This window comes from Amblyomma maculatum, chromosome 1 (genome assembly GCF_055883805.1).
Source record: "Amblyomma maculatum isolate TAMU_Amacu chromosome 1, ASM5588380v1, whole genome shotgun sequence".
Taxonomy (NCBI): Eukaryota; Metazoa; Arthropoda; class Arachnida; order Ixodida; family Ixodidae; genus Amblyomma; species Amblyomma maculatum.
The window spans coordinates 393678778-393811400 of NC_139344.1; the positions used below are offsets into that span (position 1 = coordinate 393678778).

At 44.5% G+C, this 132623-nt stretch overlaps 4 protein-coding genes and 1 non-coding gene across 7 annotated transcripts; 3 read left to right on the plus strand and 2 right to left on the minus strand.

The window, feature by feature from the left end:
* Positions 1-18781: 18781 nt before the first annotated feature.
* Positions 18782-51178, minus strand: LOC146208583 (uncharacterized). 2 transcript variants are annotated; one of them, XM_084595116.1, is made up of 16 exons: positions 51039-51178; positions 50252-50360; positions 50006-50179; positions 48540-48643; positions 47112-47151; positions 43891-44177; positions 40696-41382; positions 37151-37350; positions 36460-36562; positions 35751-35921; positions 34621-34711; positions 33081-33966; positions 29914-30320; positions 26009-26514; positions 19166-19198; positions 18782-19085 (listed from the first exon to the last, which is right to left on the minus strand). In XM_084595116.1, exons 2-16 carry the CDS (start codon positions 50292-50294, stop codon positions 19029-19031), a joined length of 3789 nt encoding a protein of 1262 aa, XP_084451242.1. In that variant the 5' UTR covers positions 50295-50360; positions 51039-51178; the 3' UTR covers positions 18782-19028. The 2 variants fall into 2 exon arrangements, with proteins under 2 accessions (XP_084451242.1, XP_084451233.1); XM_084595107.1 differs by having other exon boundaries at positions 47112-47190.
* A 203-nt stretch (positions 51179-51381) lies between these two features.
* On the plus strand, positions 51382-107101 carry glu (structural maintenance of chromosomes 4-like protein gluon). Of its 2 annotated transcripts, none has more exons than XM_084595128.1 (26): positions 51382-51501; positions 56823-56912; positions 57120-57262; positions 59133-59324; positions 59454-59630; positions 62292-62456; positions 68037-68164; positions 69083-69223; positions 70417-70567; positions 73528-73641; positions 79335-79442; positions 83881-84002; positions 87670-87910; positions 89228-89389; positions 90251-90291; positions 91196-91383; positions 92717-92952; positions 93826-93952; positions 94715-94766; positions 96306-96443; positions 96552-96696; positions 99593-99766; positions 100873-101052; positions 103233-103465; positions 104753-104936; positions 106647-107101. In XM_084595128.1, the coding sequence occupies exons 2-26, from the start codon at positions 56840-56842 to the stop codon at positions 106839-106841; spliced, it is 3810 nt and encodes a 1269-aa protein (XP_084451254.1). In that variant the 5' UTR covers positions 51382-51501; positions 56823-56839; the 3' UTR covers positions 106842-107101. The 2 variants fall into 2 exon arrangements, with proteins under 2 accessions (XP_084451254.1, XP_084451261.1); XM_084595135.1 differs by lacking the exon at positions 51382-51501 and adding an exon at positions 51523-51651.
* Positions 107102-111291: 4190 nt separating this feature from the next.
* Positions 111292-114816, plus strand: RpL13A (ribosomal protein L13A). The gene is made up of 6 exons (XM_084595147.1): positions 111292-111442; positions 111989-112061; positions 112266-112331; positions 113574-113821; positions 114109-114231; positions 114691-114816. The coding sequence occupies exons 1-6, from the start codon at positions 111422-111424 to the stop codon at positions 114775-114777; spliced, it is 618 nt and encodes a 205-aa protein (XP_084451273.1). The 5' UTR covers positions 111292-111421; the 3' UTR covers positions 114778-114816.
* LOC146208586 (small nucleolar RNA SNORD34) lies at positions 114555-114624 on the plus strand. The gene has a single exon (XR_014704584.1). It is a non-coding gene; the product is annotated as a small nucleolar RNA SNORD34 (small nucleolar RNA).
* Positions 114817-123449: 8633 nt separating the features above from the next.
* LOC146208587 (uncharacterized) lies at positions 123450-124103 on the minus strand. The gene has a single exon (XM_084587301.1). The coding sequence runs from the start codon at positions 124084-124086 to the stop codon at positions 123535-123537; it is 552 nt and encodes a 183-aa protein (XP_084443427.1). The 5' UTR covers positions 124087-124103; the 3' UTR covers positions 123450-123534.
* Between the last annotated feature and the right edge of the window lie 8520 nt (positions 124104-132623).

The window sequence follows — 132623 nt, forward strand, 5'->3', positions numbered from 1 at the left end:
CTACGTTATCACAAAATAGCATATATTGTGCACGATAAAGTATGACATTGTATTATATATACAATGCCTGCATGAGGTTATTCAATTATTCAATTTTTTTAATCGGGAATGCCTTAACGGAATGAATACCCAAAGTATATTAGGCTCCTAATAAGGGATCCACAGACAAAAGGCAGAGAAGTATTTGAACTAAACAGCATTTGACCGGCACCGTTCCTATTTAGATCTATCGATCAATTCGTTCTCGTACTTCCAGTGCTGGTCATCTTTGTAGTCCTGGTTAACTCCGTTGGTAAAGGGGCTGCCCGTCAACAGACAGAGATTCCGAGCTCTAATTTGGACCAGGACGAATTTTAAGGCGAAATCTTTGTAGACGCGTAGTAAAAATCTCGCGTTCGCGAGATTCCGCGAGATGTGCTCGCGCGACATCACAATAGGTTCTGACGTCGAAATAATTTCCCCTGTCAGGATATTTCCCCGTTCGGCTATAGTAAAGCCTAGTCCCTATAAAACGCCCCGTAAGGCTACGCGTAAGTCGGTTCAGTCTCACACGTCGAGGAGACGTGAGGAAGCAAATTTTACCTTGGAAAAACTTTGAAGGCCATAATTTCTCTTATAATTAACTAGTTCAAGGGAAAGGAATTAAAGGCGCAGTATCTGTCACACTTGTTATGTGAACACCTGAATCGCCTGGGATGACTGGGAGGCGACCCTACTCGCCTGCTCCAACCTGAATGCCCAAAAGGCATTGGTCAAACGAGCAATGGCGGCAGCGGAAGCCACTGGGGTCCCGTACTAGGTACTCCACCTAGTTTTTGTGAGGGTAAGGGCACTAAGCTTGACCCCAGAGCAACCTCCATGTAACTGTCTATATTTAATAAACGTTTTCACCACCACCACCGCCATAAGGGCTGGGAGAAAGATGGGAGTGAAAGTGGAAAGACAGAAAGAGGCCCCGCAGTGGAAGGCTGTGTAGTATTTGCAATCACCTGGAGACCTTTAAGATGTGCCGTAGTAGAGAGCTGCTGAGTAATCTCGACTACCTGGGGATCTTTAATGCATACTGACATCGAACAGCGCACGAATGCCTCTTCGTTTCGCCTCCACCGAAACGCAGCCGCCGGCGGTTGGCGCCGGTACTTCAGGTTTTGTTGTTGTTGCGACTGAAGGAAGAATGAAAAGAAAATGCACAGGCCTGCTACTGGCTCTGTAGCTGAGCCACCTGCGCTGCCTCGTGCGGACAGAAGAGAAAATAAAGAAGAAAGAAAAAGAGGGAGAGCAAAAAGCGCGTCGCAACAGCCGTCGTCCACCACCGAAACGGTATCGGGTGCAATGACGGCCTACAACAGATAAAAATATGGTGGCAGGCTAGCCCCCGCCGCAAGCGGCAGTGACCTACCAGTCCCAGCCCCGTAGGACCAGAAGCAGCCACTCATGGGAAAGGAAGGAGCAGTATACTTCGGGTGGACACCACGGAATCATAGACACCCACACTTAATTGGGCCTCGGTGACTTGGTCAAATTTAGTACCACGTGAAGACCGGCTCTACCTAGCGTAGTGAACACTTAGGTTCAATTGTAAATTAGTTTACAAGAAAGGAAAGGCGTAGTAAAACCGTCCCAGCTAACCGACTAATGCCCTCGAGGGTTAACCAAGGTTAAACCACCACCTAATTTTTTTTAACGTGCGAAGGCCGCAACTGGTGCTAAAAGGAGATTGGGGGTGCAATTGAACTCGCGCACAGGCTTCATTGACTACAATGTCAAGGTCATTACATCTACAAAATTAGATATGAAATCTAAGGGCGAATCGGAGACCTTATATCCATCGCACATAAGCAAATTGGAAGAATTATGTCCTTTTTCTTTTTTCGTTTTCACGAATGTCAGGAGGATAAACATTTATTATTTGAGGAAGTCAGGCAGGCAGGAGCTTCCGCCCTAGATGGCCAGGAGCCCTTGAGCTCTGGCGACCTGGGTTGCACGCTCGATGGCCAGCAGCATGGATTAACGGGTCCGAGCTGAGCGTAGTGGCCTCCCACTGCTCGTAGGTGGAGAGCTGCAGAACTCGCGGAGGGGGGTCTCATGGGCATGAGTGTGTGTGTGTGTGTGTGTGTGTGTGTGTGTGTGTGTGTGTGTGTGTGTGTGTGTGTGTGTGTGTGTGTGTGTGTGTGTGTGTGTGTGTGTGTGTGTGTGTGTGTGTGTGTGTGTGTGTGTGTGTGTGTGTGTGTGTGTGGTGTGTGGTGTGTGTGTGTGTGTGTGTGTGTGTGTGTGTGTGTGTGTGTGTGTGTGTGTGTGTGTGTGTGTGTGTGTGTGTGTGTGTGTGTGTGTGTGTGTGTGTGTGTGTGTGTGTGTGTGTGTGTGTGTGTGTGTGTGTGTGTGTGTGTGTGTGTGTGTGTGTGTGTGTGTGTCCGGGACTCCAGCGGATGCCACTGCTATCCGCGCACGTGTCACGAGGGCCCGTTGAGCCTCTAGTCCAGAGCTGGATAGGGCAGCCTCCCACCCCTCAATTGTTGGCACTGCATTTGGGTCATCTGGAGGATTGGGTGGATAAACTGCAGAAAGTCTGCAGTGCACCCTTTACTTTAACTTATGCCACTAGAGAGCCAACACACCGCATGTACTATAGGCATGGGTACAGTGAACTAGAAGTAATACTTCTAGTTCACTGTAGGCATGGGCATGCCTATAGTGTGTGGTGTAAGTTGGCCCTCTGGTGGCATAAGTTACAGTAAGGGATATGCATGGGCGTAGATGACGGGATTTTGAAGGGACTGCGTTTTAATTTTCGCCAGGTGACTTCCTGTGCCTTTGAAAGAGATTTGTGTCCCGGAGGATATAGGTATAGAGTACGTGTTTGACGGAAGTGTAGTGTAATTTCTTGATAGGAAACCATACGGTCCCTCACTGACCTTATGAGTGGTTTTGGCGTCGCCCAGCTGACAAGTCGATGACAATTAACGCACGCTCGATGCGAACTACGTTTTTTTGTCTGCGTGGCAGGTGGCATTTAGTTTTTTTCTTAATGTGCTACGGCTGCATGCGTGTTTGGAAGAGAAGCGCTGTCAGGAATCAGTCTGATGCAAATATTCAACGTTCGCGACGAAAGGTCTGTGAAAGCTAGGAAAAAATATAGCGTTGGGACGGCGCGAGAAGGGGATATAGGACCAAAGTTGCAAGATAAAATAGGTCCTTGCCTCATGGATAATAATAGTAATAATAATAACAATAGTAATTCGGTCACAGGAAAGGAAAGGCGCAGCATCTGTCACACACGATCCGTGGACGCCTGACCCGCAACAAAAGGGAAGGAAGGAAAGTGGGAGAGAAAGCGGAAAGAGGGAAAGAGGTGCCGTAGTGGAGGGCTCCGGAGTAATTTTGACCACCTGGGATCTTTAACGTGCACAGACATCGTACAGCACACGGATGCCTCTTCGTTTCGCCTCCATCTAAACGCAGCCGCCAGAGGTTGTTGTTGCTGTAGGAAGAAGGAAAAGAAAATGCGCGGGCCTGCTACTGGCTCTGTAGCTGTAGAAGAGAAAATAAAGAAGAAAGAAAAGGAAGAGGGAGAGAAAGACGCGCTCCGCAAAAACAGCCGTCGTCCACCACCGAAACGGTGGCGGGTGCAGTGACGGCCTACAACAGATAAAAATTCTGAGGCAGGCTAGCCCCCGCCGCAAGCGACGGTGACCCACCTGTCCCAGCCCCATCCGCAGCCGCCAGAGGTCGGGATGGAACACGAATACTCCGAGACAGTGGTCGGACATCTTAAAGGAGCACAGTGACGGTCGCCATACCGCTAATTCCAGCCGGCCTCTCGGTTCGTTGCACCGTGCCGATGTCAATTGGGCGAGGTGGTGAAGGGTGGCAGTTCCTGGTCCTACGGGGATGGGGCGGTAGGTCAACGCCGCTTGCGGCGGGGGCTAGCCAGCCACCGATTTTTATCTACTGTAGGCCGTCATTGCACCCGCCACTGCTTCGGTGGAGGACGACGGCTGTTGTTGCGGCGCGTGTCTTTCTCTCCCAACCTTTTTCCTTTCTTCTCTGTTTTCCCTTCTGTCCGCACAAGGAAGCGGAGGTGGCTCAGCCTGAGCTACAGAGCCAGTAGCAGGCCCGTCCATTTTCTTCTCCTTCTTCCTACAGCCACAACAACAACCGATTTCAGTTCAGTAAGAATTACAAAACTTGGCGCACGAAAACGAGTTATTCGGTTTATAAAATTATAAATACAAGAAAAAAATAACAGCGCGTCTGAGTTAATGTGAGAGGGAGCCCCTCTCCCATTTCGCTCGCCGAGCGCCCGACTTGGGCGGAACCTATGAAAAACGCAGCTTTCTGCTGACATTCCGGAAGCTATCCACCATGGTTGCCTGTCCAACACAACCAGTAGCCGCGCTTTTCGGCAGCTTCGTTACCATGGTAACAGTAACCACGTGTGTTGCATGACTCAGATCTACCCCGCCGGGGTGGCGCAGTGGTTACGGCGCTTGACTACTGTTCCCAAGGACGCGGGATCGAATCCCGGCCTCGGCGGCCGCTTTTCGATGGAGGCGAAAAGCAATGCGCCCGTGTGCTGTGCGATGTCAGTGCACGTTAAAGAACCCCAGGTGGTCGAAATTTCCGGAGTCCTCCACTACGGCGTCTCTCATAGCCTGAGTCGCTTTGGGACGTTAAACCCCACAAACCAAACCAAACCATGACTCAGATCTCGCATTCCAGCCCTTGTTTACGATGATGATTTCGCCGCTAAACTCTCCGAAATGCCGTTTTGGCGTTCCTCCGGCATTTATCGCTGGTGCTGCCGTGAATCACTCGAGCGCTACCAGTGTGAAAATTCGAGAACAAAAATGCGAAGGCGGAGACGGAGTGGCGTACAGGAGCTAAGCCGAAGCCTATCACGTACATGTATAGGGCCAGCAAGGAGGTCATCTGCCGGGAACGATTATATGACAACTCCCTGGGCAGTGGGCTGCTCGTGGAGGCTCACTGTGTAGTGCTGCGGACTCGGCTGTGGCGAGCGCGCTGCACGAGCTATCTCGACACAACTTGCGCTATCTGTGGAGCGTCGGCAATCAGCCACGTGATTTTCGACTGTCCAGGAGATGGGAGAACAGTAAGGGTGGTCAGTGGCCAGTGGCCAGGGTGGTCACTGGCCCATGTGGCCAGTGGCCTCGTGGGCCGTTCTGTTCCCAGTTCCTTGTGCGTGATGTCCAGGTGTCCAATGAATTCGTACCGAGACTTGTGAGGTCTCTCGCAGGTAGCGGCAGCGCTGTTTGATGCGGTGTTGTACTGAGGTCTTGTAAGAACGGGCTTGCAGGGTTTTTATAGCCTCTTGACTGTCGGTGTAAATGTGGATGAAACGATCTGTTCCTTTGGTGCAATGTTCAAGGGCCTCATCGATGGCAGTTAACTCGAGTTAAGTTACGGACCAGTACCTGCGACCACTGTGGCTAGTAGCGTGCAACTGTGAACCCTCCCGGTGGTAAGCGGTGGTTGCAAACGTGATGCCGATGTCATCGTCATGATATAGGGCGGCGTCGGTATAAATGCGGAGACCTATGTGCTGGTCTTTTGTATCAATTATGTGAACTCTGTCATCGCGCGGCTTAAACATGAGCGAAGGGGTTTGTTGCGGGACCTTGTCCCCGATATTACTCCTCCGATCCCTTCCGGCCTCTATCGTCCTGCCCAAGTTATAACTCACAAGGCGCGAGCCGGTGCAGCGTACACACCGGACATCCTTAGTCAATGGCGCCGAACCAAGATCAGCTGCCCCAACTGCCCTGCTGACTCCGTTGACCTGCAGCACTTAATCTGGACCTGTCCTGGCACGGCTACACATCTGCTCACCACATTCAGAGTTACGAAAATTGGACAGCCCCCAATACCAACGCCAAGCGCAAGCTTAGTGCCCTGCTAGACTTCATGTCGGAGTCTGGCGGCCTCAACCTCACCTAACCCACCCCCTTCTCCTCTAGGCCTCAGGTTATCCTCATGAATAAATGATTATGTATGTACGTCCAGCGATTTTGCCGACCTCCGAGATCCGAATGTTATCAGCTGTCTTGGGATTTGAGGAGCCCGCGGGAGTGAAGCTATCTTTACAAGCACTTCAAGAGCATACGCGGAACTAATACACCTTTTATTTATTTTCTGCACAGTAAATTGAACACTCGATTGTAAAATCTAATGTGCGTGCTCGACCAATCAGTGAAGCAGCGCCCGAGTGGCCTAAGCCAAAAGGAAACGTTATATTCGTTAACGAACTTCGCCGTCGTGTGTCGCTCACATCGGTGCCAAATCACTGATTATAAAACCGGATTACAATATTACGCGCTACGATTTCGCCATTATGATAGGGCTTTGGGACATCGGGATGGTGTAAAGAACCTAGGGGTCAGCTGGAATTTAGCGGCCTGGTGAACGTAACGGCGCCTCTTTAACACCTGCAGCACCACGGCGGGTCTGTCTCATGAAAAAAACTATCAAAAGGAACCGATAGGAAGCACTAGTGTTACACAACTCGAATCTGTCAAGTCATTTCACATGCACTGACGCACAATTCAAATTCGGAACGGAAAGATGTAGTGCAAGAACACACACCACGAGCGCGCGCGCGCGCGAGCGCACACACAGGTTAGATCTATTCAAGCCACGTAGCATTGAAATTCAGTGGCACGCCTGCTAAATCATCACGATAAGGGCGAATTCTAACCCATGTTTGCCCTGCTATGGACTCGCCTGAAACTATTTTGACAGAGCGGCATCCTCTTAACTAAAAAGAAAGTGAAAAGATGGCGCAAAAGAGAAAAGATGGATCCCGGTGTTTCCTCTATCGCAATTGGAGTTCTTTGATCGCAAGTTCCAAAACCATGGTTCAAAGCTCAAGCACATCATAAGGGTAGAAATCTGGGCCAGTTGGTACATTATGAAAAGGAAAGCCAGTCAAAACGAACAAGAGGGCAAGCGCACGTGCACCACTACAGCTGAGCTAGCAACTGTGCTTTACTGAAAACAGCAACCTCCTAGCAACGTTAACAGAGCATGCGCCGTATATACGTGTTACATTCCAGACAATCAAATGGGAATTTAAGTACCTCTAAACTATCGTCGGCGATCTAGGAATGCAGGTTCTTCTTCCAACTAGCGCAGTGAAGTAGATGGTTTGGTTCATGGGGTTTAACGTCCCAAAGCAACTCAGGCTATGAGAGACGCCGTAGTGGAGGACTCCGTAAATTTCGACCACCTGGGGTTCTTTAACGTGCACTGACATCGCACAGCACACGGGCGCCTTGCTGTTCGCCTCCATCGAAAAGCTGCCGCCGAGGCCGGGATTCGATCCCGCGTCCTTGGGAACAGTAGTCGAGCGCCGAAACCACTGCGCCACCCCGGCGGGGCAGTGAAGTAGAACTGATACAGATTGTCTCCAAGCTTACTGACGAAGTATGCCTAAAAAAATTCGCACTCTTCCTTCACGACCCTTACAGAGTAGTCAAATAAACACCGGGTCACTTCTCGCCCCGGCAGTGCTACACTTCCTTCACCCAGACATCTATACGAGTGGTGTATGCAGTGTATCCGGAGTGGGTGCGGCGGACCAATGGCACATCATGTGGACTGTGCTAGGTTCCCGACCGAAGCTACTTCCAGGACATACGAAATCAATACGAAATCGTTCGTCGCGACCGCACTTCAAGAGGGGGCGGTGTCGCTATTCTGATAAAGAAAGGCATTGACTATACGCTGATACCGCATCACACCAACACTGAAATGGTTTGGGTTGTTCTCCGTCTTCTTCAGCTTAGTCTTTTAATAGGTGTTATTTATCGACCACCGAATGCTGATACTTCTGTGCTGGACAACTCGCACGACTTTTTAAATGAACATACAAAGCGCTATAGCCATGTTATCGTTTGCGGCGATTTTAACTTGCCAAACATCAACTGGGATTCTCTGTGCGATCGAAATTTGTGTGCTAACTCGGATGCTTTGCTCACCATTGCTTTCAACTATAACTTAAACCAGGTTGTTCAGAAACCTACGCGCATTACAGAAAATACCAGTTCTCTTCTTGACCTAGTATTTATATCGGACCCTGTTAGTCAATTGGACTTCTCGACAGATGTCTTTCCCGGAATATCAGACCATGAAGCGGTGCTCTTTAAAAGCGAATTGCTGCGACCAGTAATTGTTCATCAGGCAGGAAAAGTGTTTCGCGACTTTAACAATGCTCAGGATGAAAGCGTTCTAGACCAGTTTGAACTTACGTATGAATCCTTTGCAAAAAAATACACTGATGGGCGTACAAGTGTGAACGACTTGTGGTTAGAATTCAAAAGTGCGGTTCGTCAATGTATCAACAAGTACGTGTCGCTTAAACATAAGAAGCTGAAAATGGCATGTCCCTGGATAACACGCGAGATCATACAGTTAAAACGTCGCGTGAAGCGCTTATCAAGGTCAAGCAATAAAGTTGGTGGTGCTTTGCCGGCTCTTCGGGCTGAACTGCGTTCGAAAATAAAATCTTCACGGTACCACTTTTTTAATGTCAAGATGCACAATTTTCTAAAAACTGACCCCCAAAAGTTCTGGAGGCATCTGTCACAGAAAAAAGACCCGGTTAACAAACTTCTCCTTAACAACACAGTTGTTACCGACTCCCTCTGCTTAGCGACTGCCTTCAATGAGCACTTTTCTTCTGTATTCCTGAGTAACAGCAACTCAGTCTCCGAATCTCGAACTAGCCATTTCAATCTGCCAGACCTAATTATTAACGAGGAGGGTATTGTTTCGGCTCTATTGGAGTTGAACACAAAAAAATCCTCTGGACCAGACGATATCCCTAACGCTTTTCTGTACAGATATGCTGAGTGGTGCGCTAAATACCTTTTCATTATTTTTACTGAAAGTCTCAAGACAGGAGAAATTCCAAACGATTGGAAAACAGCAAAGCTGATACCCATTCACAAATCAGGAGACAAGCTTTGCGTGAAGAATTACAGGCCAATTTCTTTCTTATGTACGTCCAGTAAGGTATTAGAACATTTTATTTTCAAGCACATAAGTTCATTCCTAGAGGGAAGCGGTTTTTTTATTGAAAGCCAGCACGGGTTTCGGCAAGGCTTGTCGACAGTGACGCAGCTTATTCATATTACAAATGAAATTATGATGTCACTAGACAATAATGGACAGGTAGATTTAATTTTCATTGACTTCGAAAAAGCGTTTGACCGGGTTTCGCATGGAAATCTTTTGTTAAATATAAGGTGGTGGTTAAATAATCGGCAAGTAGTACAATGGTTAGATTCCTACCTTTCACAGCGGCATCAGTTTGTTCAGATATCTGAATCTCATTCCACAAAAGCGCCAGTACTTTCAGGAGTTCCCCAGGGCTCAGTCCTTGGGCCGCTTCTCTTCCTTATTTATTTGAACGACCTGTCCTTCAACTCACGCATAAGCTGTCGGTTCTTCGCCGACGACTGTGTTATTTACCATAGTATCACATCAGTCGAAGACCAGGCACTCCTAGCCGACTACTTAACAGCAGTTTCTAGCTGGTGTTGTACTTGGCAAATGGGTATAAACAGTTCAAAATGCGGAAAAATGACAGTAACACGAAAGAAACAACCGCTCCAATGCACATACAAAATCAATGGCCTTCCGATCAACTCAGTGACTCAGGTGAAATATCTTGGGGTAACCATGACATCCAACCTGAACTGGAGCGCACACATCCAGTCCATTGTCTTAGCAGCGTCCAAAAAACTTCGGTTTTTAAAGCACCGCCTAAAGCATTGCACGAGCAAAACTAAACTGACAGCATACACATCACTTGTGCGTCCAGTGCTCGAATACGCCGACGCTGTATGGGATCCGCACACAAAAACGGATATAAAAATTCTTGAAGGCGTCCAGAGGAAAGCACTCCGGTTTATTTACCACGCTTATGGTCGGCAGGTCTCGGTATCTGATTTGCTCAACAGATCTGGGCTTCCCACGCTTGAATCCCGTCGAAAGCAGCACCGACTAAAAATGTTGTTCAATATCATACATAATAAAACAAAACTGAATTTTCAGAGTTACATGCAATACAACACAACACGCCCCACCCGTAACAAACACGAACGGACTATCTTGATGCCACGATGCCGAACAAAAGCATATTCTTGTTCCTTCTTTCCACGCACCATTTCCGAATGGAACCGACTGCCGAGCGATATCACCAACCTGGTATATTCAGAATCTTTCTTGTCTGCTGTTTCGGCTCATGTATCGCAGTAGCGCGTCTAGTACACAGTGTATTTCGATTTCCTTGTTTTTATTCTGTTCACTTAGTCTGTTTGACGTCGGATGATTTGCCTGTACTTTTTTGCTTCCCGTTGGTCTTATTGAATTTTGTTCTCGTACTGTAATCGCCCTGTGTTGCTGTTATTTGGTTGTTACTACTTTGTAATTTTTTTTCCCCTTTTTTTCTTTGTGCACTCCTGCCTTGACCGCCAAAGGGCAGTCGGCAGTATTTATGAAATAAATAAATAAATAAATAAATAAATAAATAAATAAATAAATAAATAAATAAATAAATAAATAAATAAATAAATAAATAAATAAATAAATAAATAAATAAATACAGACAAAGACAGTCAACTATGGGCCGTCCAGCAGGCCCGGAGTGCGCTCGAAATGCACAAGCCTCACGACCCAGCAGAAACGGTCAGAATAATGTAGATTAGGGAATAACCCCGTGTCGACGCTTGACCAGCGTCACGATCGAACTAAACAGTCATTAGCCGGCATTTCATTAAAGTTCTACCTACCTACCTGCCTGCCTTGCCTGCCTGCCACTGCGCCATCGCGATGGAACATAGTTTTCGAATGTGTACTAAAATGTGTGTTCGCGCTGTCATAACGTCTTGCTCATCCTTTCGATCTGCCGAGCGGTCTGCGCCGAGATTCGTTGCAAAACTAAATTCATGGAGGCGAAACGGAGGTGTCTGTGTGTTATATCTCAGCGCACATTATATATATAATGATTGGTTCACAGGAAGGGAAATGCACAGTATCTGTCACACTTCTACGTGTGGACACTTGAACCGCGCCGTAAGAGAAGGTGGGAGTGGAGAGAAAGAGAGGAGTGATAGTGGAAGGCTACAGAGTAATTCGAGCACCTGCAGGATCTAACGCGCGTTAACCTAGGGGGAGGTGGTGAAGGGTGACTGTTCCTGACCCTGCGGTGCTAGGACTGTTAGTGGCTAGCTGCCCCCTAAGTTTTATCTCTTGTAGGCCGTCATTGCACCCGCCCCCCGCTTAGGTGGTGGACATAAGCTGTTGCCGGCGCGCGTCTTTCTCTCCCTCTTTTCTTTTTTCTCTAGTTTCTCTCTTCTGTTCGCACGAGGCAGCGAAGTTGGCTCAGCTACAAAGCCAGTAGCAGGCCCGTGCATCTTCTTTTCCTTCTTTCTACAGCCACAACTACAACGTTGACCTAACAGTCCCAGCCCCGTAGGGCCAGGAACAGACACCCTTCACAACCTTCGCCCGTCACAGGCAGCGGTTCGCTACATCGCATGAGGGGCTCCGACGAGTGGCTGCTCTTGGCCCTACGGGGCTGGCAAGGGTAGGTCGCCGTTTGCGGTAGGGGCTAGCCTGCCACCAATGTTGCCTGCCACCGGTGGTTGTAGGCAGTCATTGCACCTAAAACCCTTCAGTAAACTAAAAGTAGCGCCATCTCCTCTCTCCTCCTCCGGCGGCGCCGCTCCTCCTCTCGCATTTCGACCGTAGCTCCACCTACGGGGTGCGCGACTAGCGCGCGCTCTCCGGAGCAGGCGCCCTTCACAGCCGTCTCGAACAGCGCCGCGCGCGCGCCAATCGAGGCGGCCGTGCGCCGGGTCTCACCAGAGCCTTGCATTTTGTCGCAATGTGTTCAGGTTAAAATATTACTCACTGCTGAAACATAATTACCGAATGTTGACAAGGATTTCCCGCCAGAATAGTTTCAGCTGTGTCATACACCACATATACGTGATTTCGGCGTTGGTTCAACTCGCCGTCATCTCCGTGTGTCCGTAGTTCGTCACATTTGGCCACTCAGCGGCATGCTTTATAAAATTTGTAACTAGGCGGCGGACAGGAACAATTTTGGAACAGTCTGTGTATGGTTTCTTTGCAGCGTTGACTGGATTGCGAGCTGCCGGTAAACTTGAGAAGTGTGGCAGCAGCTGTCTTCCATGTATTTTCAACTTCAGCTGCAGATCAAATTAACTATAGGCGGCGGAAGCTGCAGTCTGTGTGGAGTCTTTGCAGCTTTGATTGACTTCTGAGCTACCGGTAAACTTGGGGAGGGAGGTAGCAGTTATTTTTTCTTATATTTGGCGTTGAGACGGTGCCGTGTTCAGCTGCCATGGTGTGTCACCATACGTACATGATTTTGGCGTCGATTTAACTCGCCTTCACCTCCTTGAGTCCGTCAGCCGTTGACAAAAGTGCGCAACATGCTTGAAAAAAAATTAACTAGGCTGCGGAAGCTGCAGTCTGTGTGGTTTCTTTGCAGGTTGGACTGAATTGCAAGCTACCGTTAAACTTGAGAAGCGTGGTAGCAGATTTTTTTTTTATATTTTGCGCTGAAACGGTTCCGTTTTCAACTGTCAGTGCGTGACACCATTTGTACACGATGTCTGCGTTGGTTGAACTCGCCTTCACCACCGTGCTTCTATCAGCCGCCGGCCAAAGAGCGCAACATGCTTGAAAAAAGCCAGCGGGAACGATTTAGTAGCAGTCCGCGTGGCAGCAAAATACACGGCAATATGTGCCGCGCGCGCGCCGCCCGCCCCGCTGGAAAGGAGGAAGCTGCACGCCCAGCAAAAAAAAAAAAAAAAAAAAAGCGCGCGCGCGCACGTGACGGCGCTCGGCCAATGAGAGGGTCGAACGACGAAGGAGAGCGCAGGAGAGGAGGCGGGCGGCAAACTTCACACGTTGGCGCTACTTTTAGTTTATTGAGGGGTTTTAATTGCACCTGCCCCCGCTTCGGTGGCGAACGACGGCTGTTGCCGACGCGCGTCTTTCTCTCTCCCTCTTCTATTTCCGCACGAGGCAGCGGCTTTTCCGCACGCGGCAGCGGAGGTGGCTCAGAAACGAAGAGGCGTCCGTGTGCTGTGCGATGTCAGCGCACGTTAAAGATCCCCAGGTGGTCCAAATTACTCCGTAGCCCTCCACTACGGCTCCTCTTTCTCTCTTTCCACTTTCACTCCCACCTTCCTCCCTTCCCTTACGGCTCGGTTGAGGTGTCCACAGAGAACAAGTGAGACAGTTACCGCGCCTTTCCCTTTATATAAAATCAATCAGGTGGCTCAGCTACAGAGCCAGTAGAAGACCCGTGCATTTTTTTTCCTTCTTCCTACAGTCGCAACATTGCACAGCACACGGACACCTCTTCATTTCACCTCCAAAACGCAGCCGCCGGCGGTCGGGTTAGAACCCGGGTACTCCGGCATCTTAACCACTGAACCATCGCACTTAAAGATCCCCAGGTGGACGAAATTACTAGGCAGCCTTCTACTACACCTTTCTCTTTCTATTTTCACTCCCATATTTCTTTCATTCCTTACGGCGCGTCAGGTGCCCATAGAACAAGTGTAACAGACAATGCGCATTTACTTTCCTGTGAACCAATTATTAACTAAATGGTGACTATGTCAGGGTTCACTCGTTTTGCCTCGTGTCTGTTTTCACAATGGCTGCACGGATTTCGCTATAAATTTGAGTTCTCTTCAAGAGTTAAGCCTCACATATAAAATGATATAATGGTTCACAGGAAGGGAACGACTCGGTATCTGTCACACTTGAGCTACGTCGGTGCACGTTAGATAATTGATTCCAAGGGAAGGAAAGTCGCAGTATGTCACACTTGTTCTGTGCACAGCCGAGCCAGGGAGGAAGGTGGGAGTGAAAGGGGTGCCATAGTGGGAGGCTCTGGAGTAATTTCGACCACCATGGGTATCTTTCATGTGCACTGGCATCGCACAGCACATGAATACCACTTCGTTTCGCCTCCATCGAAACGCAACCACCGGCGGTCGGGCTCGAACCCGGGTACTCCGGCACAGTGGTTGAGCGTCTTACCGCTGCACCACCGCGGCGGGGCTCTGGGAATCTAATTCTGGGGGTGCGCGCCCCTGCCTGAACAGATAGTGCACGAGCAGTGCACGAGCAGGTCATCCATGTGGATGTTTCTTCCCACGAATAGTGGGAAGAGACGTGTAGGTATAAAAAATGTTTATAAGCCCTTTGTTGACTGTCACAAGTTTCAGTGGAAACAGCTGAGGTTTGCCAAAGCAAATGTGGCCAAGGTGGAACCATGAAGAGAGTTCACATCCATGATGGATACACCCTAAAGTAATGGCCTACCAGCTGGCAGTGGTACGAAAAACAGCAGGTGGAAATGGTGGAAAACTATGACAGGGTGTAAAGAAAGAGTCTCCGAGACATCATTATTACAGCATCCAAGAAGGCAGAAGTTGCATTTAGGGCATCAAACCCACAAAGTTAATCTTTTAAAAGTATTGATAAGACCACACAAGTGCAGGGTATGAGGAAGACTAATTCAATGGAGGCGGCGCCTCCATTGAACGGCCGTGCAAGTACACAGGAATAGGCTGTGCTGGAGAAGAGCCCACCCACATTCGAGGCATAAAAAGTGGGTTGAATGTTTTCAACAAACAGCTAGGATAGTGAGAAGACTTATGGTTGTACATCTGGTGTGTGTGATGTATGGTTAGGGTAGGCATGCATTTGTGCGGACGTTAACCTATTTTTTGACACTGGTGTGAAGAATAAGAGGCTTTGTATGTCTAGGTTTCTTGGAAATTTTGTGGAAATATCACTTAGTGAACAGAACATTGTAAGGACCTTTGTTGCAGGTTCATTGGTGTTATTTTGCTTGGGTTTTTTAAGCTGTGTGTTTGTTTCTTGGTTACATCTGATATTATTTAATGCTGGAAGAAGAGGATTTTAGTATTCTTTATGTTAAACGCTGTTTCAGGGGTGCATTGAAAACAATTGTGGCATTGTGAAATAAGTGCATCGAGTGTGGTGTGCAGGATGAGCACAAGTCTGCTTAATGGCCTGAAGATGAGAGGAAGAATGAGGTTTTTTTCAGAACTCTTAGGGAAGGGGACCCTCGTCACATACAAGTAGTGACGTTAGAAGAGGAAAGCCACGGTAATGTGGCGAATTACAGAGAAGACATGGATGCCCAAGAAAGATGATAAAGATGACGCGTGTTAATGATGTGGCAATGGCCACGATAGGGGAGAAAACCTGGGCCAGGGGGCGCTGCGCCGCTCTGTGCGTCAGCGCCCTCCATGGAGATCCCGTCAAAACCTACGCGCAGTGCGGCCGCGTCGTCTGCTCCCCGCCGCATAGAAAAGCATGCTGTCGTCTGCTCCGCACTGCTCTCCAGCACGTGTTTGCGCGCGCGCGCTCTGTTCTTTCTCTCCTCCTCCGGCCGCATTCTGGCTGCCGTCGCGCTCCAACAGAGGCAAGAAAAAAAAAAAAACGAATGAAAAATGACGGCGCGCTTTTTCGCAAAACTCGTGAATGTGTTTTTCTCTCTTTCGTGTTGAAACGATGGTTGTCGGTTTTTTTTTTAGGTATCTCGTACCGCTCGTACCTCGTACTTCTGTTTGTAACTGGCGGTGCCGCAGCAGCCATCGCAGAACTAAGTCGGCCTCAAGAAACAGATATATGTCATTAATGCCATCACTCGGCGCTTATAAAGAGAAAACACATACGTTAATCGTCCTATCCTCATACGCGATCCTGCTTCGGGAGCTCAAAACTGCGCATTCGCTAGAGGAGATAACTGAACTAGGGATTGCACAGCGTAGCTGTGGAATTAAGAAGACAAAGGTTTACTTGGAGAGTTGTCCCCGCCTGCATGAAAAGTCGTCGGGCATTTCCTCGCTCTTCGTCTCACGGAGAGAGGAAACTGCCGAAAGAATGGCATGCCTCGGCTTCTCGTCAGTGATCCAGGTCGTTAAGAAACCTCTCATCGTTAAAGGTAGATAAATCATTGATTTCGGATGGCAGCGCCACAGCAGCGAACTCCCCCTGACCGCTGTCAGCAGGAACCAAAGGGTAAGGCGGCATGCTTTGTGCCTTTGCAGGCAACGCGTCCTAAACGCGCCGAAAGCAGGCACCATGGCGCCGGCAGCATCGCCTAAAACGTCTGTCCCCAAAGAGTTGAATAGGCCCCTTTCAAGTGAGCAGTCACAAATGGAAAGGAAGCTCCCCAACCAGCGCCCGGAGCACTCGTCGCTGTGTACACGCGTATCAATTCTCAACGAGAAGGCTGGACCCTTCATTCTCTGAACAACATGGAAGAGACATCAAGAGGTGCCGCCTCAAGTCCTTCAAAATACCTGTCGCTTGCCTTTGCCTTCGAGTACCGAATTCGCGTTCATGTTTTTTTTTTTTTTTTTGTCTGAGCCTGCCAACAAGCGCTCTTTGAAAACAATGTCCGCGGCGACCAATTAATCATAATTTCTCACTTTCGAAAGCACCGATAAAAAGCGTGCCTCCAGCCAGCCTCTATGTCAGCCGGGGCACAGAAAAAAGCAAAAATAAGAAACACCACTGGCAAAGAGCGCCGGCTTTGCGCGCACAGACGCACGACCATCCCCCCTCGTCCTCACTCTCCTTCTCCCGCTCCGCTTGCACGTGCGGCTGCCTGTAGCACGCGCTGCCGAGCGAGCGAGCTGCGCAGACTCCGCAGACAGCCGCGTGCAGCGCGGGCGCGGATGCGCGTAGGTTTTGTAGTTCCTCTCCGCTCCGCTGGAAACCGAGCGCTGGCGTCGCGGAGCAAACTCCAGCTTTGGTTCCCTATGGAGATGACGTCGAAAGTATATAAGCACGTGGCGTCATGTGGTAGGGGGAACAAAAGATGGTTTGGTTTGTGGGGTTTAATGTCCCAAAACGACTCAAGCCACGAGAGATGCCGTAGTGGAGGAGTCCGGAAATTTCGACCACCTGGGCTTCATTGACGTTCACTGATATTGCATGGCACATGTGCGCTTTGCTTGCTGCTGCAGCCGAGATTCGACCCCACATCCTTGAACACGGTAGTTCAGCGCCCTAACCACTGCACCAACATGCCGGGCGAAGACAAAACAGTAGCTTGAAGGAAGCATCGCTGACAATCGCTGCAGGTTGGCTGTCCCTTCTGTCCTATGGCATGGCAAAGTAGGTCCCAGCTGCATCACCACCTGTTCTCAGGACCAGTGTCTTCCGCAATTGCCTGCAATGCACAAGCGTTCTCCTATTGCTGACACTACCAATCACGTGAAATGCACAGGTGTTCTCCCAATGCTGTTCTTCGGATGCTAATGCTAATACTGACAAATCCTCTACCAAAGTCATCTATGCTAACACAACTTCAACGCAGACTCCTCACGCCAACACCAACTCCGAAGCATTCTCCTCAAGACAGTAATCTCAAACACTGTGGGCAGAACTATGTATGCCCTCGTAGCATTCTAGACTGTTAATACTTGCTTGAATTTTCATTGCAAGTTTGGCGTTTCATTGTTCGTTGTTGTCAAGTGTGTATGAAATGCATGCTTGCGCCATCATAGAATCTTGCTTAACCCTTCGATCTGCCTGAGTGGCCTCTGTTGAGATTTGTGAGCTTTTTCTGGAATAAACCGAAGCACTGACCACTATTTACTACTTAGTCATTACAATAAAACTTCCATTCAGCCCCCGCCCCCCTTCAACTGGTGCAATTAGGGGTGTTGCTCTTCAATTTTCTCAATCAATTCTGCCAAGGCTAAGTTATGGCAAGGTATTCAAGGGAACCAAATCTTCCAGTGCATTGGCAACACCAATGCTAAAAGCTTCCGAAGCATAAAGCAATTACAGCCCATTTCCATAGTTAATCAAATGCAGAGTAGGTGTGTAGCACTGCTTGCGTCGCAGTACCAGACAGCCCTGCTTCATTCTTAGTAACTCCTATCAAAAGCGTGGCACAGCCGTGTCCTGAGCTCTCTTCACTCTATGTGCAGTGGTTCTTATCACCAAGCAGCCTTGTGAGCGACTTAAAGTCAAGGACGAGGGAGCGCCGCACATGCTAGTCTGCTGTCCGTGAAGGCTGAGGAGTGACTGATGCTAGGGGTAGAAAGTCCGAATTTGCAGGTGTGCGAACGACACACGGCTACTCAGTCCAGTCTAACGCGCTTGTACAGTATTGCCTGGTGATGGCTGAAACTATAAAGGGTGGCTGATCCTGGCCCTGATGGGGCTAGGACAGGTAGGTCACCGCCGCTTGCGGCGAGGGCTAGCCTGCCACTAAATTTTTACCTGTTTTAGGCCATCATTGCACCCGCTACCGCTTCAGCGGTGGACGATGGTTGTTGCGGCACGCGTCTTTCTCTCCCTCTTCTTTTCTTTCCTTCTCTACTTTCTCTCTTCTGTCCGCACGAGGCAGCGGAGGTGGCTCAGCTACAGAGCCAGTAGCAGACCCGTGCGTTTTCTTGTCCTTCTTCCTACAGCCACAACAACAACAACAAACTATGATGGCTATAGCCATGAAGCCACTCCGCGTCCTCATAGGCTAAGACGCATGACGCAGCGCAATATCACCTAGACTTGCGGCATTGCCAGTTTCCTTAGCGTCTCAAGCTCACGGATGAATAAAGAGGGAGCATTCATCAAACCACCACCAGCTAAATCCGTGATTGTGGCCAGAAGCATGCTACGCATTAAAAATGTCTACTAGAAAAGTTGTTATAGATTTCAACAAAATATTTGAAACTTTTATTTTCTGGTCAAAAGGACTTCACTGTGCATAAATGTTGCATCCGATAATGTAAATACATTATTTACATATGATAAAATCTTCCCTGGACAGAAATTAATAACATACATTTGAGACAATTTACAGTGCAGCACATATACAGGTGCGTCCGATAGATAAATAATGGTTTACATGCAGTGACCTGTACAAAGGTTGCCAAAAGGCACAGCCATGAAGGCACCACTCAATTATGGTGTATCTTGTCGAGAAACTTGTTGACGTCCATGCTTTTCAAATACTCCTGAAAATGGGCAAGAAAAAGAGTGTCAACTGATGAACCTAAGAAAATGTGTGCCTAACTGAAAACAAGTGTTTGCTTACCTCACTTTTTGCCTTTTTTGCTCCCTCTGTATTCTGTAAGAAAAGAAGAGTGTCAGTCATTTCAACTGCTGTGACCACAAGTACACACTGCTGAAACACAGATACCCACTGCTTAAACACAGATATTGAGTGATTCAGTCCATGACATGTTTTGTTTATGTTGGTTGTTATATAAAGAACACGCATGAGTCAGTGTGACAGCTTTCCAAATTTGGTGGTCCATCAGCAAACTTTCAGCAAACATGTCGGCAATATTTTCATACCTTAATTCATGCATTAGTGCTCGAAAATGTCAACTTATTCAGCTTACTTTTTTTAGTACTCAAAAGAAAGGCCTCAAACTTTCTTAGATACCTCACATGAAGATTTCCTTAGGTTGCTTTAGTATCCATACGAAGTTTAAAGAATATTCAAACACCCAAGAATTTGAGAGTGCTTGTCAAGGCCGCAAAGGAAAGTGGTTATAAAGAGTTCCAGCGCAAACACAGTTTCCCCCTTTAAACACAATGCAAAAGGAGCAACGTTCTCAGTAACCAATTAATCCACCAATTTTGATGACATCTGCTGCATATGAAAAAAAAAAAGATAGAAATTAGTCACTGGCAAAAGCAGAATTTCAGTCTAAGGTTCCATTATTTTTTTAAACAAATGGTCAGAAACTATTAACATGCAAAATCTGAATTTCCCTTTCAACGTAGCTGCTGCTGAGATATCCACATTCTGTAAACTGCAGTGATATGCAAAAGTTTCAAGCTAGCAAAAGTGACGTTTTAATTTCTGGCTGCAACATCTGTCCATTAATTGCAAGAACCTTATTGATAAAAAAAAAGCTTTTACAATGTAAGGCTAGCCTTGTAATATAAAATGTTTTTAATGCTTATGCCAACAGCTGACCAAATGTCAATATCTGTTTCTTACACTGTCACAGAATGTAAACGTGACTTCAAGAGGTTCACAGTTTGCAATGTCTGGTTGAAGTTACAAAGTATGAGGGCAGGAACTGCGCTTAACTGATCCCCAGACAGTTTAGTTCAAGCACTATACCGGGTGCACAAGGTATTTCAGAACACTATTCCCTAAAGGTGGGTTCAGACGGGAGGACCGCAGCGTGGATGATCCGCATGCGTCATCGCTACCCGCTCCCCACATGACGCCCACGTCACTGCTCTGAGCGACGGCAAGAGAGCGGCGCGGCCGTCCGGGCAGACCGAGCATCCGCCGCGAACCGAGATTGTTTTTGCTCTTTTTTCTTTATCGCTGTTACCTCCGCATTGCTACGCCCGCGCTTTTCGTCTCGTATTCTGTTCGAGCGGCGTAGTGTTTGTTGTGCATGCGCTGCGTCGTTCACCCTGTGTTCGCTGCAGTGCATCATTTTTTGTGTTTGTGCTTGTGGATGTGCCAGAGTTGTAGCTTTACTCAGTTTCTAGTGCTTATTATGGATGAAGTACTGAAAAAAGCACTCAGTAATGAAGCGACAGTCACTTTTTTAGCGCTCGTTGAGAGCTGCCCACCGATATAGAATATTGACGATGCTTGCAATAAAGAACGCTTGCAATAAATGAACGCTTTTTCGCTTCCTCGTCGTCCTCGCACACTTCACGTAGAACAGCCAGAGCAGCGAGACGATTTCGCTCGGCGTCCATGTTGAAACTCGGTAGAAAGGTTTTCGGCAGCACGCCACCACCGATGGGGAGGAGGGTACACGCGGATGGTCTGCTGGCTTCGTGTGAATGCTCACGGCCGGATCGACGCGCGGACGCGTGGTCACATGGCACCAGATCCGTGCTGATGCGCGCGGACCATCTGCGCTCCGGTCCTTTCGTCTGAACCCACCTTAACACTACAGACACCAGTAGTCTCACCAAATCTACCTAGATGTGCAACTTCTTGTATATTGACAACTCATCATTCATACTGCACATTTTGTCCCGAGATGGAAGTGTACAAGTTGACGCAGGAAATGAAAGGCTATGCAGTCCTCGTCGCCCTGGTCGCACACCACAGCGACTTGGAAATTACCACCATTCTGCACGTAGCCAAGTCCTTCGTTTGCAAAGTGCGGAGAATTGATGCACTTTGGCGGTGACATGGTATATGTGACGAAAAAGAATTAATCGCAGGCAGCAGTCAGATGTTGCCAGAACACGTGAATTTCTCTAGTGGCTGCAGGTCTCAGAATCGACTGTCAGGCTCGCAGTGTACGAGGACTTGAGGTATCAATCATTTGTCATGAGGAGAGGGCAACTCATGTCTCATAAAACTCAGAAATGTCTGCTCTGGTCCAAGCACTTTCTAAGCAAGCCTCAAAAGCCTCAAAAGCCCAAAATTCTGCTTCTTTTTTTCAGACCAAAAAAACTGAACATGACCAAAAAGTTAACAGCCGTAATGACAGGTGGCCTTGATGACGTGCCTGTAGTGAGGCACACAAGGTTTCCATCATCTATTAACATGTTCGTTAGCAGTGAGGGTGACGTTACGCCACCAGACTTTTTTGCAGATGCAGCTGGTTTGTGGGGCTTAACATCCAAAAACAACTCAGGCTATGAGAGACGGCGTATTGGAGAGCTCGGAAATTTTGACCACCTGGGCTTCTTTAACGTGCACTAACATTTCACAGCACATGAGCGCCTTGCTTTTCGCCTCCGTCAAAAAGCAGCCACCGTGGCCCGAGATTTGATCCCGTATCCTTAGACACAGCAGTCGAGTGCCCTAACCACTGCACCGCTGCGGCGGAGCGCAGATGCAGTAGACTGCATTAATGATGCTGCATACATGAAGGTGCTTGGAACCATTGTAAAGCCATAAATAGAGACTGTTTCAAAAGGACAACCTTATGTCTTTCAGTAAAATTGGACGACCCGCCGCACACTGCCTGCGTCGATCAGGAGTGGCTGGTTGACTACTTCCTCAACTACGTCACTCCAAACTTGTGGCCTTTTAGTTCTACAGATTTACAGCCCCTTCGGCTACTATGTCCGATGTGTCCTTGAGAGGGAGACCATCAGGCAGCCAGCCACACTACACAAAAGACTCGCTGAAGGCTGCCAGTGCTGACTCGATGGCCAACATACACATTCGAGCATGCAGTCATTTCCGAAGCCAAATGTATCAATTATTGGGACTCTTAAGCTGGGGACACTTAAGCTCTGCTTCTAAAAGCATGATGTGATAACACAGGCTGTCAGCCTAAATATAAAGCTTCACTTTAACCAAGCCATATGAGCATGTCTGCATGGCCTAGGAGTAACGTGTCAGATCTGAAGCCATTTTGAACGACTTAACTAGTGCGGGTAATAACGCGAACACCATAGGCTACATAATGATGAAGCTATTGTACACAAAGCATTCGCATTCCCCTAGGGCATCTCATGAAGACAAGGATTTACTACCAACTGCCATGAAAGGCTCAGCTGCAGTCAGTGATATTGCATCCTCGAACACGTGGCTCAGCAAGGAGCATATGACCGTACTAAAGAACTTGAAAAGTGCCATGATGATAGGGTCCACACTGAAGGAGCAAAAGAGTGCAGTGAATTTTTTTTTAGAAATATATACACCACTTTTTTTTTTTTACTTTATATTTCAGGCTGCAGTGAGAGAAGCCATTTACTACGAACACCAGTCACAATGAATGCAATCTACGAGATCCTCAGGTTTGTTCGTTACAAGTGGCCTTGACTGTATTCAACTTACACTTTTTAAACCTGCAAAAACACAACATGGCAGTTTCCGGTTCAAATCCTATCTCTCACAGTGGCTCAACAGCTATGGCATTTGGCTGTCCAGCACGAAGTTTAGCGGCTGAATCTTGTTTTCAGTGGCTGCATTTTAACAAATGTGAAATCCCAACACACTGTGTCGGAGTTCCAGGGTTCGATACCCACTGCCAGCAGCTGCATTTCAATGGAGGCAAAAGAGAAGAGGCGTCCATATGTCTCCATGTGGCATGTTAAAGATTCCCAGGTGGTCTAAATTACTCCATAGTCCTCCACTACGGCTCCTCTTTCTCTCTTTCCACTTTCACTCCCACCTTTCTCCCTTTTACCCCACCGGGGTGGCGCAGTGGTTACGGCGCTCGACTACTGTTCCCAAGGACGCGGGATCGAATCCCGGCATCGGCAGCCACTTTTCGATGGAGGTGAAAAGCAAGGCGCCCATGTGCTGTGCGATGTCCGTGCACGTTAAAGAACTCTAGGTGGTCGAAGTCCTCCACTACGGCGTCTCTCATAGCCTGAGTCGCTTTAGGACGTTAAACCCCACAAACCAACCCAAACCAAACATTCTTCCCTTTCTCTACACACGGCTCAGGTGTCCACAGAAACAAGTGTGACAGATACTGCGTCTTTCCTTTTCTGTGAGCCAATTATTATTAGTAACATACTTGCAATGTCCATCCCCGCAAAAGAAAACAACAATCTGACAAGCATAACTTATTTCAGTGCCTTCCACTGAAGCAAACTGTTCCTTGTCCCTCACTTGTTTTCTCCTAAAGCCATTCTCACACAACACAGTTCAAGTCTTCAGTGTGAAGGAGACTCTCATTTCCATTCCTTTCTTCAGAATTGCCCTACTGAATCCAGCAAAGGGGTAGTTAAGCAAATCAATCAAAGAGCTTGGAGCAGAAGGGTTCCAAAAATTTGTTATTCAATCGGGAATGCGGAAATTAGAATGGATCAATGTGAAAGTCACTGAATCAGAGTACAAGATGAAAAACAAAATTAGGTGGCTACTTGAAAAGTGCAAATATTAATTTACACTAGCCAAAGCAACACTGTTAGCTGACGAAGTATAATTGCCTTTCTTGCTAATAATGCAGTAAGACAAAAACAGGCCAAGAAGTAAAAAACCAAAGGGAAATGCATGCCCTGCAAAACAAATCACGCGTTTTGCATCCTGTGAGTGTGGAGTAAAATACGTGATTTTCTCAAGTATGCATCGTGGCATGCACACTTCAGACAAGCTATCCTATCCAGGTACGCCCTTCAAGGCCAGACCGGAATCGTCAAATGGCGAGTACTATCAAGTATGGCATGGAATGTGGTGTTTAACATCCTTGGAGGCGGCCAGGATAACTTAGGCCACTGGCAATCCTTAGTGTGCACTTACTTTATGCAGCACATGGGTGCCTTTTTTGCGTTTCGCCTCCACTGGAATGCCGCCACCATGGCTGGGTTCAAAACAAAGTGCTCCAGCTCAGAAGCCATGCACCTACTCTTACTAAACCACTGCAGCTGTCGCATCTAATTAATACATGTGAGCTGCAAAATGTAAAGGACAGTATGCAGTCCAGAGAGAAGCTCGCTCTGTCAGGAGGATGCCCCATAACAAGTAGCAGGAAAGCTTTTTTTCTTTGTTAGTTGTGTGTGTGCTGCTTTGTGCAATAAATGGTTAGCTGCAAGCCAGAATTCATTCTACGGCTGGGTTCAAAACCAAGTGCTCCAGCTCGTAAGCCATGCACCTAATCTTACTAAACCACTGCAGCTGTCGCATCTAATTAATACATGCGAGCTGCAAAATGTAAACGACAGTATGCACTCCAGAGAGAAGCTCGCTCTGTCAGGAGGATGCCCCATAACAAATAGCAGGAAAACTTTTTTTCTTTGTTACTTGTGTGTGTGCTGCCTTGTGCAATAAATGCTTAGCTGCAAGCCAGAATTCATTTTATGGTATTTTCCAGTGCTTAAAACTCACCTTTGTATAAGAATCACTCCTCATACTTAGAGGCTTTGAACAAAAAATATGGTGTATAGGATGCACAACCTTGTAAAAGACGCACCTTAATTTAGGTTAGGGCAATAAGACTTGACTATATACATGCTTGCGCGACCATCACGAAACAATTCGTGCCTGAAAGAAAACATGTTACGCGCAAATGATAGTAAAAAAAAAAAAAAAAAGACACGACACTCATTCCTGAAAATACTCTTGCACAGTAGAGCAGGGACACTTCATGATCACTCAAATCCTTATGAAAGGCTTTATCTTCGAACATGCTATAAAAAAAAAAAAATTTGCCGATTTTTCCCGGCAGTGCTAAGGCATCCTCTTCGCACTCATAATCACTGCACTGGTCGTCGATATACTCGGACGCTTGGATGCATGCAGCAAAGCACATGCAGGAAGTGGAAAACACATAAGCAGTAGAGACCAAACAATGTTGTAAATTGCAACTGAAACAGGGAGCAGGCTTCCCCGGCTTGTCTTAGCAATGTGAAAAGGACGAGGAGCGTGGATGTCGCCATATTTTGACACTTTATATTATTAATGCTGTAGGTGCCCTTGAGCCCTCATACTTGTGAATAAAGACTTATAAAGTCTTGTGTGAGACGGCCGTAGGTATTGTAATCACAGAAGCCGCTAGTGCCAGCATTTCACCAATGAACATTGCATAAAAAAAAGAACAAAAAAGAGCAATGCACATAAGACGCACCGTTGTATAGAGCACACTACCAAAATTCTGTGAAAAAGCCATGTGTTATACACTGAAAAATATGGTATTAAACTTGTCATTCTGCCTCACACTGGTAGAATGAGAGGAAAAAGATGGCTACATAGTATAAAAAAGAACTGACGCCCAGACGTAGACAAGTCTTTTTGTAAAAAAACATTGGCTTGGCTTGCGAACTGAGGCTCCCTCTCAACCCTTGTTCAGTTCTTTTTCATACTGTGCCTCACTTTGAGCTAGACACAAATAAAAATAAAAAAATAAAATCAAGTTTTAGCAAATCAAAACTTCTTGTAGTCAGGGGCAACTAGTAAAACACACACAGAGGCACACAAATACACAGGCACACCTCTGCTATCCAAATGAGGCAAGTAACATCTTGTAATACTTTCACTTACATGGGGCTTGGCTTTCCTCTTTTTCGTCTCTGAATCCAGGCCAGAACTGGCCTCTGTGTTGCTTCTCAGAGCACGATTCATGGCTCCCGTCAGACTAGTCCGAATTGTCTCTAATGTCTCGGCAAGATTATCGCTGGGGGCCCCATCCAAGCCCTCATCAGCACTGCCCTGTGCACGTTTGCCGGAGTGAGTGCCAGAACCACCAAAGTCCAGCGCTCGGACATGACTTGTAGATATTGCGCGCCTGGTGGCGACAGTGACAAGCGACTTCAGTCGGGGGCTCTTCTCGTTGGACGCTGCACCACTGGAAACTGAGCACGTCAGAGTATGCTCCGGAGTTCGTGGCTTGGAGGTTGTAGATGACTGCACAACAGCACTATAGCTTTGGCTTTCCACTTGTGTAGACACTGAGTGTCCCGGCCGGGCACGTTTTATAATTTCTTGGGTTTGCTTAGCACTTTTTAAGCGATTACTCATTTCACGGCTGTACTGCACTTCTTCGATGCCTGAAACAAGAACAAAAAAAAAAAAACAGCTTAGCTTTGTTTGATTCTTCTTTTTTGCAACAACAGAAGTGGATGCTAGCTTCACAAATTACTTTTTGCAACTCGTACAATGCAGGCGCAGATGTAAACAAATAATTTTGTATATAAGCCAGCACAACATTGGGTGCTGATTCTATAGAAATGCACCTCCACGATCAAATTGCCTTGAAGTTGGCAAAAATTTAATGCGCGTTTTCTTTGAATTTTTTATGTCTTATAAAAGCTTTTATCGGATCCCACCTAACATTCTATCAAGGCAATAGCCATCTGCTTGGCCCACTCCTACTTGCTTTTTCGAAGCTCACTAGAGTTACATGAATCATTTATCCCCCTGCCTGTATGGCCACGTATGCAGTTTATGGGTGTTATTTATATTATTGCAATAGAAGTGAACCTAAATTTCAAACCAGGATGACTCCGCAGTGCAGACACAAAACTTTTGAGCCCAAGTCTGGTGTGAAATCCCTAGAATGCATTTATGCACTAAAAAGCCTTACTGTAACTATTTGCTGAAGGTAACGAAGCAACTCCTACACAGTATTAAAGAAGGCTGCCTTACACGTCGATGACAGCAACTTCTGTGAAAGCATTCAGCAAAAATACATAAAACAGTGCCAATAAAAACCACTTTCATTGTCCAGTGCTGCCAATATGCGAGATGATGTTGCTGCTTCTAAGTACAATGAGTGACCTTAAAGCATTTGTTTACACTACTGCACTGTAAGAATGCCATGCCTATTATGCTAAACTGTCCCTTTAGACCTACCAAACACTGCTACAGATGAAAGCTTTTTGATTGAATGGCGGACCATACCTAAGCTTTCACTCTATACCAATAACTGACGTAAGCAAGAGCTAGCATCAGTCTTGCTGCGCAGCTCCTGGCAGCTGACAGGGTGGCTAGACATAATGATAGAAATTCATTCTAGTATTTTGACTTCACAGCTGACACTCACTGTTTACTGTTAGGTGAGCACACTACGCTTCCTCTTCACTTAGGCAGAAAAAGAAATGAGCAGGACGAATAGCAATGAATACTTGAAGGAAATACCTAAGCAAACACCATAATAGCCTAATTTTTCAAGCCAAAAATCTTGCCGTCACAGGCGTAGGTGAGCACACTACGCTTCCTCTTCACTTAGGCAGAAAAAGAAATGAGCAGGACGAATACCAATGGATACTTGAAGGAAATACCTAAGCAAACACCATAATAGCCTAATTTTTCAAGCCAAAAAACTTGCCGTCACAGGCTCTACTCTCAGTAAGCCTACTGCTAGACTGTTGCAGCTCATTCCCATCAATGCTGCTTTGACTCATATCCATTGTTTCTGCAGCACTCCTTTCTAGGCACTCTGCCTTCTCCAAAGCTATAAGTACACTCCTACTATTCGATATCTCTCAATGTTGCTCTAAAATTTAACCATCTTCAGAGCTTCATTCCACTGCTCCTGCACTCCACTTCGGCTACTCATGCCTGCACTCCCTGTTCTTACCGGGCCCCATTCTCGGGTTGCCATGCATGACTACTGCCTCGTCGCCTCTTTCTGCCACCTCTGCACAGAGCATAACACTGACAAAAGAGCCCACGACAGAAGCACTCCGGCCAGCACACTGAAAACAACCATGTTGTTCTTCCAAGTGGCTCCAAGCTGCCACAGCCCACCTTAATATGCAGCAGGGTTTTGGCCTTGATAAGAATACAGCAGATTTCAGACTAACAGGGTTCTTGCTGCACAAGAACGGCACCACCCTTGTGTTAAAAATTTTGCGCCATACTGAAGATGCATGCTCACTGGAGGTGCTGCCTCTCATGGGTCTTACAAGAAGTGTTAACAGAGTTGCTCATGCTACCTTCTCGCGGAAAGAAAGAGAATCGACTTTGATCTTCACCGTTCCATACGGTTTACTACAATTACACTTCTCATGGTTTCATTTTAATAATATTAATATTAACCTTCATATGCACTCAAGAGTTGCCCCAGAAGGCGAACGAGGCAAAGACAGAAAGGCCTGTACACTGATTTGTCTGCTGGTCGGAATATTGCTGGATCTCAGTGGAGATGTGCGTAGTTGATTATATTATCGTTTTGGCCCCCTCTCACTCTCTTGCACAAGCCTGTGTAAGTTAATCTTCTATCTCTACTGGTAATGAATTTAGTTTGTTTATTTCCTATGCTCATAAGATATAACTACTCGCCTGGTATAGTCACAGTATTACTTTCCAGACAGGGTGCCTCAGATCTATTCCCAATGCATATGCACCCAGCGAATGTGCCATGTGTGAGCTAGCGTGGCTTGGCATCCCAAGAAGAGAGCAGACTCACTTTTTGTACGTGTAAAATGCAACAAGGCACTTAATATGGATGGGAACACTCAGTTTGCAGGAAGAGACAAATTTATTCGCTATTTCTATAAAAATGTCAAGAATTACTTCTGCATATTAATCACCAAGAGGAATGCAAGTTAGCAGACAGAAAGAAGTATGTTTGCCATACATAACTACAGAATAATCATTTGCTGAATGCTCAAGCTTTGTTCTCTTTCATATTGAGCGACCCAGTACATAAAGCCATGCTTGAAGAACAACGATACTGTTAAAAACTATTATTTTTGCACATTTCAGTAAAACAGTCATTAGAATATTGTCCCTGATTTTTTTTTTCTTTACTTCCCTACTTTACTTACTCAATTTTTCAAAATATGAAAAAAATATGACCCTGTAGAAATGTTTTGTTTTTTCAATTGCCAACCATATCGAAAAAAGCAACCATATCAAAACAGTAGCAGTTAGCATAAATCCATGATACTGAATACACCTACTCCATGAAGTCAATAAAATTTGCACACATGCACAATAAATTTCAATGCATATTCAAAACACCATTTTTGCTGACGACCAATCATCACAATTTGTTTTCTTTCTTTAATTACAATTGTTCCTTTTCTTATTTGATAGAAAGCTGAATGAGCCCACAATAAAAGAGGCCCTGCATGATCGGGCCTGTGTTGGGCATTTTATTTTTTCGAATTAATTTTTAGCCTGAAATACATCACAAGAGTAGAAATGATCGGAACACAGTGCGTAATGTGCCACCATTCACTCTAGCAGCCTGCTAAACCAAGAGCCTAGCATTCCTGTTTGCGAGCACCTGCTTATAGGTTTCCCTCGCTTTGACAGGTACGAGTTTCAATACCTAAATATCTTATCTATTAGAAAAAAAGCAGCAGGAAGCGTGCTCCCACTGAACATTTACACTTGAAATGCCAAATCCTGCACACTGTGTTCATCCCTAACTCAAATGTCAATTCGCTTAAATTTCCACCTCAGTCAAATAAGACAGACAAAGGAGACATTCTTACGCTTGAAAGCAGCTGGAGGTGAGGGCTGCGTAGGGAGGGGCCCCCTAGGCTGCAGTAAGGGAAGCCGCTTCTTGGCTATTGGCTTGTTGGCGGTCTGCGATGCAATTCTCACAGTACCATCACTGGACAACACCAACTGGCCCGTGGCAGAAGTTGACATTGCACCTGACATCACAAAACTGATGGGGTTCAGTGAAGGCACTGTGCTGAACACCATGTTTGGGTAGATGATGTTGGAAACAACTGGTGACCCGGGGCTGGCGGGCAGCGGAGATGTTGTGAGTGCCCGCAGTTCCTGCGTCATGCCATTGCTGGTACACACCATGACCTGGCCATTTTCCGGCATAATGACAACGCGGTTTTGGGCCTCAGCTGCTCCAGATGGCGGTGGTGGCACTGCAACAACACTGACATGGGACGGAAACAAAAAAAAGAAAAGACTACTGTGAGACATCCTTACCAATGCCAGAATGTCAGCAGAAAAAAAAAAGAAGTCAACGAAAGGAAGAGCTGTTACTGTTTGAAAGCACTAAGAACTCAAAATGTGCCACAAGAGTAAATTTCAAGTTAAGCTAGCATGCTGGCCATGCAGGTGAGGAAGGTCATATGCATTCCAAATCAAAGCTTATATGAGCAATGCACAGGTGTTCAAAATATGCAAAGCTGCCAAGCCTCTAAATTGATGGAAATATTCAATAACTCGTAATAGCTGCTAAAAAAATGGCATCAAGCAACTGCTTAGCATTTTGACGGGCTAAATGAAGATGAAGCTGACAGTGGTGCCGGACAGAGCACTCATCCGTAGCCTTCTGAGCACTCATCCGCAGCACTCATCAGGATCCTTTAAATCTTCCCATTGTAACATAATAATCACGTCTCTATCTTCGGCTGGTCACTTTACAAAACAGTATGGCAGAATATGGCTTGACTGTCACATATGATTTTAATTGCATAATATTTAAAAATGCAACTCGCTAAATAAAGTACACTTCTACATTGACACTTTCGCTTCATATAAAAGGTTGATTAGGATATCCTGGCTAAAGACCTGAGCAGCTCTTCTTTTCTAATGGTCGCAGAACTTTGTCCCCATTTGCATTTTCCTTATCACAGAATAAACCTCTCAACAGAATCACAATCGGTCCATCGATGTTGATCGAATATTTAGGGGAATCCCCCAAGATGGAGCAGATTTGTAATACCACTGATGCTATTGCAGCAATAAAAAAAGTAACGACAAGCTATCCTGCACTCCTTTTTTTAATCTTTTCTAATGCTTCATCTCCTTGCATTACTGCCCTGGCAGTGGCAACGTTCTTGCTTTTACACTGTGTTCCCTAGCCGCAACACGCTCACATGTACACCACAGCGGAGCTCTATATGCTTCCTCCCCTCCTCCAGACCTTAGACCCTGTGACACTGCAGCCACATTGAAATGCAAACAGCGAGGCACGTGGAAAAAGGTCCCCCTCAGGCAGTCTGCCTGTTATAATCACAGATAGGTGCATTCATCCAGTGTGCAATAGTTTCACTTTTCTTTTACGTTCACTCTCTCATTTTAACACTGTAGCGCCACATTCATTCTTTCCAGAGACAGTGAGCACCTCACGCTTATCTCGCTGGCCTACAGCGCTCTCATTTTGCTTCTGTCAATGTGCTCGCTTCATCACGTGGGCCACAAACACTGCTGGCAGCGACACCATGCTGTGCAAGTCACAATCTCTGGAAAGAATGAAGTGCTCGAGAGATACAACCCCCAGTTTATGCCTGTTACTAATTCAAAACAACCGATATTGCTTGAAGAAGTGAATCCAACAAATATGCAGATATAACACAGCTAATGCAGATAGGACAGTGCTGTGTCCATGCTCAGCATATTCGTTTACACCATTCTTAATGCAAACAGTGCTTCAAGATTACACAAGCAGAATTTCACTCGTACATCATATATGTAAAACCAGCCAAGCAAACTGTTCGAACCTGAAGGCAACTTTGGCCACCTGATGTGAAAGTAGGCCTATCAGCTCTATCCAAAGTTACTGATCCAAAAAAAGCCTTTGGATATGTACATTACTATATCAATTGATTTCAATCTTACTGGTGACTAATTTCGTCCAACCAGTTGTTTTCAAAATAATGCATGAAGCTAACCAAGAGGTTATTAAGATGTGTACTGTGGAGCCCGGGGGTTCTGCGAACTCCCACTAGACTGTCGCGCTCCTATTGTTATGTGCGGACCATGCGCAGTTCCTAGTTCTCTTAAACCTGTTCTAGAGAGTTAGCTTTTATTATTCTCAGTTTCGTGCCGTCAGCGTAGGCATCGTCTCCAGCACAGACTTTTGGGCATCGCACGAAGATGCTGTGCGCGCCAGCTTTTTTGGCCTGCCTGGCCAACTTGCCAATTCGGTGTGCCAAGTTGCTCCATCCTTAAACTTGGAAGCATGCTAAGTTGCTCTGTCAGTTATATGTATGTTTAGAACGTGGCAAACAAGGCATAAAGAGGGAACGACACACATTGGTGGCTGTTGGCGTTCCTTGCTGCCAAGGAGTCCGAGAACCCCTGAGCTAACCGATACCTTGGAACATAAACTAGGCTGGTTAAATATTACCTTTCAGCTGTAGAAATGGTCGTGCACTGCCACAACAAAACAAAGCTTTACTCAGCCAAAGGTAACAAGCGCATACTGTGCTAAAGCATGCACAGGTTGTTGGACAGCGGTTTGATGTTATATGCTCAAGATCAAATAATACAGTATGACGATCTTACATGCAGACTCAATCAAAATATTGCAACTTCTTTCACTAGTACATAAAACACATGTAACAGTGCCAGATCAAAGAATACAGTATGATGATCTTACATGCAGACTCGATCAAAATATTGCAACTTCTTTCACTGGTATATAAAACACATGTAACAGTGCCAGCAAAAAAAGCAAGCTTCATAACAAAGCCATCACGGAGGGGTTAATGTGCCATGCAAAAAGAGTTCATTCCACGGCATGTTATAAACTAAACATTATGTCATTGCTAATGATAAACAGGCGGCAACATAAAGTTCAAAGTGAACATAAAAAAGAACGCCTTTCCAAACCATACGGTCATCAACACTACAGCAGCGCCTAGCCCGTGAAGTAGCATCAATGCGTGACAAACGTGACACAGACCTCTCTGTTTGGCACAGCGCTCTTCGACGCTCCGGTGAAAGGACCGAGTCGATCACGTCTTCCAATGTTGTGCAGTGCTTTGGCTGGGGGCTTTCACCGGGCTGTGGTGGGTCAGGAATGGAGATACAGGTCACCGTTTCTCCATTCTCCGTTGCTTTCGAAACTATCTGCACTGTGTGCTTGAGAGGCGACAGCACAACTTTTGGCAGCATGACTGCCGACTCTTTTACAAATGACTTCAGGGGCACACTCACAGGCACCCTGAATGTGCCATCATGGGTCACTCTTAGAGGTGACCTCGGGATTGGCAGTGGAGGCAAAGGTAGTTTCAGAGGGGACTGTTTTGGAGGAGACTGGTTCGTCAAATTATCTGCAGGTGAAGCACTGGTATTACTATTCTTCCGAGGAGACTGGTTGATCAAATGCACTGCAGGTGAAGTTCTAGAATTAGTCTTGTTTACTGGAGCAACCTTAGCTGTCTGTGGCGGTGTCCTCGGTTTTGCTTGGGTGGTTACCGTGGTCCGACACTGGGTATTCTCCCTACTTGTAGACGGACCTGATGAGGGAGGAGGTGGGGGAGACAGAGGAGGAGGAGGAGGAGGCGCTGGTGGAGGAGAACGAGGGAGAGGAGGTTGCTGGGCGTGTTTCTGGGCGTGCTTGGTTTGCGCACTCAGCCTGAGCGAACGTCTCGGTGGAGTTGTCGGCAGCGATTGGCGAGGTGACTCAAACAGACACATCAACTGCGGCGTTGTGGGCTGAGAGACAGGCCGCCGGGACTGGCATGGTGTCCTAGGACTGGTATTTTCTTTTTGCTGTCGCAGTTTGGAGCAACTCTTCGAAGGTGTGACGAGGACTCCGTGAACCTCGTTTGTTGTGTCCAGCCTCTCTGTAAAAACAAGCCCTGCACTGAACTAGCAAAAGGCTACAGGTGCTCTTTTTTTTTTTTAGATTCCACTGCCGAAACATTGGTCCAAGATATGACAAAAGCCTGTGTCCTACCAATAAAACTAAGCTCACTTTGCATCTTTGTCGTCAAGATAATGGCTTATACATTCACCTCCTCTGCATGCGTGAGGAACATGTAGTTACCACTCATTAGCAAGCTTTAGATACAGGGGCCCATATTAACACAAAGCAAGTCACCACTATGCATGTACAGGTCTGGAAGAGTCCTGCAGGTATATAGCTTACGTTAAACCAAAATGACTATTGAAGAAATAATATGCATAGCCACAGCTAAAACAGCACTAAGCAAAACATGGTGGCTTGCATGAAGTAAGGGCTCCTTGCTCCAACATTAATTCGTCATTACTGCAACATAGTGCCCCAGATTCAGTACAACTGGATGGTGCATTAAATTTTGACTCTGGCTAAGTTGTCAGCAGCACCAAGTTCAAACGAGCGATAAGACACTGCAGATTCAAAACTTCTACCGCTAACTGTCATACTGAACATGCACAGTTCAGTAGCCATCAAGAATATGCATGCTCACTGCCCGATTGCTAATTAGAATACTTATGTCACGAGTAAAGTGGCCTACCACATATCTGGGCAAGGGCTTCCTCAAAGACAGGGTCATTCTCGGTTTTGTTCAAGATCTCCTTTATCAGAGAGTCCGGCATGGAGGAATCCTGGAATGCAATGTGTGCATGATGACACAAAACCACACCAGTGAAGTGCAAGGATGTTAAAATATGGAATAAGAAAAAAAAAAAAAAAGTCACACTGTCAACCAAAAATGTATTGAAGCCAGATACATCGAATTGATGCTCACAATGAGCAGCCAGAACATCCTCTTGAAAATCCCATCCCAATTATAGCCCTACTTCTCACGTCTGTCACACATTGACTAGAACATTCTATATTGAAAGAAGAACTGCAATCCCTTTTCACACACAAACATGAGTTGGCTGTGCACCCTTGGTCATCTGCGATCAGTGTTAGCGCTACAACAAAGTGTGATGAAGTAAACGTGGGGTGTGCCTGAGGGTAGCCTTCATTCTCTAGTACTCATTTTTGATGCTGCTAGCATTCGTCGCTCCACTAATCATGCGGCAAAATCAATCACACAGACTGAATATCAGCGGCAGACATCGCATGGCATACTTCATTGCTGAAGATATTGCAAAGACCAACTGTACCTTACTGTACCTTAATTTTAAAGAGAGATCAATCGGCTTGTTATATACTACCAACAGGATGGGACCTTTACTCACTGGCAGTGTACAGCTCTGCTCTAAAGAATCATCCGCAGCAGCTTCGATGCACAGCAGGCCTGGCCTTGCTTATACTAGCTTACGAGGTGCAGTTTGTAGGTTGCAATAAAAAAGAATTTCTCAGCATTAATGCAGCCCCTGTGGAAACCGATTGCAAGAGCCACAAAGCCTTGCAAATTCCAAAGAAGCATGCTGAGAATGCAGGAAATTAAAAAGTGCGGGATGTAACAAGTAAAGCTTGGCATGCGCTGTTCTCGGCTGCTGTATTTCCTTATATACGAGCCCGTAAAAGATGTAACAGCAGGGTTCACTTGAATTTTTAAAACCAGAAAATCTTAGATTGTGTTCAGTGCCCATCTGAGAGATGCTGGCAACCGAAAAATCTTAGATTGTATTCAGTGCCCATCTGAGAGATGCTGGCACAAATCTTTAAGCTAAGGATCTCGCTAATCACCTGAGAGGTCAACATTTCCCGGGTGTCTATAGTGGTTTCTTCAGGAATAGCCTCCAGGCGGGAGACGGTACCTTCGCTGCAGTTGTTATCCGGGCCCACAACGGCCTGGTTTATGTTCTCCACCAGCTTTGTTACAAATGGGTAGTTGTGAACCAGCTCGTCAAGAAGAGCCTACACAGAGGGAGACAAAACACATGCAAGCATACAGTACAGCTTACGCAACAAAAGAGCATCATTACGAGAAATCCTCAGAATCCCTCTTGTGCCCTGCAAATCAGCAGATCAATGATGTCACGATTATAACAAAATGCTAAGCTTTTAACAAATCACACCAAAGTGCAATATCAATACAGTAACAGTATTTTAGGCTAAATATAAAGTGAAAATGATACAGAAAAGCAAGTTAAAATACCCAGTTTACTACTGCTGCTCAGCAAGACAGACTTTACACAGAAGTCATGAACATTCAGTGAATTCAAACTAAGGACAAAGAAAAAGAAAACAAGTCTTCTTGAAAAGTCAACTGGCAGGACAGTGATGCCACAGCAAATACATTACCAATGTTCAACAATTTATACACCACTTCATGAAAAGATGTTAAGTAAGTTTAAAAAATAGCACAGAATTTCCCAAATAGTTTTTTTTAATATGTAGTGTTGAAACAAGTTGTGAAAGCTGACTGAAAGCGAGAAAAGAGACGCATAATTACCGAAACCTCTCTAGACTCCTCAGACGACGTGCCACTTCCAGAATCCACATTCTGCTTGAAAGATGGAGAGATACCAGCCAGAAGTCGGCGCCTTGGTATGAGACTGTGCAGAGTAAAGGGTGGTTAATTCACGTCTTACTACGATCCCGCCTAAGAACAAGCGCTTTGGTGAAACAAAAGAAAATCAGAAAAGTAACACAGCACCGTGAAGACTGATGTTACTGCAACGATGACAGCAATTCCCACCAACCATAATAAGCATAATAAGCGTAATTCCCATGAACAAAGCTAAACTACCATGCATGCTCTTCAACTTGAACCCTCTTGTGCAAGACCTCATAACAAACGCTTCATTTGAGTTGCAGTCACGGTTCCCTCGCCATATTGTGGCTGGCTTTTTACACTACAAAAGTCAGTGTTAAAAATGATTAAAAAGAAATAAATACACGCAGATATAATGGAACAGGTATAGTTCAAAATGTGTCTCCTCTTTGTATTGAACACACCTGCAAGCAGCACTATTCCTCTGTTATCGATAATTCCAGCATTCCAATGCAAATTTTATATTTATCTTCATGCCATAAACAGAAGCTATGATGTAAGTTTCTTTAGAAGCACCCCACTGTTGCACAGTGTATGATCAAAAAGAATAAATGTATGCGAAGCAAAAAGAAACTGAAATCTGACAAACCTTTTACGTCGAGGAGAATTAAACCGGTCAGGGTCGAAGCGGACCTCCTTCATGGGTGTTGTGAGAGAAGGCTGCAGTGATCTCTCCTGAGCCAGGATAGCACGAGGCGAGTCTGGATTCGGAAAGCGGGCTGGCAGTGGAGGAACTCCTACATTTTCTGGCGTTTCAAACATTGTTGGGCTTCTGGGGACAGATGGATCCTGCAGTCAGGCACAAAGAGGAACTATGCATGATGTTCTATGCCTGCAGAGCTGACTTAATTTCCTAGACCAGAAACCTTGAAAATGTGGCTCGCACTGCTCAGTAGCCCTGAAGCATTTCATCCTTCATTATGAAATGTCTATTTTTATAAAACAGTCCACAGTTTGACACCAGCAGGTTGTGTACTATATCTTACTTATAGGCCAGCTACTAGACCAATGTGCATTGCACGAAAACTGAAGGGTAGCACAACTTCCTGTGTTAAAACTATCCCAGGGTAATACGGTTTTTACCCTAATTGCATCCGAGGTCACAAAACTTAAGAAATCAAGCGCAGTTAAGGAGATGCATCACCCTTCCCCTGTCCAGCAATGAGAGACGAGAATCTGTCAATATAACACACACAACAAGAATAGTCTGTGAGCTCTGCCTTGGACAACAAAGACTGCACTTATCACAGCCTGAAAGCAAAGAAGAAGACTGAGAAAACATTAAACTAGTATGGATATGATACCATATTTTCCAGTATACATGGTGTGTCTGAGTAAAAGTAGCAGCCCCTGCAGACAGCATTTATTAAAAAAAAGATACACATATAAGTTGCATCGATGTAACAAGATACACCTGTTGATCTGGCAAGCATCAACTGAATGCTGAGAATCCTTTCATCACAATGCGGGAAAAGGCGCTCGCAATAACTGTCATGTATAGACTTTGCTCGATCTCTTGGAAGCGTGCCGCCACCTTCCCGCAACCAGCTCTTCAGAGTTGGCTCTTAGCCCAAGTTGTGTGCACTGTTTACAGCAATGGCCTTGGCAGCATGACAAAACAGCGTGGTGCAGGGTGTTTGTTTTGAGAAAAGTCAAATGCATTGATTTGCTTGGCAAAATTTGGCAGTGCACTAAGACATTGCAGAGCCAGAAAAAAATATTGCAAATAGCTTTATGAGTGTGTAAAGCCAACAGTCAATCATTTGCATAACACCTTTGAAAGCAGCTTACTTTTTTTTTTTTCTTGCTTTTATCAATCGAAGCGGTTATGCAGTATTGCGCCTGTGACAGATGCTTTTTTTTCATTCAAGTTAAACTGTCTCCTTGGCCCTGTTCATATTCTGTGCAATATAACCAACAACATACCACTGGAATTTAGCATAGAAACTCATGGATGCGATGCCGAAATTGAAACTTTGTAAAATATGCCGTGAGTAGATGTGGTGGCAGAGCACGCTTCGTACTGCCATCGCATCCAGTTCAGTATTAGCGAGATTGTGGTTTCACCTGTAAGATAAAATTTTATAACTCGATCGAGTTTCTCCTTCTTTAACATAAATTTCTTTTCGGGAAGAGTTACAGTGCATGGCAAAAGATAGCGTGCACTGTGGTGCATCACCTTTGTGTCGTATATAAGCCGCACCTTGGTATAAGACGCATCAAAAAAAAAATTTCAGAAAACCAACACAACTTATCCTCTTCAGGCGCCAATTAAATTTTCTGAAATTTTTTTTTTTTTGCACCAGGCATGATCAGTAGGCCAGGCAGAACTCAAATATAAAAGATTATGCAAAAATATATTTTGTTTGCGTCCACATATGTGGACATGGTGCCTCAAAGCTGCTACATGAATGAAAGCATTGCAACATCTTCTGCATTTTCGAACTAATTATAAACAAGAATAAATGTTTTCCTGCGAGAATACATTGCGCCTTCAGACTGTGACACCAGCACGCAAATAAGCGTATTATGTACTGCTCTGCACGAAATAATAAAGTTTCGCGCACACATTAACAATTTCGGCATTAAGACGCCGTGTCCACATTTGTAGATGCTGAACTATGAAAGTCTACTGCAGCACTTTTTCTATGTCCAAGATAATGAAATCTCGCATGCAACATCAACATTTCCTTATTCCCACATTCATTACAAGAAATAGTATTATTAGGCATCAGTTTAGAAAGAGGCATGCAAAAATAAGAGCTGCTCATTTGTCCCGCCATAAAACGCTGAGACATCAATCTTTACTTGCCATTTACTAGAACATTTTGCTGTAGCAACAAGAGATAGCGCCACATACTCGACAGGGTGGGTCCGAATGTTACGGGTGCCAAATTCAAAGGCGAAAATTTGCACTCCATGCAAAGATATAGTGAAATTTGGGTCACGTCCACATATGTGGACGCAGCGCCTGAAGGGGTTATACACTGGAAAATACAGCACAGACTTTTGACAATCATTATAATGTGTAGTGGACACTCAAGCATTGAGAGAAACCGTCTATTACACCCTTGTAAGCCTCCCTTTTAATCCATTCTTGGTGCAATTCATTCCAAGTTATCTACAACAAAAAAAGACCCTGAAAAGAACACACCAGTACATTTTCTTAGTGAAATCTTCTGTCGTAACAGCCACTACATCGTATAACTGTACATTTACTGGTTTGCACAGCTCACCTTTTGAGCGAGGTGGGCATCCGCGCACCTGAATAGTGCTACATCTCCTGGGTAACAACTTAGCACAATATAAAAATGTTCCCAAAAAAGACGCAGGACAACTCGCTTGCTAAAATCTTTCAATTTAGTGGAATGTCTAGATGGGCGGGTTGTTAAATGTTCATGTTGGAAAAGAAACAGCGCACAAATGATGAGACCAGAAGAAGGCTACAGAACAGTGTTTGTCCTATAGCTTTTTTCTTTTGGTACTTAATCTTTTGTGCAGTTTTTTTCCACTATGAACGTTTTTATGAAGTGCAAGTTGTTATCAAAGAGACTGAAGCACTGAGTAGCCAGCAAAATGTTTTACCTTAGTATAATCACTCCACAAGATGTTTCCATCCCACATTAAGTAATAAGCGCCAATGTACCCTCAGAATCAGGTTTGCCTTCTTGACTTCGGAAAGTTCTGAAGCCTATTAAGGAATAAATGTAGTGCAAAAAAAAAAAAAACGAGAAAAGAAAAGATTAATAAAAACGATGCTTATAATGCAACCTGAATAATAATATGGCAATAGTAATACAGTGTAATATAATATAGTTTAATATATAAGAGCACTGAACAACAGTTGAGGAGAAGCCTCAGTTCGCAAGTCGAGCCAAAGTTTCGACTAGGGGACTTAGTCTGGGATCGGAAGACAAGTCCCCTTGTTGAAATGTTTGCTCAGCTTGTGAACTTAGGCTCCACCTCAACCCTTGTTCAGTGCTCTTTCATACTCTGTAGCCATCTTCTATCTCTCATTCTACCATAGTAAAATATATAGTAATATAAGTAATGCCCACAGCCTAATCAACTCATAATGATCAGAATTCATTTTGCATAGTGTTTGGAAACCTATGCATTAGCAAATGGTCGCACCGGTGTCTGCTGCATCACAATTGGAGATGAGGCCGCCGCAGCACCAGACGACGCAGTGGATGACACAGCAGACGACACAGCAGGTGTCGACAAAGTTGCAGCTGTGCAAGCCACAGATGTGGCATGGGATGATCCAGCACATGCCGCACCAGGTTCTGACGACAGTGGTGAAGGGCCCCGCGAACTGCCATCTACGTCAATCTCCTCGCTCACTTCTGTCTGGGTCTCTGCTGCAGCCTCAGAAACTTCAAAGCCTTCACTTTGTGGTTCAGCAGTCACCATGGTGACATTGGCTTCCACTCTGCTGTGCTGACCCTCGTGGCCCTCTCTGCTTTCAGGACGGTGAGAAACACCTGAGCTATGTTCAGACCGCCAACTGCTTGGCTGTTTCTCTGCCATATCGGGAGCTTCACTGCTTGCGAGACTTGACTGCCTCGTGCTTGAGGAATGGCTGTCATTTCTTGCTTCTGGTCTCTTCCGAAGGTCGATGCCAGAGTCCCTTACAGGCTCTTCGTCGCTAACAAAAGGGTTCCGGGGAGGATAGAGCGGTCTCGGAAATGAGTTCATGTAGGCCAGAAGACGTTCCTCATATGCGGCCAGGTGTGAAGTGGCCAAGTGGTCCCGCGGATGTGCGTAGCAGCATCCCAGTGCCTTGGTTGAGCCAGGATGGCAGCTAAGGGTCGACACCTGAAATTTAAACAAACCAGAGAACGTTGAGAACTCAAAAAAACGTAATGAAATGCAAATAGCAAGCTTGGTTGCAATAATTATGACAAATACAATTTGAAAAATTGTTCGTTTCTGGCCCCATCAGACTGTTCTGCAATTTTATTTTCCACTAACAGCCAAACAACTCAACGCCAATGAAACAGTTCATGAGGCATTTATCTAACCATATTATAGGTTGCACCAGTTTGAAAACCCTCCTTCTTCTTTTCTTCCGCTTATCCAGCAATGGGTTGCAGGCCACATATCTAACTACTTGTCCGACTTCTGTGTCTTTCCAATCAATGAGCTCACCTATCCTGAAGATTTGTAGTTATACTGACATTTTCCCGATGCTTCAAATCTAAAATTCAGTACCCACTTCTGCTACATCTTGTGCATGATACAGCAGCAATTAAAAAAGGATAGAATAGAAAATAGCTGTAGCAAAACTTAATTCTACTTAGCATTGAATTAAGGCATTTGCAGAACAGCAATTTGAACCTAGAGTTATTGTTTAAAAACAATAATGTAATCAGTATATTGAAGTTAAAGTATATCCTAGCATGAGTACCAAGCAATTATACTAATGTACTAGTACTGTACACGACAGGAAGTAGAGTGAGACCTATACAGCCCGTGCCCCACCTATAGGGGTGCCACTGAAAGATGCCTAGCGGTCGTTTTCAAAAGTCCTTCCAGGATACGAGTTTCAGCTCGTGCGTCGCTGCGAGGATTGCCGATGTTTGAGGCGGCTTTTTTTTTTTTTCAGGTCCTGCCATTTTTTTTTTCTACGGCAGCCTGAAGCATAAAGTTAAAGTTAGCTTTTGTGTAGAAGCAAAAAGATTGGTGACGCTGTAGCCATCTGGGAGAAAGTAATGCGTACACATGCCAGTTGCCCCCTACAAACAAGCGCTAAATCACCAGCAGCATTTTTGAGCCTTGCTTTACTGCGGGCATTGTGCGCTGACTGAAGAATTACTTCAACATAATAACCGCTGTTTTTTTTTTTTCATTTACCCTACCTTTGCTTTGCAAGTTCTATTAATATATGCTCATGATAACGCGCCTCAATCCAATATATGAGACACTCTGCATCACCCGTCGTTACATCATGTCAGCACCGCTCTCTTATAGGCATATCGCGTCATCAGCCAAATTCCCAAGATTTTAATGCAATGTCACTAAGGGTCCCGTGTCGTAGAAAATTCGTCGTCATCGTCGTTAGCCATGAAATAAATAGCTCCATGGGAACCCTCACAAAAATAATAAAAGCAAAGCATTATGACGCATTTAGTTGTCTTTGGCAAATGTGTTGCATCTGATAAAGGTTTAGTTTGCCTGTATGGCATCAGTTATTGTAGTAAGCTACAGCACAGAGCCTCATCATATGTGGTGCCTGCACGACTTCCCACAAAACGTAAACGAAGTACCATAAAAATCCACGTATAATACGGACCAGCACATAATACGAGGTGCACTTTTGGGATAGCAAAAACGAGAATGTTTTCATATGCATATAATGCGAGCAAGAGATCAGGAGAAGTATTTATTTGCACTACATTTCACGATTTCCCCGTGAGGCGTATGCACTCCACGCTTTTGTGTCCAACGCCACCTTATACCAGGCGTCGCATAGTGCCACAAACCTTCATATGTCGGTGCTGGTTCGCTCCCCTTCTTGAGGCAACATGTTACACCAAAGAATTTCACGCATCGTGAGAAAAGCAGCTCACATTTGCCCTGGCATTCGTGGAAGCCGCATGGTCCTCAGTTCATTCTAAAACTAGTACACCGCTTCCAGCTCGTACTCGGAACAGCAGTGCACAAGCTGCCGAATGCATAGGTGATACTTGCACATCTTCATGTCTAGCGCTTCGCGCAGACGCGGGACTTCCTGGAAAGTGTTCTCAAATTCAGGGTTTTCGCGATCATCGTCATCCGGTGTGTTGTTTGCCAAGTCCCTTGTTAAAGACATCTTTCTTTTCAATACCCCTAAATGCGTTGGTTATCCTACATTTCTTGAAGGCGTGACTGACGCACTCCTTGGGAATGCTGCTCAAGGGTCCGCAATATGGCTGCAAGGCATGGCCAGCTTGGCTGGAAAGACCCGCATGAAACCCGTACAACATGCCCACTGATCCTTTCGCTGTCCCTAAATCGTGCAAGGTGTGATCGATCTCCTTCCTGTCGCGTGGGCACCGTGAGCACCGTGGTTACCGTGGTCGCGAGGATCGCGGGGTCAGCGTGGTGAAATCGAAACCATCGAAACAGTCAGCCGACGCCACCACTAGATAGCGCCTCCTCTGGCTGGAAGCTTGATGCTGATAGCACTTATTAATAATGAGGCCGGAACTATGAATTTAGTCTGAAATGTGTTCGGATCCGCATATAATATGAGGCAGAAATCTGACATGGTAAAATGGGAAAAAAATTCGTATTACACGCGGTTTTGTACAGTGCATGAAAACGACAGAACTGTTGCCATACCCCCAAGTCCTTTTCAGGAGGCTCAAATCCCGCAAGGCCCCCGGGCAGCTGCTTTGAGGGTGTTTTCTGTTTCAGCACCGTTGCGATGGGTGGTGGCAGCAGAGGCAATGGTGGGAGGTGAGTGTGGACATGATAGTTCAGGGTATCACCATTAGGGTGCGCATGGAGACGCTGCTGCTGAGGTGAAGGAGCACGGTGTGCTGGTGGAAAACTGCTAGAAGTAGTCAGCTGAAGTGGCTCGGGTGACTGCTGGTCTCCACGATATGGTTGAGGAAGCGAGCTCGAACCTGCAAATAAAAAGTGATTTCCTACGTTCCTGCCTGCGTCAACCAAGGGAAGCATACAAGCAAAAGCAAATGAGACACAAAAGAGAGACAAGAGAAAAGATCTTTGAAAACTGAGGTAGTAATTCAGGGCTTACAGATATTGTTATGACTACTGATGTACAAGGAGCTTCAATACGACAGGGAAAAGTGAGTTTGCACACTAATTCTTTTATTTTTGCACTAGAGTTAGAAATTTATGCTAATTGCATGCATATTAATACAGATGATGTGCACTAGCTATGGAGACATAATCACATTTGGATAGCCCTGATTCGTCAGCAATAATAGCATGCCGGGATTGAAAACAACAGGAGAAGAGCTATGTTTTGGGGAGATTGCAGACATCTTCCTTTAACGCTATGTCCTTACCCCCAAACCCTTCACAGGTCCTTGGTCACCGATTTTCGTATCTTTTTTCTTTCTCCTCAAAGCCTAGCTGCTGTGGTTCGTCAGCATTATTCCTTTTTAAAACCTTGTTGATACATTTTTTTAAAAAGTGCCAAAAAAAAAAGTTAGTATCCGGAAAAACGTATGATCCAAACTGCCTAACATTAAAAAAGTTAACTGCTGAATAAGGTACAAAGACATTTAGAATTGAGACTTTCACTGCATAGAAGTGTAGATTAGCATTTTTGACATGAAGTATGCACAGCTCCTTTTTAAGGCGAACGCCTTAAGTGCTCATATTTGTGGTGACTGTTCATCCGTTACATCCAAAGGCTGGAAGGCTAGAATCGCATTGCGCCGTCGCCGTTGTAGGAGGTGGTAGCAGGCAGCCGACATGGCCGAGCACTAACTGGTCGTAGGGCTTCCTGACATAACATTTGGCAGGAGCTGCCAACTCGGGCCTCTCCATTCGTATAGCAGGGTGATATCAGCATCAGCCTGCCAAGACCCTTGCATTCAGGTTATCCCTAGGCCACGCAGGCAAGTTCATATGGCACATATAAAGCGGGGCTTTATATGTTGGCTGGGAGCTTACGCTCTCGCATTATCACGAAGGTAGGAGTGAAAATAGAGAGAAAGAGGTGCCATAGTGGAGGGCTTTGGATCACTGCGTGATAGAGGCTTTCGCCTCACTGCAGTTTAGTGAACCTAAGTGCCCCCTAAAATTTTTTAGCTCTCGCAGAATTCAGTCTGCAGTTGCGTTGTCCTAAGGGAAAAGACTTAGCAACAGATCTGGTTCACAGAAAGAATGACGAGTGGGATCGCTTCCTTAATTGTTTCAGGATGTTTCGCCCCCTTACACCGGTGACATGTGGAGAAGATATTGCAATGGCTTGATGGCTTACAGTCACTGCACTTTTTTGCTCATGGTGCTTCCACCCGACCTGGCCCACTCATATGCAAGCACTGTAAAAGCTCTTTTTTTTAAGGGGCTGGGAAAAAAGGTTCGAATTATTGAATCGCCTCGAAAAAACTGACAAGAACCATTTGCATTATGGTAAATTTACGGTATTTACTCACGTAATGACCCCCTCACATAATGAACCCACCCCCCTTTTGTCACTGAGAATTTAAAAAAAAAGCGCTTGTTAGAGCGTCCCTCTGTTTCGTGCCGTCCACTATGCATTTCCACTATGCATTTCTTGGCAGAAAGAAGCGGAAGGGGGAGGAAGACAACTTGGCAGAGTGCCAGCGCTCGTCCGATTGTGCAGGCCTTGTTTTTACTTTATCGTGCCCCGTTTGGCGCAGGTGCCGTCGACTGCCACACAATCATTGGAACGTGTAACAGTGCAAACGCCTTTAGAAGCGAATGGTGCTTAAAGTCGGCGTCACGACCGCAACTTACTATGTGCTTTCGGTGGTGATATATGGCTGGACGGATGGACGACTGTGGCAAAAAAAAAAAAAAAAAAAAAAAAGTTTTTCCCATGTAATTTGTTATTTATTTATTTATTTGAAAACCCGTAGCGCCCATCCGAAGTCATAGCCTTTTGTGGGGATTGGCTGGGACCGCTTCGACAGAAATACTTTTCCGCATTTCTGAATTGAGTATTTAGTTGCAAGCTTTGAAAGTTGCGCGAAAGAGATGAGCAGGCAGTCATCGCTGCAGCTGACAGCTGCTGGCCGCCGTGCCGGTCATGGTGCAATTCGAATTAAGCTTTCACTGTAGTTGTAGTTATCAAGTGGTTCATCCCAATGCCCCTAAGGCACCGCAAAAGAAGCCACCCCGTTTCTCCTCATGAAGTCATGTCTCTGCGGGAAAGGACGCCTCGTATGTTGGCTCGGCTTTCTTTGATGCTTCGCACCATTGCACCTAGCCACTGCAGGAAAGCAACTGTGGCAAGTGATCGTTGTTGATCAGTTTTGCACATCGCGAGCGCCGTTAACATATGTCCGCTTAATCGCAAAACATACTATACGACCACAGTCTTGTCGAAATTTAAAGCGTAATGACCGGGAAATCGTGTTATCCAGGAACGTTTTCGGGAACGTTTTAACCGGGAGAAAAATAGGAGAAAAATAGTGTAACTCTATGAGAGATGTTTTAATGCTCACGATTTTGAACATATGAAACGGAAAATCGTATGAACCTGGAACGTATAAATGAGGTTCTACTGTATACAACATAGGCAGGGCAGCGAAGAAACCTTGCAGGCCACTGTATTATGTGTTTGCCACGGACATTTTGACAACAAAAAATACTATCTATATAGGAAACACAAGAACCTTCACCCTAAGAGCTATGCTCTAATATGCTGCATGGTTATTATGTGACTTGAGAACTCCAAGGTGGGGTGTGTGTGTGTCATTCATTCATTAATACTTGTGAATGATCATTAGTTGAGTGTGCATGCTGTCTTCCCTTTCATATTGTAGCCACTTGTATACCACTGAGTACTGAAACTGAGCCGTGCGAAGAAGGAGAATAGAATAATGAGAATGTTTTACCTGAATGGACATCGCTTCTGCTTGCAGATGAAGCGGCAGTCTGTGGAGGTAATGGAGGAAGGATGTCCGAATTTCTCCTCTGAAAATTTCATTTTTAGAGTGAAGGCCAAACTACTGGTGCACTTATACACTCAAATGGCAAAAATTTAAATACAAGAGGGAAAGAAAGAAAATGTAGGGTCACAATTTTTTTTTTTTTTTTTTGCCATTCATTCACTGCATTCACTACATACTAGTACTATCAGCAATTTTGAGAGTTGCCTAACAAATTAAGTGAATACTGCTTACAAGTTTTTCACTATGAGAATGCTTCACACAACCTCCTAGCAGCATTAGAGATGTGCTGTCGGCATCATATGTGTGACAAAATGACAACATAAAAAGAGCAATAACAAAGACAGCTAACTTGCAGCATTTACAAAACATGATATGAGGTGTATACACCAGTAAGAGACACATCCCCATCCATGATTTAGTTAGGCTACCAGACATCACAGGAGCTGAAGCTACTATTGCAAAAGATGGCTTATATAGACCTTTTCATGAGCCTCGGCAAAACCGGTTTGACTGGGCTGTGCAGCAGGTTTGGGAGAGAGAATCCTCAACATTTCCTGTGCTAGCAGCCCAGCCCAGTATTCAATATGGCAGCGCCCATGACCATTTTTTGAAAAGGTCTATAGCAACAACAAGAAATTTTTCACTTACTCATTTTATACAGAATCTTTACATAGAACAACTGCAGTTTGTAGGCACATATGCTGGGGTCTCTTAATAAGAAGCTGAATGGCCAATCTACTTCTCTCAGCAATCACTGCCTTTATTTTGGCACCTTTTGTTTTCAAAATTCCTGCTCCAGTACCACTGCCTTGCTGTACCACTGCTATCAGAAGTAAGTTTTTGAAATCTTGCCCACAGTACTTGCCTGATTTTTGTGGTGGACAGAAAAACAGTTACAGTCTGCCTTTTGAGTACAATGAGCTTTCAAAAAGCAGAGTAGACTGACACAGATACATTAGCTGACTGAATTTGCTCTTCCATGGTTGCACGTAAGATTAGATTTCCATCTATACTGCACAAATAAAGCAAGTATTATTGACTACTGCATTACTACCTGAAGCAGATCTCAAAATATGGCCACAAATAATTCAGGAAAAGAAATTTTTGTACATAAAACATCGAAATGTGTGTGCAAGATGCAGGACGAATTTCTACAAGTGATAGCACCGACATAGCCAGAAAACTGTCACTCAGTTCAAAGAAAGCCAACCAACTTTTAAACCCCAAGTGCCCATTTTGAGTGAAGATGGCTTGACCCCCATGGCATAAAAACCAAAACAGAAATCCCATTTGGATAAGACCCTATCACTCACTCAATGTGTTGCACACTTGCAAATGAAATGTGTGCACAACCACGTGTGTGAAACTCACATTGCTATCCACTGGAGTAGGCTGCATATGCACGAGGACATCTCTCAACAGGGTTGAAAGGTTTTGAAGGCTTGGCAGTAGTTCTCCTGAGCAGCTGGTCGTTCCTGAAAACAAGTGTGCAGAGAAAAATCATATATAAAAGCTGTATAAAAAAAATTAAAAATAACCTGCAGGTCACCCTACTGGGTACTCTATTCCTAATATAAACTAGACAAGTTAACCACTAGATATGATGTTGACCTGGAGGTTGTTTGAGTGTTTTTATGCAAAAAATAACAATGCAACAGTGGTGTGGATGGATTCTTATTGAAACCTCTTTGTAGCCAGATGTTTTATGTCTAGCTGCAGTTAAAGATGAGATAAAAGGAAGCAAAGGAACAAAATACAATATATTAATTGTTTCCTAAACAAGTTTGGCTTTTAGCTTTAAAGCAACTAAACAAATTCAGCACCTCAGTATGCAATTTCTTTTCCAGAGTAAATAAAAAAAATGTCTCCTTTGCCATTATCTTAATACCTCTTTCTGCATTGAAAGTCCAGCTAAATTCAACAATAACCGTCTTCTGTATCGCTCTATACACAGTGTATTGTGTTTGGTAACATAATAAAATTCAGATTCTGACTGAACTGGTGTCTCATGCCACAGTGGTAAAATTCATGAGAGTGCGATGTCACAAATTTGAGCCCCATCATTAGACCAGCTATGCACATGCCCGCAGCAGCTGTCTTATCTCTTTCATAGTTTTTGTGCTAAGGATTTTATTATTTGTATGCACTCTAAAAAAAAAAATGCTTCAAATCACAAAGTACATTGCTTTGTCGCATCTTGAGTGGTGTCATTTCTTACAGACAACTTTTGAAGAGCTGGTTATAACTTTGCTAGTTGGAAAAGCCATCAGTTCAGATGTAGTAACTTTATTATCTACCCCAGGCAATTGACAATAGTACCATTTTTTCTATATTTAAAACCCTATTTTTCAGAAGATCTCCATATCTGAATATTCGAATGTAACTGCTTAATACAGATTTAGTTCAAATTGAGATTCATAATATGAAATAAATAAAAATTAATTATTTGATTAATTAATACCCCATTTGTGCTACCACTCAAGGGCATGAAATATGCAACAGGGATGAGATCACTGAAAAAAAAAAAAAAAAAAAAAAAAACTTATTTTCTCTCTCTGAATGGGCAGATGCAGCCTCGATTTGCTGACTATTTTCATGTCAATTTTCTGTAAGCTAATTATTGTGCCAACCGTAAGAACAATTAATCAGAGTTCAAGACGTTTTTGATAAGTTTTGAGGGCACTCTCACAAACTACTTGAACTCAGACGATCCAACAGGTAGACTTCAACAAAAGCAACGAGATGCATGCATTAAACTGCAACAGCACTGCAATTAGGAGTTAATTACCCACACAGAGCAAGTTTTCGTGACATCAAAAAAGCACAGAGCTACATACCATGAGTTTGGGTGATCTGAAATCCGGCATCAAGAAGTTGCATAAGGTTTTTCCCACCAATGGTGGTGGGGTATTCTCTGCCCCTGCGAACGTACTCGGCGTATTCCTTCAAGTCCGGGCTTTCACTTAAAAAAGTCTCCCATGTCGAGTGACATCCTGTAGATTTCAGGTAACCTGCAGTAGCAATCACGAAGGCATGAGACACTATCCTATGGCCAAAAGAGCTCTAGCTGTGCAGGTACTCACCAAGAACCAAGCGAGCGATTTCAGAAGGCATCAAATACTCCATATTTTCTGTTTAGGTGCGCAAAGCGCACTAACTTGAAGAAAGCAGCCAATTAGAACACAACATATCCTGTAAACAATAAAAGAAAAAAACACACGTGTTACCTTTTTGACGCAGTTGAGCGCAGCCAAAAGCATCAGGTGTCCCAATTTCGTTCCAACACCAATCAACAAGAATTTGAGAGCACCATGGGTACGGACCGGGCATGGGTGCTTTAAAGTATTGTTAAAACACGTATCGGCCCTAACAGCTCCAGGTTAGCCATCAAGTCAAGAATGAGAGTGGCCAAGTAGTTGGGTACTACGTTATAATGTATCCATGCTTATTTCCGTTTATGTACGCTGGAAGGCGACCGGAAAACGAGTATTCACTCAGTGGGATTCCTCAGCTTTCAATACGGGCGCCCGACACATGTTTGTTCACTTTTTGTACTTTGTAAAATAACGTATACATAGCTCTCTCCTGTCTGTTCCGTTCTAGCTATCGCTCGGCTCTGTACTTTACATCGATACGTGTCCCTTTACCTTTTATTTTCGCTGACCACACCTCAGGTGCTCATGACACTAGACAGAAATTACCACGGCTGGCATTGTGTTTCTTCCATTTTTATTTATTTTTAATAAACCACCACCATTGGCTTAATTAGCGAGGACACGACAAAGCTAAGTTCCGAAGTGCTTGCGATGTGATCGAGGTAGTAAATAAGTAAATACTTGCATTAGGTCAGAAATGAAACTTGTTACTTACCCAAAATTACCCCCGTCCAAGTCACTATCGGCCTAAAACTCACATTATTTAACCATTTCTGAAGTTCTCTCACATAAAACAACCGAAAGCATCGCTCGCAGACTAGCCTATCCAGGCGACTACAACGGCGCGAAAGCCAATGAAACGTCAAATTGCCAGCGACATCAATTTTAATAACCTTATGCTATTTCGCTGCAACTAAAAATCAACAAGGTCCATCAAATAAAACTAAAACATTAAAAGTGCAAAATTGAAGCGGAGTTTTCAACTTTTATTCATTTTATTTATCAATGACAACGAGACAACTTTTTAAGCGGAAGTTTGTTGTCACTTCCGAGTTTCTTGTTTCAGCCAATCACAGACAGTGTTCTGAACTGGAAGTTTCTCAAATTCGCGCGTTTGCAGGTAGCATTTGTGCTACTTGAATGTTCTGGCTGCAGAGGCTGGAGGACTCGTGAGTGAAGTAAGTAACGCGTTTATTTTCAAGAACAATACGCGATTACCACGTGGAGGCAGCGCGTGCTCACTCACGCCACGGACAAAGCCCACTGTTTTCAACTGCAACCCATTTATCTGGCTGCCTGCTGTTCCCTGTGAGCGTGCCTCTGACTCTGTGAGTGCGAGGACTGCAGTTTCCTTAGCTAGTGTAGTTCTTAGTCTAAGCTGATCACTTCTCCCAGCTGGGGCTCTTCGCCCTCATCGGCTAGCCGCCCGTTCCTTTGGAACACTTTTTCCAAGGCAGCGCGAGTTGACTGAAGTTGCTTTTGGCCCAGTCGTTGTCGGTGGCGCCATTCGTTTAAATTTGGAGAAGTTGCAAGTGGTTCTTCATTTAAAAAAAAAAAAAAAAAGACAAAAAAAAAAAAACGTGAAGCTTTGTGGAAGCGTATCACCACAATGCATCTGGAACGCCAACGAAGCCGAGCGGCGCGCGTAGTAAAGCCTTTTCCCTGGCTATGACCGCGCGGGATTCAAAAGCATCCGGTAGCAGCTGACAGCCGGCGTAATGGGATTAAAACGCAAAGATCGCATATCTCAAACCTGTCACTTATCTATCAGACCTGCTGTGAGAATGAGCGAAAGGCCTGTTTTCCAGAAGTGTACAAGTTGTGTATTCCACTTCATCCGAAGCTCTTCCTTGCACCTGATCCATTAATTTCTTATCTGTTTTCTACAATCCATCTCTTTTAAGTTAACTAACAGGAGCCCGTAATCTTATGTTATCTGCATAATGCGGTTTTATAAGCTTCACACCTTTGCAGGCACTTTACAGATGAGCCTATGACATAGCCAGTTGGAATCTTATTGTACAGTACATTAGGATAAATGGGAATTTCTCCGTGTTTTTGTTCATGGCAAACCCTGCATCTTCCTTCAATTTAAACATATTACCTTTCTTTCTTTTTGCCAGGCCATTACATCGCTTTACACTGGACTTCTCTTTTTTTTTTTTACATCCACAGCATTTACATTACTTTTACATCCATCTGCCATTTCACATTGTAACCATCCAATGCTAGTCCCTGGCACTCTTTGGCCTCAGATGCCTTTGAGCCCATAAACAATAATCATCAGTCTGTCAAAAATTGATCGGCTAGCACCAATTCTATTGGTCAATTCCGACCGGCAAACAACGCTGCAGTCATCCCCTCATTTCCTTTCATTATTCATGTTTTTTCGTGCTGCTTTACACTTAACGCCGACCTCTTGGCTGATATTGCGAAGTCAAGATTCATTCACTCAAGCGGTAAATGAAGCGCATTGAAATGAGAGTACCACACGTTGCCAATTCTCGACGATGTCTTGGAAGAAATTGTGAAGCCAAGATCAATTCACTCACAAACGCTAAATGAAGCGTAGTGAAATGACAGCACACATTGCCCATTCTCTACAACTGCTTGGCAGATTGCGAAGCAAATATACATTCGCTCACAAGCGCTAAATGAAGCGCAGTGAAAGGAGAGCGCCACATGTTGCCCACTTTCGACAACCTCTTGGGAGAGATGGCGAAGCCAATAACCATTCATTCGCAAGCGCTAAATGAAGCGCAGTGAAACGAGAGCGCCACATGCTGCCATTTTCTCGACGACTTCTTGGCAGAGAATGCGAAGCCAAGAACCATTCACTTAATCAAAGTTTGCAATAAAAAAAACCTGTGACAAGGCTATATAAAGGTAGAACATTTCAATCCCATTGATATCTTTTTTAAGCGCCATTGCTGAGCAGCAATTGACTGCCATAAATTGTAAATTAAACAATTTTCAACAGCAGCCAGTTGACTGTACAAGTACTTCGTTAGGAAACGAAAAAAGAAAAAAAAAAGCACGTCTCTTTGTTGCCTGATTCAATACGTGCAAACTCTTGCAGCTTTTAGTTTTCGGATTCACAAAAATTTAGGGTGTGTAAAGTAGCTAGAGCATGTGGCATCAAGGAAGTAACAATAGCACTTTCTCTTTCAAGCTTGAGCTTCTTCGTTTGTCGAGAGAATACTGCTGAGAGACACTTACAATGGAGCTTTATCAGGATTTACATCAGTCAGAATAGTTGTCCACCGTTGGTTCTCCAAAGGAATCTACAGGAGGGGCTGGTATCACTCTGCACACATTCGTAGCTTTTTATCTGTGTGTGGTTACAGCGGCTAGACCATGATAATTTGTGTTGTGCTGGAGCTTGGGCTATATAAGTACTATGTGCGCAAGTACTATGTACGTGACGGTGCAATTCGGGATATTTCAAAGTGCTAGAGTTTGCAAACACCGGGGAACCTGAAAAAGGTCAAAAAAGGAATCCCCATTTTCTGTTGTTGCATGCGCAGTTTTCCCGTCGGCTTTCATTGCTCACATAGATCCACCTCGTTTCATGCTGCACTTGCTGCTTCACATTGTCAGCTGGCACACGGCTTGCCCACCAGGCCAGCTCTGCTTGTGGGGGGCAGCTTCATTCCCACCTGCAAAGCCTCCACGCAGAGCGCTTGTGTGACAATACACAATCAGTTCAGTTCAGTCGTGTCCGACTCTTCGTGATCCTATGGACCATATCACGCCACGCTTTCCGGTCTCTATCTTCCTAACATCACGGCAATAAACAATACCGGACACATAGTCTTGTCACAGCCTGAAGCAGGTAGAGAATGCATTGGACATTAAATCCAACTATTGATACCACCAGTGCCAGACCTGATTCCCTGTCTCCCTGACTAGTTGAGCCAATCGTTAAATTCTAGTTCACTTTAACATGCTGGAAGGGTTTTCTCTTAGCGGACCAGCTGACTTCCAGAGCTTTCTCGCATTCAGAAAGTTAGCGCCTTCTCAGCTATCTGGGACATAATATATTCCAGTTCTAGAAGGTGAATAACTTCTGTGAATATATTACTGCAGCGTCAGCCAGCAGAGCGTAGCACTACATGAGAGTAGAGCAGCTTTTTGATAATCTCTCGGTTTGCCATATTTCATTTTTGGTGGCGCCTCGTTCAGCTCATGAAATTTGCAAATATTGGTGAACTAGGCCGGCAGGGGATCCATGCATTCCAACAAATAGCGTAAAAGTGTAAAGAGGCGCACATTGATAAGTTTTGCTGGTTTGACCTGCCTGCCAGACATAAAAATGTGGCCATATGTAGTTCTAGCTCTTGGCCCCTCGTCCACAGCAATGCCGCAGATTCTGGCATTTTGGTCGCAGTGCAAATGCCTGGCAATCTGCCATACAATGTTGTTCATATGGTGGCCTTAAGCTACAAGGGTGGAAGAATGAGCTAGTTGGTAGTTCATCTTAGGAAAACAAAACAGCGCACTCTTAACGTTGTCGTTTCTTTCTTTGTCCGTGTGTCAAGAGTGCACCGTTTTGCTTTCCTAAGGCCATAACCCCTTAGCTGAGCCATCGTCCGTACTCTGCCTTGCACACTGCCTCTGACAGGAACAATCCTGCTCATAGCAATGAAATTGTGCTACTTGAAATTATTGAGAAAATGTTGCTCTTGTGCAGAGACTGCTGCAGTGTTAAACACAATTCTGGGTTTGTTGCTGTGACTGCTTGCCAGCCTTCTTTTATTACTGCTGTGCCTGCCGCAGTTGAGAAGTCAATTCCAGATATGATTGAGTGCCTCCCCCCCCCTTTTTTTTTTTTTTTTTTTTTTTTTTTTTTTTTTTTTTGAGGCCTATTTGCTGATTGCCTGTGGCGGATAGATCTTTCTAAAACTATATTGTTCAACTTTTTCTAGTTTGCAAACTGTTTGATCATTCATTTATTTTTCCACTTTTAATGGTCTTGCTACAAAAGCCCGCAGATCATGCATGTTCAATTGCTGCTGTCCCTGCTGCTGGTTGACACACATTATCTTTCTCCATCCATTCCTTGCCTAACTCGGTTTGATATTTTGTTGACATATATCCCAGCCATGCAGAGTCTCTTCCTATGTCTACTTGGTTTTCATCTTGCACGATCGTTTGGAGCGTTTTCTGTTGTATAATTTAATTGCTTTTTATGCTGCACAGTGTGAGAGAAACGCAAAGGTTGGTATTTTCTCTACTGAACTTGATTGGGCTTTCTCTCTTGGCATGCCTGATTACACTCGTCTTTATTCCAGAATGTTTAGCTATGGCACTAGCCATCCTGAGGCTACGTCCTCAGCACTGCAACGTTATTGTGCTGACAGATACACTTCCTGTTTGTACTGCCCTGCTGCCATCTCTTAGTTCTACGTAGTTTACATCATCAGCTTTCAAGGCGAAAGCCTCTTTAGCCCTGCCCCCAATTAAAAGCTGGCATCACAACAAAAAAAAAAAAAAAAAAAAAAAAAAAATTGTCTGGCCTTCGGAGCAGCAAGTGGTAGGATGGTGACATGATACCTCTGTGGCAGTCCAAAATGACTCTGCTGAATTGTTGTTCGTGTACCTTCTCATATCTGTGAAATAAGGATTGCATGGTTTCCTAGCCACTATGGAATCCCAGTGAACTAGTCTGCAGACTTTCTTGCATAGTATTTCTTGAACGGGCCTATCCTGCCCTTACTGCCCTACTTAGTCTAAGTAAGTGCTATATGGCTGGGTGCATGCTTCAATTTTTTTTGCCGAAGCACTCCAATTCATCTCTCCTCTTGTTTGACAATTTCAGACATTTGTAGTATAAATGGAATCTAGGACAGTGTCTTCCAGGTTAATGCGAGGTGTCCTTGACAAGTTTTAGGCGTAAGACTCCTCCTTAAACTACTGGTGTCTGCTTAAATCTGGCTGTACTCCCTCAGCTGCAAGTTCATTCTCCAGTGGACCCGAAACGGATCATTTTCTTGTCGTGTCACCGTTCACCTCTTTCTAAAAACATTTCCCGAGATTTGCTTTTAAAGATTATGTCTACCTATGACTGTTGCAAATTTGCTCTTCCTGTTAGTAGAGTTTTCTTGTCTCTCCTATTCCTTTTTTTTTTTTTTTCCTTTACATGACGCAGTTTGTTACCTGTTTTGAAGCTTGTGTGTGCGGCCAATCTCCTTCATGAGAATGTGCCCCCAAAGGCACAACAGCAACAATTTTGCTTCCCTGACCAACTGAATTCTTGTATACAGCTTTTCTGTACACGTCTTTAATTTTCCCCTTTCCCTCACAGTTTGTCCGCTCTTCTACAGTCATGTCAGCAGTTTCTGCCTATTAACTATGCTGACAGAGAGCTACTGTTGCATTAAGCAGCTTTTGCTCTATGTGATACCTGCTAGTGCTTTAAGTTTTATGTGCTGTCTTATTTCAGTTTCTTTTTTTTTTTTTTTTTTTTTTTTTTTTTTTTTTTGTTTGGCCTCTCTAGTCTAAGGGACCTTCATTATGGCCGAGAACGGTGTCGCCGAGAACCATGTTGAGGACATGGAAGAAGATGACGAGGAAGAAGGAGGATTTCGTAAGTTTTGAGTAGTGTTTTCAAATGTATGCCCTTGACTGGTAGATGTTCCCTTCTCTTCTTTTTTTTTTCTTTTTTTTTTCCCCCACTTTGCATGTCAACCTTAGCGGTGACCATCTCCGCGTACACATAGGGATTTTCTATGCGCGGCTTGCAAAGCATTTCAGCAGAGCATATGTGGAGCTACTGCGTTTTCCCCTGCTACAGGCATAGATGACATCTACGTCCCTCCACCGCCTCCAGCATCATGCACATTTGACCCAACTGGTCCTCGCCTCATGATCAAGAAGATTGAGAACATCAATTTCAAATCATACGCTGGCAAGATAACAATTGGGCCATTTCACAAGGTGTGTATAAGCGTGCGCCATGGTGTACAAACTTGTGGGTGTAAAGGTTTAACGCAGCAGCTTCTATCTGACCATAAGTATGGAGGCTCTGTTTCTTCAGATTAAGTGTGGCTTGTTTGAGCTTTCTTTGACATCTTAACCTGGAAGCCATTTTGGCTTTGCTGTAACTGTTTCATGGTAATTTTTGCTTACCAGTTAGTACCTGTATTTAGTTTTTAGTGCTGCTACTGTTCTCTTGTGTGGTGCTATCACACTATAATATAATGCAGAGGTTCTCAAACTGGGTTCTGCGGAACCCAGGGGACCACTTTTGAGGGTTCCACATGTTCCTACAGGACTACCGACCTGTCCTCCCCACAAACCCCTAACCCACTTCTTGGTACATATGTGGTTAAGTAGTAGGTTGTTTCTCAGTTTCGTGTCGTCAGCATAAGCGCCGTCCACAGATCAGACCTTGGCATCACTCCAAGGTGCAGCACGCTGCTGGCACACTCGTGCATGTGACAACTGAAGGCGGGTGCCACACAGCTATTAGCCAAGCGAGGATAAAAAGCGTGCACGTCTCATGGGACGTTTTTCCGGGAGTGTCGATGGCGCTGCTGGCGAGCTTACTTGTGCCAAAAATTCGGTATGTATCGAAGTGTGAAAATATTTCTGTGCCATTCTGCCGCCAGAGCAGGGAACGGCAGTAACAAATGGAGACCCTGATGAGCCAACACAACTCACTTATAGGTGATGTTGGCCGAACGTACAAAGGAGATGGAACGTTGGTCTTGCGATGGCAGTTTTTTGCGTTTCTGTTGCACGAGTGAGAGGTAGGCGTATAATAAGAAGCTGATTACCAAAAGCAAGAAAACAAATATATACTTACAAAAGTAAGCAAAACGAGAAAAAAAAAAGTTCGTCGAGGTTCAACTATCCTTAAACTAAGTTTCACAAGTATTAGCCATTGACCGCAGCCACAGTCACTGCTGCCGCTTTGATCTTGGCTCGCTTTTGTGCTTGGTAAGCTTCTCGGACACAAGCTAGTCTGGCTGCTCGTTGTTCGGTGGTCTCTGCAGTCTGTCTGGACAAGCTACGATCTGTCTGTAGTGAGATGGCATATGTATATAGTGTATTTATGAAGGTTAAATGAATGACCAGTGGAAATGGAGCTTCATGAAGGTGACAATGTTCACTGCAAAGCACGAGAGTGTTCCTCAGTTGCAACTTGATGCAAAAATGACTATGTTTACTGCACGGCGCTAGAGTGTGTTGCAGTTTTACATGAGCATGATCGGCTGTGGCAATAGCATAGTGCTCCCATGCTTAGGCACACGATGATGAAGAGGACAATGTGTGCTGCACAGCTTTGAGAGTCCAGGGTCAAAAGTGCACCATTCATTGACCTTGAGGTTTGTGCATGGAAGGAGTAGAGCTACGCTCTAACACACGGACAGATTCATGCATGAGCAACATCGCCTGATTATGATGGCACTGGGCGGTGGGGGGTTCCTTGGCGCACATTGATAAGTGCTGGCATTCCGTGAGGCAAAAACGTTTGACAACGTCTGTTCTAAGGTAAATTGAGTTCATTTTGTGCTTATTGACTTAACTAGATCAGCTGATTGTGTACTGGGCTGGATGAGCGCTTTGCAATATAGTTGATGTTCTGCCTAGAGTTCTGAATAAAAAATATGTTATTGCATTGTAAGTGCAATTTGGAGCTTACATTTGTAGTGTTTTAATTACTTTAACTACTGTGTTTTAACTACGGTGTTTTTTTTACTTAGGATGAGCAAACATGCACACATAGTTGCTTTTCCTGCTTTGTATTTCTTGTCATAATGTATAACATGTAGATTTGTTGTTGTTTTTTTTTTCTTTTCAGAATTTCACAGCTATTGTTGGACCAAATGGAAGTGGCAAATCAAATGTTATTGACTCCATGCTTTTTGTGTTTGGCTACCGGGCGCAGAAGATTCGCTCCAAGAAGGTCGGCGTCCTCATCCACAATAGCACGAACCACAAAAATCTGAACAGCTGCACAGTGAACGTCCACTTTCATAAAATCATTGATGTGGTATGTTGAAAAAAACCAATCCTTTAAAATCTTGCTGCATCCCTAGTTTGTCACCTTTTTTGATTGGGGTTGTGTCACTTTTTGCTCACCCTGTCCAATTTTCCATGTCTCCTTCTTTCTCTGCGGCAGGACGAGAACACTTTTGATGTTGTTCCAGACTCAGAATTTGTAGTTGGCAGAACTGCGCATCGTGACAACTCCTCATACTACACAGTGAATGGTCGTCGCTGCACATACAAAGAGGCCACAAAGATATTACGTTCATTTGGAATAGATCTTGATCACAACCGCTTCCTTATTCTTCAGGTATGAGCTTTTTGTTACTCTTGCCTGCTCATCCATGAAGTGCGAGGAGTGTTGTAAATAATCAACCTTGATTAACTATGGAGTGCTTGATTAACATTTTTTAGGAGCATCCACTGTGCAGTGCAGATGGAGCACTGCTTTATAGTGATTTAATTTGGAAATGGTGTGAATAGCGCTGTCTGGAAAAATGCATATTTTGAGCTTAATTTATTGCTAGGAAGGGCAGGAGAGAAATGCCTGTGGCTCTGACATTCATAAATGGCATCAGCTTACTGCTTTGCTTTATCCTATTGAAAATGATTGATAGCATTTGCCGGAAGTTTCAAAACGGGCGTGCGAGCTCACTGCCACCAACTGATGCCTCTTTTCATTGTTATCATTCCGCTCAGCCGAAGAGGCGCTTGTGTGTACTGTTGCTTTTACGGTGAAAGCTGTTTATGAGAGCCCGCCCTCACTCATCGTATAACTGAAGCTTGGTATGGCTTGCCTTGGCTTGGCACCGAAGTGGATTGATGCCAATCACAGAAATTTAAATTGCAACTCAAGAGAAGGAGGGTGAAAGAGAAGAAAAAAGTAAAAATTAGGGTTGATAAGTTGTACCAGTGCAGCAGAAATGTGAAAGCATGCGCCTTTTCAACTCTGTTTATGTAGTTTTTTAATCCACTTATGTGGAGGAGCACATAGAAGACACTTTTGGCAACATTACTTGACTCTCCACTGTTGCTACCCACATTATCGTACACACATAGCACCATTTAAAGGAAGATTTTAATCATATATATAGTTGTTTCTAGTCATATTTAATTATGCTTAGTCATGCCTGGTCATGCTCCTTAAATATATAAAAATGTGTCTCTGTGACCCGTTCCTTGCGCTGTTTTTTAAATATGCAAAACCAACTAGCCCGCCAACTTGCTCTTATTAAATTCATGTTTAATTGTTGCATTATGTAAACACCATTGCGTTAGTCCTTTCTTATATATTCGATGTTTTTGTTATATCCAACCCTTTGGAATATGTGAGCGAGTCTTTCATTTTATCAAAGTGTTTCGTTGCAGCCAAGTTTCAGTATATCCCGGTGTTTTCTTATATACCGACGCTTGCACACACAACCTACAGATGTCTTCAGCATGCAGGTTTCAGGCTTGCAGCAAATGGATTTCGCCTTCATCGCACTTCTAATGCTTTTGCAATAAAAAGAAGAGAACGAAAGTTTATTGGGGCACAAAATATCATTATGGAATGACAGTGCATTAGCTTTGGGTCTTCTCTTGGTTTTGAATTGCTTTTAATGCACTAGCGTTAAAGGATACATTATGCAGAAAATCCACTGTCAGCGTTGGTGTCGTCGTTGTGAGTGAAAAACCACTGGCATTGTGCTGGCAGCTAACATGGCTGAGTACTGATTCTTCGATAGTTTGTGCAACGTAACAAGCAAGTGGGAAGGAGCTGTCAAGTCAAATTGCTCTTTTTGGGTGGAATAAGAATAAACCTCCCGGTGCTCTTGGATGCCGAGTCAGGCACGCTACTCCTAGGCCACGCAAGGACATACAGATGGCTTGGTTAAAACGGGGCTTTATATGGGGGAGGGTCACTTACGCCATCATGTCTTACCCTGAATGTCCCCCATCATTATCTTTTTTTTTTTTTTTTCGTTTGGCTGCATTAAAAGCGGAGAACATGGAGGGATGTTATTGTATAGAGAGAGCTGGAAAGAAGAAGAAAAATGTAGCTGGCTAAACCAGGCTATGTCTCAATTGCAAGTTGACTGCTCTCGCTAAAAGTTTCAACTTAGCAATACATGGGCTACTTTAGGAAATCTTTCTCGCCATTTTTTTTCTGTAACGCTTCTGTTTATGAAAAAAAGCAGAAATATAATTGGGCGGTGTATGTACTCTTTACACATACACAAATTTGCCGTCGTTGGCAACGAAAGACAGGAAGTCAAATGGATGCTTGAATAAGATTCCCTTTTTTTTTTTTCTCCCACTTTTTTAATAGATGTCCTTGCCATGAAATGTGACCAACAGCTATAGCACTATTTCTAGTATAGGTTGTGTGTTTTTCTTTTCTTTCACTATCACTTATGTCCAGTTTAGCATTCAGTTCACCAAGGTAAATCCCATCGGCAATATCTTACACAGCTTATCAAAAGCGTGTACTAATGTGGTTCGTGCGCATGTGTATTCATGTGATAGCATGGAAACACTTGCCGTGCAAGCTCATTTTACTGCTTCGAAACACTCCTTTGGCTGCTCAAAAATGTAGAACTTCAATATGACTTGGACCAGTCAGATTGCTGATTGGCCAACATTTAAGACACATTTGTCTACAGGCACTGTATATATTCAGAGAGGCTGGAAAAGTTGGAGGCTTTCTCATTAAAGTGACACCATTTTTTGAAACTTTTTCTACCTGCGAATGCAGTTTTCTTTCACTATCACACCAGTTACTGTTCGCTGTGCTTTCAGATTGGCCAAACGTTTTGTCGATGATCATACCTGCATGCTTACAAATTAACGACCATTTTGAAAGATACTTATTTTCATGCAAATAAGAGGCATACGAAACGACTCAGAATTTTACTTGTGCCTCTCATTTCTCCGAAAGCACAGAAATGCAGTTGTGTGTTGGAGCTCCTGCCTGCTCGTCATCTTTCAGGGAGAAGTAGAGCAGATCGCCATGATGAAACCCAAAGGGCAAACTGAGCATGACCAAGGAATGCTCGAATTTCTTGAAGACATTATCGGCAGCTCCCGCTATAAGGAGCCCATCGAACTCTTGCATCAGCGCGTTGAAAAACTGTCCGAGGAGAGAACAGAAAAGGCAAGTGGTTTTGATGTTTTGTTTGTGGAGCCTCTTATTTCAACACGCTGGTCTTGATAAATATTTCAGTAGTAAATTGCAGAAACATTGAGTTGAGCTCTTCAACCTTTTCTTAGTGAGGATATTCATTGAATGATTGCAAGAAATGTTGGGTTTTCAAGACATTCTTCAATGATTTTCTGTGGCATTCGTCCATTTGTGCTCATGTGCACTCATATTATAGTGTTATAAAACACCTGAGCTCTTGTTCAGTTGTGGTCAAAGGCACAGAGCCTATTGTGCTTTCTCTGTTGCCCAAGGTATATACATCCCCTTTCAAAAGTTCCCAGGCCACGGGGTCTGTTTTTGAGCTGCCCACTGGGTAATTTACAGTGATGGAAGTGCTGCGCCAAACTGCGCCAAAATAAAAAGGCTGCTACATGTTGCGCCAAACGGGCAATTTTGTTGATAACTGCACAACACCTACTCCGAAACAGCACTGCAGAAACGAAGGCAAAAAAACGTCAAGTGCGTGACAAACCAGTTGGTCTCAGAGAAACCGAAAACATGTCTAATATCATCATTATTGAAAATCCAGTGAAGCCTTTGTAGCGTTGTAGCCTTGGCTGCAGCCGGGTCAAGCTGCGCCGCCGAGGTGTTTATAAGGCGCACGCAGCGCACGTAAACAAACGTGCAAACGTCTCGTCACATTTTTTGTGAATTGCCCTCCCAAGGCCTCCGGTTCACTACCCGGATGATTTGCAATGCAGAAGCATTGATTGCAAAAGGAATGAAGGCAATAGCTTTTCATGGCATTGAAAGTGGCCAAGAACTACTCAATAAAGGACAGGAAAGGCTTGTGGATGCTCTCTGCAATCTTGAAGCTTCAAAAGAAAAAGTGCGGGTTCGTAAAGCTTAACCAGCAGACTATTATGAAATGTGTGGAGTGACTGACTACTTCGATCTCAAATTGATTATGACCTTCTACTTCTTGTGTGACAAGTGTGATGCTACTGAGATTACTTCTAGTTCTCATTGTGATGCTCACCTTCATTGGCTTTGATCGTATTTCTACCACAAACTGGGGCTTTAAATATTTAATTGTTTTACCACTCATTCTATAACCAGCCACATTCATAATTGTTTGAAATTCATGTTGATTGTTGTATGTGTGAAATGTGCAGTATTTTTATAATAAATTGCTGTAATTATCAGTCATTTCGGTGAAGGTTTCAACTCTGGAGGCATTCTGGCGTAATTTATTGGCCATCCGCTCCAAAAACAACAATTCCTGCTCCAAACTGGCATTTTTACTGCTCCGAAATCTGCTCCGAAAAGTAAAATGCTGCTTCCATCACTGCATTTACGACATTCCTGAACCTTGAAGTTTCTACAAGGGGTACAGAAGTTCTGTAACCTCTAAAATTTTAGCTGCAAGAAAACTGCTAGCTTTAGTTCTACTTTATTAAATAAGGTCAGACACTTTTTTCTTTTTTTAACTTTACATTATGCTGGCTTTAAATATATGAAACTTGTTGATTAAGCTTCCAAGTAGTTTTGCATTGCAATGTGACTGATGATCTTCAGGCTTCTCCTCATAGCATTACAGCGATGCAGAGAAACTGTGCAATGATGTCAGTATTGGTGACGTTTCAAGGTTCAGTTGCCTTCGCTCAAACCTTTCGGTGAATTTCCAGATGTCACCAGACAACGCCTTGTCGTCTTTGCCTTTGTTGGGGTTGCTCTTCTTCCTCAGTGCAAATGTTCATGCGTTGCAAATGTACTGCCTCAACAGGTGACATCATCACTGGCATCTAGAAATGTGGGAATGTTTAAAATTTCGAATGATGCGAAATGGATGTGTTATTCAATTCATATTCGAAAAACTATAATTTAGAATTTTCTAAATATCCAGAAATTACCTTATACACCGAAAAGTTTCTAATTCACCTCAACTTCATTGCAATGCTTGTTCACGTTTACTGTGCAGTAAAGCATCCTGAAAACAGACAGGGTCGTTTTATGAAGAGGGACCTTTCCTTATGTAAAGAGGATCTTCCCGACAGTCTGCACAGAGCAAAACACTTGATGAAACCGGGGAAAAAGCATAGTTCTCAATTCAGTTTCATCTCAAATACAGATAACCATTGTGCTGATGTTCATCAGATACGATTACTGTGATGCAAACGATTTTCAGCAGTTGTTTTCTTTCTTTATTTTTGAGGTGCATTCAATAATTAGCGCTTTCGGTTAATTTGGACATTTTCTTTTTTTTTTCAGTATCTTAAGTGTTTGCTGTATTCAGCAGGAGTATGACAGCTCCAACCCATTTCATACCAGTTTTTCCTGTACAAAAAAAAAAAAAAAAAAAAAAAGCCGGTACACGAAACCCTGTATAAAATTTATGCAGGATTTTTCTTCTGATTTAATTTTATTTGCAAATACCATGGGAAATCTGAAACGAACAAGGTAAACAATGGTTGGTATTTAAAAAAAAAATGTTTTCACTGCTCAGATAGTTGAATCGATATTCGGAGGTGCTTTTTTTTCTTATATTTGTATCTGAAATTTTCATTTAGTATTCGCATACCCCTACTGGTGCACTGATGAGTGTCTGAATGCCAAAATAATATTTTTCGACGATTGTTTCACCAAATTTATTTCGCTGTGACTGTTCTTTTTTCCACGGGGGTGGGGTCTTGATTGCAGCTTCTGATCACTTTGAATGTGTCCATTTTGATGTTGCTTCTTCGTTCTAATTTATCTTGTGTTCAAATTACTGTTGGTCATAAAGCTTGTATCTTGCACGTGTTATCAACCACCGCGGGCTTCCTCCGGGATGTTCATGGCGCTTTAAACACTGTTAACATTAAATTTCTTAATATTCCACTTTTTGTATCTAGTGATTAACTTTCCTGATGTAAACTGGTCATTCACCACTTTTAACACACATGGTAGGACATCAGAATCATCGAATCTTTTTGTCTGTTTGCTCTGACTTTTGTTTAATACAGGTAGTTAGCCAACCAATGAGAGTAACAGATGCCATGCCAAATACACTAGACCTTTTGCTAACAAATGTATCCTATTTTGTTTCAAACATTGATTACTTGCCAGGGATAAGGGATCATTCTCAACTTGCGATAACGTTGAACATACAATCTTCCAAATCCCCAAATGAGAAGAAAATTATCAACAATTAAGGGAAGGCTAATTTTTCAGCTCTCCATGACGCCTTTGAGCATTTCCTCAACATTTTCTTAACTGTCTTTGATCAATGTTCAGTTAACACTAATTGGTGTTTATTGAGGGATAAATTGCATGAACTTATAGAACTGCATATCCCCCATACAAAAATTACAACTAATTTTCATTTTCTGCGGTACAATTGGCAATTAAAACATACCGACAACAAAAAGAGATGAATTTATAGGAAAACAAAGTTTTTTCGTAAACCAGAGCTTTGGTCTAAGTTGAGAGAAATTAGCTGAAGCTACAAAAAAGGGCTAAAAGGAACAGAAATGATGTTTTCCTATGGGACATTGCCTTCAGTTTAAAAAACAGTCCTAAGATATTCTGGGGTGTCATAAATAAGCAAGGGAAATCAGACTTATCAATTCGTGTTTCGCAATCAAATCCAGTTCCAACAAAAAGCTGCGCTAATATTGTAAATGACACTTTTGGAAAGGCCTTTTCATACGGTTGTAATCCAACTAATCTTAACTATGAATGTCATAATGAATTTCCAATGGACACAATAAGATTTGACCATTGTGGAATCATTAATATTATTGACAACTCAACGCTGAGTTCATCTTGGGAGCCCAACAGTATAAACTCTAAAATATCAGACACTGAAATCCACTTGGCTCTCATATTATCTAAAATATTCCAACATTCTCGTGAGCTTGGCATACTACTAGAGGACTGGAAGATACCTAAGGCGGCTCGACTCGATAAAACGGGCGACAAGCTTACCAGCCAATTTTCGTCCAACAATATTAACTAGCATTTGCTGCAAAATTATATTCTCATCTATATATTCTCATCTGGTAAGGTTTCTTGAAGGCTACTCATTTTTCACTTCTATACAACATGGCTTTGGAAAAAAAAATTTTCTTGTGAAGCATAGCTTCTCTTTATGACCATCCATTCATTTCTAGATTATGGTTCCTAGACTTTTGTAAAGGTTTTGACAAAGTGCCTCACAACCTGCTCCTGTATAAACTCCGAAAACTGAATGTTGACCCTAACATACTAACATAGATTGAGCTTATCGTAACAAATTGTTCACAATTCATGCATGCCAACGGCTGTCACTTTGGTACTCCAGTAACATCTTTGTGGTACTCCAGTAACATCTGGAGTACCACAAAGATCGGTTCTTCGTCCCTTACCTTTTCTTGTTTGACTATTTACCTATCAATCTCTTTTCTCCACAAGGCTTTTTGCTGATGATTGGGCTGTTTATTGCGTAATTAAGGGTATTTATGATGTTGAATTATTACTAGCTGGACCTGGACGCAATCTCGAGCTGGTGAGCTAAAAAGGTGAATGCACAAAATGCAACTAAATGCCATGTGACACGCTTCTCATGTCGTGAAACCACAAATTTTCCAATCTATCTTATTAACAATACGGCCTTACAAATATCTTACCATTTTTCTAACCTTGAATCTCACTTGGAATCATGTCAGCCACTAATCGCATGCTGGGGTACTACTTAAAGCGAAACTTTTCTGTAGCTTCTTCCGTTAAACTAATGCTATATAATGCTATATAAATCTTTGGTTCTTAGTTAACTTGAATATGCGCCATCAATATGGGACTCCCAAACTAAATCACTAATAGCAGCTATTGAAGCAGTACAATTTGTTGTAACTACAATTGGACAGAAACTGTAACACTCATGACATACTATACCTCCCCTTGATGTTCATAGAAAGTTGTCATGAGTAAGCTTTCTCTTCAAAATTTATTTATGAACGATAAACGTTCTCTTCCTGTTCTGAAAACTACTTATTCAATGTCCTTATTATTATTTATTTATTTATTTTCCCACTGATTGATATTTTAGCTGCTGTTGTGGGTTTCAGTTCTAACCTTAGGTGCCATACTTTGCTTACCGTTGCTTTTTTTTATTATTACGATTATTGCACCCTCCATGTTTTCGAAGCATTATGTATTCTACGTTTTTCTTACACCCGCTCATCTTGTATAATGACGCTCTAGAGAATTTTTCTTGCTCACACTATTTTAGTTTTGTGCTTCGTTAATTTATGCATAAAAATTTGTGCCGCCCAGCTTCTTTCCAATACCCTTTGCTTGGGCCATGTGAAAATATAAAATGAATAAACGATTGTGCAGATGTTTATCAGATAAAATTACTGTGATGCAAACATTCTTCGGCCGGTGCAAAGGGACTTTGCGTGATTTACCATCAGCCATCACGCATTTGACTCCAAAGTTTGAATTCTCAAATCGCTTCAGTTGCACTGTAAAGTATAGTATGGAAGGGGAGGTATTGTGGCCTGGGAACTTTGGCACACCTTCTGGTTTGGTGGGTGAAAGTGTTGATGTTGCTGCTTTACTAACTTGCAGCTGAATCGTGTCAAGCTTGTGGAAAAGGACATGGAAGAGCTTCAAGGGTCACGTGACGAAGCTGTCGAGTTCCTAAAGCTAGAAAACGATGTCGCCGTAATTGAGAACCAGCTTTTCCAGTGCTACAGGTGGGTGCGCATTTTTTAAGCTACAATGTATTGCCACATCAATGTATTCTCACATAAGCTACAATGTATTGTGACATCCTCTCTCTCTCTCTCTCTTTAGTGGAGATGGTGGGTTTGACCTCTATATTAAGCCAACCTATTTGTGGGGTCTATAGCATGTACTTAATAGACAAGCTGCAGGCATTTAAAAAGAATGTGTGCGCATTGCTTCCACTGATGAGATTTCAAACTGTGCGCCATTTACCTGGCTTGCTCGGTAACCTCTAAAGTGTACATAGTGACAGAATCCAAAGCATTTTATTTCTTTTTGACTGCCCAACTAACGAATGCTTCCTGCCCCGTTGCTGTCACTCAATTGACAGCTGAGTGGCTGGTATACACAGCAGCATTTTCTGTTCTGACGTGATATTTATTGCTCACGTGTTGCCCCTTGTCAATTCGATGTCATTGTTTAGCGTCAGCAGGGTCACTTTCATCGTTTTTTGTGCATTTGCTGTAACAGCAATGGGATACGACACCGTAAGGACTGTTCCCGTCACCTGCAGCTAGGAGTTCGCACAAATGTGTAGCAAGTGGTTTCAGTTAACTTTTGTTCATTTGCTGTGCTTAACCGGAAATCTCTTCTGTGTTTCACATCAAGTCCCGCAATGTTTTTTTTTTTGTTAATACACATATCTGCGTCAATCTTTTTTATCGCATATCTGATTCTAATATTTAAAATGCACAATGAATAAAGCCTGTCTTCATTATTCAGCCTTCGGGATGCCTGATAGGTAAATTTGTTAATGGTAAGATTTAAGCGTGTGTAATTCTTAAAATAGGTGCCTTCATCATCTTACTGTGAATATGATTTAATTGTTCAGTGTTGACTGAGCTGTCAGATATTTAGCAGTATCGTCTGCTATTTGCCCATGTCAGATGGAAGGAAAAGGCATCTGAAGCTGAGGCCGCCCAGCAGGTCAAGGAAGCCCAGGAGCAGCTTGCTGAGCTCAAGAAAGAACTGGAAGCCCAGCAGCAGGGCCAAAAGGAACAGTTGGCTGAGTTCAAGAAGGCCTTTAAGTAAGTGACGCATATATGTGTGTCTGCGTGTGTGCTTATTTGCGGGTCGTCTTCCTTTATTAAGGCGAAAGCCTTTCTTGGCTCAGAAATGGCATCCGCAGGATCGTGTCAAACGAGACAGGTCTTTAGCCAATCTAACAGTAGCCACATAACAAGCCAACATTGGTTAAATTGGCTAAAGTATCTAAACATTGGGTAATTGATAGCCAAAAGCTATAAGCTATTCCAGATAGTTTATAGGTAAGTCCAGAATCCAATCCAGCAGCCACATAAGCCGATGATGAATACAGTAGTATATAAAAAAAGTATAATAAAAACTAATAAAATAGAAAAAACAAAGATAGCAAAAAGACCCTTACTGCACCTAAGCAGTCTGCCTTGGAGAGTTTTTGCAATGACATATGTGTAGTAAACTTTTTCAGTGGAATTTTGTCGTCAGCTGGGCCAAAAAACCATGGATTGCTTCCACATTTGCAGTAAATGCAGGTCGCCCAATCTGTTGCACGTGCCTCAAAGCAATACTTTTCGGATGTTGTGCTGCTTGATGAAATGCAAATACAGTGCACTCGTCGAATGAAACTGCAATGTTCTTAGCACATGTTTCAAAGCGGGTAATAGCGGTGCGTTGTGTGCTTTTGCGGCAAAATATAGTGGTAGCATGACATGGTTCTACTCAAAATTGGAACAGTGGCGAGATCATAGCATTGGTGAAAGTGAAGAAGAAGTGAAAGAGAAATTTTTGAAGTCTTGATGGCAGGGATTTAACTTGTGCATTAGTGAGCCTCCCATGTGTCAAAAATGAGGTTTTATAGCTTTATAGTTATTTGACAATGTGGATTTATCCCTTTTGTGTGTGTGCGCGCGTGCGTGCACGCTTGTGCCTGGCTACCACGGCTGAATTTCTACAGAAGGGAGACTGAAGATGCACGCGTTAGAAAAGCTTATGTGGTCTAAACTGATCTGGAGCCTCCTTTTTGTACTATTCACTCATTGCCACTGTTCCACTGCGTGATGTCAAACTATGATGTACAGTTTGTGCACATATGTAGTAATTGCTTGCAGGCAAACCTCGTGGATGTTCATCACTAGGTCGAGTTGCTTTCTGGTTTGGGTCTATCTTTCTTTTCTATGCTAACTACCAGTTGATGGCCCAGGCTAGTCGTTCTGACGAGGTGCTGTCTTCTTCCCACCAGGGAAGTCGAAAAGAAAGAGAAAGATGTGGAGACCCGGAAGCAAGAGTACTCTGAGCTGGAGCGACGCGACTTGCAGTGCAGAGAGCGCATCAAGCACACCAAGCATAAGGGCAAGGAGCTGGAGAAATCACTCGAGACATCCAAGCAGAAGGTAGGCTCTCTTCTCCGCTCCCTTCAAATTTAACGGCCTTCACAGTGTTTCTGTGCTCATGAAGTTGCTATAGCCAAACCAGCATGTATCAGAACTCGAAGGAGGTCACTAAATATAGTTTGGTATGTCGATAACTTGATGTATAAAACGTGCCAAGAGGTGAACTTCACTTTAATCCTAGAGCATGAGTAAGATGTAGCCATGCTAGCGGGAAGCTTCATGAAGCAACGTGGTGCATCATTTATTTCATTTATTATATGATGCTTGAGGCATTACATAAAGAAGTGGGGGGAGGGAGGGGAAAAGTAAACACAATGGAAATTGGAAGAATACAATGGTGATACATATTACAATAAAACACGATGTAATACAATACAACGTGAAGGCAGCCTAGCCGGCCTCACAGCATGTTTACTGCTGCACAGAACGCCTGCTTTTTCGCATGACACAGCAGCATGTTGAAACAGCACATCAAACTGAATGCCATTTTCAAGCAGACTTGATGTCGTTGCACAGTTTTTACAGCATTGACACTGCCAGCATGTGCATGCAAAGTTTTCTGAGAGGTGCGCAACCTCATAAGATTTCAGCCCAACCTCGTGAGGTGCGATGCAATGTTTTGATGTTGTTAGACTCTTTACTAGAACATGTTTCAAAGCTGGGGATAGTGATGTGCTCAGTGCTTATGCAGGCAGCATGCTGTAGTTGTGCTCAGAATGGGAGCAGTACGGGCATCACAGCATCCGTACTTATCACTTACGTTGCAGCAACAATTGCTATGAAGCTGAAACCAGCACCTGTCTGACAGAATAAGATGCAAAATAAGACCATAGAGATTGGCATAGAGGAGCAATGGGCTTACGGGACTCTCGCAGCACAAGTGTTGATGTTTTATTGGAAATAGTCTGCTTCCATTCGATGTCAGCCTCCATTATTATCAGCTTACATTGACCAAAACCAAGGGGTAGGCATGCAAAACACTAGCATGAGAGAAATTCCTACTGTTATCGGTGACCTAAATGCAGAAGCATTAGGAGGAGCGCCCCTTGCAGAGGCAAGGAGCGCAGTTTAATATGTCCAACGTTCCATTAATGGGCATTCGGCAAATGCAAACAACACTGCTTAATTTTTTCAGAGAATTCTTAAAGGGATATTCAGGCAATTCGATATAAGCAATAATTTTATGTATCCGAGATCGACAGTAGTGCACCTCATCTGCACAAGGCAGGCGTAAGCAGCTGTAAGGGGGGAAGTTATTGCACAGGAGTGTAAAGAAGTCACATTTGTGGAGTGATTTTTGTGGAAAAGCAGCTGCAAATACAGACTCTTGTAGTATGAAATGCAAAGGTTGATGTGGCATTTCTCAGGTTGTGCCTTGCTAAGGATGTGAGCTTTCTCTGCTCCACATAAGTGCGCATGCACTCCTGCGCAAGAACTTCCCCCCTTACAACTGCTTCTGCCAAACTTTCTCGTCTCCTTCGGAGCACACGGACGATCGCAGTGCCATGGCTTTGCTATTCGTGACATTTAGGTGTGCCTTTGATTGACTGCTGACTGATTACACCTAAGGTAGCAGCCTCTCGCATCACTCTGCTGTATCACTTGTTCACCAATCAGGACGATGCTTACGTTTGTTAGCATTTAAACATTGCCAATATTAATGATACAAAGATTGCTTAATAAACAGTCGCCTCATGCTGTCCCAAGTGCGGGCTGGCTAGTACTTAGTGTCTGGAACGTAATAAAGATGCCGCTTCCACAATAACAAAGGCTCACATAACATTGTGGGAAGGCCTGCAACCACGAGGTGCTAAGCACAGGGCTGAGAGCCAAGTCTCCTTGCAACCTCAAGGTAGGCGATGGAGAGTCACCTTTCCAAAATTATTCGATTATTTATTAACAGTTCATAGCTCCTAGCCAAAAATTTTGAACTGCTATCAAATTTCATTTAATTTTCGTAGGCAGTGTCTTCTTTTTTTTTTTTTTTTCTTTTTTTCCCTCCCACAAGATGCAAGAAACCACTGTCGTCACTAACATCGCCATGTAGTGTATGGAAAGCATGCTGGTCGACCACATCAATAACTCGCTGCAAACTGAGTTTTGGCACAGTCAAGTGAACAGTTCGGTGAAAATTCAGCTAGACATAATTTTCTTGCTTACAAACTAATAGTCATTTGGTGTTTGCTAATTATCAGTGTTCTTTTCCGTCATGTGTTTATTAATTACTTCTTTCTGTGTAATGCCTGGTTCCTTACCCCGAGCCATGCCAGTGGGTTGCCATTTCTCTTGTATGTTTCTTCCTCTGGATGATTCATGTTTGGAATGCCCTATGACGTTACTTAGTGCAAATGCTGATTATAATGAGATTCGTTGCACTGCTTGTTTTCTTTGTTAAGGCCTTTCTTGGTTCATGTGCGCCGTGTACAGAAAGTGTGGTCACAAATTGTGATTAAAAATGATTAGAAAAATCTGTCATCTTCACCGGGAATCAAACCGCTATCCCTCTGATCGACAGCCGAGTGTGCAAATCACTACCCCTGCAGGGCTCATGAGAAACAGATCGCAATTCTTGTCTAGCATAAAGATGATAGTAGCGACAACAATGGCACTGCAATTAGTGATAATGATTATAGTAGCGATGACAACATAGTCTCTAGTCACGTGACGGACATGGCAAGACAAGCCTGCCGTCTCCGCGGCGATGTAGGGGGCGCCACTGTGCCTTGGCAGAGGATATGAAAGGGAGTGTGCTGGTAGCTCTTCAGTCAGCTTTCCCATGGATGCGGTAGCTAGCAAATGCGTGATGTGTGCTAAGCGAACTACACCATAGTGTGTCTTAAAAGAATAAAGAAGAAACAATTCTGTGAAATTACCCTTATTGATCTCGAGGGGTGTTAGTAGTACCTCTTAGAATATTTTTTTACCTTTATTTTACTCTTGTGAGTTGTCCTCTGCTACAGGTTGAAGAATTAATCAAGCAGCCAGACAAGTTTCGGAAAGACATAGAAAAGCTGCAGGCCAAGAAAGAGAAACTGGAAAAGGAAAAGGTCGAAGCTGAAGAGAAGCTTGCTGAGGTAAGCTTTGTCGGCCACAGAACATGCTTGCGAACATACTGGATTTGGCCCATGGATTCACCTCAGCACCTTGGCTTGCATGCAAATACGTTGTGGCAGGTTGCGCACTGTGGAGTGTCAGTTACTTCAAATTGAAGATCACTCGAGCTGAAGCTCAAGTCCTTCCAGAGTGCTAAAGCTGCATTTATTCATAATCTTTACGAGATCAATGAGGCATTAAAAAAATAGGGTGAGTTTACGGTGAAAGTGAGCGGTCTGGCTTTCTGTGGACAGAGTCTTTCTGTGGCAGGTTAAGCAAGGATTCTGATTTTAACTTGGTACAGATAATTACTTAAATTCAGTGATGCGATGCTGGTGCGATGGTTTGGTGCTGCAAAAGTTTGTGAGCCCCTCAATCCCTCCGTGGCAGGGGTCTCGCTCATTGCTATGCTGGCTGCATTGAGGAAATTTTTTCCTTGCAGGCCAGGAGCCAGAAAGTAGCAAAAATAACAATAGAAACGATAAATAAAATTAGCAGACACATAAAATAATAAATACCTGTAAAATAAAAGTCAATCAAAACTTCTCATTCCCTGACCTAACTTCCGCATTCTTCGGGAAAAATAAAGTTGTCACATACTCCGTTCTGCTTTAGTGGCTACCACCACAGGATGGCTTGGAGGAGCTGCTGAAAGATTACGGTGGTGAATACTGCATTCACTTATCCTAAAAATTTCCCACCGCAGTGGCTTAATCATTAGAGCACTTGACTGCTGAACTGAGGTTGCGGGATCGAATCCCGGCAGCCACTGCTGCTTTTCACTGAAGGCGAAAAGCAAGGCGTCTATATACTGTGCAATGTCAGTGCGCATAAAAGAACCCTAGGTCGTTAAAATTTTCCAGAGTCCTCCACTACAACGTCTCTCATAGCCTGATCCGCTTTGGGACGTTAGACCCTGCAGAACAAAACTTGTCTTCAAAGGAAAAAATATTGTTATGAAGAAGATCGGCAGTGGCGCGAGAGGAGCCCTCGTGCTAGGCCAACCATTAAATCATCCTTCACTCTATCACCATGTTTTGCTGTCTTCTCGCTTGTCACCACATAGCAATATTTACACTAGGAAATGATAGTGAGGCTGTGTGTTTGGCGCCTTGCTCTGGAAGGCAGCTGACATCTGACCAAAGTTTACACAGGTAAAGGAGCCAGCGGCTCTATTTAAATAAATAAATAAAAAGAACATGTGCCGTATGTAGATGAGGCCATTTGGTTGATTTCAGTTGGAAAACAAATCTAACGGTAAAGCTGACTTGTGAAGCTAGCACATGTGTTTGGAGTAAAGGCCAAAATTGAGCTGGTGAGCTGCGTCACAGAATTTTGCAGGCCACCTGTTTAAGGCCCCTCAGTGTTGTTCATTTGTGAGAACTTGGCTGCACTTCGGTTAATTTGGACAAGCAACAGAGCTCGCATGGGCATAAGCCACCGGAGATAAAGTTATACAAAGATGATGAGTGGAGAGACTGAAAACTCTGGCCACTGTAGCACAAGTGCTGCTGGCATTTAACAATATCTAAAGGTCCCAAGTTCATCACTGCAGTCATCAGCCGAGAAGGTGGGACGGGATGCTCTTAGTGTGATAGCATTGGAAGCTTCATTGGGAGAGGAAACGCGGCATCCCTCACAAAGAGGCATCATCTTCAAACAGTGGTGTCATAAAACAGCCTGGCACAACCAATTGAATCAGTTATTTTGGAAGTGTTAGAAGCCTTATCGAAAGAAAAAAAAAGCAAGAAAAAAGTTGTTTCATATATTTAATAATATTGTATTAGCCAGTTTTCCTCATTATGCTGTCCCAAAATTTCATTGCTGAGATAAAGAAACAAAACAAAAAACTTGAGTTGGCTCTGCACAGAAAGAAACGCAATCAGCATTTTTCTCCCTTTTTCCGACTAAATGCTCACCCTCTGGATCAAATGTTCTTGCCACTGTTCTGTCTATTTTGACCGAGTTCTTGCTGCACTTCTCTAGAACCGTACTGCAGGACAAGGCAGTTTTGAATTTTTCAGATTTTTATTTTTAAATTTCTTGTGTTCTTGTGTGAAATTTTCTTTTCAGTGTAAACATGTCAGCACTTGCTTCATCGCAAAATTCAGAGCTAAAGAAGTTTTGCAAATAAATAAATTCTAAGTATGTCTTGACCTATGGCTGTAGAAAAGCTGTGGATGTTGAACCAGCCTTGCGCCATATTTTGTTCGCTCTCCAGGCTTTTCGCAAGATTCAGGGGGAAAAAAATAAACAGTAGAGAACTCTCCTTGAGATATCACTGAAATTTTCTGCAAGTTGCTCAATTATATATGTGTGTGTGTGTGTGTGTGCGTGTGTGTGTGCGTGTGTGTGGTAAAATAAATTTTCATGTAAATACATTAATATTTTTTTTATTTGTTGATATTGATTTTTTTAGTGATTTTTTTTCGTCTTTAACTTTTCGCTCTTTAGAGATGAAATAATTGTCATTCCCTTTGCATGCGCCGTTTTGAGACAATTTTGTTTTCTGGTTCTTTGTTTGCAGTGGCTCGTGCCTTAGTATATATAATATATTTTGTTTTAAAGATGTTACTGATTGAGGTAAAACCAAGAGTGTTCTAATATTAAAATTTTAAATAAGAATATAGGGAAAAATTTTTTTGAAATATCGAAATATTTGATCACTGCAAAAAAAAAGAAAAATTAAAAAATAGCAAGCACTGTCAAATTTTGTTTCTCCTCACAACTCACAAGCCTCGTGGTACAGTCGAACCCGGTTATATCGAAGCCGGATATATCGAATTTTGGTTATATCGAACTCACGAAATATCCCCTTGAAAATCCCATGTAAAAGTATAGAAAAGCCGCGTCATATATCGAACTCAATTTCTCCGGTCGTCCGATATATCGAACTCCGCACCACGCACTGGAAAGTGTGCCTTCCCCTAAGACGATCGCATCACCCTTGGCCGTTTTCCGCGTGACATTTTCAAGCCACGCGCGGAAGGATTGAGAGGGGACAGTTCGGCGACAGCTGGTCTGGGCAGCGCCGCACCCATTCCCCAAAGGCGCGTGCATCTGCAGTTGTCGTTTCCCGCGCGCCAACACATGACGTTTGCAAGCCATGTGCGTGGGTGTGCCCATTCTTTTGCTGAGCTATCTCTCTCCTTCAGCACGCGCAACGCATGCGCCAAGCCAGCTCGGCCCGTTTTCAGACAGACGTCGGATGCTTTCTCCAGCGTGTGTTTCGAACCCTCTACGTGCGGCAGCGCGGCGCCGGACCTGGCTATGGCGCCTGCGCCAGCTCTCTGTTTTGTTTTGTTTTTTTGCGAGAGTTATACTTTTTTATCGTTGGCTGGCTGTACGCGCGGCGTAGCGCAAGATATGGCGGCTGCGGACGTTAAAAAGCGGCAGGGATTTTTTTTTTCCCCGTCTATCCTTGCATGTATGAATCAGTGAAAGCACGTGGTCAGCTGCTGCGATCATGACGCCCGCCCCAAGCGCGGCGTGATAAATCGAACCAGGCTTGTGCAATCAAGCCATCACGGGCACTCTGCCAAGTTCGCTCCCCGCCACCGCAGTAGCTATCAAAAGATAAACACGCCCCGACGTTATTGCTGCGCAGCATCTTGGCACGCTGCCAATGAGCTGTGGATGAGACGACCGAAACGGACTGACGCGCGCCATCGACATGCAAGCGAAAATGCTCCCGATTTCCTGCCGCCAGAAACCTTGTTTTGAGCTGCCGCGGTGGCTCCAGCGGCGAGAGGACGCAGTTCCAACAAGTTTGAAAATTTTCGCTCTGTCGCTGCCGCTCGTCGCTTGCATGTGAGCGAGCTAGCCTTAACGCATTTTTTTTTTTTTTTTTTCAAATTCTCGGGTGCAAAAGTGGAGGGTGGGTTCATTATGCGAGTGGGTTGATTACGCGACAAATACGGTATCGTTTTTTCGCATCGTAAGTGCCGTCACGAGCCGATTTCTGTATATCGAATTATCAATATATCGAACTATTTCGCGATCCCCTTTGAGTTCGATATATCCGGGTTCGACTGTAGCATGTTTACGAACGGTGCAAAACATTCCCATTATATTCACACCCTGGTTCCAAATATGATGTGAAGTATGTTCTTAGCAATGGATTTCTGGAAGAAAACTCAACGTTAGGCGTGTAAATGTGGTAAATTCCTTCTGCACACTTTAAAGATTACACATGCCAAATTTGAAATGGATATGTTTGAAATAAGTACAGCCGTGAGCAAAAGGGGTATACAAAGTTCGGCCGGTGGCAGAGCTCGAGAAAACTGCATCCCAACTTTTCTAGCAACAGCTGTCTGAGATCAAGACAACAGTGGCGCTGCCCCACTTTGTCCACATGCTTGTGCCGATATCGCTGTCGCTAGATGGCATTTCGGTGCAGGTTTCTCGAGCCCCGTCGCTGCCTGAATGTTGTATACTACTTTTGCTCACGGCTGTAGATGAGATACTGTGCGTAAAAGCCATGGTTGGTCTAGGTTAGTCAGTTGGGAAAAACGAGATTGAAAATTGTGAAACAGTTCAATGAAAGAGCTCGGTTTTGATAACAATATTTCTTTCATTACTATTTCTTGGGAGTGTGCAGCAGTAAAGCTGGTCTTGTGGAGAAAAAGCATAGGCATACCAGTTTGCGATTGCCGGCAGCTGCCTTTCAGTGGAGGTGAATCCGAGAGGCGTCTGTGTTCTGTACGATGTCAGTGCATGTTAAAGGTCCCCAAGTGGCGATGTCAGTGCATGTTAAAGGTCCCCAGGTGGCCAAAATTACTCCGTAGGCCTCGTACGTGTAGCCCTCCACTAGGTACAGCACCTCTTTGTTTCCTTTCTTTCACTCTCACCTTCCTCCCTCCCTTTATATCAAGGCTAAGGTGTCCGCAGAAAAAGTGTGACAGATACTGTGCCTTGCCTTTCCTGTTAACCAATTATAAATAAAAAATAAGGTCCTACTGTGGTGGCGCAGTGCTTAAGATGGCCGACTACTGTGCCGCAGTACCCGGGTTTGAACCCGACTACCGGTGGCTGTGTTTTAATGCAGGCGAAACGGAGAGGCGTCACTGGTGCTGTGCAGTGTCAGTGCATGTTAAAGATTCCTAGTTGGTGAAAATTGCTTCGTAGCCCTCTGCTAGTTACGCCACTTCTTTCTCTCTTTCTGCTTTCATTCCCACCTTCGTCCCTTCCTTTACTGAGTGGTTCAGATGTCCGTGGAGAAAACGTGGCTGGTATCGCGCCTTTCCTTTCCTGTAAACGAATTATTATTATTATTATTATTACCAGTTTACACAGGCATGATTGTGGTCGACACCGTGACGCATCACTAAAATGGGTCAGATCTGCAACTTTGATTTCTGTCTGATTTTTTTTCATATGTAAAAGAGGAATGATCAAGGTTGCTCAAATAATCAAAACACCAAAACTTTTATTATTTTTTTAATAAAACTGTAGTTTTTGGATTTGTGTGTCTCCATATTTAGTACCATCCATTGTGCACTCTGCGTCATTCAAATTTTTAGTATGTTCATTGTTTTAATCAACAAAGTTTCACTGTGTAAATTTTTGAAAGCTTGGATGTCAGGGTCTTTAAGCTTCTACGTTTAACGATGAACCTTGCCTCCCTCACTGGAGCCAAGAAGCTGTTTTCTCACAAATGTTATTTCTGCCCCAGGTCATGGAATCCCTCAAGACACAGACTGTGGAGTTGCAAGAGCAGAAGGCTGTTTATGAGCAGGAGCTTCTTGACCTCCAGAAGGGAGTCAGTGAGAAGAAATCAAAGGTAGGTGCAGCTTATTCTGTGACATGCTTCCCTTGACACAGTGCTTGTAGGGCTGGGTACCGTGAGTCATGGGTCCTTTTATATTGAACTAATTTATCTCCAGGCTTCAGTGTGCCTTTAGGAGCCTTCAACTTGCCACTTTTGTCCTGTGATCCAAAGCGTATAGATTGAAGCGATCTCTGAATCTGAATTGGAAGCTGAGCTGTAAGACAAAAGATGCATAATGCTGTAAAAGCGGTCACGTGCCGTGAAACAAAACATAAAGGCCTTTTTAATTTGGCATGCTGACTGGTGGGAACATTTACCACAATAAATTTATTTTTCATCATACTTTTCTATCAAGGCACGTCCATATTCCATCCTCGTAGCACTCGCTGATAGAGCTGTTTGATCGGCACGGCAACAAGGCTTTTGAGCTTGGCCAGTACAAACCACAAAAGCATTGCAATTTCACTATGCGCATGAGTATTGTTTGCATTGTACATGCAAATGAACATCGCTACAGCTTCTGCACAGCGACAGTAATGGAGCTGCCAAGATTTTTCATTAAAAATATATGCACAAAGACGTCACAGAAGATCCTCATGCGATGCCTTTTCCGCACTTGCGAGTGTCACTGTCATACTATACTGGCATCGTGCTAGGACTGTTGGGAAGTACCCACCTGAGCGAGCCACTCAGACCTTTTTCAGGGGGATGCTTGTGGGTATAGTAAAACCTTGTTGATAAATTTTTTTTTTTTTTTTTTTAATGCTGGAAAAAAAACATATCATCCAAACTGTCTGATTATGAAATTTAACTGCTGAATGAGGTACAAAGGCATTTAGAGTTGAGATGTTCACTGTGTAAAAGTGCAGATTAGCATTGATAGATGTCCAGTATGCACAGCTCCTTTCTTTAGCTGTTGCAGAATTCCGTCCATATTTGTGTTGACCTAACACATCCAATTCGTAGAAGGCAATGACGAGCCAAGATCGCTTCCTTGGTTGTTTCCGGATGCTTCGCCCCCTTAAACCACTGACCTGTGAAGAAGCCATCGCAGTGGCTTGCAGTCGCCATATTTTTGCTCTTGCCGCGTCCTTCATACCCAGCGCGCTCGTATGCAAGCGAAATTGTAGATATGAAATGGTTCACCCGTATGCCCCTAAGGCACCACAAAGAACCCACCACGTTTCTCCTCATGAAGTCATTTTTCCAAGGAAATGGGCACCTCGTATGTTGGTTTGATGACGGTTGAAAGTTCCCCATTTCTGAAATACAGCTCAGTTGCATAGTTTCGGTTTTTCTTTCTCACATGCCATCTCATAGCTGCGATTGGTAGCATGCCTTGGCCAGCCACGCTGTTTCGGACACTGCTTAGCACCTCCCTCTTTTCACTTTGGGATGGCTGCATGCTGAAAATGCGCTCTAGACGCGCAGTTTCACCATAATATGGACTTCACTGCAACGCTTTGCTGATGATGCAGTGTAGGGAAGCATCCTTAAAACTCGACAGGGCCATTTGTGAAGAGGCACCACTGCAACTGCGCCGCACTGCGAACCGTTCCTAGAACCAGCTTCGGTTGGAAACTCCCCGCCTCCGCTGTACATTGCGGGTGACGCCTAGCCGCTTTCCAGGGGATAGGTGGCGCAGCGAAGGGCAGCATTTCCGAAATATTAATTTGTCTAATGCGCTCATAGCTTTTCTTTTTTTTTCTTTTTTTTTTTTTTTTTCGGGTGCTGTGACTTTGGTAGTCACAAAACGGCTAGGAACTAATGTAAAATCTTGCAAGGCAACCGTTTTTAATGTAGCATCATTGCGCGCGGGATGTTTGACTGGTTTTCACCAACAGGGAAGACAATACTTTTCTGGTATATTTTGCACGACTTATGTGAACAATCAAACACCAGACGCCTGCTTTTGAGAAACTGGCTGTGTACGCACGTTGTAATTGAGAAAAGTTGTCTGTGTGTTAGAAAGTTTCGAGAGCAGGCTTTGCAATTTTTTCCTCGCCACACTTGTCAATTAGAATAGTGAAGTATCAATATAGCGGTGCGAGGAACTGCAGGTCGTGAAATCTGGCAGAATCAATAGGGACTATTCCCAGTTATTGGTTATTGTTAGTTAAGTAGCCTGAAATAAATTGAGTGTGCATACATATTGATTTTAATGTGTAGCTAGCAATAATTGTTTCTTACGTGCCGTGTACGGAATGTGTATACAGAAAGTGTCCGTAGTGGCTGTGTAAATTATGCCGACATGATTGCACTTCACTAATTGTAGTTCCATAGGTCCATAGGGTCACGAAGAGTCTGACACGACTGAACGACTGAACTGAACTGAATTGTAGTTCTTTGTTGTTACCCGTTAATTAGTTAATTGTTATTGTATTTAACGCTGCATTATTAAATAATATATTGTTGGATTGCTTTGTAAAGTATATTTTTGCTGGACTAACTGCAGGACTTATTTAATAGTCATTAATTAGTTATCTGTGATTAAAAATTGAACTTCATGCTACAGCATCAAATCTTATATTGTTGGATAGCTTATTACGAACATAACTGCACCTCTCTGTGGATTATCATGATTAGTTCATTGTGATTAAATGAAAACGTTATGCTACAGCATCAAATCACATATATATATATATATATCCTATGTTGTTTTATGCTGCACTGTACCCTGAACCAATGTACACTTTTTAATGCCTTCGGGCCCTGAGGGTATATGAATAAATAAATAAATATTCGGGCTGGTTCTATTGAGTATGATTGCATTACATTAATTGCACGACACATGCTACCAGGCAAGTTGTGTTGCATTTTGCTGTTAACAGAAAGCGCGGCAACTTGGAGACGAATGGAAGCATAGTCAAATGTAGACGATCGAGCTGCATATGTCTTCTTTTTTCTCTTCAAGTTGTCACGCTAAGTTATTCTCACTGCACACTGCCTTTTCCATAATTTTTGGAAAGTAAGGGTCCCCAGTTCACGTAGACCGGGTCTTGAGCACGCGCATTAGTCGTCCATTGACTGACTTTGCATAACATCACGAAGAGGGACCTTCAAGCATGAAAAGGACTCCTCTTACACATGGGCATACCCACGCTTTAAAAATGAACTCGTAGGCAAGGATAATAAAGTGGTTCGTTTCCTATCCTTCTCGCTACCGTTATTACCGTATTTACCCAAGTCTAACGCGCCCCCTATTCTAACGCACACCCAGTTTACATGATCCAAAGGGGAAAAGACTGGAAGCCCTGATTCTAATGTGCAGCTGGCAGATTGCCTATGAGCTGCCACGAGCTCATCTTCAAGGTCTGGAAACCTCCCTGCTTGCAGACCGTGGCGGCCTTTACTTGATGTCTTATTCTCAAAGATTGACTTTTTCAGTGTTCGCCAGTCACGGATGCAAATCTCAGGCACGACAAAATGACGGGCTGCGTCCCTATTGCAGCTCTTTTTAGCACGTAGAATAACTTTGTGCCTAAAGCTCTTCTCGCGATGGACACGACGCATCTTTGTCACCACTGCGGCATTTATTCTCGGACAAGAGAGGCTACGGATCGGACAACAACACCGCACCGATTGCAAATGGTACCTGCGACGCCGAAAACGACGAGCAGACATACTACTAGGTTGCCAGCCGCATGTGAGCTGCCGCACCGGCATTATGGATGGGCAGCTATAGACAAGTTTCAGTGTGTACCTGAATCTAACGCACGTGCGATTGCGATTTCAGCTCCTATTTTCGCCAAAAAAAGGTGTGCATTGGAATTGGGTAAATACGGTAGGTGCAGTGGCAACTTACAACACCACACTCCGCCCACATGAATTGAATCTGTTACTCGAATCTGTTACTCAACTCAGCGAAATATGAAAAAGAAATCAAGGCAGTAGGAATACTGAATTTGTTATATTTACGGAGCCTCTGGGTTCCACGGAGTTAAGTCAGCGCTTTCAACTCGTGCACAAGCCACAGAAACGCCTGTAGCTGCTGGCAAACGCGCCGGTGCGATAAAGCCTGGTTCGACTTCAGCGCCACTCACCGCGAAAGGCAGCGGGGTCGCCGCGCGGCACTCGGAGTTTGTAAACTGAGGCTTGTTCTAGTAACGTTGCTGCGAACAGGGTAGCGGAAGACTTTACGATTTTGGAGCACTCCTTGCACGCTCTTGACAGTGTGTGCAAAGTAAAGTACTTAGCAAAACCTGGAAAAACCGTAATCATCACTTGGGTTTCATCACTGATGCAGACAACCATCATAAGGTGTTCATTAGGTAAAATTACCGTGATGCGAACGGGTTTCGGCAGTTCCTTCAGGCCCTTTCAATAATTCGAACTTTTGTTTTCTTCAAGGCTGAATTCATGATGACTTACTGTACTAAGCGTACTTTTGCACACACGTTCCTGAATTCCTTTCAGTCTTGAGACTGTTCTGCTTGTCTTCCCACTTTAGTATGAGATCACCCAATCAGAGCTGGACCTTTGCAAAAGCACGTACCAGCGAGAGAGTGCAAGGTTGAATGACATCGAGATCAGCCTCGACAAAGTGAACGCCTCATTGACTGACAAGACCAAGTAAGTTCATGCAAGCTCATCTTTCAGTATTTTGTGGACCTGCATAATGCAATGTATTCGCGTTAGTTTGAACTCATCTTAATTCAGACATCTGGTTTATTTATACTGATGCTTTTGCCCCATCAATGTCATGATCAGCAGAACTTATGCCCACTGCTGGACAAAGGTCACCCCCACATCTCTCCTTTAACTTGCTTTGGGCCACCTGTGACCACCCTAACCCTGCAAACTTCTTAATCACAGCTGCCTACCTGACTTCCTGCTTTGCCTTTACAGTTGAATCCCGCTATAACGAAATTCACGGTGCACGAAAAAAAATTCGTTCTCGCGGAACTTCGTTATCGAAAAAATTTGACGTGAAACGCAGAAAGAATTGCCCAAGCAGCAGCAAAGGCGTTTAATGCCAAAAATCTGTAAGCTTGGTTTGCTTACGCTTCACGGCGAGCAACGCCGTCACGCGATTTTCGCACTCGGTCAGCAAACCCATTGCAACACCGTCGTCTCGGACAGCAACGAAATTCCTGATGACATCAAAAGCGTCCATCACCTGTACGGCGGTTGCCGCAGCCGGCGCTTCCTGTACGTCGTCGTCTTCTTCATCGGAAGAGTCCTTATCATTCCGGGCAGCTTTTATGATCTGCTCATCACTCACATCTTCGTGAACAACAACACAAGCGTCAGCGCCGATGTATTCGTCGAGCTCGAGATTAGGCGGCACGGTTCCTATTTCTCCCAGCGTTTTCCAGGCGGCCGCGATCCCCGGAGCCGGTGACGCCTCTTCGTCGTCGTCTGTAACGCCTGGTGTTAGGCCAGCAGAGTGTACGGGTCGACCTTCGGCAAATCCGGCGTGCCTGAAACAGTTCACAATTACTGAGCGCCCCAGTGTGCTCCAGGCAGCAGACATAATCTGCAGTGCCACGTACAAGGCCACCTTCGTGTCTCGGCCGGTTTCAGTGTTAAAAAGCAGCCGCTGAATTAACCTCCCGCGGTAAGCGCGCTTCAGGCTAAGAATCACGCCCTGATCGAGAGGCTGTAAGACAGACGTGCAATTGGGAGGGAAAAACCTCAGCTCCGTGTTAGTGAGCTTGACTTCGTCGGAGTGATGCGCTGAACAATTGTCCAAAAGCAAGCAAACTTTACGGCCCTGCCGCTTCATGTCGCGGTCGAATGCCATCATCCACTCGGTGAAAATAGCGCGGGTCATCCATGACTTGTTGTTCGCCTTGTACTGCACAGGTAGGCTACGAGTTCCCTTAAAACAGCGCGGCTTGGCACTTTTGCCTATGACTAACGGCGGACGCTTGTCCGAGCCATCCATGTTTGTGCAAAGCAGCACTGTGATGCGTTTTTTGCTGTGTTTGCCGCCGTGACAGCGCTGCCCCTTGAAGTCGAGCGTCCTAGCCGGCAACATCTCGTAGAATAGCCCGGTCTCGTCGGCGTTGTAAATGTCTGCAGGCGCGAAGTTGCTTAAAATTCCGGCCATGTTACTCGCCTTCCAAGCAGCTGCTCCGTCCACGTCTGCTGACATTGACTCGCCGCACAACACTTTTCCAACGATGTTATGGCGGGCCTTGAAACGGTTTAGCCAGCCAATGCTGGCTTTAAAATCATCAATGCCAAGTAGGCATGCATAGTTCAAGGCTTTCTGCTGGACGATGCTTCCGGACAGGGGGACGTTGCTGGCTCGTGCTTCCACAAACCACGCATGCACTGCTTTGTCCAACTCTTCATGGAGGGGCCGCGTCACCTTTTTGTGCTTCGAGGATGTGCCTGAAGCAAGTGCCATTCTCACGCTGTTTTTATTGCCTAGAATCGTTGACAGCGAACTTGCAGGAATTCCGAAGTCTTCAGCAATTGCCGCTTTCTTCCTTCTGCTTTCTGCTTGGGCGATTATTTGAGCTTTTTGCTCAAGGGAAAGAGTTTTGCGTTTTTTCACTTGCGTTGCCATCGTGTCCTGCGGATGAAAACTCGTCGTTGTCGAAGAGAAAGGCAGCGAGTGAACAACGCGACCACGACACAAAGCCAAAATGGCGGAACTGCAATCACGTGATTTCATGCTTAATTTCGTTGAAGCGGAAACGCTCTGCAAAAATGGTTCGTTGTGCAGAGAAATTTAGGCCATTAATTCTTATAGGATACTCGCGGGGAATAAAAAATTATTCGTTGTCGCGGAAATTTCGTTGTGGCGGTATTCGTTGTGGCAGGATTCAACTGTACCTTCACACAACATACCGCCCATGCCCACCCTTTGTCTCTCTTGCTTTCCTTATTTTTTTTTTTAGACTATTTTTTTATGCTTTTTTTTTTTTTTTGGTCAATAACTTGCATTTGTTTTCTGACCCACTGGGTTCTCTTAACGCCACACCTATAATTTTCCCCTTTCTGTACCTGTCTGTGTTAAAAAATTGTGGATGTTTAAGGATGGCTTGAACCTAGTCGTAGAGTGAAAGCTGTGAGTGTTGCAGCATAATTTTCTGCAGACACCCGGATTTAATGTGCCGCCGTCACAAGGTTCGAACGAACCTTCTGTCCTTGCAACTCGCTGTTGTTGTTCACCTCTACCAACTACCGAGTTATGTCTTCTTCTACTTCTTCTTTTACTTCTTCTTTTTCTTTTTTCTTTTTTTTTAATTCCTCTTGTTCTTCTTTTACTACTTCTTTTTCTTCTTGTTCTTTCTCTCCTCCTTCTACTTTTTCTTTTCCGTCTCCTTCTTCATTTTCCACGGTGCCACGCCGATGGCTTGAAAACCTAATGCAGTGTAGCTTCCACTACAAAAGGAATGCTAGTGATAAACAAGCTTAAGTGGACGTCTTGCTGTGGACGTAGTTAGACCGATGTTGACATAAAAGCAGCATAAAAGTTTAAGAACTTGTAGGATATAGGGGTGTGCAAATATTGAAAATGTTTGAATACGAATCGAATACGAATATGAGGGAAAAACACCTTCGAATATTGAATCGAATAAGCAAAAACTAATCTGTTAAAATAATGAAAAACAAAATTAGAGCACTGCTTGTCTTGTTCATTTCAGAATTCACATGGTATTTTCAAATAAAATTATACTCTAATTGCACAGAGTGTATATATCCCTACTGAACAATACAGTACAAATTATATACAGGTTCTCTTATACCAGTGTACAGGAAGGACATGCACACACAATGACTAGTCAGTGGCACATCAATACTCAATACTATATATGTTGTTTGCATGAAGAATAGAAATAAGCGCCTTACTGAATATTACAGTCATACAATGCTTGCAATTCTCTCTATTATGTCACAAAAATATTTCACTAAGTTCTCATCTGTTGACTCAAAGTGATGCGTACAACTGAAATTAATTTATAATTTACATACGTTCAAAAACAGCTGTGCGGAACTTATCCCTACTGAACAATACAGTACAAATTATATACAGGTTCTCTTATACCAGTGTACAGGAAGGACATGCATGAAGCTGTGTGGAGCTGTCATATCGCTGCTGAATACAGTAACCTCTTGTTAATATGGCCTGTTTTTTGACTGTGTTTTTATCCCCTTTGTGGTGTTGTGGTTGTGTTCTTAAGCATGCAGTGCAGCAGCGCCTCTTCGCTGATTGTACATTCGTAGGTTAGACATCCACAGACCGGCTCTGAACTCTCGCTGCTCTCTCCTGTTCCTGCAGTTGCTTGACCAGGCTGGAGAAGCTCGTGCCCGAGAAGGAGTCCCAGTTACAGCAGCTAGAGAATGAGCTGGCACAGGTGAGCCAGCAGCACCAAGAAGCCCAGGACCAACTGCGTGCCGATCGCCACCGGGTAGAAGAGCTTCGCTCCAACGCTCAGGCCAACCGGTCGAGGTCACGCGTCCTCGATTCGCTCTTGCAGGCCAAACGGGCCGGGGAGCTGCCAGGGATCATCGGACGACTAGTGAGTCGATTCGCTGCTCTGGAACACTGCTGGTCTTGAACGCATTCCACAATATTACAGATTTTCTCGATTCCCCTACACTGCTTCTATTGAAGCAAGTGTATTTGTGATAGCCAAATTACGGAGGTGTTGGAGCGAGTGACCTTGATATGGAACTTACTCTGCTGACTGTCCATTAACTAGCATTGCGTTAATTGAAATTTGGCTGAACCGGAAGTTTCATGGTGGTAGAAGGCGAATTGCAATGAGAAGGAAGTCTATTCAAGGAGTGAACACAAAAGATGCGTTATACCATACTCCAGCATAATTGAAACCCCTCCATGGCAAACACAGCAGTCAACACAGGCTTTGCTTGGCAGCCGAACAGATCAGCACGTGGAAAGAGGCACGCGTTGCTGCTTCTGGTGCACTTAAACTGCGCGCTGTTAATGTGCGCTTCCACCACACTGCGCACTTCACTGCGATGCTTCACCGTGCGTAGTTGTAGTGAAGCATCCTCCAAAGCGATGAGCCTTTTTGTGTAGAAGCATTACTGCTACTGTGTTGCACTGCGAAAAAGGTAATGGCGGCCCTTACGATTTTGGTGCACTTCAATGTTCTCAACAGTGTGCTCAAAGAACACTGTCGCCTTGACAAAACCGGCAAGAAACAAACAAATATTCTCACTTCAGGTTCATCTCAATTGCAGGCAATGTAAACGGGCATCGTACAGATGTGCATCAGATAAAGTTACTGGGATGCACACAGTTTTCGGCGTGTTCCTTTATTTTTTTCTTCCAGGCCAATTCGATAATTCGAACTTTAGTTTATTTGAGCACTTTTCCGGCCCCTTGAAGGTCGAATTAACAAGAGCTTACCGTAGCTGCTTCCGTGAACTGCCTTTTTTTGTGTTTATGGCATTAGGTAAGAGGGTTTACTGTGAATGTTTCCTAGGCCATTCTTTTTTTGTACATTTATATTTATTTTTGTTCTGCACAGCTGTTCTGAGTTTTCATGTAAAAACTAGGCGCAGTGAAAACCTTTGTGTAGCAAGAAAAAAAAATGCCCTTTTCTCTATTCTGTTAATATTCAAGTTCAACTGTTCACATTTACTGTCATCCTAAAAACACAGCACAAGCTACAGCTTTTGCACTAAATTGTGCAATTTTACATGAAGTTTTGCATGAGTTTATGCGCCTAATTTATGAGAAAAGCCTGTGCTAGTTTACTTCTTCACTTATGTTAAGTAGAATTATTAACAAACGAAAGTGGCGCTGGTATATTCAGATATTTAGTAAGGACTTCATAATGTTATGGTTTGTTTTCTTTTGTACGCAGGGTGATCTTGGTGCAATTGATGAAAAATATGACGTGGCCATATCCACAGCGTGTGGTCAGCTAGATTATATTGTTACTGACACCGTGCTGACAGCCCAACATTGTGTTGAGTACCTGAAAAAGCATGACATTGGATCTGCCAACTTCATTGCCCTCGAAAAGGTAAAGCGTGTGAATTTTGCCAGTTTTCACTTTTGGTCCCTATTATATGGTTTTTCTGTATTTTTTTAAAATTCTATAAGAAATATGCATTAGAAACAAAAAAAAGGTATTTTATCTTGAGTGGTTGCATCAGCTACCAACATAGGCTATTCCGGTAATGTGCTTGAGACAATAAAAGGTGGTTTTCCTATTTGCTGTTTTATCTTGTGAGAGATCATGGTAGCAGTTGTTTGATCATTTTACTTTGTGTTGTTTAGGTTTTGAGGTCTTGACCACACCTGTATAACTGACAGGTTTACCAGGTTAAGAAGAAGCACTTTCGAAAGTGATGTCAGCTCCCACAGCCCTGTTCTAAATACAAAGTAACGCATGAGTTTCGAACAGCACTTGACTCCTCTCGGGCATTTCGGACATTGTCGGTGCTTCAGACGTTGAATGTGGTACCTGCCCAACTTTAATGGGGCAAAACAGAGATCACACGAGTTGCATATTTCTAGGGGTGATGTATTTAATTTGCACTTAGCGTGCAAGTGTGCTATCCCCGGTAACAAGTTTCTTACCGCTGCATTGCATCTCCAATATGCACTGCATCGTTTCTGTCACCTTAGTCAAATATTCATAACTCAGAGTTTCCAATGTTTCTAACTTCAGCATTCTAATGTGTTTTTGTTTTTTTCCAAACTTGGAGGCCAACCTGTTGCCTTTGTTTGTGCGTAATACTTATTTATAGCACAAGGGGTGACCTTTTGCTTTTATTTTTGGCAAAACATTTATGCTGAATCTGAGTAAATACAGGGATAGCAGAGGCATCATAAGGTTATGGATTCTTCAATAAGTGTTTAATACATTTAATGCTTCCAGATGGACCGCTGGATACCCTACACGAAGAAGAAAATCGCCACGTAAGTGCAATGATCACATGATCCAAATATATCTGCACTTACCTTGAGCAGTGAAGGTAGACACACAGTCCTTGTAACCTAAGAATGGGAGTTGTACCTGAACTGGCAGATTTTGCTTCTTGTTCTTAACAGTTGTACAGGTGTAGACTATTGGACCTATTGGTTTTCTTATCACTTGAGGCAGGCAGGGCTGCACGCACGCACACAAAATAGGACAGAAAGGAGACGTCATCCATGCACCATTTGCGGGTTGCCGCATATTTAGTTGGAAACATCAAGTCCCGTGTCTGCTTCACAGCAGCCGTAAAGGTGACTTGCACCAGAAAGGAGATGGCAAGCACGCACACAATGCGTGTGTCTTGTCTGCCCTGTATCTCTCTCTCAATTTTTTTTTCTTTCCTACCTGTCTTGAGGTATCACTGGCCTCTACCGAATTTTGCAGGAGTCTCTATAGGATGTGCAAGCAGCACTAGGACCTTGCTGTGTTATCCCCAGGACATATTGTGTTTCTTTGATGGACTCTTACTCGTGCTGTACTGAGAGGGCGCAGGAGCAAGGTGCTATTAGGAGGCTTTAGTGAATCTCGGGCTACGGAGAATTCATTTGGCCAAAAGTTCAGCAGCACTCTGCTTCATAGATTAAATACCATCAAATTTAGGGCCCTCCTTTTCCTGATATTTTTTAACGCTATACTCAGTTCTCGGCAGTAGTGTACGTCTCGACTGTGACATTTTTTGTGGAGTGTACCTGCATAATTACCGCACTACTTAATGTCTCTCTGAATTTCTCTATGCATTTAAGCTCCGGGTATTATACGCACTGGTTTTGCGTGTGATGCATCCTTCAATGATCGAATGATAGTTCTGCTGGTCAGAGCACTGGAGCCGACATATATTTTCTGCAGGCCTGAAAATGTGCCACGTCTGTTTGACCTGGTGTCAGTGAAGGACTCCAGCGTGTTGCCAGCTTTCTATTTTGCCTTGCGAGACACCCTAGTGGCTGGCGACCTTGACCAGGCCACCCGTATTGGCCTCCAAGGATCGACGCGTCACCGTGTGGTCACCCTGCAAGGAGAGCTTGTCGATGTCTCGGGTGAGGCCATTTTCAGCACTTTGATGGCCATAGGGACTTCTATTTAAAGAATGAAGGAGTTCTCTTTGGGTTATGCTAGTAGTGCAAATGCAGTAGAATTTTGATGATACGAATCTCCAGGGCGCAAAAAATAAACTAACATTAAGACAGGTGTGTTTATGGTTGACAGGATTTATTTGCAGTTGTGCACTTTGAGCACACAACAGCCAGCATTTATTGCGAGCTTTTGAGCAACATACATGTAAGGTTCAAGAGATCCTCAAAAGTATGCAACCAGCAGTTGTCTTTCATTTGGCACCGCATCTAAGTGAAAAAACTGCATGTTCATTGTTTGTCAAAAGCCATGCCGCTGTCTCGAGCTATCAAGTTCGTTGTCTAACTGCACACTAAGTATGATCAGAGGCTACCCTTGCGGTTGGCTTTTCCATGCTCCTTGCAATTTCTACCTCCATGCTTATGTGCATCGTAAGTGGAAAAGAGTAAGGATATGTGCTGCCCAAGGATAGTCGGTTTCCCACTGGAATGCAAGCAAAATCTTGGCGAACATACATCGGCTGGTTTAGTGTTTTTCTTACAGAAGCACATGTACGGTTAAAACAGATTTAGAAGCACATCGCCATCTGTATGCTGCAGCTGTGCTGTATGTAGAGAAAGAGGACTCGAATAAAAGGTGCTGCAATCCAGACCTAATGCCGGCGCTTCAGGCTCTGCATGCATGCATGATGACCCGCACCTGGTGACTTTTATCATTAAGCAATCAAATGAAAGGTATGCAAGCTACTTCAAATATTTTCAACCATTTTCCAAAGCATACTTGCCTTTCCACCACGCGGAAAATATTAAAAACAATACACTTCCATCGCACTTCTTATGTTATTAACATGCATACATGTGCATGTGTCGGAGTACATGCGCGAAGCTTGATTGTGTAGCCGTTCTTGATTAAGGCCTTGAATAGCCTTCATAATATATCAGCTTGGTGCACGAACTGGAGTAAGTAAACAGTGAGAGTTGCAAAAAATGCCAGTATAGGTGACAAATGAAATGTGTAGCGTAGGGCAGACGAAACATGCACCCGGAACAAACCTGCTCACGGAACTACAGAAAGCTAGATATTGAACAGAATTTTGCATGAATCATTGCAGTCGTTCTGGTCTTTATAAATATGTATACTTACATGTTTTTACTCTGACGAATTTTCGGGATTTTGTACAAAGTTCACAGCATCTGCCACAGCCAGGTCTCAATTTTATTTCTTCAATATCCTGAGCTCGCATCGTTTTTTAATGTGGCCCACAGATGTGCTTGTTTGCTGAAATAATGCTTGTTGCAGGCACCATGAGCGGTGGAGGTGGCCGTGTCATGCGCGGCAAGATGGGCCAGACAGTGCTCGATGAGAGCATGAATGCCGATCAGGTGGAGCAGCTGACGTCTCAACTGTCAGCTCTGGAAAACAAGGCGAGGGACCTCCACGAACGCCGCTCAATACTGGAGGACAAAATCAACTCACTCCGCAAGGACGTCACTGCCTCCAAGCATGCATTGCAGAAGTTTCAGGTGGAAGTCAAGGTAAGGACCACACCTTGGCGGCATTTAGAGATGAAAGTCATTGCAGCTGTTTATTGACAGCTGAGCACAGGAAGGCAACCCAGGTACTGACCTACAGGTAATAATATACTATATGCACATGCAAGAATGTACTGTGATTCTCATTTTGGGAGTGATGGCAGTATATTCGATAATGTACCATATTAACATGCTTGACGGGTGGTTGGAAATGCATCAGCTTTTCTTATGTGCACCTGTTAAAAAGTTAATGTTTGGCTTTGGATTGCAAAGCAGCTTTCACGAGTGCTGTGACTGTGTGATGGGCATGTCATGCTTGGCCAGGTGCAGCAAGCGGTACTTCATGGCAATGTGAATGTGCAAATCAGTGGAATAGTCCCAGCTGATGGCTCGTGTGCTTGCAGTGTGGTTGATTTTTGTTTGTTTGTTTTTTATTATTATGAGTACCACAAGGGTGAAAGCTGCCCGGCATCAGCTTCTGCTTGCCTGCCTTTGCAGGTGGTGAATAGGGTTATTTCCCTCTTTCACTTGCCACCTGACACAGTTAGCAGGTGGTTGGAGGGAAATAATCTCCGCACTTACAGGGGAGAGGCCAGACTAAGAATTACTCAGCAAAGATGAGTAAAGAAGTGATTAACTATAGAAATTGAAACAGATTGACAGCTGGAGAAAAAGGCCATAGTATTTCCTCCACTTCAATCCATTTGATCGCTCTTTTTTTTAAAGATGTCAAATGGCGCGACTTTCACGAAGTGAGATGTGGCAAAAGGGGAAAGGTGTAATTGAACAAAGGGAATGCTGCTTACACAGTTCATAGCATTAGATAATCTGCTCATCTGTTATTCGTTTTTTCTTCCTTAATTTCCTTCTGGCCAGGGCTTGAAAGTGCAGCATACTTCACTCACTAGCCAACTGGAGGAACAGAAGGAGCGAGTCACCAAAGCAGCTCCCGACAAGAAGCAGCTCGCCCAACTGGAGAAGAGCGTGGCTGCCTACAAGAAAGGTTTGTCTGGTCCACCTCCTGATGCATTCCGGTCACTTCCGAGGTGGAGACGTGCGGTACATCGCCAAAGTGTTGCTTTCCTCTGGACAGCTGAGCACTCACTACCGGGCTGGGGAAGGGATGTCTGCACCTATTGGAAGATGGGTGTCCTTGATGCTACTGTGATTCTTGCCGAGGTGCTTTTTGGGCGGTGAACCCTGTACCACTGGATCACCACCGTGCCCCGGAAACACTTCTTTTGTACTCGGCGCTTGGGAAGGGAGCATTTCGTGCTATTGGCATATTGTAACTGATCGAGGCTTCTGAAACAATTTTTCTCTAACGCTGCACTTGAAGTGCGGGGAGCATGTGTGCAATTAGATACTGCGTCGGCTAACACCTGTACTTTATTTGAAAACACTTGAAAAGGTTTGTTAATTTATTCCTGTCAAATAACAGTACTGACAATGCTACTACCTGTGTTTGGGCTAGACTGATAGCTCCAGCAGTAGTTAGTTGCACCATGGCCCTCTACTGATTGCGATAGCTTCATGAGGAAATTTTCCACACACAGAATGCCACTTCTCCTGTCGAGCTTCTTCTTGTTGGCAGCACGGGGTGGCAGTGGCTTGTTTACCATATTAAACGTGTAAACGTTCAGGAAAATCTCGCACAGGCATTTATGGTGCTTTGTGCATATTGCTTGAAGTTATTGGCACCATTTGTATTAATGAGTGAATTCTAATTTGTGATGACACCTTGTCTTCCTTATCTTTGGCACAGAGTACAACGAAGCCATGGCATCTTTTAACAAAGTGGAAGAGAAAGCCTTGGAGTAAGCATAACTTATTATTATTATTATTATTATTATTATTATTATTATTATTATTATTATTATTATTATTATTATTATTATTATTATTGCATTACTATTCCTCACTATCCTAGATTCAATGAAAAAGTTGTATCCGTAGCCAGAATACATACAGTGTTTGTTTCGTCATTGCTTAAAATGTTTACCAGGTTCGTTGTTAGTGTGTGCAAAGTATTTGTTATTTGGTCTGTGCCGCAGTTTGTTATTTAAGTCTATATCTGGGGCCCATGACTAAGCATCACAGAATTTCTAGATGTAATCGAAAGTTTACAGCATCTCACACTTGTCAAGTAAATTAACTTGCCCTTTGCAAGAAGGTCCATACAAGAGGACCTTTCAGTAAATAAAACACCTTGTCAAAATGGTGGCTAGTGGACTGAGGTCTGTTCGTTTTGTTTCGCATCGTAACTGGTCGCATCTTGCCATCTCTCCCTACTCTGAAACTGTGCCAAAATTATTGGTCTACAAAAACAATCTGTTACTGTGAAAGTGATAACACTAAAGGCCCCACTCTGTAGGAAATCTGCCTTTGTTGCCGTCGTGAGCAAATTGCGCATGTTCAGATCATTCACTGCAGTATTTTATTGTAGGCTGGCTGTGCATATGGGCCAACTATGTCTGATTTTCTGCTTGATTCGAGTCGTGTGATGCATTCTCTTGCTGTGTATTGTTGTATGTCCCTTTCCGGCCCAAAGCCTTGTTGAAAACTGGCAGTAACTCCGAAATAAATATAAATAAATAAATAAAATATTACAAGCACAATTCTAGCAGGTGGTATGGCCAAGCACTGATTCGCCTATGGGCTGTGTGATGTTACAAGGGGGAGGGTGGGATAGAAGTCTGCCTTCTAGGGCTCTTGGATGTCTGTTTGCATCCAGATTTTATGTTGGCACACCTCTAATTGCGGTGATTTTCATTGTTCAGTCTGGAGTAGATTTGATAGCTTGACGGATTGTACTATAATCCTTGTTTTGCGTGCTGGTCCAAATCAAGTTTGCCCTTACTCTTCCGTATCTGTGGAATGTCGGTGACCTTGCTGCTGAGATTCTGAGGATAAGGAGCCCTCACTTCTGGAATGGGGGAATTCATCACTTTGTTTCCATTTCTCCTTACTTTTCTTTCTGCAGCGCACTCGTGATGGGATATTGGTTTGTTTTGTGATGGTAAGCAGAAGGGGCATGCTAGTGGCACCAATACACTGCCAACGCATTAGAAGCAGTTACACACAACCCATCTTGGTGCAAATGCGACTACAAGAGGCCTGGCACATGCTGCTGCTTATCCAATGCAGCTAGCCACTTTACACAGCGTTTGCCGTTCCACATTTCCATTCAGGCTTCCTTTAGGTTCAAGTTCTACTAAGCTTTCTGTTTTCTTTGGATACATCAAAAGAAGTGTGACAGTGGTTATTTGCTTCAAATGGAATTTCTTTTTTTTTTTTTTTTTTCCTCCAATGCTGCTCTTTTGTTTCGTATAACTGATGTTGTTTTCTTCTCTTAGAATTCATGCAAAAATCATGGACGTAACGGGGCAATGCATGGGCACTGTCCAGCAAAAGGTGCAAAGTGTGACAAAGCAGCTGGATACCACTTGTATGGAAATCACGAGGGCACAGTCTAGCATCAAGACAGCTGAGCGGTACGTGGCCTTTTCATGCCACCCTTGCATGGCAATCTGTCATTTGTACTCTATACACACAGCGGAGATTTGTGTTTGCCATGTGTCCGTGTACTCTCTCTGCCACAGGAATCTGAGCAAAGCTGAGAATAAGGTAACTTCTGTGGAAGCTGAGCTGGAAGAGGCCAAGAAGACCCTTGAGACTGCAAGGACCGAGTATGCTGAGCTAGAAAAAGTTGGGAAGGAGCAGATGAATGCCATTGAGGTAGCTGTGGTAAGTGAGCTCTCCCTTATGCCCTCTGTTTAGACATTGCTGATTAATGTGCGACTGTGAAGGGAGCAATAGCATTGGTGGAGTAATGCACATTCAGTATTAGCATTTTCAGACGAGGTAAATACAGTGGAACCTCGGTGACACGAATCTCATGGGACCGCTTAAGAATTTGTATCATCGAAACAGACAAAACTCAATGCGTACAAGCATGAGAAAGGCATTCACGCAGATCTGATTGTCTGAGGAGATTTTTTTGCAGCTGCACAGCCACAGCTTGCCACTGGCGGTACGTATAGCGTGGTCGGAGGTTGTGATGTCAGCATCAAGCTGCTCCCTACATGTGTACAGCATGACTAGCAGCCGCCATGGAGGTCACAATGTGCAGCCCGTGCATGCACCGTTGTCAAATGCTTGCGGTGTGTAACATCACTGACGATCGCAACATTGGCAATTTACGGCTCACACACCGTCGCAAACTTCTCGCCCTGCGTGTAGTGCGACAGGCGATCTCAACATCAAAGATGTATGGGCTGTGCGATGGCATAAACTACTACTTGCACAAACAGTGCAACTGGAAATTACGGAATCAGCTCTTTGGAGGCAGTACATACTGCTCGGGGCGCGCGGTAGTGTTTCATGCATTGATATCATCTATAGTAGCGTGGGAGGATGCTTGTGACATCTGAAATTCTGTGCGTCATGTACCATGCGCTCCTACCGGGGAAGTTAACGAATTTGTATTAACCAGGTTCATATCACTGAGATTTTACTGTCGTGGAAAATTGGCAGACTGTTTTCACCTTCCTGTATTTTATACGACCAAGCATCTTACTCAGTGCTCAGTTACCTTGGATAGTGCTACTGGGTGCACTTTCATTCAGTTTTTTAGTGGTTCTAGACTTTGCTTATATAGCAAGCAAACTGCAGTTGAACCTGGTAATCGGGAAAATTTGAAGTCCGCAATTTTTAGTTATGCACAGGCTTTAATTGCATGCAGTTTTTGCATGAGGACTCGTAAGGATAAAGCAGAAGCAAACCCTGAATAAGAAATAAGTGCAGCTGAAATTATCCTAAAGATGTTCACTCTAAATCCTCATGATTCGAAGTCCTAAACTCTTGGAAACATTTCGCTCTCCTCTGGTGCTGTTTGCCCAGCACCAGTATGAGGGGTCAGGAGAGCGTAGGAGCAGTACATCTGGGACATACTCAATACGCCTGCATATTTTTCCATGCATGTAGCGATCAGTGAATTGGGTTGAACAATGCGAGTCATTTTAAAAAGCACTGAAACGTTATTACAGGATACATAAATAACCATAAAATAACGTAAGCATGCTTAAAAAAGTTGGAAATTTGTGCTCACTTGAGCAGTAGCTGACACTTGACAATTGCTGTGAGCATCACTTGCAGTAGTGTGTATACTGGCAGCAGTCCTTATTTCGTGCACGAAACCGATCAGCCTTGACAATCGTTAACATCGTAGAGTGCAAATGCCCTTATTTTTTAACGAGGTTTCCAACCTTGAAATCCTGCCAGAAACCTCTATGAATCTGCTGTTTCATCCCAACAGCTATTCGCTGCAAGATCAGCCTGGAGGTGGCGCCCCCGTCGCTCCGATAGTGTGGATCAGCAGCCGGCACCGCTTGCAGACATACTTGCGCTTGCAGTGTCGATTTGTTCCCAAGTTTGCGGCGGCCTGTCAATTATAGATAACATGCCCTCATCAAACCATGAGCGCTCCAATTGTTGATGAAAACCATAGAATGGACAAATGCTGCTGAAAAGAAGGGCACATTGTAAGCAAACAAGGCACGCAACCACCCATCTTTTAGGTTTGCTGGCGTCATTTTGCATGCAATTTTCCCGGGCCTGATATTTTTGTTGCGTCACACTGGCCAAGTGACTTTTTCTTTCTTTTTTTTTTTTTTCGCTTTTTCACCGCTGTGCACGTGTCTGATAGATATGCGGGTTTAAGACAGACAAATTTAGGGTCAATTACACCGAGCGCATTTCACCACTGTTCACTGTTGAGACACGCTGGGAAGAAAATTGCCACCCGGAATGCACTTTCTGCGAGCAATGTAGGTACTGAGATACTCAGTAAAAGCAATTATTGCTTTCATTGTAGCATGGGACCATAGCCTGCTCATATTTCTGTCGTAAGAGGTGGACTGGTTAATAAGAGCACACTGGAATCCTGAAACAAACAGCAGACACCAGACCGTACACGCACACGTAAACGCTGCTAGCAGACGACGCGAGTGCGCATCCACTCTGATTAGGTCTTGCCGCAAGGTGGCGACTCTGCTCAGTCTCGAAGCCAATTGCACCGTTGTCTTGGTCGGTGCCACCTTCCACTGACGCACAGCCAGGCGATGACAATATGACCGCATCTGTATTACTCCACTGACAGTTAACACGATCAGTTTTAATACTTGACTGCGCCGAACAAGCTACGGCACCGCTTAGTGTGTAAAGGGCCAAGTGTCGCTGCCTGTTGCACTTATATCGGTAGAGGTAAAATGCACTACAATTATTGGCCTTTACTGGCATGCGGTTGCCTCCATCCATGGGCCTTCCTAGATGTGCTACACCTTTCCTGCAATTCATTTAAAGCTTTCGCCTACACTCAACAAGATAGACTGGAAATACTTCTCAACTTGTTAAAAAAATTTTTTTTTTTTTTAGATGGGAGGATCTCTTTCTTAGAAAAGAACTTCTCTAGGTAGGATGATTGGTTTCTGTGGTGTCTGCAATCGGACGGCTGTAACTGAACAGCCTGTTCTTGTGATTTTCTTGCAAGTGTCACAGCAGTACTCCTGCCTCCATCGTTCACAAGTGAAGCTCACCGATCTAGTTGAAAGTAACCACTGCCTGTGTTTTTACTTTCGTGCAGCAAGAGCTGAAAACCATGAAGCAGAAGCTGGCTGAGATGCAAGCGGAGATCGACAGCAAGAAGTCGGCCGAGAATGCGCTCAACTCGAAGCAGATTGAACTGAAGAACCAGCTGGAGCAAAGTGAGGCTGCACTTCAAGAGCGCCAGGCCAAAGTGGCGCGCTGGACCAAAGAGGTGGGCCATTCACCTTTTCTGATGAAGCTAATGAAGCTAGCTTAAACATTTTTGCATTGCAGAGAGGATTGATGGGATACCTATTGCTATTGCGCGTTTTATAATTCTAGTAAATAGCTTTTCATGGGTCCTTTAACGCTAGTGTCATTTGGTGCATGGGGCTGGATTAGTTCAGACTTGCTTAATTCAGACTGCCAGTTAATTCACGCTGCTACTAATGCATTGTTACCATTAATGTCAGGTGCAGTAAAAATGCTTTGAACTAATTTTTTAGTTCTTCAGCCTTCTTTAAATTCAGAATATTTAACAGTTAACTCTAACAATTGCAATTGTTTTATAACTTTGGTTAGTCAGGGATAGCGTGAAAGTCAACAGTGGTGTCCAGAGCAAATCTATCGGTGCCCGCAAGCAAAACATGTCCTGCTGCACCCAATTTGCAGCCATCCTAAAGATCAGAAGTTGTGATTGTGGTCTGTTTTCGGCGTCCATTTAACATCGAAACTTCCGCCAATGGTGGCATGAACCATGCTAGCAGAATGAAGAAAACATTTTCTTCTTATGTTAGAAACTGCTGACTTCATTCATAAGGAGTTGAAGGAAAATGCAGGTATTGTGGTGCTCAAGTTGCAGGCAAAGTTCTAACTTTTATTCATATGAACTTTGTGGTAGCAAACCGTCATGTCATCCCTGCAGCCGATCACGGCACACAGTGCCCAGTGTGGCCAGCTTGCACCTTAGGTGTCTTTGTTGATGAGCAAGTCAAAGGTCAGTTGGCCGTCCTTTCCATTTGTTGTTTCCTGTGTGCAAGCATGGATGCTCCGCCAAACCTTAGTTGTTCACCCACCTTACTTCTAACAGACAGAAAGGAAGAGACTATAATTTTTTGGTTTCCTTTTTATGATGCTGACATGTTTTTGTAGTATTTTCTGTTGAGAAGCCTTTTTAGCTTCTTTCTCTCCATGCTTCAATCAAATTTTCTCTTTCGAGAAACTTCTAGCATTTGCCACTCTTTCTGTTTTAAAAAGCACGTGCTGGCATGCAAGGGCCAGAGAGTGGAGTTCATTTCTGTTTTTATTAAAATACGCTGTTGTTCGTTCTGTTTATAGCTGAAGAAACTAAAATGTCACAAGATTGATGGTCAGGCTGAAATTACATTGCCTGAACTAGAAGAAAAAGACCTGGAGGAGCTGAACGAAGAAACATTAGTGATGAAATGCACAATGAACAAGGAGAACCTGTCATCCATGAAGCCGAACATGGCTGCCATACAGGAGTACCGCCGAAAGGTGAGGTTTGTAGTTCACTCCTCGTGGCAATGAGGCAGATTTGTGTGCAGCATTGCTGCGGTGCCGATTTTGCGGCCAGAGAGAAAAATGTGTATTGGATCAGGCTGACCCAATGGCTGTGTAAACATTTTGTGTATTAACCACCCATCTTTGGAGGCCCAAACTGGTTGTACATAGTATCACACACCTTCATTTAACTCTGGATTGTATGAAACCTACTGGTATTCACTGCAGCATCACAGTTCTGCTGTCTTTTTTTTTTTTTCCCTTTCACAGTTGTCCCGTTCCTTCTGCTGTCGTGACTGTTGTCACGATTTATGACTGGTGCCTTCTTTTTTCACGTTTTGCCTTCAGCTGAAAGTATGTTTTCTAAAGGCCCGTTGATTACGTTCATTTTGGATTAACTTCGCAAGACCTGTTTTTTAATAGTGAAAGGTGAGGAAGCAGTGCAGCATTACAGCCACATAAATTGACAGTACAAGCACTAGTGGGTAGCCACAGAGCTGAAGGTGGCATTTGTGGCAGAATACATACTGATAAATGCAGATTGTTAAGGAAGTTGTTCTCCATGCTGCTAAAAAAATAGAGAGCCAAATCCTCGCGTGTTTACTGCTCCATTTAATTTTGACATGTCTACCCGTGCTTTTATTTTTTGCTCAGGTAAGGCCTGTGCAATGTAAATGTCATATCCGTCCCTCCCGCATACTGAAGAAACATGCACTCTCAGTGCCATGCCTTTCACCATCTGGCCATATCCATCACCATACCATCTCAGAGGAAGGGTATGTACAGTATGCGAGGTTTACCATACTGAAGCAGCGCAGACTATGAAAGACGTCATAGTTTAAGGGTCCAGAAAAATTTAAACCACCTGAATATGTTCGGTATATTCTGACGTCTTACCAAGCGCGTAACCACTGAGTCATCATGGTGGGTTGGAGAGTTTGATGCTACGTGGCCTCAAGAAGCTCTTCACAGGTGCCATGAGATGACCATTAGGTGCTGTTTATTTTATAATTCCCAAACAAAGGTCCCATTAAATAACTAATTTTTCTGCTGGCTTTGGGTGCTCGGAAAACAGTATGCAGTTACTAAAACCATCACACTAACATTATTGAGCTCTTCAAGGCCAGCCCAATCTTTCAGCTACATTTTTTTTTTCAGGTTGATGTGTATGGTTATAGGGAAGTGGAGGTGCGCAGTGTCACCAGACAAATGGCAGCAGTTCAATATAAAAGTTTCCACAAGTCTTTGCATCCCACACCTGTTCCCCAATAAGCTGCCTTTGTCTGACGGTGCTGAAGCATCATCTTCTGCCTCGCCCCCAACCCCCGTCATCCAAGTGATGCGCCCTGAACAAAATGTGCAGAGAGGCGCCTCCTCTGGAATCTACAGACACAGCCACAGACAACACAGCCTACAAGGGAAGAAAAATGTTGATGAAAACTCAATTAGGTACAGTGTAGTGTGGAAAAGCAGGAGGCCTATACACAAACTATTGTGGCAGCTGTCACAAGGACGCACAGGCGCTTTCACCCTCTCCGAGCACTAAGAAGCGACAATAGTAGCTTTCCAGGTGGTCAAAATTATTCTGGAGCCCCCCACTCCGGCGCCCCTTTCTCTCTTTCCGCTTTCACTCCCACCTTCTTCTCTTCCCTTACAGGGTTTTTCAGGTGTCTGCAGAACAAGTGGGGCAGATACTGCGCCTTTCCTTTCCTGTGAACCAATTATTATTATTATTATTATTATTATTATTATTAGCTGCCACGTCATCACAGGGCAACAATAGAAGGCTTGCAAGTAGTGAGTAATAGAAGACTTAAGTGATGGTGCGCTTAATTCTAGCAGCAGTCATGGAGGCCACTTTGCTGACTGTCTAGTTTATCCCTAGCTAAACCAGAAGTGTTCCGGATTGGCGCAGTGCTTTGCAATGCGAGCCCTGGAATGGCCACTGGGAAGGAAAGCTACCTCATGAGATAAGGGAAATTTTCATGCACATATAGCTCCATGAATTAAGTGCAAGCTGCAGAAATTCTTCTGTGAAAACATATTTAGCCCAGTCCAACAGAAACCACTTCAGGGACCCGTCAATGGAGTTCCACATGACTCTGTGACGAGTATTTTTCCGGCATGATTAACCTCTTTGTCTGAGCTGACTTGGGGATGACTGTCTTTTGCAGGAAGAAGCATACAGACAGCGGGTTGCTGAACTGGAGGTAGTGACAGAGAAGCGGGCTGAACAGCGACGTCACCATGACAGTTTGCGCAAGCAGCGCCTAAACGAGTTCATGAAGGGGTTTGGCATCATCAGCAACAAGCTGAAAGAGACGTACCAGATGCTCACCTTGGGCGGTGATGCGGAGCTTGAGCTGGTCGATTCTCTGGACCCCTTTTCGGAAGGAATTGTTTTCAGGTGTGTGTATGTTCTTGGCTAGCATTGACACTGAGCTGTTTTAGAAAAATGCATTTGTTTTTCTTGCTGTGCTATGCTTCAAGGGCTCAGGGACGACATTCCAGAGTGTTTAAACGGTTCGATTGAATCAGCGTGAAGTTAAGTGGGAAACTTGGCTGCCTGTCTGTTTCCAATGCAATTGAGGTAAAGTATGGTTTGATATGGCCTAATAGTGTGCCACGTACTGAAACGACTATGGCTATGAGGGACGCTCAAGTAGAAGGCTGCGGATAATTTCAACCACCTGGGGTTGTTTAAACCCCGACCCATCCGAGCGATTTTCTCGCGATAAACTGGCGAATGGCTGTCCGGCAGCATGTCATTAGCCACCGCCAGCCATTCGCCGTTGAACTAGGCTAGATATTTTTATTGAGGGATCGGCCGCTCGTAAGAAGCGATCAATGGGAACTGTCCACCGACCACCGTCCAATAGCTGGCCTTTCAGCAAGCAATCCTGCCTTGCATATCACTTGGACGCAGGGACCTCATCATCGCTTACTCCTGGACTTCATAATCAGCCAACCTTTTTTCATTCATTTAATCATTTATTCATTCTTCATCTCATACCCTGCTGATGCCCTGAGGCAGTATAAATATTGTTATTAAAAATGAAGATAGCAGCACTTCCTCCACTTTCCTCTTTTCATCCCACAGCAATTCTTTATATATATTTTTTTTTTTCGTAATTATGTGTGAAACTACCTAACAGCAAAGGCAACAAGGTTAAACTGCAACTCTGCCTATGGCCAGCAAAAGTGCTCTGCACGCGTGCAGTGATGATGTCACAAACATTGGCCGAAAAGACTTGATGCATATTTAATAGTTAAAGTATTGACTAAAAACAGAGTGCTTGTGAGATAACCTTCTACAAGCTTCAAGGTTTTGTTAGTAAAGCATATACTGTGTATTAATATGAGGGGAATTTTTTGTTTCTGGCATTGAAAATGTAGTGTTACCTGTAGAAATAATCTGTGCTAGGTCAAAGGAACAAGCAATTTAAAATCGATTAGTGCCCGAAGTTCCTACCAAACATGGTGTAAGTAATCATGGACAAGTAGAAAATCTGCGAGATAAGTTTCATTACACTGTGGCAATACCGAGAAATTCAAACTTCTACTCTAGAGAACCCTAAAGGATCCTGACTCTTGTTACAGAATGTTTTCTTATTTGAGAGCCCTACATATGTCTTGCCATCCCATCTACTGCCTGCAGCGAATGTGGTGTAGAGTGTTCTTTTTCTGCCAACAGCGTACGGCCTCCAAAGAAATCGTGGAAGAATATCTCCAACTTGTCTGGAGGTGAAAAGACTTTGAGTTCACTGGCACTTGTGTTTGCGTTGCACTACTACAAGCCGACACCCTTCTATGTGATGGACGAGATTGACGCTGCACTGGACATTAGGAATGTCTCGATTGTTGGGTACTACATTAAGGTATGGTTACTGTTTCCTCATTGTGCTCTTTTCAGCAACTCATTTTATATGTGGTTGCTCAAGGATTAAGTGAAACAGCCCTTTCCTGTGGACTGCCCTTGTCTCAGTCAATGCACGCAGTTGTTTCGAAAACACTAGACTAATGTTACAAAAGTTTTCTGAGCCCTGCTCTTGGTTGCATCTGCTGAATACGCTTACACAGATCCTACTAGATTGCCAGGCACTTATTTTTGCAGATTGGTCATTAGATCGTGCATTAGCCAAAGCCATTTTTATTCCAAGCCCAGCACTTGTTTTCCTGCTGCAATTTGTCTGGAACACAAAAATGCTTTCACATAGCAATTAATGTTAGATTTGGATGAAAAAATTCTATTTTCAAATCAAACGAAGTATATTCTCATGTTTGTTCTTTTGTTTTATTACGAATAATTCCCAGAAATCTTAAATATCAGTTTTAACCTCTAAACACTCAAACTGTCTAGTTACGGAATGCAAGCAGACAAAGTTAATGTCTCAAATTTTGAGTGCTTCACTGAGCATTTGTAACGCATGTTATTTACGTTAAGTGCACTTTAAACACTGTGTAATCAGCATTCTTTGCAGTGGCTGCATGCTTAAATATAAATGAATTGATGGCCAGAAAAAAATGACGTTTTGCATATCTCAGTATTCCGGTGGGTTTAATTTAGAAAAAAGAATGCTGACATTCTTTAGCAGTGTGAACATAGGTAGCCAATTTTTTTTACTTTTTTTGCTCATTAGTAGATTTAGTTAGGTAATTAACCACACTGTATTGACATCGCTGAAATGCCTGTGAGAAATTGCTGTAAAAACCTGCACATTATGCATGGTAGAACGAGAGAAAGAAAACAGCTACACAGTATGAAAGAGCACTGAACAAGGTTAGAGTGCCGGGAGGGGGGGGAACCTCAGTTCAAAAGTCAAGCCGACGTTTCGGCAAGTGGACTTGTCTTCGCCCAGACAAAGAAAAGTCCACTTGTCGAAACATTAGCTCGACTTGGGAGCTGAGGCTCGCCCTCTACTTTTGTTCAGTGCTCTTGCACAATACACCTTTTTATATATATATTTATCGATATTATATTTACAGATTTCAGATATTAAACCGTGTCAGATTTTCGCCTCGTATGATATGCAGCTCCGAACAATTTTCAACCTAGGTAAATTCGGAGTCCCAGTCTTATTTTTCAGTGCTATCAGCATCAGGCTTCTAGCGAGAGGATGCATTACCTATTAATAGCGTCGATTGAATGTCTCAGTCCTAATTTCGCAGTTCCAATCTTTTTCAGTGCTGTCAGCATCAGGCTTCTACCGAGAGGAGGCAGTGCCTAGCGGTAGCATTGAATGAATGTCTAAATGCTTTCGGTTTCCTCGCCGTTTTGCCACACTGACCTCGCTACACATGCATGACTGGAGGTAGTACAAGCGCATTTCCTATGATGTTGGGACTGCGAAAACAGCACTTGGCATTTTTAAAGAGAAAGTAATCTTAGTTGCTTACAGCACCAGCACTACATAAAGCGATTCTGGACTAGATGAGGCAGGGAAAGCCTGCGCTTCTCTCACTTGCATATAAGTATCAGAACAGTAAAAGCGAGAAATATTTCCACGCATGTATAATGCCAGTGTTATTGGCATCACACTGTTGGTATTTGAACCTTAACATGCTTTTCTCATCTTATTTTTTTTCAGGAGCGAACAAGGAATGCTCAATTCATCATCATCTCCCTCAGGAACAATATGTTTGAACTTGCTGACCGCTTAATCGGAATTTACAAGGTGTACAACTGCACAAACTCGTGCACTGTTAACCCACGAGTTCTTGCACAAGCGGAGGCGCAAGTTCTTGCACAAGGAGACTCACCTGCAGAGGCAGATCCAGCATGAGATCATTTATATCATTGTTCACTGATTGTGCTAGTGTAATTTTACGGTCGTATTATTGACTTGTTGCAGTTGAAGCTTCAAAAACTATTTTAGATACACACACATATCATAACTCATCTGCAGCATTTCATTGTGTAGCATTTTACATTCTCCCATTGTATTTTTATTCAGTGAGTAATTTTTATCCTGTTTATTTGCATCAGAAGAAAGTGTGTAAATTTGCTCGATCAATAAAATGCTTGTGCTTGAAGCTATGGCCAGTGTATGTGTTTTTGCAGGCATATTTCTTTTACTACTTGTTGAGCAAGCATTGGTTCAGCATTAGATTTTGTTACACAAATGAAAGATGGCATGTGTGATTAGGCAGAATTGTACGAGTTTGCGATGCCATTAAGTGTAAAAGCTGCTTTTATATGTAAAGCCCATTAGGTCACATATATTGGAATGGATGAATAATAAATGGTGCACACTACCTGTGCACTTTTCAGCTTACATTTCGCAACAGGAATGCTGTTTTGGCCGCTCAGCGTGTAGCGGCTACGGGGATGACAGGGCTACACCTTATTTGCAAGATGCTCTTTAGGGCTATTTCACACGCGATGCAGTTGTGAAATAGAAAATGGCTGATTATTTGGGGTGTTTGAATTGATAGAAAATTTTATAAAGCGGTGTTAGTAAGGCATATCGGTCTATATGAACCAACCAGGAGCAACTTATCCTGATCCTCAGTTTTCTCTATCAAAACTGTGTGCACCTTGTGGAACGAAGGTGGTACTTTATTTTATGTCCTTCTGCCAGTAGCTACATTTAAAACTCGATTTAACAAAGTTTTGCGTTAAATGGAGGAAGACATTTCTCGGTCACTTAATCCGATAAAACTGTAGCGGCGTCACTGAAGTATCGCATTAAGGTATTTGTTAAACATAAATTCGATGAAAATGGAATTCCGTTTTGAAAGGATGCAACAGCACAACTTACTATATATACGAAGAACCAGGGAAGTTGTACTGTTACGTTTTTCGAAATGAACAGCAGCTATTGTCCGCTACGCTATGTGTATATGAAATTGTGGCCTGCGTAAACGACCGACACCGATAGCTAGCACATATGATAAGAAACAACAAAAATTGTATGTCGGCAAGAAGGGTGCTAAGAGGCTGGAACTTCATTTGTACCAAATAAGTCTCTGATCTTTGCTTGTTTGTAGTTTGTAGACAAGAACTGCACGGATTTTTCATGTGTTCCTCCAACAAACTATCTCGGCAGATCAAGGGCATCCAAAACTCAATCCGGGGTTGGCATATGGCACTGCTACTGGCAATGGGCAGGCTTTTTACAACTTGCAAAGTTCCCTGAATTCAGATCAATAGATCTCCCATTTTGCGCTGCACAGTTCGGCAAAAACGGGACGAAGTTTCTCCACAAAGTTACCGTTGGCTCACAGTCAATATATTTTTGGGTGTTTTCAACGAAATAGACCGCAAATATAATTTTTCACCTTCATTTTTCCACAGAAAGCTCGTTAAATCGGGATAGATAGGGAAACTGGTTTTGTTAAAAACTTACACAAAGCATTAGACCATATGGGCGCTTAAGGGGGATCGGAATAAATTTGTAAAATCGAGACTTCTGTTAATTTACGTTTCGTTGAATCGAGTTCTGACTGCAGTGGTGTATAGAGGCAAGCTCAGGCCGAATGTTTTGTATAAAGCAGAACCTGCCAGCTTGCCCAACAGCAGCACTTGTATCGCCCTTTCAATCTTGTGTACACTTGTTAGTTTCTGAAGGCTTTTTCTGATGCTGTCATCTACCCTTGGCATGCCATTCAAGAACTTGCTGTCAAAACCTAGCCCCAAGCATGTTGCATTGCTGAATAATTCACGACAGTGCTGAACAAATACACTGTCAATCAACGAAGCCTCTGATGTCACCTTGTTTTGGAAACATATCTATAATTTCGTTACTGGAAGCATGCTGCTTTTCATCACTAATTGACCACTTGCTTGGTATCTCGCCCACCCATAACTGCTCACTTGTGGCACTTGCACTGATGTTGTACCTCTCTATGTCGATTACTTGCAGTTCATTTCTTAATTTCCTTACTCTTTCAGCTAATTCGTCATGATCAGTTTCGTACACCTAATGGAAATTGCAGCCTGCATTGCAGCTCTGTTTTTTCTGTTCTTCATGCTGCTGACTACTTCCTCTTTCAGTTGCAAGTAGCTTTACTTGGGTCCTAAATTCCTTCCATATGGCCATATAATTTTTATGTTTATTTCTTAGAAAGTCTTATTTTCTCCTTAATATTCCCTACAAATGGCTCATCATAGAGCAGCTTCTCATTGAACTTTTGTGAGATCCAGTTGAAACATGTTCTCTTAGTTTGTTCCCCAGGATGAATCTAACCAAGTATGGTCTGAAAATGATAAAGGCGAGACACTAATTGTTGTATAGAGGATCAAGTCAAGGGAAGCATACACACTAACCTTGCTCAGCTATCGTGCTAAGCGTGCGTATACTGCAGGACCATAACATCTGTGAAACTTGTCCGATATCTTCCAAATTATCGTCTTCAGCAAGGACGCTTTTTTTGTGAGCATATCCCCCGCCTACGTGATCATCTTTGAAACAGACAGTTAGAATCCTAAAGAGGTATGATCAGAGCAGTTTTCGTCGATTACGAAAAATCGGTGTAAGTGCAGATGTTAAATCACTTATCAAATATCGGAGACCATATTGTGCTATTTCGTGAACTATATTTTGGCTTGAATAAGGCTGTATATTTTTCTCAGAGAATTTTCAAAGTCAGGCTCTGAAATGCAAAATGCCATATGTTCTTGCCCGGTATTGCAAATGCGAAAGAGCGCTAACGAAATGACAGTGAAGTTAAGTTCATCTTAAAACTTAAAACTTAATTTTCTCGTAACAAAAAAATGGCAAGAAGACGTGGTGGAAATCAATTTGACTTCTCTCGAATGTCCCCAGCGGTGTGATCGTTGGTGGCGATAACATCATCTACCTACTCGACGCATATGTGTTTGACCTCTTTTCGCGCTATCACGCTTGCACAGCTTCCCTTACAGAATCGCGCGAAATTCTCCGACTGGTGGGAGCAGAGCACGAGAGATTAACGTTAGGAAAAGTGTTCCAAGCTCCACTTCACAACACATGACGAATATATAACCCAATTTGGACATAATACTTTTGTTTGGTACAAAAGAACAGTGCTGCTTTTGGGCAAGCAGTGCTATTGCCTGCCAACGCTGGCTAGCACAACGGGCAATGCAGAACACAGTCCGACGAGTCCTGAAGGATGGGACCCACGGTAAAACTTGAAATTGTGCCCTATGTACACAAGTTTCACGCAATCTGAAGAAGGTGGTTAGCAGACTAAGGTACCACTGGTTTTTTTGAGCCCCTAACAAGCTGAGCAAACTTATACCCCGGATCTGCGCGCTGAACGCCCAGGGTGCACAATAAAGCCTTGGCGTACTTTCATCCGCTGTGTGAAAGGAGAATCCTATATTGGGAAAACGGGGATGCGTAAACAAACTCCTTGGGAAACAGGAAAAAAGAGGAAAAAGTAAAGATCAATATGCCAATTTGGTCAGCCATGTCAACATGTGCAAGTGCGAGCCTCGACTAGAGGATTCCAGGCAGAAGCAAGAACAAAGAGGCCAGGCTATTGTTGGAAGCCTTCCATATAAAGAAAAAGGCAGCCATGTCCGTCACTGATGCTTCAGTCAGCTTGTATGCGGCTGAGTACGATTTTTATATGTAGTGCGAGGAGATAATTAAGCCACAGCCGTGACAGCACGTCGTGTGAATGTGGGCGTAGCTTGAGGATATAAATGTGTGCCTGTCTTATGCAATAAACAGTCGGAAGTTGGTGCCTGTCCGTTGTCCCATTGTCTCTGTTTTGTGTGTATTGATTTTTTGCGTCAGGGTCTTTTTCCAATTTTTAAAAGAACAGGCAAGGTTCCGTGCGCGTCGTCTGCAGCGGCGCCATATGTCGTCTGCTGTTGCCGTCCCATTGAAATTTGCAGGCACATTTTCCTTAAACCATTTTTCAAGGTCAAATCGACGAACCGCAAGGCGGAAAACGGCAAATGCTACCTAAAAACCGTCCTTACGGCCCATTCGTACACTGTCAAAGGTCCCCTATTGTTTGCACGTTGTGCTCACTGTATCGCTCTTGGACAGGTATTAGCAGTTTGTATAAGCAAAAGAAAATTTCACTGACTGCATATTTTCATCAATTTTTATTCCGCACTCCCTCTATCTATCTCTCTCTAACTCACTATTAGCGCCATCACTATCACTTCAGTAAGAAATGGTTCATTTTGCAAAAGTTTCAGTCTGTTGCCCCAATTAGGTTTATCACTTTTTAGCCTTTGATAATTTTCATGCGAAATAAATTTTGCCCATGTTCATTGTGATAAATCAGACTTTTATGTTTTTACAAGATTGTCGGGCCGTGTTATCGGTTTTATCAACTTCGCCTGGCCACCAGAAGTGCCCTGTTGGTTTCTGGGAGAACCCCGTGCAAGCATTTTTTGCGGCCCTTTTCTGCGGTCGGCATGAGTGGGTTTTCACGGAAGGTGCGTGCTGCTGCTCGGTTTTTGCTCCGTAGTACTCGAATATCGCGATTTTAATATATTTTCTGCCTTGTAACGAATGGCACTTACATAAGTGTCGCAAATATAGCTTCCTTTTACTTGACTCTTTTAGAAACGCATTTTTCTCGGTAAATTTGTTTCACGTGGCGATAGGGGCTAGATGTGCGTTCGTTGTCGGCATTTCAAGAACGCTTTTGTCTAGTGATGACGGTCATTGCGCCTCTCATTGCGCCTCTTTTAAACTGTAGTTCTGCCGTATTTCACTTGCTGTTTGACGTTAAAGGAGGAAAGTTTTTTTAGTGTTAGAGTACGGACTGCCACATGTGTTAGGTGCTGCTAGGCCTATTAACACTAGTGCCGGCATAAACGTTACTATCAGTGGGGTATCGCTGCCCGTGTGTTTTGTTAATCGAGGTCTATGCACAAAATTGATGCCAGAACTATTGGTGGCCGTAAAATGTCACTCTGTCTGAATTCGGATTGTCGGAAGTTTTCTCATGCTGACACGTTTTCCTTCCGTTCTTTCAGCCCCTTGTCATAGACGGCCAAGGCCACTTGCTTGGCCGTCTGTCCGCACTAGTTGCGAAAACATTGCTACATGGTGAGCACTCCAGAATTTTTGCATGCAGAGTTTAATATGTTACAATGATGATAACTTACACATCCACTTGTATGAGTACGATGTGATTATACCTTAACCATGCATCACCATCTGATACTGTTGTAATAGTGCCTTTGCTCCCCGAGTTTTCGTTTGTGGTTTAAATTTTGTGCTTTTTTTTTTTTTGTATGTGCGGCTATGCAGGCCAGAAAGTGGTCGTCGTGCGATGCGAGGGGATCTGCATCTCCGGAAGCTTCTTCAGGAATAAGCGTAAGTGCTCTGAACGCCTTCGCACATCCGTGCAACCCTCAAGTTCTCAGCGCTGTAATTTTCGCTACGGTGGATGAGTGACATACCGGCTTGTGAATGTAGATGGTAAGCCTACTCCTGGCGTGGCTGAGCTTTTCAAACTACAGTTCACGTTCTGGCTGGTCTCATGAAAAGCTGAATAACATATTGAGGCACAAACTACACGGTTTCAAGGATAGGAAACTTGCTGCTCACACATTTGGTAATTTTTTCTTTTCTGGAATCTCTAACAGTATTAAGCGTCAACCGATAGCTTTCGACTCCAGAACTTCTTTCCCATAAAGGACTATCGAGAAATTCTTCCTCGAGTAGTTGTCACGATGTTTTTAATTGCTAATTAAAGTAAAATCAACATTGCTTATGTATAAAGGTTGTAACTCAATACCAATAGTATTCCTTTTGCCTGCTTAAGAGAGCCGATTGAAGTCCTTACATCAGAAACTTGCACGCATCTTCATTGATGTAAAGACTCTTTAGTGAAGGGAGTTGAAGAATTTCAACCATATGTGTGTGGCAGACATGAGTTGTGGCAGCATAGTTTTACATGGTGGTTATGCATTGAGAGAATGGCAGTGTGTGCCTTCCCCAAAATGAAGTTTAATTGGTTATGAGGAAAAGACAACCCTCTGTCTCGCTTTTTGGTAGAACTTCTTCAGTTAATGGCACACCGCCTGAGGTATTTATGTCAGAATATCTATTGCAAACTAGTCTCTAGATAGATCGGTGCTAAATGGAAAGCAAGGTAGCATGACACCACCCTGAACACTGCTCAAAGGATGGTTGCCTCTCAGTATCGATATAATCGCAATTTCGGCATCGCTCACTATTGATGCCACTCAATAAGGCTTTTGCCTTGAAACCAATAGCGTGCTGCCAGTGGGAGCAAAACCTACAGCCTGCGAATTTCATGTATAGTTCTTTAGCATGAAGCAGGAAGTATAGTTTGAGCAGACACCTTTAGATGCTAGTGCACATGCACAATGTTTCATCCTTGGCTTTTTACTGGTGTCATTGGTTAAGTACTGTGCATTGCAGAGAAAACAATTAGGTAAACCATTATTATGAACTGTAATGTAGCTTCAGTCATGGTATTGGGTTTTGTGGTCCTTTTATTGTTTGCACCTGTTTATTGTGCATCTCATGAACCTTTTGTCACGAGAATAATTAGACTAATTTGTGGCCTCATTCTTCGTTTGTGTGCAGTGAAGTACCTGTCGTTCCTGCGCAAGCGGTGCAATGTGAACCCAGCGCGTGGTCCGTACCACTTCCGGGCGCCCAGCAAGATCCTGTGGCGCACCGTGCGTGGCATGTTGCCACATAAGACCAAGCGTGGCTCCCTTGCCCTGGACCGGCTGAAGATGTTCGAGGGTGTGCCGCCCCCCTACCACCGCACAAAGCGCATGGTGGTGCCATCAGCTCTGAGAGTGCTGAGGCTCAACCCCAGGCGCAGGGTACGCGTCAAGCTGTTGTAGCCTCTTTCAGTGACATTGGGACCTTGACATTTAGAGCATATAGATACTGGTCTTCTTGGGCGCTGCTTCCCCCCTCCCCCATTAGCATTCATCAAGCCTCATTTGTGCAGTCTTGTTTATTTCATTGTGATGAGCTTGTCATTCCTTACCTACATCGAGCCCTTATGGAGGGCTGTGCGATCACTTATCTAAGCTGATTAAATCAAACGTGTGCATTGCGAAATTCTTTTGTGTGAAATGGCTGACAACCTGGCTGTTCGTTGCAGTACTGCACCCTTGGCCGCCTTGGACATGAAGTCGGCTGGAAATACCAGAGTGTCATCGAGTCTCTTGAGCTCAAGCGGAAAGCCAAGTCAGCCCTCTACTACAAGGCCAAGAAGGCTGACAGGGTAAATATGGCCTCTGTTATGCTACGCTTCTGGCTAGTTGTCATTCATGCATCCTCTTTGAGAAGCTTCACTCCTTAATTTGGCTATGTCTACTGTGCTGTCAGTAACATTCATGGATTATGCTCAAGTGAAGCATGGCTTATGTCTTTTATCAACTTAATTCAGTGAGATCTTCGATGTATCCTAACCTCAAGTAGGCCACAAGTGCATAGCAAACTGTTTCTTTGGTATTTTACACTGATGTGCTTATGTAGTTCGAAACTGTGTGATCAAATTCTGGAGATGCTTCTGTAGAGGATGCTTGAAAATAACACATCCGAGGTTGGATTCCATGATGCTTATATACCTACATTGTTTGATGATCTGTGATATCAAATTTTTACTGAGAATCCTGACCACTGTTAATCACTGGTCTGACTTTTTGGAGCATGGTGCTTATATTTGGCGTCTCCTTTGCAGAAATTGCTGGCAAAGGCCAAGGAGCTCTCGTCGAAGCAGGTTGAACCCATGGCGAAGGTTATCAAGAGCTATGGCTATGATGTCTGAACATCTCCGCAAACTGTAATAAAATGACAGTGGGCCATCCATGGTTTGTTTTGAAATTTGGCACTTTCTAAATAATAGTGCATGCTAGTTGGTGATGGTGCTGTGCACAAACTTGCCTATCCAGCAAGCGTGTCAAATGCCCATTGCAATGTAGCCTGTTAAAATGGGTAACATTCACTATGGTGTTACATTGGGTCTGGATTTGTTCTGGGGCAGTAGCCGAGCATTACAATCTGAGCCACCAGGATTGGTTATACCAATCCTTAAGCTTCTGAAGTTTTCAGAAATAGTTTGTCTCTGCCTGTGTACCGGGACAGTGAAGGAAAAGGGACAGAACAGCAGTAGAAGGCTTAAAGTTGGTGTTCATTTCACTGCTGTGGTGACTGCTTGTCTATTCCATTTAATTCTCACATTGTGCATGATGGCCGCCATTGGAGCTATTAGACAGCCTCATTTTTAAATATATATAGTATGCGAGACCAAATAGCACCACTCCCTGCCGTACACCCCTCATGCTCTTGCTGGATATATCTCTGCAAAAAAAAACGTTTTTTACCCTTATCTACTAGCACATTATGCAGGGCATATTAGACTTTGGTAAAACGTCTGTGCAAGGTGTCAGCTGCTTGGGCCGTGATGGAGGACTGCTTGTCTATTCCATTTAATTCTCACATTGTGCATGATGGCCGCCATTGGAGCTATTAGACAGCCTCATTTTTTAAATATATATAGTATGCGAGACCAAATAGCACCACTCCCTGCCGTACACCCCTCATGCTCTTGCTGGATATATCTCTGCAAAAAAAAACGTTTTTTACCCTTATCTACTAGCACATTATGCAGGGCATATTAGACTTTGGTAAAACGTCTGTGCAAGGTGTCAGCTGCTTGGGCCGTGATGGAGGAGGAATAAGTGAGTAAGGGAGATGGTGCACTACCAGCTTCGGAAAGAATTGTCATTGAAATTTTCAAAATGTAACTCGAAATTATGCACGTGCCGTAAAATACTCTCTGAACCACTGATGTCTTAGAGCTCAAATTTTGCATAGAAATGGCATTGGGCCAGGAGTATCTTATACCCAGTTTGGGACTACTGGTGCCGAAGTACCCGGGTCCGCTGCGTTTCGATGGAGGCAAAACGAAGAGGTGCGCTGCGATGTCGGTGCACTTTACAGGTCCCCCAAGTGGTTGAAATTATTCCGGAGCCCTCCACTAGGCACCTCTTTCCACTTTCACTCCCACCAACCCTTACAGCGCGGTTCAAGTGTCCAGGGACAAGCGTGACAGATTCCCGGCTTCGGCGGCCGCTTTTTGATGGAGGCAAAAAGCAAGGCGCCGGTGTGCTGTGCGATGTCGGTGCACGTTAAAGAACCCCAGGTGGTCGAAATTTCCGCCACTACGGCGTCTAATAGCTTGAGTCTCTTTGGGACGTTAAACTCCGCAAGCCAAGCGTGACAGATACCGCGCCTTTCCTATGAACCAATTGAAAAAAATGTTCTGGTTATTTGCTTGATTTGATCAAATGGAATCTGATTGCATCGTCCGTGGGGACGCGAAAATGCAGCGGATGAATCGTAACTGTCCCATATAAACTGCTGCAGCTCCAGAGTCCGATTGCCGGCACCGTGGAAGCTCGGATGGAACTCAACAGTTACTGCGATGAAAGGAGCTGAATAACAAATTTCGGTGCAATAGTCTTCATGTGATGTGTGACCAAGCTGCGGAACGAAGAGAATCGCGCCATTGGAATGAAAACTTCAGGGCATACGAATTAGCGCGACGACTGCGTTGCGTGAGCGTATCTGGGTTGTCTCGTAAGTAGAAGAATTTGCTGTGAAGTTACTTTTAAGCGTGCTCGGGAATATATTTCTCAGTTTATTCAAATGCCTTTTCTTACAGTATTGTCGCACCATCTAGTGTAACACCTTAGATTTTTAAAAAAGCTATCGCTTTCCCTGCAATCCGCTATTTTCTGCAAATGGAGACCAAATCAGCATTGGAAATGTACAGAACTTTCAAGCAGGAAACAGCCAAGGGAAACATTTACGATAATTCTAGGGGCAGCTCATTGTTCGAGGCTAGGACAGGAGTATTGCGGACAAAGGCGTACCGAATTAAGCACCGAACGATAGACACGCTGTGCAGTGTGTGTGGGAAGGATGAGGAAAGGCCTGAACACTTAATTTTCTGTAAAGGGCTCCGTCCTATAGTTCACGACAATGGGGCAGATTTAGCCAAAGCATTGGGGTTTAAGTATAATGGAGGAAAAATAGACTTCAAAAGGGTAGAAATACTATAGCAGAAATAACCAAACGAAGGTTAGCTGATCGGTGGCTGAAATTAAGCCAAAAATAGGTACAACTATATTGCTATTCACGGTTAGACGGCATGTGGCGCCGCCGCCCGATTCAAAGGGTTCAGCCTTATCCATCCAACTTCGCGCCTTTTTTTCGTTCTGAGTGCTCTTGCACGCTTGGATCGCTGCAAGGAAAACAAGTCACGGATGCTGGGTTTCTTGCGCAAGTAAAGTATATGCAATCGATACTTTGAAGTCTTCTCGACTAGTGTTTTAAAGCGTTGTCCGAGCTGTCATGTGAAAAAAAATAAGGTGTCACTCAGACCTGTTATATGGGAACATATTTCCCTGCGGGCTTTTCGAAGAATTTCAAGCGCGTTTGCCTTTTTTTTTTTCTGCCTCCAGATGGTCGGACGTCTGACTGTAGAAGAAGCTTCGATTTTTTTTTTTTTTTTTTTCACTTCCTGATGACGTAGACCGCTCAACGGATAGTGAAGATGGTGAGCCCGCGGCAGTTGTTACCCGCTCGAAGGATGACAGCTTGACACCTTGCATCAACTCATCAGATGCCCACTCCAGCAGAGACAGGAAAGTGATGACTGGGAAATACGCTCTCTTCCGCATGAAGAAAAAAAGTTTTTTTTCTCTACCACCAGGTTCATCGAAGCTCTTTGAGAACTTCAAACCTTTGCAGATTTTTGATGCACTGTTCGGTGAAGCTGCGGAAAGTCTTGTGCGCGAAACCAACTTGTTTGCAAAACAAGCGAAGTTAAAAGGGTGGCAAGACAACAATCGAAGAGGTGCGTGTGGTCCTAGGTGTGATGATAAAGATGGGTTTTCACAAGCTCGAGAACCGAAGGGATTACTGGTGCATCGTCAGCGACCTGGCCGTACCTTCTATACATTGCATCATGCCAAGATCCCGGTTCTTTATGCTTCTGCAGGCTCTTCATGCCAATGACAAAACTTCAGTGCCAAAAGGTGAGCCAGGGCATGACCCATTGCACAAGATCCGGTTACTTATGACAGTAATGAGGTTCGCGACTGCCACGAACCGTCAGTCTGCTACTCAATCGACGAGAGCATGGTTCGTTTCAAGGGGAGGAAGTCCAAGCAGTATATGCCTCTAAAACCGATCAAGCGCAGCCTCAAAGTCTGGGCGCGCAGATGCCACTACTGGTTTTGTAACCCAGTTTGATGTTTACACTGGAAAAGAGAGCGGTTGCAGCGGTTTAGGCACTCTTGTGGTGTAGTAGCTCACACAGGGACTTGCACAAACCGAGTGTCTAGTGGTGTTCGACTTCTTTTCTTCACTAGAACTGCTCCAAAACCTGTTTGAAGAAGGAATATATTCAGTTGTCACTGTGTGACAGCAAAGGAAAGGGCTTCCCGACACTCTCAAGAACAAGAGGATTAAAGAAGGGGACCATACCTACCGTGTAAAGGGGAATGTCGCAGCTCTGCAATGGCAGGACAAGAGGCTTGTGAATGTACTCACGACTGCCCACAACCCCTCGCACACAGTGACCGTTTCCAAGAAAGCGAAAGATGGCTCTAAAATTGACATCCAATGTCCTCTGGCTGTCATCGACTACACAAAGTACATGCGTAGAGTAGACCGCTTTGACCAGCTTAGGGAGTACTACACTGTCAGCAGAAAGTCTCGAAAGTGGTGAATGCGCCTGTTTTATTTCATTTTAGACTGCGCTCTTGTAAACACCTATGTGCTGCACCGACTATCAAACGTTGTTGCGATGACCACCTACGCTTCCTGATAAGGCTGTCAATGCAGCTCGTGAACGGTTACTCTAGATCAGCAGCCTTTGCTCCACGACGACCTTCCATCAAGAAGCCGGAAAAAAATCTTGGCGTGCTAGATGAAACTCGCTTCGCAACCACACCCCACTTCCCGAAAGCGGCAACTTCATACAAGCGCTGCAGATACTGTTCAACCGCCTAGAAAGATAAGAGGTCAAGGATCATCTGTTCAGTATGCAAGCTTCACCTCTGCGTTGTTCCCTGCTTCATGAAGTTTCGCCAGAAGTAGGACAGCGCTCATAAGCCCACAGAGAAGAATATTCCCACGCCTGTGTTTCCGCCGCTTATAAGCTGATGCGTTTCTTTTTGTTGAAAATGAGTTGACGGATTAATAAAGAGCGTTTTTGAAACGTTTCGCCAATATTTTCACAGGTTTGAAAACCAATCAAAAAACGCTTGCCAATGCACCTTAGTACCGAGTTTCTCTTGTAACGAGGTTTAGCTGTGCAGTAAATATGAAAATCATCTTTCTAATTAATGCTTCAGAAGCAGCTTACACAGCTTCCGCTACACTATTCTAGCCACCTTGAGGTCTCTTCGATTTGGCTGCACCAGCTGCACTAGTTCAAGTAGTACAGCACCGCCGTCCTCGTTTTGCCAGTGCCGCGCGCGCCGTCTGCACTTCTCTCCTCGTTTTGTCAAGGTGCAGGGCTAGTTCTGCACGAGTTCTCGCTCACTCTGCACTCGCTCCAGAAGAGGTGCAGAAAAAAGTGCAGTATGGCGTACGCTCCGCTTGGCCTAGAGCAGACGACGCTGCGCATCGTTCTGCATAGCTTTTGTAAAGTCCGTCTCCTCCAGAACCCGGACGGTTCGCTGCTAACGGATTCGCAAATGGTTGCGTATACAAGGTAGTTGGGCTGCATGCTGGTGATTGGCATTTTGTTGATGGAGGAGCGGTATTATGTGTAGTTGTGGCCACATATGTAGTGGTACGTGGCCGCGATACGGCACCTTCGCGCGCGTTGTCCTATGTAGTATTTTTTTTTTATCGCGTTGTGACCTCGGAAGACGGGTGGATGCGAACAGAAATCAGTTGCGATCGATCGAGTTTCTGTCGAGCCAAGTGTGTGTGCCACAAGACAGCTTGCGCAGCGACTTTGCGACATCAAACTTGTCGCCCACGGAGCACATAGAATGTCTGAGAGCGCAATGAGGTACAAGCATATACGTTCGTCAGCTAGTGCTTTTGGACAGAAGTAAGTTCGTGGAAACCAATCAAGCGTCTTGTTAGGCAGTCTTAATTATTTAAACTAGTACTCGTGGCAACTGCTTACAACGTTAATTCTCTCGTACCCAGGCGCATGAATGGCACCTTCGCAGACCGTCCGATATAACGATCGTGCGCAGTCGCACGTATTTGGTCAGTTGGTGTCACTGTTCGTCGTCGTCACTTTCCGATCGAGCGCTGTAGGCCTACGGCAGCTGGCTTCGAAACTGGACGTGATCATGTTACAGCACGCGATGCATGATGCGCAAACGCGTCTGCTAGGTGAGTCCTACACTTGCGTACTCGTTTTGGCAGCTGCCGCCGCACGCCAGTGTCGGAACTGGCACTGCACGCTCACGTGACCACCTGACACCGCTGCAGCACTTTTCAGAACTAGTGCTGCCAGTGCAAGCCAAATCGAAGAGACCTATGGTTACAATACACCCAGCGACGTCATTTTAAAAACATTCATTTCAGAGAGCCAACTTAGACTTAGGTAAAATAAAATACGTATTTTTTTTTTTCATTAACTATTTCTAAATACATTGCGAATAAGAAAAATTTAAAAACTGCTCTGCTTCTATGTTGACAGCCCTCAATTGCCTAATGTAATTTTGGCTCGATATCAAATACGATGATTAGTTAATTTTAGCAATTAATATTTTCATCACTGAACAAATAAAAAGGCCTGCCTTGCTGTGCAATTCATCTCGATACAGAGACCGCACCGAGGTATCTCTCGCAGGGTTTAAAAGAAAACGATCTTTAAACAGTAAACACTGAAATAGAACACCCGCTATGCATGTATGCGTGACGCGTTTGAACTGTGGTGCTGGCGAAGACTTGAGAGTTCCTTGGACTGCCAGAAGATCAAATCAGTCGATATTGTAGACCATAAACCCGGACTGCTCATTGGAGGGTCAAATTATAAAGTTAAAGCTCAGCTACTTTGGTCATCTGATGAGAAGAGAGGAGTCGCTGGAGAAAGATTTGATGTTGGGAAAGGTTGAGGGTCGCCGGAGAAGGGGTAGGCAGCGAACGCGATGGTTAGATGGCATCCTCGAGGAACTGCAGATGAAGTTATGTGATGTTAGGAAGATAGTGAGAGACGGGAAAGCGTGGCGTGACATGGTCCATAGGGTCACGATGAGTCGGACACGACTGAAATGAACTGATGCATGTTTCAGCTGACCGCAGGAATCTAGAGTTGCACCCTATGTTCGCTTAAAGTGACCGCCACGACGCTGCCGGCCTTTCGCGGTTTCTTGTTCTGTCCGGCACAAGTCGCTTTAGCGCCCTCACCTAACCCACCCACTTCCTCTAGGCCTCCATCCTTATAAAGAGTTATGAATGAATGAATTACCTACATTACCTTTGGATGCATTGCTACTGCCCGCTGCCACCTTGACTATATTAAGGATGATGATAATTATATTCTTCCACGAGATAAGGAGGCCTTCTTGTCCCTGTCCCCGGCAAGCAGGCCTAGGGGACGGGGGCCGAAACCTCCGCGATTAGAAACAGGCAAAGAGGTCTTGTCTCTTTGCGGCTTCTTCCGCCAGGCGGATGGCTTCTGTGGAGCAGAGACATATGTCTCTGCTCCACAGAAGCCATCCGCCTGGCGGAAGAAATGGAAGTCTGGGAAGCCCTGCTGCGGAGCGATATCGCTCCGCAGCAGGGCTTCCCAGACTTCCATACAATCTATATTTGCTTTAGCCCCTGATGAGCTAGCGCATTCCCAGATTGAGTGATCGAGGGTCCTTCTCGCCTCACAGTGCTTGTATGTATCGTTATTTCTATCGTTTATCTGGACATAATATGCCGAGACTGGGTTTACGAAATTCCCAGCTTGCAGGCGCCGCCATACGACTGCCTCCCTTTTGTTTAGACTTTTATCCGGTGATGACACCAGTCTAACCTGTGTTTTTCGAGAATCTCCGTATAATTTTACAGACGCTCGTCCATGTTCCGGCAGTCGGGCCGTCGGGCGGCTCCACAGTTACCCGGGAGTAGAGCTCGGGCTAACTCGTGGGCCGCTTCGTTCCCAGGAACGGACGCGTGTGCAGGGGTCCAAACTAGGCTAATTTTCCTGTTTAGTCGTCTACTGGCCAGAATCCTTGCCGCTTCCGGCGAGACCCTACCCTTTTAAAAATTCTAGATGGCCGTTTTGCCATCGTCTATTATGAAATTGGCTTCCGTTCCGACGCAAGCGAGCGCTATCGCAACTTCAGCCGTTTCCGTGTTGCGGCTTCTAATGGTGGCGGATGATACGGGGGCACCTCGGCCGTCGACCACTGAGGCGACCGCCGCACCAGACTTGCCGCGTCCACGTACGCAACAGACTTGCTGCCCATCTAATTGAAGCGTCTGATTAGTGCTTCTGTTCTCTTCTTCCTCCTTTCTGTGTTAAATATGGGATGCATGTTACGAAAAATAGGGGGGGGGGGGGGGGGGATGATTAGATTCAGTCCTGCGGGATGCCTGATTTTCCTCGTAGTCCCCTGAACGCGATGACATCGCACTTTATGGGTTATGACAGCGGGCGTTGGGAGGTAACATTTCTGCCATGGCTCGCTCATCGATGGCCATCTCCGCTAGCAGGATTCTGAAAACTCGTCGTCCATCCGCCACGCAGTTGATAGTTCCTTCGCCACCACTTAGGAGCAGCTTCCGTGCTGGAAGGAGGAAGCCATTATTCGGTGGCCCTAGCAGTCTGGCTGCGCCTTACAAATATTGCCACGGATAAGGGAGGACGAGAACGAAGTTTTTGTGCTTGGCGCGCTCGTCTCATGCTGTGCCCTGGACGTCCTAAACTCCGGCCACGGATCTTGTTGGAGGTGTTGGGTCCTATTTTGCCCCTTTTTGTAGATATATCTTTGTCACGATGTTTTAACGCGGTAAAGCCCCCCGTTTTCCAGAAAATCCGGCGTATTTGTGAGCGGAAAATCGCGGGCATGGCTCAGGTGGTAGTTGGCAGCCGACATGGCTGGCACTGATTGGTCGTAGGGCTGTGCGACGTCACGTGGCGTGGATTGGTTTGCAAGAGCTGCTGAAAACAAAACATTGAAAAGGTAGTCGACTTCATTCTTCGCATTTATCTGTTCACTGTTTGTATAGAAACGAATCCACAGATTTCCTATCCTGATGCTCCTCTGGAACAAATCACGTACGCGCCGAACAGCCAGTGCCGAGCGAAATGCTGAGCACCCGAAGTTCCCCTAGTTTCCTCAGTTGCGCACTCACCTCTTAGCAGTCGTCATCGGCTTGCCTTATCCACTCTAGTTCTCATTACGTAAGAAATAAGCCTCCAAAAGATGCTTTATTTGACGTGGTTAAGGATTGAAATTTTTTTGCGAGCACTTATTGGCCCGCTATTAATCCAATAGGAGGCAGCGCAAATCGTCTAAGCGCCGTCTTCGAGAAACGGTCGCGATGACTAGTCCTGGATTATATGGACCGTCGAAGAGGAGGAGCGCTTGGGAATCTCGATGACCTCAACCGTGGTAGGCGACCTCCGCGACGACCCGCTGACGCATGAGCTGGGCGAGCGACCCTCTGTGACGACGCATACGGAGGGGGATGGTGGGCGCTGCTCGCTCACGATGCACACCGAAGGGGATGGTGAACGCTGCTCGCTCACGATGCACACCGACGGGGATGGTGGACGCTGCTCGCTCACGATGCATACCGAAGGGGATGGCGGGCGCTGCTCGCTCACGATGCATACCGAAGGGGATGGCGGGCGCTGCTCGCTCACGATGCACACCGACGGGGATGGTGGACGCTGCTCGCTCACGATGCATACCGAGGGGGATGGCGGACACGGCTCGCTCGTGATGCACACAGAGGAGGATGGTGGACACGGCCCGCTCGTGATGCACACAGAAGGGCTCGGCGGGCGCTGCTCGCTCACGATGCACACAGAGGGAGATGGCGGCCGCGATCCCCCGGCGATCTCCACGGTGGTGGTCGAATTGCAGCGAGACATCCTGGCAGCCGAAATCGAAATGCTCCTGGGAGATACAAGTCACTATATAGGTCTAGATACACACACTGGTCATCGTATACATGTGCGCCTATGCGACCGGTGCAGCACGACAGTCGGAGCTTATAGAGGCACTAAAAAGAACCGCTGGGCGTCTAGAAGGCTAGAAGCGCACTAAAGGCTAGAAGCACAATAGTACTTGCGAGCGGGCTAGTTGGTCGTCGGAGTAGAAGCACAAGCCTGTAATAGCTATAGTTATGCGCGCCATGCTTGCTTGGTGAATGAAGAAAGCCCACGCGTAACGCTTTGAGGCACTTACAGTTTATTCAATTTTCTTTATTTTGGGCTTGTATTCGGTGTAGTTTAGCCATTATTGTGTCTTGTTTATTTTGTGTTTTATGATTTCTACTATGTACTGTACCTTGCTACATATACTATATATTCTGCTGTCCTTCCTGGCGGATATATCCGGGATGTGTTTGGATACTCACGGATGGCCCAGGCACCGCTTACCTCACTGTGAATAAGAAGGCTGTAGCGCTTCCAAAGCGTAATTCTATTAAAGCGAAAGCTTTGCTACTCCTTTCCGTAGCACGGTCGGCGTTTTCCATATGGCCCTGAAAATGCCTAGCGGCGCGCGACATCCGCGCCGCCCGCTTCTTCGCACGTGTGGTGCGCGGAGTCGGAGCTCGCTTGTTTCTTCGCTTCTACATCGCACTCCTACTTCTTCGCACACCTGGCAAACTTCATTCCTACTGGTACATATATCTCTACAAATATACATTAGCCATACAGCATTCCAGTCCCCTGGATACCCTTTTCAGTGACCTCTGAACATCTGGCTCGCCTCCTTGGAGGCTGCAGGACCCGCTCTTCAAAATTCCCTCGACACCTTCGTATCGTCTAGACCCGGCTGCGATGTCCTTGAGGTTCGCAGACATCCATGGAGGAGTCGTGCACTTTCGCTTTGTCTAACCTGGTTCAGCCGTGTTAAACCTTCAATTTTTTTTTTTTTTTTACCTTGGTCGGTTAACTTCAACTGCACCAACTTTGCAGTACACCAAAATCGAGTTTGGAAAGAAAAAGTTAGGCTGAGGTAGAGTGGCTGAGGAAAAGAGCACGTGACAGCGACGCCGCGAATGCTCTTACGCTATGTTTAGAGCTCTGGCTCTGTTCAACACAAAAGCCGAGTTTCATGTCAGCCTCAACCTCATTAGTCACACCACAGTGACATCAGTACGTGTTGGCCCGTGACTTAAATGGTAGTTGGCAGGTATAAAATGGCGAAGCACTGATCAGCAAAAGGGTAGTGTGACGTAACGATACAACATGATATCACTGAGTTGGGAGGAGGTACCAACTCGGGTTGCACATTTGGGGTGGGAGGGTGTGACAGGAATCAACGTTGCAGGGCTCTTGAGTGCAGTTAGGCATGTTAATTCAAGGTCATGCCGGGACGTTCGCATGGCTTGTTTAAGAAGGGACATTATGTTGCCACGAATCTTTATTTGTTCCTGCCAATAGCCGCTGTCACGCAGCATTGTCATTTTGCTTGTAGAGCACGCAGAAATTACATGTGCTCGTTGTTTCTCCATGCTCTGCTTCGCCTAGATGAGGCTTCATCACTCACAGCATATGCACAGAGATATCAAATGATTACAGCCACTCGCGTGCTTCGACAGTTTCATATTATCGTAAGTTTCGTGTATTTGGTGGCTCCATCTATAGATGTTTCTTCGCCGACTTTAAATTGAGCGCTTACGAGTGTAACGGGATTCTCAGCGGCTATGGCGAACATTTTTGCTGCCATCGCCGCCGCCTGGTTCATTAGTGCTTTTGCGTGTGCCGAATAAGGAGTTGATTTCAGAGCCGCATCTGTTTGTGGCCTAGGACGTTGTGACCACTATGTGACATCGGATGGTCGCTTACGACTGGTAGCTGGATGACGTACGTGGTAGCTGAGGAGCTAAAGTCACAAGATTGCATGATCACTCCGTACAAAGAGGCTGCCGAGACTATGCTGTGCCAATCATAGATCAGAATCCGAGCACATCGGATCGTAAAACACGCATGCTGCTGAACGCCAGCGTCGGCAACTATAATGGCGGACTAAGGGGAGGCTCGCTGACTGGCGAATACTGATCAGCGCACTGCAAGCAGCGAGGGCGGCCTCATGCGTCAGCACAACCCTCCCGGGTGCAAAGTGCAGATCGCGCTCCAGGAGGACGTAAAAGGGTTCACAACTTCACTTGCCTCTGTCGGTGGCGTCCTAAGAGCGAAGTCCAGCCGCCGTTCGAGCTGGGTGTGTGCCGCCGAAGAAAAACACGCGCCTCGTGAGCAGGCCGCTGCTTCTTTCTCTGCTTCGCACGCGCACAGAGAAGGCAAAAACGAAATGGGGCAGGAATCAGTCATCGTCACTATAGCCCGGTTTCGTCCACTTCAGCACGAGCCAAACGGATCTCCTGCGTCTCTGATATCCCCGCTCTCTTTATAATCTAAATCGACTCTCTAGAAGCGCCCCGTCCGTACCACATTTGCTATCTCTTGAATCATCTCCGTCACACCAAGTTATCCAAGCGGCTGTCCCTCTTTTTGTGCGTATAGATTTTGTTGGTTCCCGAATGTTTCCTAACCCACGTTTTTTTACACATGTCATTACTATTTCTATTAATCGTTGCGTTGTGCTCAACAAGCTTTTAATGTCTTTAATCTCAAGAAAAGGGATTCCTTCTTTCTTTGTCTAATCATGCAAATCACGAACATGAGTTTAGTTAATTGCGCCTCAAAGTCTTCAGGAATGTTTTACCTCTAGCATATATCGACTGTGACCACAACTCAAAGCTAGATGACCTCTTGTTTCGTAAAACCTTAGCTAATGCTTCTTAAGAAACCAGAGTTACATATCAATTCGCTGCACCCTACTGCGTTCTGCCGCCATGCGCTCTAAAATTTGTGATATGAGGATGTATGTAATCAATAATTTCGGCCCACTCGTGCGCAATCCCTGTCCCTGCTAACATTAGACGAGGGCTTTTTTTTTTTTTTTAAATAAAACATTTAAGGTATTCAGGGAAACAACTTCTTACAGTTGCCAGCCGTTTTGCACATCACAGAAATTTTTGTTTTGCAATGAATGAATTTCATAATTAAGGTAATTAAAAAAAAAACAATTGTACTAAATATTGCTTTGAGATGCGATTCGCAAAATTGGAGAGACCTTTTCTAAACCCACATTCCATTTATTAGCGTTAAAGAAAGCCTCACGTGCATCGTTTTTCCGATCTTCTAAGAAAGCCCGCGAAATACAAAAACTACCACGAGACGTGCATGCATTCGCGCGCCACGATTGTGGTGCTCCCAATCGTGGCTCCAGTGAACGAAATTAACTGCAGCCGTGACTCAACGGCCAAGTTCCAGTGGTAGGCAATGTCACCGAGGTCAGCCTGTCCGTCAGATCGTCCGAGGCTAACCAAGCCCGCCACGTTGGGGGAGAAGGGTGTTGTAAACGAAGGAACTGAATTGCAACGGGGCAGGAGAAAATTCTGTGTTCCAAATTAGCATAAGGTTCAGGGCAATTCGAACATATGGGAGATTGTCTGATACGGTAGAGAAAATATCGGAGTTCCCAGGAGTGCATTGAGGTGTGTGCGTCGAAGAATGCGTAGTTGCAGTGAGGGATTTTTCTGGACACGAAATGTGCGAAGAGTTCTCAATGTTGTCATAGTGAAGACTGATCTACTTTTTGTAGCGAAGAGTAGCGTCCCATGTGGGTGGATAAGGTCCAGGAATCCTAGGCACCCGGTCTGAAGTTCACAGGCGAGGCGGTGCACTATATTGCCAGGGATCCTAGCGTGCCTAGGAATCCACCTCAGTGCGACAGTGAGGGCGCGTAGTTCGGTATGAGCTTCATGTAGATCACGCTGTAGTTCTACGTAAATACCTCCCGCATGAATAGCGCATATAGCTAATATTGAACCAGTGTATGTAGTATATACTGAAGGGTTAGGGGTGCTAGATAGAGGTTTTGAATTCTCTCTAGGGTCGCTGTAGGTGGAGGATCATGTGTAAGGGCCAAGGGTGTGTGTCACCACCTCCCTGACGCTGTCAACTGAGTAAGCAGCCGCTCCGATGTTCGTGATGCGTCTTTGTAGACGATTCACGATTCAGTAGTATATAGAAACGATTGTAAACGCGAGCAGAACGTCTCCCTATCTTAGTATCGGTTGAACCACATACTGAAATAGGGGCGATTTTGAGGTTATTTGGGCGCGGAGACCTCTCTGCCTTTCCTGTCAAAAAATCCAGCTATCTATCTACCATGGGAAATGTCATCCAATGCTCAACGCACATCACGGGCGGGCAACTATATGGATTGGATCTGGGAAAAGGAAGGATGTTCAAATTTTTGTGAGGAGGAAAAGGAAGTCCTGAGCAGACACGCCTTTTCGGAAGCCAATTCCTTAAAGGGAAATAAATCTGTGGACTTAATATGGGCCTCTAGCCGATTGAGCGCCATCCGTTCCATGGTCAGTCCAGAGCATGATGTTAGAGACAATGGGGTAGATTTTGAAGCGTGGTTTTTTGCTTGGATTCGGTCATATACGTACGGTTGTAATGGTTTGGTTTGGTTTGTGGGGTTTAACGTCCCAAAGCGACTCAGGCTATGAGAGACGCCGTAGTGGAGGACTCCGGAAATATGGGTCGTCTTAAAGATGCCGAGTGGGTGCCTTCTTCTCAGTGGAAACTAATGCTCTGAAAATGTTCTTTGCCCTTGTTGGAGAGGTAATTCGAATGATCGAAGTAGATAACCTAGCTGGTCCGCACCTGGAGCTGACTTCCGCTCTAGCTGTTCTAGCGCATATACTCGAGATCCAGGAGGGTTAACGACTCATCAAGCTCTGCATTTGAGGCGCCAGTGTAGGGAGGATAAATGCTACGTAAGGAATGAAAGACTATAGAGATCTCGTAGCTTGGAATGATGCTTTTCAGGAGTGGGAACCGGAGCCGGCTGAGGCTCATGGAACTCTTTAAGTAGACGCCAAGTCCTTTTTTTTGAATTAGCGTGCCGTTGATAGTGCACAATGCAATGCTTTTCGACCTGTCGCGTCAAATTGTTTGCCCGCTCGGAAAGGCGAGAATTATTGGGCTACGTGCAAATGATGCTCAATAGTCGCTTCCGCTTTTTCCAGATGCGGACGAGGTAAGCGTCCGACTGAGGGAGCTGAAGTGAAACCACCCTACGTGGACACGTGACATCGGACTATGTCTTACGAACGTCCGGTGAACGTCTAGAGGCGGACATTTGGACGTTTCCCTTTGGTGTAAAACATTAACAATAGCATATCTGTCACCATGAAAATTTCAACGACACACTTGCGCTTTTACGATCAACATATATTAAACCAACTCGCCCAAACGCGGCCATTAAGTAAAGCAGACAACAGAATATGCAGCATCTACTGAGTTTTGTGTCGTCTGCTTTACTTTCATAAACACAATAAGGCATTTAGTGTACACAATCAAAATTTCCATCCAAGTGGCACACATGTCAGCCAAGCTTTACGAAAATGCACTGTCCCTGAAAACATTCAAGGTGCACAAGGCTTTACTGGAAACACTGCACAAACAGTTCATATTCAAAATGAATTTATGCGTATTAAAACAGGATGGTAAAAAGCAGGCCCACTGTATGACGAATCTATTCAAACAATTTTTAAAAGTATCCCTGGCCATGGCAGCTCTTCTTTTGATGCGCCTTCTGCAAAAAAAGAAATAAATAAATAAATAAAAAAATTTAATTATGCCTGCGCTGAACTTTGGTTAGACCTAAGTGCAGCGTTACGGGAAAGGAGGCAAAGATGGCAACCCGGCGTCGGCAGCCCACCGCCGGCACTGTCGAGGCCCGCCTGCAACGCGGAATGCTGCAGTACATCGATCCTCACTACCATTGACTGTAACACAGTGTGTTATAGTTTTATACATTAATTTATGCTACCCAGTCCTTTCTCTCTGTCGCTCATGTATTTGACTTCCTCTCCCTTCCTCTTCGCTATCTCTATTTCCGCCACCCAGTTCAGGTGTTTCAGGAATTGAGATGGCAGATGCCGGGGTGGCAAAAAATCTTTTTTCCGCCTTTTCTTATTATTTTAATAAATAACCACTTGCTACCACCACCACTACTACATGTTTAAACATATGTTATCCACTAGTTTAATATTTGTCTTTTTCAAGGTGGCACTGTGACCAAACATGGCAGTTTATAAATATTTGCTGCTATGGACGCCCCAACAATGCCCAAGACGTAGAGTACGCGTGCCACACGAACTAATCATAAAAGATGCTGTACAATATTAACATAAAGCACACAAGGCACTGGTGGCAGATACCTGCATTTCAAGTGGCTGAACAGCAAACTTCTCCAGTCGTATAGTTACTACTCTGAAAAGAAGAGATCGGTTGTAAAACACGGTTTAAAAATCTGTCCTTTCTAGATTTTGTAAAATTCATGACGTTCTGCTGGTTTCCATGTACCCTTCCCGAAAACATTGTTAGGGGCATATTGACTTAACTTGGCTAGCAGGAAAGTGTCTCCTTAAAGGGCACAGTCCACCTTCCGGTCGAAAATATTTCTCCCCTGGTGACTGTGAGACTTCGCTCCCAGAATGCAAGGCCGCAAACGTTTTGTTGCGAAAGCAACACTCCGGCAGCCAAAGCGAGACCTCGGGTGGCCGCAGCTACGCCGTGAAGAGGCGTAGATACGGTCTCCCCATAAAAAAAATCAGTCTGCCATGACATTTGACTTCACGTTACACCTATGCTACGGGCAGGAGCTGCCAACTCGGGTCGCTCCTTTCATATGGGAGGGTGATCTCAGAATAAGCCTGCCAGAACCGTTTGCATTTTTCTTACCCCTAAGACACGCAGGTACGTTCATACGGCTTGGTTGAAACGACTTTATATGTGGGCTGGTAGCTTACGCTCTAGCGTCATATACCCTTAAATGATGAGCTTAGGGCTATGGAACGAAAAATGGTAGGGGTAACATTAAGAGATAGAAAGCGTGCAGAGTGGGTCAGAGAAATAACTCAAGTTACCGACATTCTAGTGGAAATTAAGAAGAAGAAATGGACATGGGCAGGACATGTAGGGCGAAGAGAGGATAACCGATGGTCGCTGAGGGTAACAAACTGGATTCCAAGGGAAGGAAAGCGTAGCAGGGGGCGGCAGAAAGTTAGGTGGGCGGATGAGATTAAGAAGTTCGCAGGGGTCAAGTGGATGCAGCTAGCACAGAACCGGGTTAAGTGGAGAAATATGGGAGAGGCCTTCGCCCTGCAGTGGGTATAAACAGGCTGATGATGATGACCCAATAATGTAGCACCTTATACTGATAGGGCGTGATAGGGGAATAATGTAGCAAGCAAAAGAAGCTTCCGCTGTTGCATTCGCAATTCAACTAGGGTTAATCAGAGCTAAGCCACATCTAATTTTTTAGAGGAGTAGGTAATTAATAACGCAGTTACAGCCAGCGCAATGAACCGGTTTTGCCGTGTCCCTTTCATTCCATTCCCTCTTATTTTTGTTTTATAGAAGTTTTTCATTCTCCTGTCCGATCGTCTAGCTTCTGCAAGCGAAACTCCTCTTCCTCCCCCACGTGTGGCGAGAGGTGTGGTGTCTGTTGGGTCTCAGAGAAGGGATTCCGCATGCGCGACAATGAAACGGGCGAGACGGAATCGCACAGCGAGCGCCTAACACGGTTAGTGGCCTCCGCCCACCCTTCAACCGTCAATCAGAGAGACGGACCAGTGGATGGCCCCTATGCTTGTGACGTCCCCACCGAGGATCAACGGGCCAGAGTAGCAAGCGAGGAACCTGGCTTTTCGAAGGGGAGCGTGAGAGAGCTTTGATTTGTATTCTGGCTGCTTTCCGGCGCGTGCTCTGCTGTTTTCCGGGGACTATGACCGAAACCTTATCGAAGCAATGAGCTTGTTTGTATAAAATGTCAGACCCCGGACAGGGGGCCTTTAAAGCAGCTGTGAGGAACTAACAACCCATGTCAGTTTAATTGAATAATATGCAAGCTGCAGCCCCTGACTAATGATGAAGATTTCACATGCGGCAATGTCACAAGCTGCTTCACCTATTATACAGCGGAAGATGCGGGAGCTTATGGCTGGAATATAGAGCGAAATTCACGGGACTCCGTCGCTCCTCTGGACAAGATTCGACAAGCCGATGGGGCAGCGACCGCCTGTCCTTGACGCGGCTGCTGCATAGTCGGCCGAGGGTATAAAATAACCGACAGCAGCACGCCCTCACCAGTGCGTTTGGGAAGATTCAAACTTCCGGCCACTCCGCGGTGCTCCGAAAGCGTATTGTGTTCTTCGGGCCCGCGATCGACGCATCGTCCTCTGCACCTGTACGGCCGCCGCTAGCGAGCAACACAGCCTTCGACGCCTCAGCAAACAAGAAAGACGTGAGAATTTCATTCGCCACGGACTGTTGTTCAATCGAACATTATTTTCGCTTTGTTAACTTTTGAC

Excerpts from the sequence above, each read along its gene's own strand:
- LOC146208583 (XM_084595107.1), bottom strand. The coding sequence starts at position 50,294 with ATGGAGTATTTGATGCCTTCTGAAATCGCTCGCTTGGTTCTTG. Across the intron at positions 47,191-48,539 it reads CTACTCCAGTGGATAGCAAT|AGGAGAAATTCGGACATCCT; the intron begins GTGAGTTTCACA and ends TGAAATTTTCAG. Across the intron at positions 37,351-40,695 it reads TTGTGATGCAGCAGACACCG|GATCCATCTGTCCCCAGAAG; the intron begins GTGCGACCATTT and ends GCCTGACTGCAG.
- glu (XM_084595128.1), top strand. The coding sequence starts at position 56,840 with ATGGCCGAGAACGGTGTCGCCGAGAACCATGTTGAGGACATGGAAGAA. Across the intron at positions 94,767-96,305 it reads GTGGAAGAGAAAGCCTTGGA|AATTCATGCAAAAATCATGG; the intron begins GTAAGCATAACT and ends TTCTTCTCTTAG. Across the intron at positions 96,697-99,592 it reads ATGCCATTGAGGTAGCTGTG|CAAGAGCTGAAAACCATGAA; the intron begins GTAAGTGAGCTC and ends ACTTTCGTGCAG.
- RpL13A (XM_084595147.1), top strand. The coding sequence starts at position 111,422 with ATGAGTGGGTTTTCACGGAAG. Across the intron at positions 111,443-111,988 it reads TGAGTGGGTTTTCACGGAAG|CCCCTTGTCATAGACGGCCA; the intron begins GTGCGTGCTGCT and ends CCGTTCTTTCAG. Across the intron at positions 113,822-114,108 it reads GGCTCAACCCCAGGCGCAGG|TACTGCACCCTTGGCCGCCT; the intron begins GTACGCGTCAAG and ends TGTTCGTTGCAG.
- LOC146208587 (XM_084587301.1), bottom strand. The coding sequence starts at position 124,086 with ATGTCTCGCTGCAATTCGACCACCACCGTGGAGATCGCCGGGGGATCG.